This window comes from Cervus canadensis, chromosome 21, assembly GCF_019320065.1.
Source record: "Cervus canadensis isolate Bull #8, Minnesota chromosome 21, ASM1932006v1, whole genome shotgun sequence".
In the NCBI taxonomy this organism is placed as follows: domain Eukaryota; kingdom Metazoa; phylum Chordata; class Mammalia; order Artiodactyla; family Cervidae; genus Cervus; species Cervus canadensis.
The window spans coordinates 31,057,208-31,201,386 of record NC_057406.1 but is presented as its reverse complement, the minus strand read 5'-3'; the positions used below and the strand labels follow the sequence as shown (position 1 = coordinate 31,201,386).

Genomic DNA, 144,179 nt, shown 5'->3' with positions numbered 1-144,179 from the left:
GCAAAGAAGTAGAGGAAAACAATAGAATGGGAAAAACTAGAGATCTCTTCAAGAAAATTAGATACCAAGGGAACATTTCATGCAAAGATGGGCTCAATAAAGGACAGAAACAGTACAGACCTAACAGAAGCAGAAGATATTGAGAAGAGGTGGCAAGAATACATGGAAGAACTATATAAAAAAGATCTTAATGACCCAGATAACCACAGTGGTGTGATCACTAACCTAGAGCCAAACATCCTAGACTGCAAAGTCAAGTGGGCCATAGGAAGCATCACTACAAACAAGCTAGTGGAGATGATGGAATTCCAGTTGAACTATTTCAAATCCTAAAACATGATGCTGTGAAAGTGCTGTACTCAATATGCCAGCAAATTTGGAAAACGCAGCAGTGGCCACAGGATTGGAAAAGGTCAGTTTTTATTTCAATTCCAAAGAAAGGCAATGCCAAAGAATGTTCAAACTGCTGAACAATTGCAGTCATCTCACACGCTAGCAAAGTAATGCTCAAAATTCTCCAAGCGAGGCTTCAACAGTACTTGAACTGAGAACTTCCAGATATTCAAGCTGGATTTAGAAAAGGTAGAGAAATCAGAGATCAAATTGCCAACATCCACTGGATCATTGAAAAAGCAAGAGAGTTCAGGAAAAACATCTACTTCTTCTTTACTGACTATGCTAAAGCCTCTATCTGTGTAATTCATAACAAACTGTAGAAAATTCTTAAAGAAATGGGACTACCAGACCACCTGACTTCCTCCTGAGAAATCTGTATGCAGGTCAAGAAGCAACGTTAGAACTGGACATGGGACAACAGACTAGTTCCAAATAGGGAAAGGAGTACGTCAAGGCTGTATACTGTCACCCTGCTTATTTAACTTATATGCAGAGTACATCACTCGAAATGCCAGGCTGGATGAACACAAGCTGGAATTCGGGTTGCCGGGAGAAATATCAATAACCTCAGATATGCAAATAACACCACCGTTATGGCAGAAAGCAAAGAAGAACTAAGAGTCTCTTGATGAAAGTGAAAGAGGAGAGTGAAAAAATTGGCTTCAAACTCAACATTCAGAAAACTAAGATCATGGCATCCGTTCCCATCACTTCATGGCAAATAGATGGAGAAACAATGGAAACAGTGACAGAGTTTGTTTTGTTGGGCTCCAAAATCACAGCAGATGGTGACTGCAGCCATGAAATTAAAAGACACTTGCTCCTTGGAAGAAAAGCTATGACCAACCTAAACAGCATTTTAAAAAGCAGAGACATTATTTTACCAACAAAGGTCCATCTAGTCAAAGCTATGGTTTTTCCAGTAGTCATGTATGGATGTGAGAGATGGACCATAATGAAAGCTGAGCACCGAAGAATTGATGCTTTTGAACTGTGGTGTTGGAGAAGACTCTTGAGAGTTGCTTAGACTGCAAGGAGCTCAAATCAGTCAATCCTAAAGGAAATCAACCCTGAATATTCATTGGAAGGATTGATGCTGAAGCTGAAGCTCCAATATTTTGGCCACCTGATGTGAAGAACTGACTTATTAGAAAAGACCTTGATGAAGAGATTGAGGGCAGGAGGAGAAGGGGACGACAGAGAATGAGATGGTTGGATGGCATCACCAACTCAATGGACATGAGTTTGAGCAAGCTCTGAGAGTTGGTGATGGACAGGGAAGCCTGGCGTGCTGCAGTCCATGAGGTCCCTAAGAAATGCGCATGACTGAGTGACTAAGCTTAACAGAACTTGGCTCTCCTCTAAAGCTGTTATCACTCCAGTAACACTTCCTGCATCTCTTTTTCTCTCCTTTTCAATTTTCTGTAAACTCATATTACTCTGGAGCCTCCTAGTTACAAGGGGTTTCCCAGGTAGCTCAGTGGTAAAGAATTTGCCTGCCAGTGCAGGAGACACAAGAGATATGGGTTCCATCCCTGGATGGAGATGATCCCCTAGAGTGGCAAAAGGCAACCCACTCCAGTACTCTTGTGTGGAAAATTTCATGCACAGAGGAGCCTGGCAGGAACCTCTTTGTTAAAAGCCACATTCCAATATTTTCTCAACTCTTTTCCCTTTCTGTCCACCCCTCTTCATTACTTATTTTTAAAACAATAGGTTTTACAGTCTATTAATTTTTCTCTTCTTCCCACCGCTTCCTGATTTGGAACCGTGCGTCTCAAAAGTCCCTCAATCCAACCTGGCAGAGGGACCTTTTCTCTGGAGGAAAAGATGGGATGCTGGAATAAAACAAAACAGAAAGTCAGCATTATCTCTTTTAGCGGAAGGAGTGTCGTTTCCACATTATTATCCTGCTCAGTTATGAAGAGGCTAACAGAATTTAAGATACCAAATATTGAAACTTGCTGTCAAGTTCCAAATATTTAAACTTGCTATCAAGTTCCAAATATTTAAACTTGCTATTCAGGTATGATTATCAAACTGGCTTTTTCTTGGTTTAAGTGTGACAGCTTGTAAATACTCCCACCAGAAATTCATCATATAAACCTTTATCAACATTAGATATTTTACTTCTTTGTGTGTTTTTTCATGCGAATCTAGGAAAATTTATTTTAAAATACTGATAAATACAGAGTAACAACAATAGTAACATCAATGGAAGAGCTAAAATATAGAGCACTGGAAAGGTCTCTCAGTCAGAAGGGCAAGGGTTTTGCAGTACAAAATGAAAACTTTTATTGGAATTATGTCCTAGGATCCTGCCAACCCCTTGCTGAGCCATATAAATATGATTTACATATAACCTTTGTTTACCCTGAGAGGTCAGAGCCCTCAGAAGTAGCCAGTTGTTAACAGGGAATATGTCAAGAGGAAATAAAACAGAAGTGAGAGCTTAAAAATACTCTAAGTTGCTTCCTTGTTTTTGATTTTTTTAAAAGTTTCCATTTCTAAATATAATTGATATTACTAGAGCCCTGCTGCTCTCTTTGATTAAATGAGAAAAGATTAATTGCTCTACTTTGCACCTCAGTAGATACTTCCTGTAATATCCTGTTTTCTGTTAACTACTTAATCAATAATTCAATTAAAACTCAGCAGACTTATAAGTAGATGGGATGAAGTTTCATGAGGTCTTGGATTTACTTTAAAATACTTTAGTAATAAGAAAAAAAAGGAGGGTAGATGCAGCCAGTACGGCTAATAATAACAAACTTTTAAATCTCTGATTTGCATGTATTAGGGTTCATTATACTACTAGTCTCTCCACCTTTGTGAGTATTTGCAATTTTTCATAATAAGATTAAAATCAGTAGTTACATTGAAGGCAATTTCTAGCTCTTAGCTTTAAAGAATAAAGTTTCATATTCCACCAATCAAATTTTTATAGTTACATCTTGATTTATGCAGAATAGTAGTAAAAATTTCTGATCTAAAAAGTGTTCTAAATATCCAAGGATGACAGAAACATATGTAAACAATAAATATCAGATTTAAGACATTTTGACATTAAAAGTAACAACAACTCTCATTTCTTGTCACAAGTAGAAAATCTAATTGCTTCTTCAACCCAGATGCTTCACCAGCTCTCTGCCACCTCCCACATCTCTCCTCTCCTTGCCCTTGTACTTCTGGAAATTAAGCTTTCAATTATTTTTTTAGCAACATTCCTCTACTTTCTTTGGAAAATCACCTTTATCTAAAATAGTGTTGTTTATATTTTAAAATTAAAGGAAAATAACTTAGAGTCAGTTTTAGAGGATGAAGCAGGATTGATTTCCCACTGCAAGCCCCATTTTTGCCTTGAAATTTCACCAATCATCTGGCTTCACAAAGCTGTGTTTCTGCCTCTGAATTCCTATCATATTTACTATTCATGTTCGGGCTCTTCTCTATTGTTACATGTAAGTATATGAGCTAAAATGGAACTCATTTAAGAGCAGTGACTCTTCTAGGTCTCTCTGGACTCTCAAGGGGCTGAATGTGATGTTTTGTTTGTAGGCTAAACATTGATCTAAAACTCTGCTTTGGTCAGAGCACATGCATCTTTCCCTTACCTCTCTTTGGTTCCTTTCAGCTTAGTAACCGTCATGGACAATTGAATGTGAATCTTGGGGCTGTTACTGGTTTACCTAGCAACCAGGAGGGTTCCCAAGGATACAAACTCTGAAGACAGACCCTTTTGATATGGTAATGAATGAAACAAAGAAGGGAGTCCTAAAACAGAGTGCAGTTCCATACAAAACAAATCATATGTCAATATTAGAATTACCTTATAATTAACTGTGGCTTTATGGTCACAGAAGGAGCCATTATTGCCTTTTCTATAATCAAGCATTTTATTTCAGTCACCTCAAGCTAATAGGTCTAACTTTTTAAAAATGAAATGAGAACATATAGGAGAGTAGTCAGAACAATATTACAGATAGCCATATTCATATAAGTGAGATTTAGCAAATATTAGCACTCACTTTTCCTGTGAAATAAAAAATTATTGAGTAGAATCCCTCTTATCTCATTTTCTTTTCTCTTTCCCCAGAAGAACAGCTATCCTGAAGTTGATATGTATATTCTCATGCATGTTTTTATATTTTTAGCATATGTATTGTTTATATTCATTATATACTATGTAGTATTATTCTGTGTGTTTACAAATGTTACACAAATGTTATATTATATGTGAGCTTCCTTGGTGGCTCAGCTGGCAAAGAACCTGTCTGCCAATGCAGAAGATGCAAGACATGGGGGTTCAATACCTGGGTTGGAAAGATCCCACTGCCTGGAAAATTCCAAGGACAGAGAAGTCTGGTGGGCTGCAGTCCCTGGGGTTACAAAGAGTCAGACAAGACTGAGCACTCACATATCCCCTTGCAAACTGCTTTTATAAAGTTAATTTTTATTAGACTATAGTTGATTTACAACATTGCGTTAGTTTCTGCTGTAAAGCAAAGTGAATCTGTTATGCACATACATATTGAATTGGCTAAAAAGTTCCTTCAGGTTTTTTTCTTAACATCATAAAGAAAAATCCAAATGAACTTTCTGACTGCCCCAACATATCCACTCTTTTTCATATTCTATTCCCATATAAGTCATTACAGAGTATTGGTAGAATTGGTAGAATTCCCTGTGCTACACAATAGGTTTTTATTACTTATCTATCATATATGTAGTAGTGTGTATATTTCAACCCCATCTTCCAATTTATCTCACCTCACACCCCTTTGTAATCATAAGTTTGTTCTCTATATCCATGACTCTATTTCTGTTTTGTAGGTAGGTTCATTAGTATGATTTTTTTTTCGATTCTACACATAGGCGATATCACATAATATTGGTTCTTCTCTCTCTGACTCAATTCACTAAGCATGACAATCTCTAGGCCCACCATGTTGCTGCAAACGGCAAACTGCTTTTTCATTAAAAATTATTCACAGGCTTCCCCTACAATCTGAAAGTTCATGGAGCATTCCTATGGTATTTTCCTAAGCCAAAGTTGTGGAGAGCAAAGAAACAATTTCCTTTAGTTCACATCCTGCTAAAGGGATTCACAAAATAAGTCGAGATAAAGCACAGGTGCTCGGAATTCAAAGCTATGGCGGCTTGAGAGTAAATCCCAGGAGAGGAGCTTGATGTTGTCCCTCTCCCTCTCTGGCACACACGGCCTCCATAATCATGGGCTGCGCAACAACTGTGGTCATTGTCGACTTTAGCCCACCAGGTGTCCATGGAAATTTCCAAGCAAGGATACTGGAGTGGGTTGTCATTTCCTCCTTCAGGGGATCTTCCCAACCCAGGGATTGAACCTTCCATCTCTTGCTTCTCCAGGTGGATTCTTTACCACTGAGCTATCAGGGAATTGTCCAAAAACAAATGCTGAAGGCTATTTTACTTTTTGCCTTTTTCCTAAGCGTAAAAGCTCTCAGATTTGATAACCGGATTTCATTTGGTTAGCAAAGACACACACTAGTGTTGGTCTTTGGTAGAAAGGGAAGGGATATTAAGCAAACATTTGGAAAGTAAGGGATACTTGTATTTAAGATTGTTGCATGCAGATATATGTAATGGATTCATTTTAATTGCTGCATAGGATTCCAGGGTGAATGACGTACGATTTGTTTACATACATATTTTCTTATGGAAAAGCATTAAAATTATAATCTCCAATTTGGGGGAAATTACACCAAAAAAGTCACTGTGAAAAACTTTTACATGATAACATATGTGAGAATCTCTTTAGTATAAACATTTGAACATGAAAAAAATATTAATATGATAAATGGTTACAGATTTTCTGCCTTTGGACCATGCTTATATTCATGGAATAAACCTTATTTGGTCATAACTTTTTTCAGTTACTATATTAGAAGCACATTTTATATATGATCTTTGGCTCTATGTTCACAATTGAGGTTTGTCTATGATGTTATTTTCTTATAGGACACAATTAATTTTGGTACCAAGGCTGCTGTGCTGTGCTTAGTCACTCAGTTGTGTCCAACTCTTTGTGACTCCATGGACTGTAGCCTGCCAGGCTCCTCTGGCCATGGGATTCTCCAGGCAAGAATACTGGAGTGATTGCCATACCTGCCTTTGGGGGACCTTCCCACCCCAGGGATCGAACCCAGGTCTCCTGCATTGCAGGTGGATTCTTTATTGTCTGAGCCACCAGGGAAGCCCAAGAATACTGGAATGGGCAGCCTATCCTTTCTCCACGGGATCTTCCTTTCCCAGGAATAGAACCCGGGTCTCCTGCATTGCAGATGGATTCTTCATCAGCTGAGCTACAAGGGAAGCCTGAAAAAAAAAATATGTATATATAATCACTTTGCTGTATACCTGAAACTACAGAATATTGTAATTCAGTTTTTTGTACTTCAAGTTTATACTAGAACATTCAAACACAGGCCTTAAGAGGCTTCTTTTGGAGATCCAGCAGCAGTATAAATAAACTTGGACTAGACTATTGAATAGGGCTTCCCTGGTGACTCAGATAGTAAAGAACCTGCCTGCAATGCAGGAGACCCGGGTTCAATCCTTGGGTCAGGAGACTTTTGAATAGTGGAGAGACCGTAGACTTCCAAAGAAGAAACTCTGGCTTCCTGTGCTCCCTGCTAAGGCCTCAGACTTAGGAAGGAAATCATCTGGGATATTTCTACGCATTAGCTCTTAGATGCATGAACAACTTCAGGTAGCACCATATCAGACAGAGATAAGCCATGCCACTGACCCCTGCTCAAACTGCAGAATCATGAACAAATAAATGATTGTTTTTAAAACAAAATTATTGGGCTGGTTTGTTATGCAACAATAAATAACTAAAACAAGGTGCTTGAGACCATTTTGGGGGGGGGTGGTGGAACACATTTATGGAAACAGATAATTAGGGATTTAAATATGTTGAATTTGAGATCAGAGTGGGAAATACAAATTGAAATGTTCTGCTGTCAAATTTATAACACCTTAAAGAAGAGTAAGAATACTATCTGGTGGCTCAGATAGTAAAGAATCTGCCTGCACTGCAGGAGTTCAGTTCAGTTCAGTTGCTCAGTCGTATCCGACTCCCTGCGACCCCATGAACTGCAGCACACCAGGCCTCCTGTCCATCACCAACTCCCAAAGTTTATTCAAACTCATGTCCATTGAGTCGGTGAGGCCATCCAACCATCTCACCCTCTGTCATCCCCTGCTCCTCTTACTTTCAATCTTTCCCACCATCAGGGTCTTTTCAAATGAGTCAGTTCTTCACATTAGGTGGCCAAAGTGTTGGAGTTTCAGCTTCAGCATCAGTCCTTCCAATGAATATTCAGAACTGATTTCCTTTAGGATGGACTGGTTTGATCTCCTTGCAGTCCAAGGGACTCTCAAGAGACTTCTCCAACACCACAGTTCAAAAGCCTCAATTCTTCAGCATTCAGCTTTCTTTATAGTCCAACTCTCACATCCATACATGACTACTGGAAAAATCAGGAGACCTGGGTTCAATCCCTGGGTTGGGAAGATCCCCTGGAGGAGGGCATGGCAACCTACTCCATTATTCTTGCCTGGAGAATCCCCATGGACTGGTGGGCTACAGTCCATGGAGTCACAAAGAGTAGGGCATGACTGAGTGACTAAGCACAGGCAGAGAAGAGTAAGGAGAAGGAAATGGCAACCCAGTCCAGTATCCTTGCCTGAAAAATCCCATGGAATGAGGAGCTTGGCAGGCTACAGTCCATGGGGCTGCCAAATAGTAGGACACAACTTAGCGACTAAACAACAAAAGGAGAATAAAACAGGAGTATATATTTATAAAACCATATAAGCACTGATTGGTTGAACAAGTATTTACTAATAATCTATCATGTTTCAGGCATTCTGCTAGGGGTTGAAAGACAATGTAAATGTTTTAAAATGTCTTAGGTTAACTTAGCCAGTTAACAATTTTCAGAATATTTTTGTATGTACTAGTAGCTTCTAGCAAAGATAGACTGGGCTATTTCTCTAGTCCCCTCTACCCCCACTCCCAACAGCCTTGATATCCATAGTATCTTGCAATAAAGATAAACCATAGGCCAATTTTGATAAGTGTGCTAAGGTTTATTAGAATATCACATATATATATATATATAGATATATATATAAATTATGCACCTTCCACATTGAGAAAGAAGAATTTCATTTAAGAAATGCATTTTAAGTGATGAAGGAAACCAAAATTGCAGTATTAATATTTTCATGGTAGGTTTTGGAATTAGCTGTTCGCCACTTTAATGTTTTATGGTTTGGTGCTTTAAGTACTTGACATATTTAATATTTTACAGGTTATCCTCATGATATTCTCATTTTCCAATGTAAAAAGTTATGTTGATTTATGTTTGCAATTTTAAGGTGAAAGATATAAGACAATGTTATTAGGTTTTATAAATAATATTATAACTTTTAAAATAGCTTAAGATTCAACATAAATACATTTACACATTTAATTTTCTAGATTTAGGAGTTATTCAAAAACTTGGGAAGTTTTGCTGATCAGACAGTTGAATTATGTAACTAAAACCATAAACAAGACTTAATATTAATCAAAAGCCTCTTAAAAGTAATTGTTAAATTTTTTCAGATTTTAAATTAATAATTTGATTGATAAGTTAAAAGCTTAAGAAGAAATGAGCTTTTTAACTTATAACTTTAATAAATCAAACATTAATTTTAATAACCTCAAGTAATCTTTTCCCAAGTCATTGTCAAGGACACCCGAATATTCTCATTTAAATCGTGTAGATTAAGGGTTCATCAGTGTTCGGTGCAGCTTTTGTTGAAAAGGAACAAATGCTACCGTGTGTATGTTCTCCTGCTTTGTTTCTCTATTTAATAGCTGAAATGTACCTTTCTAAAACTTAGTTTGAGTGTTTAAATATTTCAAATAGTTAACTGTTAAGAAAGACATTTCTTCTTTTTTTTTTTTCTTTTGAGTGCTGCTCTATAAGGAGCAGCTTTGTTCAAAACTGGCCCAGAGAACTTACTGCAGGTTTCCCAGACAATAAGCAGCTGTCTCCCAGGGGGAGGGGCTGCCTTTGAACTCAGCTATCCACCAGCTGGTGGCTTCTACCTACCAGGAGGATTACAATTTTTCACGGATTGAAAGAGCTCCAGAAAGGGTTGAATCTTGGATTTGTGGAGCTTGAAATTTATGGTCTCTGTTTGCTAAACTTCCAGTTTTGTTTCCCCAGTAAATCTTATTCCTTAAGCATATCATGGGACACTGCAGAATTCACTTTGACCCTCTTCTTAAGTTCTGCTGTTTGTATGCTGATTCAGTGCTATTACTTTACATCTCTTTCACATGCAGCAATGGAAGAAATTAATTAGAAATTTTATCCTGCTCAAATACAAAGGAAGTGTAAGATATACCCTTGTAGTCACAATTACATGCAAGTGGAATGGAAGAAAACTTAGAAAGACACTTGTAATAATTAAATTAGAAACAGTCATTCCTATGAGCAAATTGTGACAGATGTGAAAAATATTTTAGGAATAAAAATGGATACTGCTGTAAATTATGTGTTGTTGCACCATATAACCCATTTTCATCTATGCAGATAATTTGCCTTTGTAGTAAATCCAAGATCTTTAAGAGAAGATCTATCTTGAGCTTGAAAGAAACCATCTAAGTATATGAACTTCGGTGTCTTCAAATGCTCCCAAGTGATGAATTGTTTTGGTCCTGGCTCTGCCTCTTTTCTGCAATGTGACTTCATTCAAGACTTCATTCATATATAAAGCAGAGAACATACAGCTTACTTTGCCAGTGTGATAGTTATGTTGTTCTTTAGCAAAGCGGATGTGAAAGGATCTTGAAAATTCAGAAAAGAGGTGCTACTGCACCCAGCACTTAGCCACTGCTCCATATTCCTGAGCACACAGCTTCCCGGTGCTTAGAAGACATAACTTTCCCCTTTTCGTGTTCTGAACAAGTATGTCCATTTAAGTCCATGTTCAATAGCTATCACCTCCTAGCACTTTCATGGAAGTGTTCAACCTCATCTGAAGTCTTCTTTAGTCTTAAAGCTTTTACTGATCATAGAATTATTTGGCTCATATGTTTTGTTATTTACTTGGATCAGTTGTATTTTATTCAATTTGGCCACACTGTGAGACTTGCAGAATCTTAATCCCCCGAGCAGGGATTGAAGCCATCTAGTGAAAGTACAGAGTCCTAACCACTGGACCGCCAGGAAATTTGCAATTGTATTTTTATAATGGAGTGTAATGTCACATATTGAAAGTTGGAAGGGGGTAGTATTCAAAAGTATTCAGTATGAGCAGATGTCTGCATATTTTTTGCTAGGCTGCGTGGGGACTCCAAGGTGATCACTCTTCTTGTTTCTAGGGGTATCATAATGTAGTAGTAGAGATGAAACATTCTGCTTATTAAATATTCATAGTCATTGCCATTAAACACCATAAAATCTTTATCATCTAGACAGTATCCGAAGTCCTAAGAGTAAAGGAGCTTGATCTGAAGAGATTTTAGAGAGAAGACAGCTTATCGCAGTGGCTCAGAGATTCAATAAGTAAGAGATTCAGGAAAGGAGGCTGAGAGTCCAGGAAAGCCTGTGAGCCTAAAACTGCTTTTTTTAAAATTACATTTAAAAAAACTGAGCACTAAAAATATGTTCAATGTGAAATGACAGAAATACAAATTAAAACCATAATAAGACACCACTCCCCATCCACTAGAGTGGTTAAAATTTAAAAGACTGACAACGTCAAGTGTTGGAGAATATGAAGCAACTGGTACATAGAGACTGCTGAGGGAAATCCAAATTGTGCGGCCATATTGGAAAGCAATTTGGCAGTTTCCTATAAAGTTAAACATACAATTAAAACACAGTACAGCAATTCCACTCTTAAAATATCTATTCATAGAGAATGAAAATATATGTGTCCATAAGGACTTGATCCTAAATATTATGAGCAATTTTATGCATAATAGCACAAAACTGGATTCAATCCAAATGTGGTTAATGAACAAGCAAGAACGTCTCCTTTTATTACTAAGTAATGTTGGATTTTATGGGTGGGCTGTATTTTTTTTTTAATTCACTAGCTGATGAACATGGGTTGTTTCTAATTTAGGGTTATAAGTATTTATGTATAAGTCTTTCTATAGACATAAGTTTTTATTTCTCCTGGGTAAACGCCTGAGAGTGGAATTGCTGTACTGTATGCTAAAGGTGTATTTTGGGAATTCCCTGGTGGTCTGATGGCTAGGACTCTGAGCTCCCAATGCAGAGGATACAGGTTCGATCCCTGGTCGGGGAACTAAGATCCTACAAATTGTGTGATGCAGGGCCCCAAAAATGCATGTTTCAGTTTATAAAAATCTATCAACATGTTTCTACAATGGCTTCACAAATTGAATTCCCACCAGCAATATATGATAGTACCAGTTGCTCTGCATCCTAGCCAGCATTTGGTATTATCATTAAAAATATTAACCTTTCTAATACTATGGATTGAATTGTGTCCTCCCCCAATTGTATGTTGAAACCCTAACCGCTGAGTATAACTGTATTTGGAGACAGAGTCTTCAAAGCTAAATGAAGTTATAGAGTGGAGGGTTAATTCAATAGGACCAGTATCCTTATAAGAAGAGGAAGAGACGCCAGAGGCACACAAGCACAGGAAAAAGGCCAAATGAGGAGACAGCAATATGGCAGCAATCTACAAGCCAGGAAAAGAGGTTGCACCAGAAACTCACCCTGCCAACACCTTGATCTCTGACTTCCAGCCTCTAGAACTGTGAAAAGATTGATTTCTGCCAGTTAAGTCACCCAGTCAGAGGTATTCTCTTATGGTAGCTAGCACAGACTACTACAAGTATATAGTGGAATCTCATATGGTTTTAATTTGCATTTCCTGAGTGATTAGTGATTTTGAACCTCTTTTCATGTACTTGTCTGACATCTCTAGGTCTTCTTGTAAAGTATACATTTGCATACAATTAATAATATTAAAGCTCCAATACTTTGGCCATCTGATCCGAAGAACTGACTCATTGGAAAAGACCCTGATGCTGGGGAAGACTGAAGGCAGGAGGAGAAGGGGATGACAGAGGATGAGATGACTGGATGACATCACCGACTTGATGGACATGAGTTTGAACAAGCTCCGGGAGTTGGTGACGGATAGGGAAGCCTGGTGTGCTGCAGTCCATGGGGTCACAAAGAGTTGGACACGACTGAGTGACTAAACTGAACTGATGAATATTGTTGTATCAAAACTAATTTTTGCTCCAGATTTCTTAATTTGTTAGATCATTGTTTTTATCATAATACTGTGATTCATCAATATTTTATATTTGAATAAACTTTGCAAAAATTAAGTTTCAACGCTGATATCTTTAAATGAAATTTACAGTAACCTTCACAATAATGTTAGATGTGTAGATGTTTTACCTTAGAATGAACTTTCAAAAACTTAATTTTGATTCCATGAATTGTATTAAAAACTACTGAAATGAACTGATTTTTTATTTGAAGATCTGATAACACTGATATAAAAGCAGGCACCATTTAACTATTTACAAACCACTTGTTCTGCTAATGGACCCAACACATTAATAGCCCTTGCTCCACTTTTCATAAAAGTGCAAAAAACATTCAATAAAAAATGAATAAAATTAATTGAAACCATCATTTGATCAATGCATCACAATGTGGTATGTTAAGGCTTTCTACAACTGCACATGTTAAATTTTTGGTTTGGGGGCATAGTCTTTTTCAAAGAAGTGCTTACTTTTGAAGTATATATCGCTTCTTCAACTAATTTTTCTTTTATGGATTTTTAGCAGTCATTTCATAGCCATTATTACTGTTATCCCCATGGTGGATTTAAATAGTAGCAAATATATTGTGCAAGTAATACTTGTATCATCAATATTCTTAAGAAATGGAAACACAGTGCTTAATTTTTCACTAAACACTCATGGTATGGATTAAATTGTGCTGTTTTTCCCTTTAACATTCATATATTGCTAAGTCCTAATCCCTTTGGTGACTGTATTGAAGACAGGGACTTTAGAGAGCTGTAAAATCTTGAGGTCAATGAGAGCAAAAGGGTAGGGTTCTGATCCAATAGAATTAGTATCCTTGTAAGAGGTGCCAGAGAGCATGCATATTCTCTCTCCAACATGTGGGGATGCAATGAGAGGTAACTGTCACCAACAAGCTCTCACCAGAACCCAGTTATATTGACACCACAATCTTGGACTTCTAGTCTTCTGAACTGTGAAAAAATAAATTTTTGTCGTTTAAGCCACCCAGTCTATAATATTTTGTTAAGATTGCCTAAGCTAAAACATACAAGAGGTCAGTAGAAGCTTTTGAGTCAAAGAGTGACATAATCTAATTCTTCATAGGAATTATTCTGGCTGCTATGTTGAGAAAACCTAGACAACCATAGGCAGCTAAGTGAAGAAACAGGAAGACCAGTTAGAAAGGTGGTGAAATAATATACATGAGATGTGATACTGGTTTGAACCACTTAGATAGTAGTTAAACATACAGTGAGAAATTATAAGAATCTGGTTTCAGAAGCCACAAACAAAATTTGCTAAAAAATGTGAGGCACAAAAGAAAGAGGAAGGAGGACCTCCCTGATGGCTCAGAGGTTAAGACTCTGCCCTTCCAATCCCGGGGGCACAGGTTCAATCCCTGCCCTGGGAACTAAGATCCTTGGTTGGGGAACTAAGATCCCATCTGCTGCATGGTGTGGCAAAAAAAAAAAAAAGAAAAGATGGAGTCAAGGATGGCTCAAAGTTTTTTTCCTCAGACAGTTGATATGATGAGAACAATTAATGAGATAGGGAAGAATGAAGATATTAATTTAGGGGAAGACTTACTAGTAAGATCAGGAATTCTATTTGAGAATGTTAAGTTTGAAATACCAATGCACATCCAATCTGTGGGAGAATGATTCAGGATGCAGATAAAAATTTAGTAGTTGTGAGCATTTAAATGATAAAAAAGTCATGATGTAACAGAGAAGAACAAACCTGACTCCATATTGAACCTATTGTTTGAGTTCTAAACTTTGTGCTTTGTTGCCTGTGTTTAGTCATGCTGGGGGTTCCCAGGCAGTGCTAGTGGTAAAGAATCTACCTGCTAATGCAGGAGACATAAGAGACATGGGTTCGATCACTGGGTGGGGAGGATCTCCTGGAGAAGAACATGGCAAATCCAGCCTGGAGAATCCCATGGACAGAGGAGCCTGGAGGCCTACAGGCCATAGAGTCACACAGAGTTGGACACAACTGAAGTGACTTAGCGTGGTCATGCTGACTTTACACCTTCTGTAAAAGAATGTTGCTTATAGACTGAAATATACAGGATAGTCCATTGTCAAGGTTCTGACCTTTAAAGGTATAAGACTTTTCCATGCATATACAGCTGAAAAGACACAGAAGAAAGAATAGTATTTGTCTTGCTGGAAGTTTGTAAGAACATTGTGATCAGCCTTATGAGGACAACTGCAAAAACAAAAGCTTCTGGCACCAAGAAATTTGCAACAACCGGTCACATCCCTTCCTTTTTTGGTATAAAAGAAGCTTGAATTCTAACTTGGATAAGATGGTTCTTTGGAACACTAGTTCACCATCTCCTCAGTTTGCTGGCTTTCTGAATAAAGTCGCTATTCTTTGACCTGACAACTAGTCTCTAATTCATTGGCCTGTTGTGCAGCGAACAGTATGAGCTTAGACTTGGTAACTCTTCAACCAAAACAACATAATTCCAATAGATTGAGTAAGAAGCAGAAATCATAATCCAGCTGGTTTCTATTAAATGAGACCAATTTGACCAGGAATAGGCAAACTTTTTCTATAAAAGTCCAGATAGTTAATATTTTAGGATTTGTAGGCCATACAGTCTCTATCACAAAAATACAACTCTTCACTGTAGTGGGAAAACTGCCGTAAACAGTATGAAAGTGAATAAGCATGGCTATGTTCCAATAAATTTGTATTTACAAAAATAGGCAGTGGGCTGAATTTGATCTGTAGGCCATAATTTGTGGACTTCTGGGCCTCTAAACTGGATAATAAAGACATTTTCAAAAGTGCAAAACCATGTCAGTTTTCTTATTAATTTGTTTTGAAGAATACAGTTTTTGTTTGTTGGTTTTTCCTAAAAAGTACCCACATCCACTGTTGAAAGTCGCTCAGTTGTGTCTCCAGGCCAGAATACTGGAGTGGGTAGCCTATCCCTTCTCCAGGGGATCTTCCCAACCCAGGGATCAAACCCAGATCTCCCACATTGCAGGCAGATTCTTTACCAACTGAGCCACAAGGGAAGTCCAAGTATACTGGAGTGGGTAGCCTATCCCTTCTCCAGGGGATCTTCCTGATTTAGGAATTGAACTGGGGTCTCCTGCATTGCAGGTGGATTCTTTACCAATTGAGCTATCAGGGAAGCCCATCCACTGTTGATGGGATTATAAATTGGTGAAGTCACTATAGAAAAGAGTATGATGTGATCCAGCAATACCACTTCCAGGTATTTATCTGAAGAAAATGCAAACATTAACTTGAAGGCCGTATCATCACCATATTCACTGCCACATTACTTATAACAACCAAGACATGGAAACTACCCAAGTGTCCACTGATGGATAAATGAATCATCAAGATGTGAAGATGTGTCTATATATATAGGGAAACTCACACACACAATGATATATGATTCAACCATAAGAAAGAAGGAGATCTCACCAGCATGAATTGCCCTTGAGGGCATTATGTTAAGTGGAATAAGTCGGACAAAGAAAGACAGATACTGTATAATCTCACATGTATGTGGAATTTAAAAAAAACAATGAGTCATAGATACAGAGAATAGCTTGGTGGTTGCCAGAGGCAGGGGATGGAAATTGGTGAAATGAGTCATAAAATAAATGTCATGGGGATGTAATGTACAGCATGGCAACTATAGTTAATAATAATGGTATTGCATATTTCAAAGTTGCTAAGACAGCAGATCTTAAAAGTTCTCTTCACAAGAAAAGAATTTTTGTTAAGTATGTGAAGTTACATACCTAGTAGCTAGTCGTACTGTGGTGCTCATTTTACAATATATACAAATATTAAATCATTACACTGTACATTTGAAACTAATACATGTTTTATGTCAATTATACATCAATAAAAATTTTAATGAAAATGATTTTAAGTATTTATGTCAACATGTATTGAGCTTATAATTATTATTTTTAAATGAGTGGGTAGAGTTTTTACATGTGTTAGTTGCTCAGTCACATCTGACTCTGTGATACTAAAGACTGTAGCCTGCCAGGCTCCTCTATCCATGGAATTCTCCAAGCAAGAATACTGGAGTAGATAGCAATTCCCTTCTCCAGGGAATCTTCCTGATCCAGGGATGAAACCTGGGTCTCCTGGCATTGCAGGTGATTCTTTACCATCTGAGCCACCAGGGAAGCTAAATTTTTAGTGGAGTAAATATCAACAGATATAAGCCACATAACCAAAGCTCTTTGAGATTCTCAACAATTTCTAAGAGTATAAAGGGAGTCCAAAGTGTTTCACTAAACTACTGGTTTAAAAGTTGGGGACATGGGACAGAATCAGAAAATGAGACAGAAGAGGGCCAGCTCATGAGGAAAGAGGAAAACCAGAAATGTGATGTCCTGGAAGCCAAATGAAGAAATTGTTTCAAGGAGGAGGGTCAGGTTAAATGTGCGAACTAATACAGAATTGTCAAGTTGCTAATGATGAGGACCCAATAGACACGGAGCTTCAGGGGAGAGGAGGGCTAATCATTTGTGTCAGAGTGCTGACGAAGAAGGTGATGACATCTGGAGCAATGGTTGAAGAATTTGCCATAAATGAGTGACAAGCTCCCACTTCAACCTGAAACAAGAGGCAGTAAATGAAGGATGAGGGCAACTACAGGCAAATTTGTAGGAACAGGAAGAGGAAACTGAGGGGGTGCCAATGTGATGGCTTCTGTTTTCACCTAGTAGTTGGAAGTGCAGCATTGTTAGGATAAGGATGTAACATGTTTGGAGGCTTAGAAATGCAGAAAGAGTGAAAGGCAAGGAGAGAGAGCTGACTAGAGAAATGAGATGGCTAAGCAGGTAATGTTTCCAGGTGGGGTTAGAGATCATGAATATATCATCCAATTTACCAGTTGATATAACTGAAGGATTTTTTTCTCTAGCAAATATTTAACATCCCAGCTGTTGGGACAGAGAAGACAGACAACAGAACTGCTGGACCAGCGATTGGTAAACTTTTTCTGCAAACAGCATGATAGTACCTATTTTAGGAGTTTTGGTCAGAAGGTCTCCATCACAGTTATTCAACTCTGTTTTTGTAGCGTGAAATCTGTCATAGACAATATAAAAGTGAATAAGAATCACCATATTCCAATAAGACTTTATTTATGGACATTGAAATTTGAATTTAATACAGTTTTTCTGTTTATATGCATTTACTTATATTTATTTATATATATCACAAATTATTATACTTCTGATTTTTTTTTCAACTGCTTTAAAACCTACAAATAAATATTAACTTGTGGGCCATACAAAAACAGGGAACAAGTGGCTTTGGTCTGTGGGGACCAAAACTTGTGAGCCTCTACACTAGACAATGTGACAGATCAGCAAAAGTTGCACCCTTGAAGAAGAACCACCCCAGAGCTCTGAGGAGAGCCGGGGTTGCCTCCCGTTTGTAGGACGCACTTGTGCCGTACACAACAAGCACCTGTGTATATGAGGGTCCTCACAGAATTAAAGTCTATCACATGATATGACAACAGGAAGAAAAGCACAGGAACTGAGGATATTGGCAGAAAAATGGCTGAAGTCATGAGCCACTGCAGTGTAAGCTGGATAGGAGTGGAAGTGAAAGTAGAAAGGGGCTGATAGACATCCAGATAAGTGAATCAAGGGCCATTAAGTCTTGACGAACCCAAGGAACTGATGATAATAGGAATGGTGAAGGGGAAAATTGGAAGGAAGATGAAAGTCCTAGAGTGGTGTGATTTTAGAGTAAAATGTTTTCAGATAACAACAGTGTGTGTGTTTCTCATCCAGGGGTCAAAGTCTGTGATGAGAAAGAAAGAATGACCAAGCTGTCAATAAGTGACTGTACTAACAAAGGTTAGAGGTTGACATAGCTGATGATGTGAATCATATAGGAGCAGTGAGGATGAAAGTATAATGACTTGAAAATGGTTCAGGACCAGAGGGGAGATCCATCAATTGCTCTAACATATGCCAGATAGTCCCTAATCATCTCCCTTCCAAAAATGAGCTCCCAACCTTTTGTTCTTACATCCTAAGGAATTAGGTCCTTTAAGATCCTTTTCTTTCCTCTCCAAGAACTGGTCTGGCAGAGAAACAGTAGTAAAGACACACAGAAGATAATAGGTGAGGGAGAAGGAAAGCTGGGTCACTTTTTTTTTTTTTTTTTGCTTTATTATATTCATATATTTAAGTTTCCTACTGGCTCTCCAGTTGAAAGTATCACAGGCTTCTTAAACTCAGCATGCCCAAATAGAACTCGATTTTCTCCTTGACACACTCTCCCACCTCCCCCATCTAAACATTTGCCTCCTCTTGAGTATACTGTACTAGTGAAAGACATCATCAACCCTCCCCTGCCACAGCTCTTTTCTTTGTTCTTCTTAATTCATCCAACTGTCTTGAGACCCAGGGCTCCTCGTCTGCATTAGGTGCTCATCACATCTTTTCAATGATTTCCCCAATAACCTGGCCTTTATTTAAAATTTTCATAAGTTGTTCATCATGGATTTTTTTACATTAATTTTTATTTTTGAAAATAATGCATTAAAATACCATTTATCTTATTTACTAGGTCTCCGGGGGCCTTGTTAAGTGGTACACACAAAACAAGTGTTTCACTCACTGCATCCTTGTCCCACCCTCTGTGTGTCCTCAGTCACATCTGACTCTTTGCCACCCCATAGATTATAGCCCATCAGGCTCTTCTGTCCATGGGATTTTCCAGACAAGAATACTGGAGTGGGTTGCCATTTCCTTCCCCAGGGGTCTTCCCAACCCAGCAATCAAATCCGTGTGTTTTGCATCTCCTGAATTGGTAGGTGGATTCTTTACCATTGAAACACCAGGAAGCCCAAGATCTACTTTCTAAACAATTTTCAAATATGCAATATTGATTTATTAACTATAGTTACCATATTGTACAAATGCGTGCTGCTTTAAGGTATTAAGGTACTAAGTTACTGACAATTGTGTGGCAATTTGTTAAAGCAGCAATAGGGCACACTTCCTGAGAGAAGCCTTTTTTGATGCCCCCAAACTGAGTTCGATGTTCCTCCTCAATGTTGCCTCCTTTCCCTGACCTTGCCTTCCTCATAGTACCTGCCTTACTGCATTGCATTTCTGGGATAGGACCAAGACTTGTCACTCCCAAATGTCTCTTTGGTAAGTGGATTATTTTGAGCTGAAAGCAATCAAGGCCCAAAAGACTCAGGAAAAAACTTTGACCTTCACCTTCAGTTCAGTTCAGTTCAGTCGCTGTCATGTCCGACTCTTTGCAACCCCATGGACTGCAGCAAGCCAGGCTTCCCTGTCCATCACCACTCCTGGAGTTTGCTCAAACTGATGTCCATCAAGTCTGTGATGCCATCCAACCATCTCACCCTCTGTCGTCCCCTTATCCTCCTGCCTTCAATCTTTCCCAGCATCAGGGGCTTTTCCAATGAGGCAGCTCTTCCCATCAGTTGGCCAAAGTATGGGAGTTTCAACTTCAGCATCAGTCCTTCCAATGAATATTCAGGACTGATCTCCTTTAGGGCGGTCTGGTTTTATCTCCTTGCAGTCCAAGGGACTCTCAAGAGTCTTCTCCAACACCACAGTTCAAAAGCATCAACTCTTCAGTGCTCAGCTTTCTTTATGGTCCAACTCTCTCATCCATACATGACTACTGGAAAAACCATAGCTTTGACTAGATCGACTTTAGTTGGCAAAGTAATGTCTCTTGTGTGTGTGTGTGTGTGTGTGTAGCAGAGTTTTATTAAAGTGAAAAGGGACAGAGAAAACTGACGTAGACATCAGAAGGGGGATGGAGAATGCCCCCTTGCTAGTCTAAGCAAGGGGATTACATACTTTTTAAATTGGTTATTACAATAAATCAATATAAGATGACAGGATTAGAACTAACAATAGAAAGATCTTACCAGGCCCACTGCATAATATACATTTTAAGATAACAGGATTAGTCAGAAGGTTTTCAAGGAGAAACTGTCCTCAAGCAGGATACATTGTTTTTATATAATCCTTACTAAGAAATGTAGGAGAAAGTTTGTCCTTTCCTCCTCCTTGAGAATTCCAGACCCCTATCTCCTCTTCGAGAGGCCCAGGGCCCTTTCTCTTCCTCAGGGACCCTGGACTTCTTATCAACCTGCCTAGGAATTGACTCTCTCTTTCTCCCCTTTTCTTTCAGGAGAATTATGTTGCCAAGGGAAAGGGGCATTGTATTCATTCCATAACTACTTCCTGCTGTTGAGAGGCATTGTCCCTAAACTATTGAGGCATCATATTCTCCTAACTCTCATATTGAGGGTCTCTGATCCAGGGGTCCCAGGTAATAGTTGGAGGAGGTTCTGGCACTCATAGGAGCTTGAATAACCATTTGTAACCTAAAAGCTTTCAGACGGTTAGAAACAGATCCAGTTACACAGTTACAGATGCAGGGATCAAAAAGTAAAAGCAGAACAATTAGAATTATTGCAATTAAGATAGTTTTTCACCATGAGGAGATAGTTAACATTTCCCAAAGTGAGGTGACTGAAGCTTCAGGAGAATCCATAGCCTGAATCATCTCGTTCATGTATTTAATAAAGTGAGTAACATTAGTACTCATATCTGGTATATATGTACAACGTTGGGTATGAATAATAGTACAAGTTCTTCCTTGTGCAGCCATTAGAGTGCCTAAGGCCAATCTGTTTTGTAAAATCACCTTTCTAATTTGTATTTGTTCAGCATTAAAGGCTGAAATAGCTTTTTGAGAATCTTGTAAAGCCTGTTGAGTAAAGTTAGTCAGAACATCAACTTGTAGCATAACATCTATAGTTCCCAGAGAGATAATCATACCAGTGAAATATAGACCTTGCACAATGAGTTTTAAGGTATGGCAGATTAGCAGGCTTCTCTGGAAACTCTGAAAATATAAAGTCATGAGGAAAAGCTAGACCTAGGGTTCACCTCCCTATCCAGCCTGGGGGAGGCCACACCCATAGGTAAGAGCCACATATACAGTAGGTCCATTTTGAGGCAAGCCAGCATGACTGAGGGATCCAGTCCCAATCAGTGCCTAGCCAGGCAAAAGGAGGACCTGAACTTCTTATGTGCAGCAAAATAGTCATTAAACCAAGTTAAAATATAATCAAAATTAAGAGTCACATTATGTCCATATTTACATCAGTCTACCTTAGGATTGTTAGATGTCATCACAGAGTTGAGATCCTTTCCTTGAAGGATCACATCACATCCTTTCCTTGAAGTGGAGAAACCCACCCTGGGAAGCCTTCAGTTGATGAAGAGGTTGGAAAGCTGAAAGCTGAGTCACATAGTTAATTCTAAGGCTTCAGGATCTATGACAATATCTGTGCACAAAAGCTGTCATTGAGATAATCCCTCCTTCTTAGGGGCAGTTAAGCCCTCATTAATGCTATGGGTCAAGCTTTAAACCGACTGTCTTGTGTTTCCTGAGTTAGCTTATGCAGATGTCTCTTAATAATGTCATTAGCCTTTTCAATTTTTCTGACATTGGGGTCTCCGGGAACAGGGTAAGTGATATTCTATTCCTCGAGTTTTTGACACCCCTTGAGTTACAGCAGCTTTAAAGGTAGAGCACTGTTGCTCTGAACTTCAGAGTTTAAGATCCCACTTACATCATGAGAAGTCAGTACAGTAAGATCTTTCCCATGCAATTAACCTTGGGCTTTAGTCGATACTGCTTTTGACGTGAAAATAGGTGAGGGTCATTGAGCTTGATAATGACAGGAACAGTATTTTGTGCTCAACTTATAGTTTTTCCATCAGTCCACACTCTAGAATTTACATTTTGTTCAATTAATGAGAGAGAAAGAGCAGGCTCCACATTCAAGAAAACAGAGGCCTGGACCTTGCAGTATATCCTTCCCTAGAAGGGGTGAGTGAGACTGGCAAGATCAGAAACTCATGAGAAAAACAGCACAGAGTCCCAGTTGCAGCTTAAAAGATGACTGAAATAATAGCCTTTGGCTCATCCTGACAGTCCCATTACAGTAGTGGACTGGGAGAAAAGTGGACCAGGGGCTTCAGTGAGCACAGAGAAAGTTTCCCCGGTGTCCAAAAGGAATTGACTGATTGGCCCCCCACAATTATTAATACCCAGGGTTCCTTGGGTATTATTAGGATGGGGGCTTGTGTGGGGACCCCCAGGCACCTTCGGTCCTGATTGTCTTGAGAGTCTGACCCCTGGGGCCCACAACTCAGAGGGCAGTCTCTTCTCCAGTATGGCCCTTTGCAGACCGGACATGGAGCTGGGGGCAGCTTAGATGCCTGAGGGCATTCCTGCTTGAGATGCCCTTTCTGTTCACAGTAATAACAAGTCCATCCCTTTTCACCTGGGTCCCTCTGGGTATTTTTCTCAGGCTGTTTCAGAGCAGGTCTAACAGCCTTTGTTGGGGCTTCAGTCTTTTGCCTGATTTTTTTTTTTTTTTCCTATTTTACTCCTCATATTCTCTACCATAATATATTGTCTGAGCCAGCTGTAACAGTTCTTCTAAAGACTGATTTGGTCCAAAAGCCTGTTTTCATAACTTATGGCAGATATCTGGAGCTGACTGAGTGAGAAATCTATTGTTTAATATTACTCCTCCTCTGAACTTTAGGGAAGAACGTCAGTAAACTTGTGGAGAGCCTTCCGTAGTCTATCGAGGAATTTACCAGGAGTTTCCTTCTCTCCCTGTTCTATGTCAGCCAACTTAGTATGGTTTTAAGTCTTAGTATGCGCTTTCTTAAGTCCTTCAAGTATACATCCGGCAAAGCAGCTCTGTTATTGGAACCTCTTGGCTCCCAGTAGGAAAGAGGACTATTTCGTGTTCCCTCTTTCCCCTTGTCTCACGTTCAAGCCATTCATCTCCAAAAGTAGTAGATTTCCCCAAAACTCAAGTTTTTGAGTCAGGAGTCAGTGTCTGTCCCAAGACATGCATTGCATCTCCCCAAGTAACTTCATAAAGTAAAGTTAGTCCTGTAAAGCCTTCTATGTATCCTTTGGAACCTCTAAATAGTTCAACCACAATTGGGACTGTTTGAATTTTTACCAAGACTGAGGCAACCCCTCCTGTAAGGGGGCCCTGATTCTCAGCCTGTTCAGTTGGGAGCCTCAGATACAGGGGCAAAGTAAGAGGACAGGAAGGAGCCAAAGTTTTCACACTCAAATCTGCACTTTTAGGACATAAGTCTGGCATGTCTTTCAGAGAAATAAAGAGCAACACATATGGCACTTCTACCCATTTCTCTTGTTTTCTAGGGAACTGTTCTAGTTGTAAAACAGTATTGTAATTAAGAGACCCTTCAACAGGCTAGCAGTCCCCATCTTCTAAAGGATACTGTGACCGTTCAGTATCACAGAAAAAGATCAGGTGTGTCTTTTTTAAACTCTGGGAGTCAAACTTGCCCCCCCCCCTTTTTTTTTTTTAATACATTGTAAAGGAGTGGTTCTGGAACTGCTAGCTCCCATGTGTAAAAGAGAAAAAAGCGGCATCCACAGCTGTGGTTTCTTTCCACCAGAGGCATCCCTCCCCACTCTAGATGGGGGTGTAGACAGACTTTCCACGGAAGCTTTCCTTCCCTGGTCAGATTTAGTCTGCCCCTTATGGATGCGGGCACCTTTCTTGTCCCTCCTGGTTCTACCACAGGGGTGGGGTGGAGATGCACCAGGGGTAGACCTGATGGCATCCCAAATTGACTTAGTTCCTTATCACCAAGACCTTTGTTTGATTTCTTCTCCTCCTCTGATGTCACCCAGAGTGGATCAGAGTAGTCTTTTGGAATGTTTCTCAAGCTAGGACGACTAGGGGAAGCATCCATCATCCCTCTGCCTGTGCACATATCTGAGTACAGTACTGACCGCAGTAGAAATGGTGAGTCATAAAGGGATGAAAAACAACCAAGATGTCCCTTCTGGGTGTCACCATGCCAGTATATGTGATAGCAAAAGGGTCGGCCAGCAAGGAAAAAGTGATTTTTGTCCTCAAGCTATTAGGGCCAATCCTTCCAGTTCATTTCCACAGATACCACAGAAAGAATATCTAACGAGTTGAAACAGAAGCCTCTGGAGCGCTTTCTCTAGTCTGCTAAGAGCTAGCACTACCAAAGGAAGAGGCCCATTGCACTTCCAATCTGACCAGATCCTGCAATCCCTGATCTGTGTCCTCAAAAACCTCATGGTCTCCAGCAGTGCTTCTATCCACATAGATCAGAGGCACAGTCATGACAAAGATTCACCTTCAGATCACTGGGCCCTGAGGCAGGTGACCAAGAGAGATGTTGCTGAAGCTAGAGTTCCACTTCGTTCCCAAACATGCTCCTGTAACTTGTGGCTCCTAGCAAGCCTAAGTGCTGCCATACATGTGGTCTAAGTAAAAGTACACAGCGACAGCATGGATCACAAGTCCCTTGAAAGTCTATAATCTGACAGATTACATTTGTAGTTCTAATTCCCTATGCAATTATGAAATATTCAAAGGGACCAGCAAAAGTGACCTAGAAAGGAAAGTTTGGTCCACACGCTTCGCCCATTTCTGGCCATTCTCTTCACAGGGACGTTGAGTGTCTCTTGGCATTGTTCCCCTTTTTGGGACTGCCTTCAGTCATTACAAGGCACTGGAAAACCACTGAGCAGGGCTCACCACTTGCTTCAAAAAGGGTATATCATTCATTCACACAAGCACACCATAGAGTTAGTGAAGTAGAGCAGAAAACGTTATTACTGAGAAAGCAGAGAGGCTAGAGCTCTTGAGTGTTCTTACCTTGTCCTGAAGATCCTAGACAAGCCCCCAAGATTGTAGCTTATGGTGAATGATGTCAGATTCGTGATCTCCGAAGAAGAAGATATAGCTTTGGGACCAGACACCAGGCTTAGTCACTCAAGAGTTTTGTATAGCAGAGTTTTATTACAGTGAAAAGGGACAGAGAAAGCTTCCAAGGAACAAGTATCTTTTGATTTCTTGGCTGCAGTCACCATCTGCAGTGATTTTGGAGCCCCAAAAAATAAAATCTCTCACTGTTTCTACTGTTTCCCCATCTATTTCCCATGAAGTGATGGGACCAGATGCCATGATCTTAGTTTTCTGAATGTTGAATTTTAAGGCAGCTTTTTTGCACTCTTCTTTCACTTTCATCAAGAGGCTCTTAATTCCTCTTTGCTTTCTGCCATAAGGGTGGTGTCATCTGCATAGCTGAGGTTATTGATATTTCTCCCAGCAATCTTGATTCCAGCTTGTGCTTCATCCAGCTCAGCATTTCTCATGATGTACACTGCATATAAGTTAAATAAGCAGGGTGACAATATACAGCCTTGATGTACTCCTTTTCCTACTTGGAACCAGTTGTTCCATGTCCAGTTCTAACTGTTGCTTCTTGACCTGCATACAGAATTCTCAGGAGGCAGATAAGGTAGTCTGGAATTACCATCTCTTTAAGTATTTTCCACAGTTTGTTGTAATCCACACTGTCAAAGGCTTTGGCCTAGTCAGTAAAGCAGAAGTAGGTGTTTTTTATGGAACTCTCTTGCTTTTTTGATGATCCAATGGATGTTGGCAATTTGATCTTTGGTTCCGCTACCTTTTCTAAGTCCAGCTTGAACATCTGGAAGTTCTCGGTTCATGTACTGTTGAAGCCTTGCTTGGAGAATTTTGAGCATTAATTTGCTAGCATGTGAGATGAGTGCAATTGTGAGATAGTTTGAGCATTCTTTGGCATTGCCTTTCTTTGGGATTGGAATGAAAAATGACCTTTTCCAGTCCTGCGGCCACTGCTGAGTTTTCCAAATTTGCTGGCATATTGAGTGCAACAGTTTCACAGCATAATTTTTCAGGATTTGAAATAGTTCAACTGGAATTCCATCACCTCCACTAGCTTTGTTCGTAGTGATGTTTCCTAAGGTCCACTTGACTTGGCACTCCAGGATGTCCGGCTCTAGGTTAGTGACCACACCACTGTTGTTATCTGGGTCATTAAGATCTTTTTTGTATAGTTCTTCCATGTATTCTTGTCACCTCGTCTTATTTTCTGCTCCTGTTTGGTCCTTTATTGTGCCTATCTTTGCATGAAATGTTCCCTTGGTATCTCTAATTTTCTTGAAGAGATCTCTAGTCTTTCCCATTCTATTGTTTTCCTCTATTTCTTTGCACTGATCACTGAGGAAGGCTTTCTTATCTCTCCTTGCTATTCTTTGGAACTCTGCGTTCAAATGGATATAATCTATCCTTTTCTACTTTGCATTTAGCTTCTCATCTTTTTTCAGCTATTTTAAGGCCTCCTCAGACAACAATTTTGCCTTTTTTGCATTTCGTTTTTTGGGGTATGGTCTTGATCACTGCCTCCTGTACAATGTCACGAACCTCCATCCATAGTTCTTCAGGCACTCTGTCTATCAGATCTAATTGCTGAGAATCTATTTGTCACTTCCACTGTATAAACATAAGGGATTTGATTTAGGTCATACCTGAATGGTCTAGTGGTTTTCCCTACTTTCTTCAATTTAAGTCTGAATTTTGCCATAAGGAGTTCTTGATCTGAACCACATTTACCTCATGTCAATATAATTCTTGAACCAGCCAGCAAAAAAACCTAGAAGGGTAGAGGAAAACTTCTTCCTCCCCAAAGGGGATATTCCTTACCTCTAGACTGTAAATTCCATCAAAAAGAGATCATGTCAGTCCTTTGTATACCCAGAACCTAACTTAAAGATACACAAGACTGCAGCTCAAGAGGTATTTGTTGAGTGAATGAATGAATGTGACTTCTCAAAGAGGGCTGATATTACATGTCGCCCAAAATAAAAATGCACAAAACTGGATAAACAGGAAGGTCATACTGTATAGCGCAGGGAACTAAATTCAGCATCCTATGGTAAAATATAATGGAAAATAAATATGAAAAAGAACATGAACACACACATGTATAGTTGAGTCACGGCTGAACAGCAGAAAGTAACACAACATTGTAAACCAACTATGTGTGTGTGTGCGCTCAGTGGTGTCCAACTCTTTGCAACCCTCTGGATTATTGCCCACCAGGCTTCTCTGCCCATGGGACTTTCCAGGCAAGAATGCTAGAGTGGATTGCCATTTCCTCCTCCAGGAGATCTTCCTGATTCAGGGATGGAACCCGTATCTCCTGTACTGGCACATGGATTCTTTACCACTGAGCCCCCTGGGAAGCCAAATCAACTATACTTCCATAAAATAAACACGATATTGTGAATCAACTGTGTTCAATAAAATAAAACAAGATAAATGTGAAACTGTGAGTTAAGCTTTATTTAGGGAACTTAATGAAGACTAGAGCCTGGGAGACAGCCTGTCAGAGAGCTCTGAAGAACTGCTCTGAAGAGGTAAGGGAGGAGCTAAGATATATATGATTTTCTTTTTCTTTTGCTGAGGAAAGCATGTATTAGAGCATAAAAATATTACTACTAATTGCAAAGAACAGACACCTAAACTTAATAATCTTCATTTCAGTTCAGTTGCTCAGTTGTTTTCAACTCTTTGCAACCCCATGGACTGCGGCATGCCAGGCCTCCCTGTCCATCACCAACTCCCAGAGTCCACCCAAACGCATGTCCATTAAATTGGTGATGCCAATCAACCATCTCATCCTCTGTCATCCCCTTCTCCTCCCACCTTCAATCTTTCCCAGCATCAGGGTCTTTTCCAGTGAGTCAGTTCTTCACATCAGGTGGCCAAAGTGTTGGAGTTTCAGCTTCAGCAACAGTCCTTCCAATGAATATTCATGACTGATTTCCTTTAGGATGGACTGGTTGGATCTCCTTGCAGTCCAAGGGACTCTCAAGAGTCTTCTCCAACACCACAGTTCAAAAGCATCAATTCTTCAGCGCTTAGCTTGCTTTATAGTCCAGCTCTCACATCCATACATGACTACATCCATACATGATTAGATGGACCTTTGTTGGGAAAGTAAGTCTCTGCTTTTTAATATGCTGTCCAGGTTGGTCATTACTTTTCTTCCAAGGAGTAAGCATCTTTTAATTTCATGGCTGCAATCACCATCTGCAGTGATTGTGGAGCCCCCAAAAATAAAGCTTGTCACTGTTTGCATTGTTTCCCCATCTATTTGCCATAAAGTGATGGGACCAGATGCCATGATCTTAGTTTTCCAAATGTTGAGCTTTAAGCCAACTTTTTCACTCTCCTGTTTCACTTTCATCAAGAGGCTCTTTAGTTCTTCTTTGCTTTCTGCCATAAGGGTGGTGTCATCTGCATATCTGAGGTTATTGATATTTCTCCCAGCAATCTTGATTCCAGCTTGTGCTTCCTCCAGCCCAGCGTTTCTCATGATGTACTCTGCATATAAGTTAAATAAGCAAGGTGACAATATATAGCCTTGATGTACTCCTTTCCCTATTTGGAACCAGTCTTTTGTTCTATGTCCAGTTCTAACAGTTGCTTCCTGCTCTGCATACAGGTTTCTCAAGATGCAGGTCAGGTGGTCTGGTATTCACATCTCTTTAAGAATTTTCCATGGTTTGTTGTGATCCACACAGTCATTGAAATTCTTCCTTAGATAGATTTCTTAACTATTCAGGAGTCCAGTATATCCAAAGCATGGAACACTTCTGTGTTTCTTCATCCTGAATTCCCCTCAGGGTTCCCTGTCACTGGGGGACTTCAATGACTAATGGCTTGATCCTTCTGAAACTGGAATGCCAGGCAATAATGTTTTCTTATGTTCATACTAAAATCATGTGTCATGGTTATTAAGTTTAAAATTCAGCTAAATTTGTCTTCCTAGCCCGAAAAAAGATAAAAATTAAACAGGCAAGAAGTGGGCTTTTTCCTAAATACCCCATGAATACAGATGGAGGCAGTGGTTGCCTTGACAACTATGAGAAATCTGCTTTCCACAGGGAAACAAATGAAGCAACAAAGCAAGGGGAAGTGAAATTATTAAGTAATTTGAGGTTTAACAGGGATTTCTGAGTTTCTTACATAGTAAGACACATGCTTAGACATGACCTATGTGCCCGAGACTGGATGTTTTTATTTATGACAATAATGAATTGAATGTGCCTGGACTGGGCTTCCTACCTCTGAATATGATTCCAACATGAGTCAGGGCCACATGGCAATTTATTTATTCCTATTTTTCTTTTGTCATAAATCTTTGTTATCCTCTAGCTTCATGATGTAATGTTAGTATGTAAATTCTCAAAGGGAGTGGTCATTACCAAATTGTGATGGATTATTATAGTCATCCAAGTTTCTTTTCCATCTTCTGTCTCACCAGAAGTCCAGCATGGTGTGGCCAGGCTCTCTGTTCAGGACATTACGAACCTGAAATCAAAGCATCATATGGACTGAGATTTTTGCCTTGAGGCTCTAGGGGAAAATTATCTTCCAAGTTCATTGGTGTAGATGGCCACATTCAGTTCCTTGCGGTTCTTATAAGACTGAGGTCCCCTTTGCTTGCTGGATGTCAGCTAGGAGCTATTCCCAGGAACTAGAAGCTGCCCTTAGCCCCCTTCTGCATGGCCACCATTACCACTGCACAACATGGGAAGCCAGACAGTCCTCAAATGTCCCCTTCTTCAACTAGCCAGAAAAAATGCTCTACTTTTAAAAAACATTTATTTATATCTAAACATAAATAAATCTGCCTGCAATCCCTGGGTCGGGAAGATCCCCTGGAGAAGGAAATGGCAACCCACTCCAATATTCTTGCCTGGAAAATCCCATGGACAGAGGAGCCTGGTGGGCTACAGTTCATGGGGTCACAAGAGTTGGTCACGACTTAGCGACTAAACCACCACATTTATATTTATTTATTTATTATTGGCTACCCTGGATCTTCGTTGCTGCATGTGGGTTTTCTTCTAGTGGTGGCAAGCAGGGGCTACTCTCTAGTTGTGGAGCTTGCTCTTTTTATTGTGGTGGCTTCTCTGGTTGCAGGGATGGGCTCTAGGGCACCCTGGCTTCAGTAGTTGCTGCACGCAGGCACAGGAGTTTTGCTGCATGGGCTTAGTTGCCCTGACACCGGTGGGATCTTCCCGGACCAGGGGTGGAACCAGCGTCCCCTGCATTGCAAGGTGGATTCTTAACCACTAGATCACCAGGGAAGCACCAAAATGCTCTACTTTTAAAGATTCCATAAAATTATGTCAGGTCCATCCAGATAATCTCCCTACCTTAAGGTCACCTCTTCCTTGTAACAACATAATCACAAGAGGAAAATTCATCAGATTCACAGTCCCAGGGATTATCAGGGAATGCACAACCTGTCGGTGGGATATTTGGTGACCATTTGAGAATTTTGTTGAGCATACCACTACCCATGAAAGTTTATCAGAATGGGGAGTATATTTTGAAAAGAACCCAATAAACAAAGAACATTGAGGTTTTTCTTAGTACTTTCCCCCACATTCTCAAGGAGAACCATTTCTTTAATTAAACTTGAATTATTCACAATTACATAATTAGTTTCATTCATTGTGATTTATATGACTAAATCCAATTCTTCCAGCATGACTCTGAATTTCCATTGGTTAGACAATGATGGTGGCAAGTGATTAGCATGTGTAGGTTATCCTTGCTGGCCAGTGAGTTCATTTTGGGCTAATTTGGCTAAACCATTAAAGAACAATAAAATATTTTTTTGGAGCGCTAACAATATCCAGTGATGTCTGTATTTTTGCACTAGAGTTTTGTAAGATGTTACTTACTATTGGAAAAGACCCCGATGCTGGGAAAGATTGAGGGCAGGAGGAAAAGGGGATGACAGAGGATGAGATGATTGGATAGCATCACTGACTCAATGGGCATGAATCTAGCAAACTCCTGGAGATAGTGAAGAACCGGGGAGCCTGACCTGCTGCAGTCCATGGGATTGTAAAGAGTCAGGGATGACTTAGTGACTAAACAACAACTTACTATTGGGGGAAACTGGGTAAAGGGTGCATGGGATTTCTTTGTTACCCTTACAACTGCATGCGAACCTACAAATTTCATCTTAAAACTCAAAGTTTAATTTTAAAAAACTATCCAAAAACAACAAAGAAACAAACAAAAAAAATTAAAAAAATTAAAAACTATCCATTTCTTTTGTGTGTGGCACATTAAATTCAGATGCCAGCTATATGGAACATTGGGGCATTGATTTTGCTTTTTCCAGAAGAAAAAGATACATGATAGGGAAGCAAGATAGAATTAGAAAGTATTTTTGGAATATCCTAAGTGAGGAATCTGATCAAAAGCTCTAGACAGGCTCTTCCCCAGCTTAAGTCAGCTGAGTTTCTAGATGAGTTTCTAAATTTTACAGAGTGAGTAAATTATCTATTCATGCTTTGGAGTTTGTGCGTTGTTTAGAATATTGGAAATCCAAAGCTTCCCCTAAGTTTCTATTATATTATGCAGAGGATCAGGTGTTTTAAGCAAAAATATTGTGACTTTTGTAACCACGTAAAAGAGAATGATTTACAAAAAAAAAAAAAAAAAGCTGTGAAGCACCCAAAGAGCAAGGAAATGTATTTTCTCCTAGACACTGCTTATGTGATTTCAGTTACCATCACCATGCGATGAACCCATAAATATATTCTTCTCTGCGGTTAGGCTACATCCTAGGTGAGAAGAGAAAAGAGTTGAAATGAGTCTTTGATTCTGTTCATTATGATTTTTACCATGAAAAGTATTTGAAAGAACTATTATGTTTTAGCTTGTTTTATAATGAAGCTTCAAAACAAAAGTATCCTATGCTAAGAATGATATCCATCTCTTACTTATTTCTTTATTTGACCCCAAGCAAAAAATTTTTCAGGTAAGTTCCAGATGCCATTCACCAGCTATTTTCTCCTCACATCTTTGTTAAAGATGCATCACCACTCCAAGCCTGCAATAATTGAAGTCATTAACTAAGATGTCCACACTCTGCTAATCTCTGCTTATTTTTCACAAAACTGCTAATCTTCAGGAAACATCTCAAACCATCATTTCTCTTTCTGTGTCAGAAAAACAGAAAGTGGAGAACGTTATGGATGACAAGGACTCTTGGAACATTAAACTTTAACATGGGCCATGTGGCCATCTCTCTTTAATCTGGAAAGAGACAGATCTGATACACTGTCATTAAAATTCAAGGCACCCCAAAGCTATATGGTCTAAGGAAAGAGTATGAAGGATGTTTTTGTCTTTATATCTTTCTCCACATTATGAAAATTTTTGCATGTGTGTGTTCAGTGCAGTTCAGTTGCTCAGTCATGTCTGACTCGTTGCGACCCCATGAACGGCAGTGCAGCATGCTAGACCTCCCTGTTCATCACCAACTCCGGAGTTTACCCAAGCTCATGTCCATTGAGTCGGTGATGCCATCCAACCATCTCATCTTCCGTCATCCCCTTCTCCTCCTGCCTTCAATCTTTCCCAGCATCAGGGTCTTTTCAAATGAGTCAGTCCTTCGCATCAGGTGGCCAAAGTATTGGAATTTTAGCTTCAGCAACAGTCCTTCCAATGAACACCCAGGACTGATTTCCTTTAGGATGGACTGGTTGGATCTCTTTGCAGTCCAAGGGACTCTCAAGAGTCTTCTCCAACACCACAGTTCAAAAGCAACAATTCTTCAGTGCTCAGCTTTCTTCACAGTCCAACTCTCACATCCATACATGATTACTGGAAAAACCATAGCTTTGACTAGACGGACCTTTGTTGACAAAGTAATCTCTGCTTTTTAATATGCTGTCTAGGTTGGTCATAACTTTCCTTCCAAGGTGTAAGCGTCTTTTAATTTCATGGCTGCAATCACCATCTGCAGTGATTGTGGAGCCCAAAAAATAAAGTCTGACACTGTTTCCACTGTTAACCCATCTATTTCCCATGAAGTGATGGGACCAGATGCCATGATCTTAGTTTTCTGAATGTTGAGCTTTAAGTCAACTTCTTCACTCTTCTCTTTCACTTTCATTAAGAGGCTTTTTAGTTCCTCTTCACTTTCTGCCATAAGGGTGGTGTCATCTGCATATCTGAGGTTATTGATATTTCTCCCAGCAATCTTGATTCCAGCTTGTGCTTCTTCCAGCTCAGCGTTTCTCATGATGTACTCTGCATAGAAGTTAAATAAGCAGGGTGACAATATACAACCTTGATGTACTCCTTTTCCTATTTGGAACCAGTCTGTTGTTCCATGTCCAGTTCTAACTGTTGCTTCCTGACCCGCACACAGGTTTCTCAAGAGGCAGGTCAGGTGGTCTGGTATTCCCATCTCTTTCAGAATTTCCCATAGTTTATTGTGATCCACACAGTTAAAGACTTTGGCATAGTTAATAAAGCAGAAATAGATGTTTTTCTGGAACTCTCTTGCTTTTTTGATGATCCAGCGGATTTTGGCAATTTGATCTCTGGTTCTTCTGCCTTTTCTAAAACCAGCTTGAACATCTAGAAGTTCACGTGTGTTGAATGCATGTGTTGGGGAGGGGGAAATTTCCCCTTCTCCCCTTCTTGTGTCCTTGTAGCTGGAGTAATAATAAAATTGACACAAGACTGATTCATAGGAGAAAAAGGAACACAATTTAATTCATGCACATGGTGGGCCCATAGAAATGACACCTAAGAAGTGATGAAAATAGGCAACTTTTATACTTTTTATACAAAGAAACAATAAATTTGTGAGGAATTGACCAGACAAAGAAACTTAGGTTTGAGGGCGCCCAGTTAGTGAAGAATCTGAACTGAGTTTGGGCTTGGGGTAGTAAATTTTAAAAGTCGCCAGGTTTATTTACACAGGCTTCTCAGCCCCAATTTCCTACCTCAGGAGATAAGAATGTCCTTCTGCCTCCAGCTGAAAGGAGGGCATCTTTCACATGAGACATTTATTTCCTGCTTCAGGGAACAGAGAGGAGAGTCAGAGTGGCCCTCTTGCACTGGCCATTTCTTTAGCAACTTTGATTCAAAATAATCAATATGCTATTGAGGTATATTTTGGAGTGACATAGTCTGAACCCCAACACATGTAACACTTCAATTGAAAGAAGCCTGCCTTTCAAGACCCTAAGTATAAAAAAATAATTTTTTTAAATGGTGTCGTTTTAAGTATCAAGTTCACTTTGCAAGGAAAGAGGAGACTGGGTCATGACAATGGTTCCTGACTGTTAGGTGGACTTTGGAAACTTTGGAAACAATTAAGGCAAGAAATTTCAGCGACAGACTGTTTCTGCCCTACTGGAATGCTGGCTGTGTCTACCGTATTAGAACCAGTCTCTGCAGGTCAGGAAGCAACAGTTAGAACTGGACATGGAACAACAGACTGGTTCCAAATAGGAAAAGGAGTATGTCAAGGCTGTATATTGTCACCCTGCTTATTTAACTTCTATGCAGAGTGTATCATGAGAAACGCTGGGCTGGAGGAAGCACAAGCTGGAATGAAGATTGCTGGGAGAAATATCAATAACCTCAGATATGCAGATGACACCACCCTTATGGCAGAAAGTGAAGAGGAACTAAAAAGCCTCTTAATGAAAGTGAAAGAGGAGAGTGAAAAAATTGGCTTAAAGTTCAACATTCAGAAAACTAAGATCATGGCATCTGGTCCCATCACTTCATGGGAAATAGATGGGTTAACAGTGGAAACAGTGTCAGACTTTATTTTTTGGGCTCCACAATCACTGCAGATGGTGATTGCAGCCATGAAATTAAAAGACGCTTACTCCTTGGAAGGAAAGTTATGACCAACCTAGATAGCATATTAAAAAACAGACATTACTTTGCCAACAAAAATCTGTCTAGTCAAAGCTATGGTTTTTCCAGTGGTCATGTATGGATGTGAGAGTTGGACTGTGAAGAAAGCTGAGCACTGAAGAATTGTTGCTTTTGAACTGTGGTGTTGGAGAAGACTCTTGAGAGTCCCTTGGACTGCAAGGAGATCCAACAAGTCCATCCTAAAGGAGATCAGTCCTGGGTGTTCATTGGAAGTACTGATGCTGAAGCTGAAACTCCAATACTTTGGCCACCTGATGCGAAGAGTTGACTCACTGGAAAAGACGCTGATGCTGGGAGGGATTGCGGGCAGGAGGAGAAAGGGACGACAGAGGATGAGATGGCTGGATGGCATCACTGACTCGATGGACATGTGTTTGAGTAAACTCCGGGAGTTTGTGTTGGACAGGGAGTCCTGGCATGCTGCGATTCATGGGGTCACAAAGAATCGGACATGACCGAGCGACTGAACTGAACTGAACTGAACTGAACCCCACCATAGGATGGTGCACATTCTCAGAAGACCTGAGACCCCCTAGTTGACAGCCAGTGTTGAACCCCCAGTCTTGCAAATTCCAGTGTTCTTGCAAGAACAGCCATTCTTGCAAATATGCAGGTGCATGGGTGGGTCAGCAAAATTGACAGAGGAGCCATCCAATCAACTCAGAACTGGCATAAGAAATCCTTGCTGTAAAGTCACTGGGTTTGGGGGCACACAGAGCGGATTGGAACAGTTGAGGAAGACTTCATGAAACTCAGTGTTTTAAAAAAGAAACAATAGTCCCAAAATAGAGTTATTTATGCTAAGTCCACGTCACCAAATCAAGACTTAATACCTAATCTTAATTGCTGTCTCAACTCCCTTGGAATGTGACCTTTAACCAGTCAGCCTGGAATTACCTGTCAGCACTAATTAAAGCAATTTGGCCAATAGGTACTTTCTCTCCCCTTAGAAAGGTGATCCTGTCTGAAACTGCATTGTTTGTTAATAATTTCCTGTTTCTATCCCCTTTCTGCCTTTAAAAACTTTTCCATAACTCAAGGGAGCTCCTATCTGTTTACTAGGTGGATGCTGCCTGATTCATGGATTATTTAATAAGGCCAATTTGATGCTTACATTGACTTGGTTGAATTTTTGCTCTTTAAAAATGTTACAAAACTAAACTCATTTTTCTTGATTTTCATTTTCCCCCTTTTCTAGTAATAGTGCCTTCATTTCTGTGTCCTCAAGTTTCGAAAATTGAGGCAGGCTTTTTTCTTTCATTTTATTTCCCTCTAATGTGCAGAGCTACGTCTCATCAATTCTTCCTTAATAATTTCCGTCTCTACTTTCCTTTCCATTAACAGTTACCATGTTTATGCTAATTTAATAGCTAAAGCACAGCAATGATTCTTTGGCCTTCAGCAGTTCAATTTATCCTGAATCCTCATGGAATTTTCATTTCGTAAAATATTGCTCTAATTATGCCTCTTTCCTCCAAAAAATCCTTAGATGGCTTCCTTTGCCAACATAACAATGTTCTTGCTCCTTTGATTTACTGATTGAATCACCTCCCTCCCAATTCTGGTTGCCATTTGTTGCCCTGGGCATAACCTATCCTTCTTCCAAGTTATCACTTTTCTCCAAAATCCCCACATCCAGCCATAACTCTAGTCATTATTTCTAGACCATTCCATAAGCATTTCTTCTTCAATAGTTTTGCTCTGATTTTTTTCTCAAAGGAATCCCCACTGTCTAGACCTTGCTAATCCTCAGATTGCCAACTCAAATCTATCTTTTATGTGAGATTTTGTCCCTGACTTTTCTCAGATTCCTTAACTCCTTTAATATTTTGTCCAAGCCATCCAGTTAACACCCAAAAGGTGGCTCAGTGGTAAATAATCTGCCTACAATGCAAGAGACTGCTTGCAATGCAGCAGACATGGGTTCAATCCCTTCTGGAGAAGGAAATGGCAAAGCACTCCAGTATTCTTGCCTGGGAAATACCACGAACAGAGGAGCCTGGCGGGCTACAATTTACAGGGTTGCAAAGAGTCGGACATAACTTAGCGACTAATTAACAACATGTAGTCATTTACTATAGTTAACATTTTTCATGTGTAATAAATGTTTCATCCACACACCTGAACTACAAGCTTCTGGAGATCAAGACCCATACCTTACACCTTGTATAAGGATAAAGCATTGTCAGTGAATAGTAACTGATGCTGAAGCAGTAAGATTTGCATAAGTGGGGAGAGAAAGGACATTCTAGAGGAACAAGAGGGACAAGAAAATATGCACTGCTTGTTCCAGAGACTAGAACGATGATATCAAATAAAGGGTCAATTTAATTCCCTAACAACAGCAATGATAAAAGCAGTGCTCAACTATCCTTCTTTCATTTGCTTACTTTTCTCCAAGGCACATTGGGGCTCATTTTTGCCTCAGGACTTCAACTCTTGTTGTGGAAAATATGATCACCAAAACAGAATTTTAAAATTACTTTGTTGTTTGCAAGAGATGTGTTACAGGAAGGAAAGAGGGGGAGTGTTCACTAACCATAGGCAAATTATCACCGAACCCCGGTTCGTTAACACATAAAATGACAGGATCTATTTATACCTGCCCCGCCCCCACCCCCCAGCCTCTCTTCCCCAGAGTTGTGTTGTGGCTTAGCAAGAGGAAATGCCTCCCTAAATGAGCAGGGTGGCAGAAGAGAGGGCCCTGTAGTCAAAAGTTCTAAAGAGCTCTTTAGAAGGGGTGCTGTTGGCCTAAATTTGAAAGTGTCATGCAGTTGGTCCAATAAAACACTCAGTAACCACTATTTACATGAGCCCTTAAATTCTCTAACAATCGATATGCAGTGGTGTCACCATTCAACAAATTCATTTATTCAACAAATATTCTCTGAGTGCTAACTATGAGATAAACACTGTGCTAGGGGAAACATGCCTCACAATAAAAAATACGAAAAATTTATATACAGAGAAGTCTTATGAGGTGGCTCAGTTGGTAAAAAAATCTGCCTGTAATGTAGAAGAGACCTAAGTTCGATCCCTGGGTCAGGAAGATCCCCTGGAGAAGGGAATGGCAGCCCACTCCAGTATTCTTGTCAGGAGAATTCCATGGATAGAGGAGCCTGGGGGCTACTATCCATGCGGTCACAAAGAGTTGTACACGAAGAGCAACTAACATTTTCACAGGCAAAAATATACCACCCAGGCAGCACAGTGGTAAAGAATCTGCCTGCCAATGCTAGGAAACACAGGAAACATGGTTTCGATTCCTGGGTTGGGAAGATGCCCTGGAGAAGCAAATGGCAACCCACTCCAGTATTCTTGCCTGGAAAATTCCAAGGACAGAGGATATGCTGTGGGAATACTGACCAAGCAAAAGCTGGTTGGGCAATATTAATAGATAAATGCTTTCATGAAAAAAAATATTGTGAGCAGTTCACTTTGTAATGTTGAAATGATCAACAGGAAGAGATCACAATTTTATTTCCGTGTCCTCTGAATAACAGCCTCAATATATAGAAAGCAAAAACAATTGATAAAACTGTAATGGAAAATAAATAAATCCACAATCATAATAGTTTATTATGGAGAAGCTAATTTCTTTACCATCCCTTCTCCCCCTACATCGTTGCATTGTGTATTCCCTCCATTTTTCCTGATATTATCTTCTAAAAGAGCTATTTTCAAGTTATTCTATTTAAAATAATTCCTATTATTCTTTTTTGTGCATATACTTGCCTGAGATTACAGTATTCATTTACCTACTTCTTAATCTCTCCTCTACTGAAATATATCCCATAAGGGCAGTGATAATGTTTCTCCTTCACCATGAAATCTTTGGTTCCCTGAACAGTTTCTGCCACATAAAAATGTTTGCTGAATAAATGAATAGCTAAACAATAGTTAATGGTTGTTGGCTACTTCTGTGTTCCAGAAACTTTTTTTTTTTTTTTTAAGAATTATTTACTTATGGCTGTGCTGGGTCTTAGTGGCTGCTCCTGCTTTTCTCTAGCTGCAGAGGGGGCTACTCTCTTGTGGTGCAAGGGCTTCTCGTTGCAGTGGCTTCTCTTGTTGCAAAGTACAGGCTTTAGGGCAAGGGGGCTTCAGTAGCTGCAGCTCCCAGGCTCTAGAGCACAGGCTTAGTAGTTGTGGCCCATACACTTAGTTGCTCCATGGCATGTGGCATCTTCCTGGACCAGGGATCGAACCCGTGTCTCCTGTATTAGCAGGCAGATTCTTTACCACTGAGCCACCAGGGAGGTCCCTCCAGAAAGTTAAAATGCATTATTGAAATGCTCCCAGCAATTCTTAATTTCATAGGAATCCTTGGTTTTTACAGCATAAGTAACTTACTCAGTCTCAAACAGTAAATGAGGGGTTAAAGATTTAAATCCAGGGCTATTGTCTCCTTGCAAGTCCTTAGCAGTTCATCAAACCTGAGAATCCAATGAAAGTTCTTCTTACACAGGGACATGACCTATTATTCATTTAATAAAAATATACTGTTTTGCCTACTGTGTGTAATGTGCCAGCGAAGCAATGATGAAGCAGAAATGGACAGTGCTTGATTTCACAGGGCTTATTACCAGGGCAGAGGGCTTTAAACAACTACTCGCCTAATTAATTATTTAGTTACAATTATTTTAACATCAGAAGGGGTAACTTAAAGAACTACACAATGCTGACCTAATGTGCAAATTCAGGGAAGTTTTCTTTGAGAAAATGCCAATTGTGTTGAAATTAATTCCTACTCATCTTTCAACTTAAATGTCTTGAGCACCCTAGACACAGGATGAGTAAAATAATTCATGGTAGACTTAATTTTAAAAGAAAACATTTATTAATTCTATATATTTCTTGTAGGGGTGAAAAAATTTCTAGGTTCTTGGGTTGGTCTAATAATTAAATAAGACAGAATAACAGGAGAAAAACACATTTAAATATATATGTACAAGAGCCCCTCAGAGACAATGACACACAAAATCAGTCAGGAAATTGAGGCTAATATGAGGCTGTGTCCTCTTCAGCTAAGGAGACACAGGTAGGGGCCTGGGACTTCAAAAGGAGGAAGACAAGTCACCGGAAGATGAGAAGAGTTTAGCTTGCCACACACAAGTCTTTCAGATAGAGAAGTCATCTCTGGTAATAAGTCTCTGGGCCGGGCTCCCTATTTACAATCTTTCAGACAGCTAAGAAAAAAAGTTTTTCTTCAATCTGCTGGGTCTTGATTGCCTTCAGCTTAGAATAATCCACATATGCCAAAGAGATACCTTTTGGGGTGATGTATTCTGCTCCTCTTCACTCTAAAATACAAAAAGTTAAAATAACTATGACACTGTGATTAAATACTTGATAATATTATCAAATTTCCTGTTAAAATTAAACTTTAGCTGTTTCAGAAATGTTCTCAAAGTTGATTTGTTAATATAAGGGTCTAATTAGGATGCATACACTATGTTTGGTAGAATTGTCTCTTAAATCCTTTAAAATATATAACATTTTGTTGACTTTATTTACAATATTTTTGTTGGAGAAATTAAGTCATTTGTTCTATAGAATTGTCCTTATTTTAGATTTTCCTGATTGCATCCCCATGATGTTATTTAACATGTTCCTTTGTCACCTGTATTTTCTGTAAAACTGGTAGTTATGTATAGAGATTTGATCAGGTTCAGGTTCAATTTCTTTTGGCAGGAATACTTCACGGGTGCCATACACATCCTATGGTATCAAGTTGGGAGACAGATAAGCCTAATTGTTTCTCCTTTTTGATGTCTGCATCCATTGATTACCATTGCATAATTCCAAGATTTTATTAGTGATTGTAGTCTGGTAATAAATTTTTTTTTAACTTTTTAAAATTAAAGTATGTTGATGTATAATATTATATGTTACATGTGTACAATTATTATAAAATACTGGCCATATTTCCCATGTTGTGCAATACATACTTGTAGTAGCTTACTTTACACCTAGTAGTTTGTACCTCTAAATCCCTACCCTTAATTTGTTCTTCCTCCCTTTCAACTCCCCACTGGTAACCAATAGTTTGTTCTCTATATCTGTGAGTCTGCTTCTTATGGGTTATATTTACTAGTTTGTTGTACTTTTTAGATTCCACATATAAGCAGTATCATACAATATTTGTCTTTCTCTGACTTAGCTCACTTAGCATAATACCCTCCAAGTCCATCCTTGTTGCTGCAAGCAGCAAAATTTCAGTCTTTCTTTATGGCTGAGTAGCTGAAACTCCAATACTTTGGCCACCTCATGTGAAAAGTTGACTCATTGGAAAAGACCCTGATGTTGGGAGGGATTGGGGGTAGGAGGAGAAGGGGACGACAGAAGATGAGATGGCTGGATGGCATCACCGACTCGATGGACATGAGTTTGGGTAAACTCTGGGAGTTGGTGATGGACAGGGAGGCCTGGCGTGCTGTGATTCATGGGGTCGCAAAGAGTCGGACCCGACTGAGCAACTGAACTGAACTGAACTGAACTGAGTTTTTCATTGTATGTATATGCCATGTATTCTTTATCCATTCATTTGTTGGACACTTAGATTCATTTCATATCTTGGTGATTGTAAATAATACTGCTATGAACATTGGAGTGCATATATCTTTTCAAATTAAAGTTTTTGTTTTCTTCTGGTATACACCCAGGAGTGGGATTGCTGGGTCACATGGATAGTTCCATTTTTAGTTTGAGAAACTCCACACTGTTTTCCACAGTGGCTGCACCAATTTATATTCCCACCAAGTAAAAAGATTCCCCTTTTCTTCACAACCTCACCATTTGTTATTTGTGTTCTATTTGATGATAGCCATTCTGATATTGGTGATATTGTGTTTTTTCTTAATTGATGTATAGTTGACTTGAGTCAGATACAACTGAAACGACTTAGCATGCAATGTTGTTTTAGTTTCTAGCATAGAGCAAAATGATTCAGCTAGATACATACATTTTCCTTTACAGTTTATTATAAGGTATTGAATATAGTTCCCTGTGCCATATGGCGCAGACTGGTAATATTTTAATTTTACTATTCCTTTATTTATGAACTGGAATGGATCTATAAAGAAAAACTTTAAACTTATAAGAAAAACTCCCTTATAAATTATTCCCTTAGGTTATCCTGAGGTGAAATTCTTCTAGGAAAGGCAACATAATACTTTATTCATTCCCTATTTAGTTTCTGTTCTCAGAATAATGTGTTTGTTTCCTAGCATTCTCCAAAGGGAACAACGAGGCTTTTTATTCTGTTGCTGTAAGTATTATGAACACTGGATTTTTACACATTTGATATGTTCCAATAAAATATACGTACTATTAAATTTGATGTGGCCCAATAATAAATACATATATACACACATATATTCAATATGGATATTATTACTAAAGATTTGATCATATAAAACAGATTAAGATTTCTCTGCAGTTATTTTTGTCTCTAGGATACTTTGTAGTAGGAATATATAGATGAACTTCTATGTTGTCAAGACCTTTGGAATAATTTTTTTGTGTGTGTGTGGTTAATTTACCGTTTTTCTCTTTGAGACCCACGGACTGTAGCCCGCCAGGCTTCTCTGTCCATGGTATTTCCCAGGCAAGAATACTGAGTGGGTAGCCATTTCTGTCACCAGGGTGATCTTCCCGACCCAGGGATTGAACCCAGGTCTCCTGCATTGCCGGCAGATTCTTTGCCATCTGAGCTACGAGGCAAGCACCTTCTATATAGTTGGATTTGCCTTATTTTGGTTTCAATTAAAATTTTTTTTGCAGTTTGCTTTGTTTCCAAAGTCTGTGCCACAGAATAAAGTACTTTTCTAAAAAGGCTAGCTTCTTTCCTATCTTCTCTCTCTCCTCACAGGTAACCATTATTATTAGTTTTCTTTTATTCTTTGCTTTAAAATAATATATGTGAATACTTTTCTACTTATTATTATTCCTCCCCTTCATTTGAGAAAAGATACTTGGTGGTGGTTTTTTTTTTTTTTTTTCCCCTCAACTTGATTGTTCTCAAAACATGCTTTTTTTTCATGCTTAGCCTGTATATCCTGGTAATTGTTCCTCAGTAGTATATAGACACTGTCTTTACTCATTTTACAGTTGCATACTATTCATATTTACATATGCAAATGACATAGTACTTTATTCAGCCTTTCATGATTTTCAGTCTTTTTCATAATAGGCATTTGTGTTCCTAGTCTTCTGCTGTTACAGAGAGTGCTATCATTAATAGCCTTGTGCACACAATCTTCTATGTTTTTGTTAGTGTTTCTTTGGGATATGTTTCTAGAAGTGGGATTTTTGCATCAAACAAAAATTCGTTTGTAATTGTGCTAAATATCCCCACATTCTTCCCCATGTGCATTATGTTTTGGCATTCCCACCAGAAATGTATATCTGTTTCCCCACAGCTTCGCCAACAGAGAATGTTTGTCAAGCTTTTAGGTTTTTTCCTACCAGGTATATAAGAAATGACAGTTCATTATGGTATGATTTGCATCCTTTAAAATTATGAGCATCTTTTTATATGCTCAAGGACCGTTTGATTTTCTTCTTTGTTTGCCCCTGCACTGTGCAGCTTTTGGGATTCTAGTTCCCAGACCAGGGATTGAAACTGCACCCTTGTCAGTGAAAATCCTAATCACTGGACTGCCAGAGAATTCCCTGATTTTCTCTTTTCAGATGTTGCAGGGTACAGAATCTGCCTGCCAATGCAGGAGATGCAAGATGTGGGTTTGATCCCTGGGTTGGGAAGATTCCCTGAAGTAGGAAATGGCAACCTACTCCAGCATTCTTGCCTGGGAAATCCCACAGACAGAGGAACCTGGCGGGCAAAGGCCCATGGATCACAAAGAGTCAGACATGACTGAGCATGCATGCACAGGATGGACATGAACCATCTGTTTACATTTCTTAGTCATTAAGAAAAATCTCTTTTCGAAGCTCTTTATACACCAGAGCTATTAATCCTTTTTCTGTGATATAAATTCCAACTATGATGTGAGGAACATGTTCAATTTTTCCTTTTCCATACAGCTATTCAGTTATCTCAACATTAACTATTAAGAAATGGAAAATGGTAATGTTTAAAGGAGACCAATGCACTAGGAATAGGTCAGTGGGAGGGAGGGTCATGAAAATTAAGGTGGTAAAGTTGGGCTTCCCTTGTAGCTCAGTTGGTAAAGAATTTGCCTGCAGTAGGAGACCCGGGTTCAATCCCTGGGTTGGGAAGATCCCCTGGTGAAGGAAATGGCAACCCACTCCAGTATCCTTGCCTGGAAAACGTCATGGACAGAGGAGCCTGGTGGGCTGCAGTCCATGGGGTTGCAAAGAGTCGGGCACGACTGAGCAACTAACACATACTTACTTACTTAAAGCTGCTAGGGGCCAAGTCACATAAAATCTTATAGTACAGTTTAGAAATTTTGGTTTTTCTCTTCGTAGCAGTAGACAGACATTCAATAGTAATATATATCAGGGGATGTTTGAGCAAACTTCCTTTGGCTAGGTGTGGTGGTGGTGGGTCAGTTTCTTTACCCAAGCGGGAGTGAAGACAAGCCACCAAGAGTTAAGTAGGAGCTAAGGTCCCAAGGTATGTAGCTGAATTTATTCTTGGAATATGTATTCGGATCCCTACATCAACTGAGTTTTGTTGTTCCACCGTGGTCCCCATAGGTATTGCTAAAATTTCAACTGGTTGCATCTGAACTGCAGTAGCTGTCTGCATGTATGTTGCCTGTAATGTGTGAAGCTACTTTCTTCTGTGGGAAGCAACTCGACCGATTGCAGGTCTAGAAATCCTTTATGCAACTGTTTGCAACAGACTGCATGCGCGTCATATCACAGTGAGCTCTACAGGGATACTAGCTGTAGAATAGGTTCATAGGTTCCCTTCTGTTCTTCTCATCAATTGCAGTAATTAGTAACTGTCTCACTTGTTAGCATTCCTTCTTTAAATAGTCCACAATGAGTTCAGCCTAGAAGCTGAATCTTGCTTATGACAGATTTTAGTAAATATATATCTCTAGCTTTACTGTTCAAGATACATTGGAACATTATTGGACATCTCCTCTAACAATAGCAAAATACTGGACATTAACAAAGGGGTTGAGAAATTTATACCAGTGTATAAATTCAATTAATGCTACATTCAGTGTCTCTGTGAAGATAATGGCCTATAGGATCAGAAAAACTCTATTAATGTCACCTAACTGGCAAAGGAAAAATAATCTGCATCACAGGAAATACAGCGGCCGAGTTAAAACTTTTAAGGGTCAGTATCTAACTTGTATATGACTTCCCAGGTGGCTCAGTGGTAAAGACTCAGCCTACCAATGCAGGAGACATGAGTTCAATCCCTGGATCGGGAAGATCCCCTGGAGAAAGGAATGGCTACCCACTGCAGTATTCTTCCCTAGAGAAAACCATGGATAGAGGAGCCTGGTAGGCTGCAGTCCATGGGGTCGTGAAGCGTGGGACAGGACTGAGCAACTTCACTTTCACTTTTCACTTTCATGCATTGGAGAAGGAAATTGCAATCCACTCCGGTATTCTTGCCTGGAGAATCCCAGGGACGGAGGAGACTAGTGGGCTGCCGTCTATGGGGTCACACAGAGTCGGACACGAGTTACGCGACTTAGCAGCAGTAGCAGCAGTACGCTTACTAAGTTTGATTTACTGCTTTAGAAGTAAATCAGCACAAAAGTAACCCAACCGAGTTCAAGTTATCATTTGTATCCACCCTCAGTCTTAAACCAGGGAGCCTCTGGCTTGAGCACTTGACTAGGCATCAGGTGGTCCTATTGTTAGAGTTGGGGGACTATCGTGGAAGAGAAAGTGAAAGTGAAGTCGCTCAGTCATGTTCGGCTCTTTGCGACCCCATGGACTGTAGCCTACCAGGTTCCTCCGTCCATGGGATTTTCCAGGCAAGCATACTGGAGTGGGTTGCCATTTCCTTCTCCAGGAGATCTTCCCAACCCAGGGATTGAACCCAGGTCTGCTGCATTGTAGGCAGACGCTTTACCGTCTGAGCCCCCAGGGAAGCTCTCACACTGGTGGAGAACTGGGTCTTTTATTTTGTTGTTGTTGTTGTGCTTGCTAGTGCTGTAGTTCTGGGAGGAGATATTAGGAAAATAGTTCCACTTTAGAAATGTTGACTTTAAGGTCACTTTGATATTCCAGATGGAAATAGGAATTAGGCAGTTGTATCAATCAGTCCAGATCCCAGGATAAAGTTGTGAATTACAGATAAAAATGTGAGATTCCTTAGCTAAACAAATAGAAATGGAAATTGTGAGCTTGAATGAGATCACCCAGGGAGAGAAGTTAGAAGAGAAGCAAGAACGAAACACTGAGAAAAACACATCATTTCTTATGGACTGAGAGTAAGCTGAGAAGACAGATGTAAATAGCAGAATAGGTAAGAGAAGCTTGGAGGACTATTTCAAGCTTAATTAACTGTCAAATGTTCTTGAGAGTCATGTAAAATGTGAACTGTCCACTGGATTTAGCAAGAAAAGTTTATTGGTGGCCTCAGTGAAAGCTGTTTTGGTAGAGGTAGCAAAAGCCAGATAGAAAAAGTTTCAGGAGTGCCTGGGAGGTGAGGAGAGGACACCACATGTAGACAACCCTTGAGAAGCTTAACTTTGAGGGGATGGAGAGAGATCAAAGGATTTTAGGAAGTCAGGAAAGAGACAGCAATGTAGTAATACTGTAAGTGTTACTTAAATTTAATTCAACAAGTATTTTCTTGATCATATGAAGGGCAGGGAACTGAGAACTGAGAGCTGAGTGAGCAGAAAGCAGTCCTCAAGTTGCTCAAAGTTGAATGGGGAGAGACAGGCCAATAATTATGTATATGGACAGTGCAATATTACACATGTTAGATGCAGTGGTAGCACAGTATGTTTATTAGGAAAGAGAACTGGGAAGACATCTAAATCACATTTAAACTGAGTCATGAATTCTTTACGTATCCCTGGTAGCTCAGCTGTAAAGAATCCGTCTGCAATGCAGGAGACCTGGGTTCGATCCCTGGATTAAGAACATCCCCTGGAGGATGGTATGGCAACCCACTCCAATATTCTTGCCTGGAGAATCCCCATGGACTGTAGCCTGCTAGGCTCCTCTGTCCATGGGGTCACAAAGAGTCGGACATGATTGAGTGACTAAGCATAGCACACACATAAATTCTTGAATGTTTTCTATGATAACTATCTCAGAAAGGCATTTCAAGCAGAGAGAAAAGTACCATTTATTAGAAAACTACATGTAGCCTTTAAAGAAGAAGGGTTCTTGGAATGGCATTGTCTAGATATAAATCCTGCCTCCAAGTTACCAGCTCTATGACTTTGGGTAATCACTATGTGTTTGCCAAGCCTCAGTTTCCTCATCTATAAAATGAAAGCTGATAATTACTATCTCAGGTTTTTAGGGAGGCTTAAAAGTTGAGATGCGCTGACTGTTGCACATCAAATATTCAATATACATTAACTCTGGTTATTATGGTAGGATCTAAAATGTAAAAAGTGTGAGAGGGTATGAAGCTTAAGAGGTAATCAGGAAGCAGATCATGATGGATTTATCAGGAAAGTCAGTATTGTTCCCAGAACTAATTAAAAGAAACCAGTACAATTATTAGAAGACAAACTGAAGTCAGATTTAATTCTGCTAAAAAAAAATCTTCAGGAAGCATCTTAATTATAATCTCCTGTTGCTAAGCCTAAGGCAACAGCTATGTACAAGTAGCTCTCAGGCTACTAATTAGGAGGCTGAATGGCTAATCTCTAATTGTGCAATTTACAAATTTTTTTATTACAACATCCTGTAACATAATGCATTATTTTTCCATTAAGATTGTTGCTAAACTTCATTTATCTAATTCTTCTCTTTATATATATTTTTTGTATTAAAAAATGATAGTATAGCTACATTTTGATTTCAGTAAAAAAGCTATTTCACCTCTACCATTGAAACAAAATAAAACAAACCAAGATTAGCTGATCATGTACTTACTGTAGCTGACCTTGAGAGTATTGTAAGGGCATTTTAAGTGTAGAGTTACACTCCACAAAAACTGCAGGTAGATTTAAGGAAATTTGCATTGAAACTGTTGCCTCTATTCATTTGTCATAGTTTGGATGGATAAAGGTTTCTCTAGTTCCATCTTTCAGATTTTAATTTTGAGGTGGTCTTTTTTGGGGGGGGCAGTTCAACTTCTCACTTACATGAACAGTATTCCTTTTGTAAAGAAATTTTTGCTTTGAAAAGATAATTCTGGGTCACCACTGTCTAGTATACTTAATTTAACCTGTTGAGTATTCTTTTTTATTGAGGTAAACCTAACATATAACACTATATTAATTTCAGGTATACAACATGATAATTTGCTATTTGTATACACTATAAAGTGATCAACACAGTAAGTCTAGTTACCATCCATCACTATACAACAGACCACTTTCACCATTTTGCTCACTCTCAGCCGTCTTGTCCTCTAATCACCAGTTTTTTCTGTTCACCTATGAGTTTGGTTTTGCTTTTTCTGTTCTCTGTTCATTTTTTTTAGATGCCACATGTGCGTGAAGTCATACGGTACTTGTCTTTCTCTGACTTACTTCACTTAGCATGATACCCTCAAAGTCCATTCATGTTGGCACAAATGGCAAAATTACCTTGTTTATGACTGACTAGTGTTTCATTGTATATACATACACTGCATCTTTATCCATTCATCTATCACAGGACACAGGTTGCTTTCGTGTGTTGGCTATTTTGTAAATAATGCTGCAATTAAAATGGATGCATCTTTTCAAATTAGTGTTTTTGTGTTCAGTAGACAAATATCCATAAGCCTGACCATATCATAGTTCAATTTTTAGTTTTTTGAGGAACCTCCATAATGTTTTCCATAGTGACTGTACCAATTTACACTCCCACCACCAATGCGCATGGACTTCCTTTCTTCACATCCTCTTCAACACTTGCTAACTTTTGTCATTTTGAGAGTAGTCATCCTAATGGGTGTGTGTTGATATCTCAATGTAGTTTGATTTGCATTTCCATGATAGTGATGCTGAATACCTTTTCATGTGCCTGTTTACCATCTACATGTCTTCTCTAGAAAAATGTCTATTTAGATCCTCTGTCCATTTTAAAATCAGATTATTTTATTTACTATTGTTTGAATTCTTTTGACATTTTAGATACTAACCCCTTATCAGATATGTGATTTGCATTTCCATTCAGTATGTTGCCTTTTCATTTTGTGGATGATTTCCTTTATTGTGCAGCTTTTTAGTTTGATGTAAGCTCACTTATTTTTGCTTTTGTTGCCTTTACTTTTGCATGCAGTGTGCAGTTGTGTCCAACTCTTTGCAGCCCTTCGGACTGTAGCCTGCTAGGCTCCTCTGTCCATGGGGTTTTCCAGGCAAGGATACTGGCCTGGGTTACCATTCCTCCTCTGGGGATCTTCCTGACCCAGGGATCGAAACTGCATCTCCTGTGTCTCCTGAATTGCAGGTGGATTCCTTTACCCGCTGAGCCATCGGGAAAGCCCTAAAAGGCTTTGCTTTTGGATTCAGTCTAAAAATTTAATGCCAAGGCCAAAGTCAAGGACCTCACTGCCTGTTTTCTTCTAGAGGTTTCATGGTTTCAGGTCTTATATTTAAGTCTTTAATCCATTTTAAGTTAACTGTTGTGTACAGTGTAAGATAGTGGTCTAGTTTCATATATTGCATGTAGTTATAAAATTTTCCACTGTATATTCTTGGCTCCTTTTGTAATTGTATATTGTATATTGTAATTGACCATATACTTGTAGGTCTATTTATTGTTTTCTATTCTGTTCCACTAATCTGTGTGCCTATGTTTATGACAACATCACACTCTATAACTCTGCAGTGTAGTTTGAAATCAGGGAGTGTGACACCGCTTTCTCAAGGTTGCTTTGGCTATTTGTGTTGTTTTTTTTTATTCCATAAAAATTTTACAATTGTTTCTTCTAGTCCTGTGGAACATGGCTTTGTAATTTAATAGGGATTGCACTGAATCTATAGAATGCTTTTTGGTAATATGGACATCTTAACAACAGTAATTCTTCCAATGTATGAGCATGGGATATTCGTCAATATTTTGTGTCTTCTTTCATCAATGTCTTAACAGTTTTCAGTATACAAGTCTTTCACCTCTTTGGTTAAACTTATTTCTAGGTATTTTATTCTTTTTGATACAGTTGTAAATGGAATTTTAATTTCTCTGATAGTTGGTTAATAGTTTTAAAAAAAGCAATAGGTTTCTATATATTGATTTTGTATCCTGCAACTATAGAAAACTCATGTTAGTTTTAACAGTTTTTTTCCATGCAGTCTGTCTTTATACAGTATTACATCATCTGTAAATAGTGAGTTTTACTTCTTGCCTTCCAATTTGTATGCCTATTTTGTTGAGTATTTTCAAAGTTAAAAATATCTTGATATCTTCATTTGGAATTTTCCGCTCCTGATGAATTCCAGTGGTATAATCTTTCTACTGAAATTTCTAATGCTCATTCTGGTATTTAACATGGCATGCATTGTTAACGCTGTTTTTGATACTTTTGTGGAGTGATTTGTGTTACCTCATCTGTGTGTTTCAATTTCTCTAATCTTTTTCTGATGATCTGAGCTTATAAATTAGGCTTCATTTTACCAAGTTTATGTATATATACAATTGGGTCAAATCTTCAAACTGTTTAACCAAGCACGTCCAATTAGCTGGACATAATTTCCTATGGTGTGCGTATTAGTTGCTCAGTCATGTCTGACTCTTTTAGTCCCCTGACTATAGACCACCAGGCTCCTCTGTTCATGGAATTCTCCAGGCAAGAATACTGGAGTGGGTTGCCATTTCCTTCTCCAGGGGATCTTTCCAACCCAGGGATAGAACCCAGGTCTTCTGCATTGTAAGCTGATTCTTTACCATCTGAACCACCAGAGAAGCCCAATTTCCTATGGTAGGGGGTCCTGAAATTCCGGCAGAATTGAAGATCTTTAGGTCTGTAGATGCTTAATAACCACACTGAAACGAACTAAGAGCGGAGGGCAAATTCCTTCAAGAAGGTATAATAGTGTCAGGGCAGGGGCAAGCTATAGCAGCTCAGCTTTATAGCCACTGGTTAGCACCGCAATGGGCTCCTCTGCCAAGCAATTGACAGGGAGCAACTGTCAACCCTCAGCTGTCACTGGTTCTGCTCAGCGATTGGACTTCTCAGGTGGCTCAGACCCGTAAAAAATCTGCCTGCAATATGGGAGACCCAGGTTCGATCCCAAGTTCGGGAAGATATTGTGGAGAAAGGAATGGCTACCCACTCCAGTATTCCTGCCTGGAGAATCCCATGGACAGAGGAACCTGGCCGGCTACAGTCCATGGGGTCACAAAGAGTCAGACAGGACTGAGCGACTAACCCTAACAGAGTGGGCCCCTCCCCCGCTTCTGTATAAAAGGAGCCTGAATTGAGATTAAGCAGAGGTAGCTTTCTGAGGCCTTAGTCGGCCATCTTCTCAGTCTGCTAACTTTCCAAATAAAATCGTTATTTCTTGTTCCAACAACTCGTCTCCTGATTTCTTGGCCAGCATAACCAGCCAGAGATGACCTAAGGGTACGAGGCAAATTCCTTCAAGAAGTGCCTTTGGATTTCAAAATTTTTCCGTCCAAAATCTACCTTAACATCTGTAACCCAGTACACGTGTATATGACTGAATAAAGAATGTTACTATAGAATACTCGACTGTCTTACTCCAATACTTAATCGACTCTCCGAGAGGTTCCTGAAATTTCTCACTCTATTTCATATAAAACAAAAACTGTAGACCTTACAGGTAGAAACCAGTTAAGCTGATTTCACGAACTACTAAAGGGTCGTTAAAGGCAAATTGAAACCGCTCCTCTATCCGTCTCTGCTGCTGCCCGGTCTTTCCTAGCCTTTTGGAAACGCGGCGCTGGCAGCCGGGAAGGTAACGGCCAGCGGAGTCGTTAGGAGCCGCACGTGCGGTCCGCCCTTGACCAGTAGACCGGCTTCTTCTCCGGAAGCAGCTGGGCCCCAACCTACAGCCCGCGATCGCTGGATGATGCGGAGCTCCACCAGTTTCCCTGCCCTCCGCTTCCTCGAAGTCCGTCCCGCCTCTCATCTGCTCTCAGCCAATTTCGCATCTCCTCCGCGAGGTGGGCCGAGCGCCGAGCAATCGATGCCTCCTCCCCAGCCTCGGGGGCCGCCATTTTGGGGGGAGGAGAAACACTAGTAGAGGCGGCAGCGGCTCAACGGGATGTCGACTGGCTTCTGCTTCTCTTGCCAGCGCTGTGGAGTTCGGGCAGAAGCCTCCATCGGGGCCACTCCTCCGCCTGCCTCTCCGGAATGAGGCCTAAGTTCCCGCACCGGAAGGCCCCCTTTCTCTTCCAAGAGTAAGTAGCACCAGGCGGCGCAGCGCGCCCCCGCGCGCCCTCCTCTGTCAGTTACCCCGCGCGTCCCCGCGGCCGCGCGCCGTTCCCCGCGCGCTCCCCCCCTCCCAGGCTGGGCGCTCGGCGCAGACTCGCTTGTTTGTTTCTGCAGGAGCCCAAGAAGAGGCCGAAGCCGAGACGATGCCTGGGAAGCTGAAGGTGAAAATCGTGGCCGGGCGCCATTTACCAGTGATGGACCGAGCTAGTGACCTGACTGATGCCTTCGTGGAGGTTGGTGCAAGGTCCTGCCCCTCCAAACGCAGGGAGCGCCAAGCCCTGTGAAGGATCCTAGCCACCTCGCCCGCAGTCCCTCAGCCCGTTCCCGGCCCACCGGCCTGCCGAATGCGGTGCTTGGCCAGCCCTCCCTGGAGAGCTGACTGCTCAGACTGCAGCCCATGTAATGGGTGCACGGCCCGCAGGCGTCAGCGGCACGCTCAGCCGCGAGGGAAGGCTGTTATTGCTCTGTCTGCAGGGGTGACCCTGATGTCAGGACTCCTAACAGGCCACCCGCCAGTCAGGAGATCCCAAGGCGTGGCCAGGCGGCCACTGAAAGACACACACACACCCCCACATCCACCCTTCTTTGCGGGGAGGGTACCTGGTTTTTTAATGCTAGAGTGATGGAGATGTTGTTTCAGAATGTAGATACAGTCTGTTATGGACACGGGAGAGCTGCAAGGCGATCTCCTCTTTAACAGTGATTTCTGAATCATCAGTGCAAGTTCTGAAACCCAAGTGTAACACTTTTCTGCTCTTGTATAGACTGGTAGGTCTGATGAGCTGTTTCAGGGTAATTTAGTGCCTTGAGGTAGGAAGCCAATTAAGTGCCATGGGTTTAAATTGCAAAATTGCTTTTTAAATCTAATGATTAGTTTAAAACTCATGCAAATTAGCACAGGCCTGGGGCCCGGAAAGTAATAATCCCGAGTCTGAAAGAAGCCTAGTAATACTGTAATAAAAAATTGTCAGGACGAGCCAGAGCATTAGAACAGTAATTGTTTGGGCTATTAATGCTTTGAGTTGATAGATACATGATAATATACAGCCTGATTCCATCTCAATATAAAATACTGTTCATGGTCCCTAAAGATTCTCTAACCTAGACAAACAGACATTCTTGGTCTCAACTTCATTTTTATTTGAGAAACAGTTATTGAGTATGTTCTTGGGCCAGATGACAAGTCATGGGGTTGCACGGATTGCAAAAGCATAGTCTTTGCTTTCAGGTATGTCAGAGACTGACCTGCACAGTTCAGGTTAATAAATAGTAGCTCACATGTATTGAGTCTTGTTATTGCCAGGTCTGTGCTAAGTATTTTTCAATTCTTAGTCTTTATATCTTAAATTTTAGTCTTACATCTTAGTCTTTATATCGGACTTCCCTGCTCACTCAGGCCATAAAGAAGCTGCATGAAGAGCAGGAGACCCGTGTTCGATCATTGCATTAGGAAGATCTCCTGGAGAAGGGAATGGCTACCCACTCCAGTATACTTGCCTGGAGAATTCCACAGACAGAGGAGCCTGGAGGGCTACAGTCCATGGGGTCGCAGAGTTGGACATGAGTGCACGACTAACACACAACCTAGCCTACTATTATTGTATTCTTATTTTCCCATTTACAATGGAAGTACCAGAAGGACACAACATATTTGTTTTAATATCAAATGGACTTTTGTTTCCAAGCAATATGTACACATAATCAATTAAAACGTATCTGAAAAGAATCATGATACCTGAGAAATGCTATGAAGACTTGGTGGTACAAAGGAACCAGGCAAGTTCAGGAGCCAGGGGAACATGTTCTGAGATAACATTTGCATTGTCAACCTGTATTGACTGTTTTTACAATTAAAAATGCTTTATAACTTGAAAAAAGCCTAGGAACAGTAAATAATTTGCCAGAGGTAACTTAACCTTGTAATTCTCCATAGCCTTGTGGTCTGTTAATCCACTGTGCTCATTACCGCCTTTCCAGACAAGATGATGGGTGTTTCTGTAGACTCTGGAAACTTAATTCTGTCTCTCAAGGTTGAGGCGGTCTTCCTAAGAAAGAGACATTGGAGCTGGGCTTTGTAGAATACCCAGAATTTTCCAGGCAGAGTGGAAAGGCACAGAACATCAGAGGTGCAGAGTGGGATACATAGTGTGTGAGACCAACTTACTTTGTGATCTGCTTGGTGTCAGAGGGGATATGTGGGTAGTGGAGCTTTTGGGGGGTTAAAGCTGGAAAGGTAGGTTTGTGCCAACCTCATTTTCTGTATTAAAGGCATTTTCCTTTATTTTGTGAGTGTAGGGTAGACTGGGGAAGTTTTTCAAGCAGAAATTAAATAAGATCAGTTTTGTATTAGGTTGTTTCTTTCTAGGATGACTTGAATGGCGATGTTATTGATAGACTGGATAGATGAGAGATGAGGCAAGGAGATCAGTTGAGAAGGTGGTAAAATTATCCAGACAATGTGTGCATGCTTAGAATGATAGTGGGAATGAATTAAAGGCGGAAGATTTGAGAGACGTTTCTGAGGTAACATTCTCAGGCCTTGGTAACAAATGGTGTTTGCTGGAGAGGGAGGAGTTGGATTTAACCGTGACTCATTCATTCCTTCTTTCAACAAATAGTTACTGAGTGTGCTGTTTGCCAAGTCTTGTAGTCACCGATCTAGCTGGTAGTCACCGATCAAATATTCTTGGTTCCTGTTTTTATGGACTGTATATTTTGGTGGGAGAACCCGATGTTAAAAAGTAAAGGGAAATTAAATTTATAGTTACAAATAGTGGTGAGAGACATGAAAGAAAAGCAATAGAGAACCTCAGCAAGTTTACCTTCACTGTTTGCGTGAAATTATCATGACGTTGTTAATCGGCTATACACCAATCCAAGATAAAAAGTTTAGAAAAAATTAAATACCATGTACTTGTACCCTTTTAGAAGTAGTAGGCTATTAAAAGTTTAATTTTGCATAGTCACTGTCCTGGAGTGAAAAAATAAATATATGCAGATATACTTTTCTAATTGTCAGTAACTAGTAAAAAGGAAGAATCGTCTCTGGGACTTTAGGTTGGATTATCAAGGGAGGCCCCCGAGGAAGTGCCAGCTAGGCACAGAGCCGCTGGGTGAGAAGGAAGAGCTGCGTGGTGGTGGTGGTGGATGTGCGTGTGGTGGAGAGGCTGGAGGAGAAGAACGCCTCAGCAGAGGGAAGATCCTGAGGATTGGCTTATTTCAGGAAGTGAGGGAAGAGATGTGTGCTGGCAAGTAGTAAGGGAAGGAGTGAGTACTGTGAGATGACACTGGAGTTAATCAGGGAGCCAATTGTGCAGGATCCTAGAGGCCATGACTGAAGTTTGGATTTGATTCTCAGTTCAGTGGGAAGCTCTTATTAAGATGAGTAATTTCTGTTACCGTCTGGAGAATGGACTGCAGAGGGGAAAGAGCAGAAGCAGGCAACTAGTTAAGAGAATTCATAATAGTTCAAAAAAGAGATCGTGAGGGTCAAGGTGATGGTTTTGGTAATAGAAGTGGATGGATTCCAGATACACTTTGAAAATAGTAGAGGAATTGGTAGGTTGGAGTAGGGGCCAGGGAGAGGGAGACGTAAAGATGATTCCTAGCTTTCTGGTGTCACTGGAGTAATTTTCTCAGTCTCCATGGGGTTCAGAGAGATTGATTGAGTGGGCTGAGCATAATCTTCCATTTGGGATGTTCAGTTTGAAGTGTCTTTGGGTCCTTTAATTGGAGTTATTGAGGAATAAAGGTCGGATTTTTGTGACTATGGTGTTTTGAAGAGAGGTGTGAGTTAAAAATAAGCTCCCACAGTCCAGTACTTCTCAACTCTGTGAGACCCAATCTTGCATTTATATAGCAGGTATTTTGGAATCTTCCCTTTACTGTCTTTACATGCTCACAATTCTAAAGAATCAATATAATGCTCTAACTGTAATATGATACAGAAATGAAAGTATTTTACAATATGTATTTTAATATGGACATACTTGTTAATGACCATAGTAGAAAACATGAAATATTCAGATTGAGTCCATGATATTTATTGAGGCTTTGTATATATCAGATACTGTACTGGCTATAGTACAGCATGCAAGGATAGAGCAGTGAGCAAAACAATTTCTGTAGTCATGGAACTTAGGTTTTAGTGGGAGGAGAGAGTTAATCAGGAAAATTGTTAAGTAAGAGAGACTATGCAAGGTGGTGAGAAGTGCCCCATGTGGAGAGAATAAAGCAGGGATTCAGGATAGCAAATGCCTCACCTCCATGTACAATCTCCTGAACATGACTGCTCCTCTCACAGAGTGAGACAGTTATGTAGTGTTGGCATCTCAGATGGGCCTTCACTGCCATAGGTTATCTGATTTTCCAAAATAGGCCGCTCATGGGAAAAAAGTCGTCCACTAATTTTCACAGTGGTTGTATTTCTTGACAATTATGTATATTAAAGTGAGTATATATTTAAATCCCATTACAATACTTATATTTGTAAAACTGAGTTAGGTTCTAGGTAGGTTTTTAACCCATCTGGCTATCTGGTGGGAACATTTGATAGTCATGACATGGGACAAGTCTTCATTGTTGGGGACTGTCTCTTGAATTGCAGGACACCTAGGATCTCTGGCCTTCTTCACTTAATACTACTACTGTTTTTCCCAAAAATACCTGCTGGCAATTTTTAAAGTTCCCTTAGAAGTTGGTTCTGTCCCTTTTGCAAACCACTGACTTTGGGGGAGAGAAGAGGGAGCAAGAAGAAGGATGGATCCTTGAACGAATTTGACATTAAGAATTTATTAGAGGTTGAGAATTGTGGGAATGAAATGTATTGTCAGCCAGTGATTTTCGGAGAGAATCAGGAAAGTAATGTCTTAGAAGGCATTGACGCTCAGAAGGAGTGATGAGGCCGGAAACCCATACAGTAGTAAAGTAAGTACTCAGGAGGTTTCCCAGGTGGCGCTCGTGGTAAAGAACCCACCTGCCAAGACAACAGACAGTGAGAGACCCAAGTTCAGTCCCTGGGTTGGGAAGCTCCGCTGGAGGAGGGCATGACAGCCCACTCCCTGGGAGAACCCCATGGACAGAGGAGCCTGGAGGGCTACAGTCCACAGGGTCGCAAAGAGCTGAACCCGACTGAAGCGACATAGCACACGTGCCCTGAACACGGGACTAAGAAAGTAAGGGTGGTGTGAACAGGCAACCATTTCAAGAAATACGACTGTGAGGGGAGAGGAGAAATAGTGTGATATTGGGGCGGGGGGCAGTATGCAGCTTTTAGTACTTAAAACATAAATTAGAAGATATTAGAACATATTTGTGTGCTAGTAGGAATAATCCAGCAGAAAGGGAAAGATTAATGCAGGAAAAAGGGGATAATGAAGGATTACAGTATAATAAAGGGATACATTGTATGGGGTAGACTCTCATTACTGTATGAATGCATAGGAAAGGGACATAATGAAGTCTGGGCTGGTGATAAGAAACCTTTGTGCTGGACTGGGAAGATGGTAACATCTCCACAGGCAGAGAGGAAAAGGGAGCATTTTTTGGATGAATAGGACAAACTTGATAAAAGCAAAAGGAGGGGGTAGAGCACATGTAATGGAAGAGAGGGTTCTTGTTGAAAAGAAGTGGGAAATAAAATTTGGCTGGGTAAAGGGGATAAGGACTGCCCTGGTGGCTCAGATGGATACAGATTACTAAGTGGCCTGAAAAGGAGGGGGAGAAGTCTGTATGGTTGGTCCTCTCTTAACCAGTTTCTCCCAACTGACTCATTACGGTCTCCAATGCTCTGCATTTCTGCCGTAAACACATTTTTGAATACCACGTATCATTAGATTCTGCTCTAGTGTGCGTGTTTCTCCCATCAGCTCTGATGTATTACTGAGAGGCAGTTGTGTTTATTCCCTACCCTATTTATGCCAACTCTGATTGTTATTGTTATTCGTTTAAACCTCATACAAATCAGTGATTTAAGTGGGATAATGAAGCTGATAATGCTATGTAAAGACTTATGGATACAGTTGCTAAAAATTACTCCTGACTTAGATGAAGATTTTAAAACGAGTATTCTCTATCCATAGTTTTTTTTTTACTAGTAATTTTAAGTCTACTGCTTGAAAAAAATAATTTATTTGTTTATATGGCTACACCAGGTCTTAGCTGTGGCATGTGGGATCTAGTTCCCTGACCAGGGATTGTACCTGGGCCCCCTGCATTGGAAGTGCAGAGACTTAGCCACTGGACTACCAGGGAAGTCTCTCTACTGCATTAAAAGGAAACCCAAACTGGCAGACATAGATAGTACATTAAGGGTGTTGTTTATACAAAAAAGATGCTATAGAACTATCAGCAGTGGATCCTTAATCAAAGATGAGGCCTTTAGTTCTATGATAAAAGATAGAAAAATGAATACTTATTTGCCTGTTTTTACTTGAAAATGTTTACTGCTTGTATCATTTTTAATGATTATCTGATCTAACCAAATTATTTGACTACTCAGATATTGGTCCTGGTTGTATTGGTTGAGGGAATTTCTGCTATATATGATGTGAGGCTTTCAGGAAGCCAGTGAAGACCAAGCAGTACTTAGAGATGACTATTAAATGGGAATCTCCAGGATGAATGGGATGGGATTCTGTACAAGGGAAGTATTAATCAAAATATATTAATGTGCATGTTACAAACTGTTCTGCTAAACTACATTATCATTTTGTGTTTACCCAGGAGCCTTTGAAGGAACTGGGAGAGGAAAAGAAATTAATATTTAATGAGCATCTTCTACCAGACATTTTGCTAGGTCTCTACATGTATTATCCTGATTAATGCTTACAGCAACTCCTCTTTTCAGAGGAGGAAGCAGCTTTAAATAACAGGTTAAATAACTTTCTCAAGGTAATTTAGCTAATGAGTGGGAAAAGAGAATGCCTTTACCTTACCAGGGAATCTCATTAAAATCCCTTATGTTCTTTAGGTAAATGGTGAGGCATTCATTTAACTGCTGAGTAATAAAATCTCCTTTGAATTAAATAAGACCAAATGAACTCTGATTCTTTAGTAGGTTGGGAATCACCACAATGTTGGCAGAGTACCTGCTCTAGCCTTTTTCTTCTTCTAAAATCTTTTGTTGGTTTAGAGTAGTATGGGGACTGTTAGATTTTTACTGTAGATGGAATTGGCAGTTGACCTTCCCCTCCTCAAAGAAAAGCACATTATAGCACAACACTGTAGTGGGACAGAACTTAGATTGTGGAAAAATCATAATTTAGGGAATGATATGCTGGTTTTGGGCAGTTGAGCCAAAACCCTTGAGTACATTTGGCTTTTGAATGGTGTTGAATGGTATCATGAATCCTAATGATATTCTACTTCAAATAAAGTAGTTTTTAGGTAAATTAAAAAATAAATATTTCTTTCGTGTTTTGAATGTTGAAATGTAATAAACATTAGAGAAGTAGTGAGCAGGTTTATTCTGTGGGGTCTTTTTCATCATTTCATTTCTTTTACATTTGTGATTTAAAGGTAAAAAGATAGTTACACGGTAATACAGTTGGCCCTTCACACCCCTGGGGTCCGCTTCCATGGATTCAACCAACTGCAGGTAGAAAATATTTGGAAAAAGAAATTCCAGAAAGTTCCAAAAAGCAACACTTGAATTTTTTGTGTGTGACAGCTATTTACATAGTATGGGCTTCCCAGGTGGCATTAGCGGTAAAGAACCTACCTGCCAATGCAGGAGACTTGAGACAAGGGTAGGGTTGAATCCCTGGGTTGGGAAGATCCGCTGGTGAAGGGAATGGCAACCCAGTAGTCTTGCCTTGAGAATCCCATGGACAGAGGAGCCTGGTGGGCTACAGTCCATAGGGTCACAAAGAAACAGGACTGAAGTGACTTAGCACACATGCACATGTTGTATTTACAACTGTTTACATAGCATTTTAGAGAAAGAAGTGGCAACCCACTCCAGTATTCTTGGCTGGAGAATTCCTTGGACAGAGGAGCCTGGTGGGCCACAGTCCATAGGGTTGCAAAGAGTTGGACGCGGCTGAAGTGACTTGACGCGCACGCATATAGCATTTACATTGTATTAGGTACTAAAGGTAACCTAGAGATGATTTAAAGTGTACAGGGAATTGTGCATATTTCCTGTACAGGAATTTATGTGGAAATACTGTACCATTTTATAGGGACTTGAGCATCACAAATTTGGCTCTCTGTGGGTTGGGTGAAGGGTAGCGAGGAGTCCTGGAACCAATACCTGGGTACTGAGAGCCAACTGAGCATGAATAACCCCTGTTACAAAAGATTCAAATACTCAGCAGTAAACTTGAAAGCCCCTTACTTCTTACAACACTGTCCTGTGTTATCTGCTCCCTCATCAGTTCCTTCTTCAGAGATCATTGCTGTCCCTTTTTTGGCATGTACCTGTCTACTCCTGCCTCTAAATAAAGCAACTTTTACATATCATATGTTTCTTGTTTTTTCTAGTTATTATGCCATGGACATATTCCCCTCACAGCGTATATAGTCAACTCCATTCTTTAGTAGGGAATGTGTGATTCAGTCACTTTCTTGTTGTCAATAGGCTTTTGTATATTTTTTGGAGGAGGGGCCACATGTGAAAGTACTTCTTTAGGATAAATTCCTGGAAGTAAATCCAGAGTTCTATAATTTGAATTTAAACAAAGTTTTTGCCATTTGAATTTATTTTAATTTTTGATGTTTTTGACTTTTAAAATAGCCCATTTAAGAAATAGGTAATATTCATGCGTGTCAAAATTCAACAGGCACAAAACGAGTCAGCCTCTCACTGCCTCTCCTTCAGCTGATCTGCTTTGTTCTTTTCGGTGGCCTCTGTTAACATGTGTTGTATATCCTTCCAGAAATAATCTGTGCACATATAGGCATACGTCATATGCCTTATGATTTGTCATTTTTTTCCTCCACAAAGAATGCTGTACTCACCGCCCTGCAGTAGAGATGTATCTTAGATATGGTTCCTTTTTTTTTTTTAATTTTTAAATTCAATTTATTTTGGCTGCACTGGACTCTTTTGTTCAGCACACAGACTTCTCTGCTTGCAGCACATGGTCTTAGTTGTGGTATGTGGGATCTTAGTTCCCCGACCAGGGATCACACCTGGGCCCTTAGACATTGTTCTGCACTAGTGTTAGTTTTTCTGTTTAGCACTGCATCGTGCAGCTTTCCCATACTTGATTTAGCCAGTCTCCAATTGATGGACATCTAGGTTACTTCCAATCATTCGCCACTATAATGCTGCTTGTATATGTCATTGTGCATCTCTGTATGAATTTAAAGGGTATGGGCATTTAACATTTTGATAAATGTTGTCAGACTGCACTTTGTGAAGATTGTTCAAAGTTGCACTCACAGCAAGAGTATGAGCATGAAACTCTCACACTGTTTTTTCAGACTTTTTGACCTCTGCCGACCTAAGTAGTCAACATGTTGGTTTAGTTTGTTTTCATCTTTTGATATATTAAAAAGACATCTGCATTTCCATTTCTTTGAATTTCTGATTTTCAGTTGGTTTATTGATCTTTTTCTTACTGCTTTGTAGGAACTTGTTAGAAATCAAGGAAACTAGCTGTTTGTGACATATTTGGCAAATCCTTTTTCTCAGTTTCTTATTTATTATAGTCCTTACCATGCTTGATGGAGTAGGAAATGGCAACCCACTTCAGTATTCTTGCCTGGAAAATTCCATGAACAGTGGAGCCTGGCTGCCTACAGTTCATGGGATCACAAAGAGTAAGACACGAGTGAGCAGCTAAGCACACACACCATGCAAAAACTTAACTATTTTTGTGTGATTTCTTAAACTTTTTCTACCCTCTGACGCAACTGCCTAGGTACAAAATGGTGGGTATCATCCCTGATAATTCAAATTGTGCGATAAAATGTACAGAAGATAATGACTATAGTTTTGGGTATTTTGCTTTTAGAATATTTTCTGGACTGATTAAACATTAATATCTGCCAGTATTATAATACTAAAAGTAGGATTGTGAGTCAGGAAGGAAAGATTTCATGGGTGATCTGACTGAACCAGCATTTCCTAAGTATCTACAATGTGCAAAATTCTTTACTGGGTATTGGGATAAACCTTTAGTGAATTTTGAGGGTGGGTGATACATACTAGTGAAAACTGATAGAATTGGGAAAGAGCTTGGCAAGATCAAATTTAGGAAAGATGAGACAATCTAGGAAGTAGTTTCTTATCTGTTTTGCTCTTAAGCCTCCTGACCGCTTCTCAAGTCCAGTCTGAGGTTTCACAATCTCCATTCTTTGTTAGAAGCGTCCCGGGGATTTAGCCTGCTTTCCATCTTCATTTCCTTCTTACTTTTTCTTTTTGATTTAGTGCCCGCCAAGACTGACTGTGAAACCCGATAGACTCCCCATCCAGCCCCTTTTATTGTCCCCGAACGTAGGAACATAAAACCCTTAATGACCATGGTTTATTGTTGATCACTGTGTATACACAAGTAAAGATTTTTTAAAATAACAAATATGAGGAAGTAAGAAAATAGAGGAGTATATGTTACTAAGTTCTTGTAATAATAGGCTGTAGTTCTGGATTCCCTTGATGAGCTGGTAAGACAGTTGTCCTTTTTACCTTCTACTTTTGTTTTGCTGGTCCTCCACCCTTAAGACTTTCCTCTTTTGTTTAAGCTCCTGTTTAGTGAAGGCTGTGTTGGGTACTTCCTCCATACGGACTTGGTGGTGGATTAGCCACTAAGTCTTGTCCCACACTTGTGACCTCATGGACTATAGCCCACCAGGCTCCTCTGTCCGTGGGATTTTCCAGGCAAGAATAGTAGAGTGGGTTGCCATTTCCGTCTCCATGGGATCTTACCGACTCGGGATTGAACTTGGGTCTCCTGCATTGCAGGTGGATTCTTTACAGACTGAGCCTCCAGGGAAGCCCTCACACTGACATCATGGTCTGATTTTAATCTCTCCGTGCCGTGCTGTGCTTCATCGCTCAGCTGTGTCCGACTCTGTGCGACCCCATGGCCTGTATCCCGCCAGGCTCCTCTGTCCTTGGGGATTCTCCAGGCAAGAATACTGGAGTGGGTTGCCAAGCCCTCCTCCAGGGGATCTTCCTGACCCGGGGATCGGGGATCGATAGAGCTAGTCAAACAGAACAGTGGGCGAGCCCTTGTTCCCTGTTCCCAGGTATCATCTAACAACTTAGCTGGACCTGTCCTGTTTTCTCCCCTTTCGTCTCAGGGATAGTTGTCTTTTCCCCCTGCATGGTTAATCTTCCCATTGCTTAGCTGACGTTAAATTTTATTTTTATTCACATTTTTGATCTTTATATTTGAATTGTTTCTCGTTTGTTTTTAGGTGAAATTTGGTAATACCACCTTTAAAACAGATGTGTGTCTCAAGTCCCTCAACCCGCAGTGGAACTCAGAGTGGTTTAAATTTGAGGTAAGTTTTTAAATGTCAGCATTTTTTATGTGTGTATTTTTGAGATGACCCATTCCCCTCCCCAGGAATGATTGGACTACATTTTATTTCATGTATTGTAGTTTTTCTGCACCAGGAAAATATTTCCTATGTGTGTGCTCAGTCTCTCGATTGTGTCTCTTTTCGGCCCCATTAGCCTCTGCCCATGGGATTCTCCAGACAAGAATACTGGAATGGGTTCATCTTCCAGGGCATCTTCTCAACCCAGGGATCAAACCTGCATCTCCTGCATTGGCAGGCATATTCTTTACCACTAGTACCAGCTGGGAAGCCCTAAGAATATTGAATTTTCAAAAAAATTATGTTACAGTTTAGAAAAATGGTGTATGAATAGGAGAGCCCAGATTAAAAAGATATTATATTATTATGTAATAATTTTCCTCTGGATTTTAGCATATACCAAAAATCACTTAAGAACTGTGTACAGATTAAAAGTTTTTGAATTTTGTAAAAATATATCATAAATATCACCACTTTAACCATTTTTAAGTGTACAACACAACATTAATTGCATTTACCTGCATACAGTGATATGCAAGCATCACCACTATTTCCAAAACTTTATGGTCACTTCAGAGAAACTACTCATTCAGCACCAACTCCCTATGCCCTCCTCTCCCCTACCGCTTATAACCTCTCATCTACTTTCTGTCTCTGAATTTGCCTTTGTAAATATTTCATATGAGTGGAATCATAAGTATTTGTCCTCTTGTGTGTGGCTTTTTTCACTTAACATGATGTTTTCAGGGTTCATCTGTGTTGTGCACTGTGTATCCAAATTTCTTTTTATGGCTGAATGATATTCTATCTTATGAACATACCATATTTTGTTTATTCTCTTCATCTGTTTTTGGACACTTGGATTTGTTTCTGCCTTTTGGCTGTTGTGACTAATGCCACACTGGTGAACACCGGCATACAAGGATCTATTTGAATCTTTGTTTTCAGTTCTTTTGGGTATATACCTAGAAGTAGAGTGGCTTATGGTAATTTCCGTGTTTAGCTTTTTAAGGAACTGCCAAACTTTTCCACAGTGGTTGCACCATTTTGCATTCCCACCAGCATGTCTTGAGAGTTTCAGTTTTTCCATATTCTTGTCAATATTTATTTTAAAAATGTCAGTCATCCTAGTAGGTCTGAAGTGGTTTTCACAATATAATTTTAATGTGCATTTTTATTATGAATGAGGTGAGTTTGATTTCTTATGGCTAAGGCTCATTTGCATTCTTTTACTTTGAACTGTCTCATATTTTAACCACCAGAGGAAGATATTTAAATTTTGGAGATAGATTTCACCAGACTTGATGACCATTTTAATACAAAGAATGTAAATGTGAGGTGGTATCTCATTGGTTTTCTTTTGCATTTCTCTGATGACAAGTCTCTCTACCTTTACTTAGAGATAAATCTGTAAGATTTTTTTTCCCAGAGATAAGTAATCTTCTACATTATGCATACGTTTATGGTAATGAAGATTTTTATGATATTTTTATTATAAGACTTAACTTTTAAAGTATCCTTTTTTAGGTGGATGATGAAGATTTACAAGATGAACCTCTCCAGATCACAGTTCTTGACCATGATACGTACAGTGCAAATGATGCCATTGGTAAAGTGTACATTGACATTGATCCTTTACTGTACAGTGAGGCTGCAACTGTCATCTCGGGATGGTTTCCAATTTATGATACCATTCACGGTAAGCAGTACATCTTAAGAAATTAAGTCACAACCTTTTTTAAAAAATTAATTCTTCAAAATTATTTTTGGTCATGCTGGGTCTTTGTTGCTGCGTGGGCTTTTCTCTAGCTGAGGTGAGCAAGGGCTACTCTGTTGTTGTGGAGCATGGGCTCCAGGTGCCCGGGCTTCAGTAGTTGTGGCTCACGGGTTCCAGAGCTCAGGCCCAGCAGTTGTGCACGGACTTGCCCCGGGTGTCATATGGGATCTTCCTGGGCCAGGGATTTGAACCCGTGTCCCCTGCATTGGCAGACCTGTACTTAATCACTGGACCACTAGGGAAGTCCTCACAATCTTTTAATTTATCTTAAAGACTTCTGTGCTAAACTTGGTTTTTTTAAAATATGGCTTTTGTTTTAATAGACATGTGGTAGTATGTATTGTTGGTAGAATTGTAACTTTTCTGACCGTAATTTGGAATAATGCTTGCTGCGTTTGTGCAATACAGTAAGCAAATACATCATTTGAAAATCATCTAATGTTAGTACTCTGTTTCTAAAGCATACTTTAAAATGAATTATTTTGAAACTTTTCTGCTTAAAAATTCTTGAAAGGAAGAAAAGTGTTCAAAGGCTTTTTGTTACCTAAAGTTCTCAAAGTCTGGTCTGGGGACATCTGTGTGTCCCTGAGATACTTTCACAGGCCCCGAGAAATGAGATGAAAATTGTTTTCAGCATGACACTTTATATGTATGCCATTTGCCATTTTTAGCCTTACTTTCTTACGAAGTTACAATGGAGCTTTCTAGAGGTCTTATGATAATATCATGTTACCACACGCTGAATGCAGAGCAGAAATGAGAATCTAAGTATTTCATTAAGTTACACACTATAGAGGTTCGAAAAAATGTAATGCCACTCTTATCATTAAACATTTTTTTGTTTTTCAAAATATAGTTATTTTTACAAAAATATTTATTTTGACATAAATGGATTTCCTGTTAGTTTAAATGAAGTAATAGGTAAATATTTTTCTGAATTCTCAGTTTAAATTTGTAACATGGTAAATATTGAAAATAGGTTTTGCCCCACCTAGACAAAGACTCTTTGAGATCCTCAATAATTTTTGAGATTAGAGGGGCCCAGTGGTCAAAAAGTTGAGAACCACTAACCTAAAAATAATGTAATCTCTTTAAAAGGGCAGGTGGACTCAAACTGGCAGATGCTTCTGCCTACAGTCTTGCACTTTTCTGCCTATTTTACATTTTTGACCTGGCAATTCCATTGATAGTAGTTTATTATAAGAAGGTAAGATGTTTGATGAGATTTGTGTGTATTGTGACATTATTCATATTCTGTATTTTTACTGATATTTAAAATGGTAAAATAAGTTGGGAATAGTATTTACTTAAATAGAGCATCTGTAGAATAAAAATAATTAGGAAACAAGATTAGCATTGCTATTATGATTGATACATTATTTTAAAATCATTAATTGGCATTTATTTGCTGATTATTTAATTATACTTTATTTTCTAAAGGAGGAAACTTGATTTTCCTTTTGAAATTACAGGTATCCGTGGGGAAATCAATGTAGTTGTCAAAGTAGACCTCTTCAATGATTTAAATCGATTCAGGCAGTCATCATGTGGAGTCAAATTCTTTTGCAGTAAGTAAATATATTTTACTACTCATTTGACAGGACATTTAATAAATTTATTAATAAATATGAGAAAATTTTGTTAACTTACACATTTATATGAATAAATATGAAAATATTAATAAATATGTTAAATATTAGAAATCAAATTAATATCTCAGAAGGCTAACAGAAAACCTATCATACTTCGGTCTTAATGTCAAAGAGAAAATTGCTAGTTTTTCAGAACTAATTGCTGTAGCTCTGGAAACTTAGATCTGATTTTAAAGTAGATGATAGCCAATTTTTCACAAGTTCATAGAAAGTTTTTTCCAGAAAAATCCAGTGGGGCATTTCTGTGCGTGTGGTTGTCATGACGATGTCACAGGGGCCCACAGGGAGGCTGCCTTTGGCTGTTCCACCATTCTCTGACTTCTCTAGTCTCTATGCCAGCCTCCGCCCAGGCCCACAGAGCATGATTAGAAGGAATCACATTAATTACTGCTGGTTACAGTCACTTAACACCATTAGAAAGAGTAACAGGTGAAGATTTTTGACTCTTTTTCAGAATTTTTAAAGAAGAATCCATATGTTAATGAGAGAAAATTTACTTAAACCTTATGTTTAGTGATATTGGGTTTGAGGTGGAGAATTGATTGGTAAAACACTACATAAGAAATATCTAAGAATGACTGGAAACAAGATTGAAGATAAAGGTGAAAAGTTTTTTTCCTGCAGTGCAACAAATTAATTTAGCCTTAGAGAAATTAGTTACAGGAATGCAAAGTGTGCTAGCATTTGGTACAGTCTTAACTCAAAACGTAATAATTAAGGGAATAAACCCAAACTGATATATAGAGAATGAGCCCACAGTTCATCAAGGCTACATGTTGAAAGAAAATGAGTGCATTCTTAAACTAGGTGTGAGCCCATGTGTAATATAAAACAGCTGATACACTATATTTGAACATAGCCTACACTACCTTGATGTCAGCAGGTAGTCAGTGGTCAGAGACAACGCGAGTGGAGAGAACTTGTTGCACTTTCTCAATCAATGAAGACAAATCCCATTAATATCTACATTTGGGAAACATATTTGTTGAGGCTACATGTGTGGAATATTCAGACCTAATTCAAATGGGTTGTTCAAAATCAGACAATATAGACGTGGAACCATTTGTGGTGGATGGACATGTATATCTCACAGAAGTCTCACATGGCTTTAAAATGCAGAATTATTTAAAAAGCATAATTATTGGACACTAACTTATAGAGAAGATTGCAAGCTACTCATCTAGTTTAAGTTTTACTCTTGTACCAGTAAACAAAATCTTAAAATAATTTTCACATATTTGTCTTATTTTATAAAAATTAATATTTTATTGCCTATTACATTTTTTCATAAATTAGAACAAGTTATTTTTGTCAAATGAGTGAAAGATCCGACTATAATTAAGCTTTGAATAACTGTCACAAAAAAGAAAAATGGAGTGGCATTTTATGCTGGTATAGGATGCTGAAAGATAGGAGCAGAGTACCGTGGTACTATCCAGAACAACATAAGCATCTACAGATATGGAGCCCTGCAAATGCCATGAAATATGGGGTTGCAGTTAAGTAGTTCTGGGCAGTTCATAGCCAGCCTGAACTAACAGGGTTGAAAACGCCTAAATAGTTGAGTTAGTTTCAAGGTACATGAATGGCTTGAAACTAATGACTCCACCACAAATGGCTCCGTATCAGTATTTTCTGATTTTGAACAGCCCATATGAATTAAGTGTAAATACGCCACACATCAGATTTGTTTCCCAGATGTTGATATTAATAGAATTTTTTTTATTGGTTGAGAAAGTATGAATTCTCGAATTCTCCCCTTTTTGATAAATCCAGTGAGCTTTGTTGTTCTCAGTTTTGAATGAGTCTGTTGAGTAGTGAGATGACTACTGAACCAGTTGGCCATGGAGTCATGGATTATTAGGAACTACAAACCTGTAGGACTTCTCAGATTAAGTCAGAAAGGTAATGGTTTGATTTTTGAGTCTGCATTATGAGGTGTTCAGAACTTCTTAAAAGGACTTCCAGTAATTAGAGGTTTTTGACATTCATTATCTGCTTTCTGATTTTTTGTATAACACCTACTTAGCTCAGTTTAATTTTGACTTTTTCATATTTTGTATTGAATACTATTTAAGATGGTGTGTAGCTGTTTTGTATATTATAAAAATAGTTTGTATCTACTATGCTTATATGAGAAAGGTGAGAAGCCTCATGAAAGAAAATGATTGTTTCTAAGAATAATCATTAGAAGCAATAGAAGACTGTTTGATTGGAAGTATTATTATGATTCCACTGAGGTTATCACAATAAAAGATGTTCTTGTAGTATGTATCCACAAGGTAAGAACTAGTTGTACATTTTTAAAGGGTTGAATTTAACTTTGTGGTAAACAGAACATAATAAATAATTTTCTTTAACAGCAACATCTATTCCAAAGTGCTATAGAGCTGTAATAATTCATGGATTTGTAGAAGAACTTGTGGTCAATGAAGACCCAGAGTATCAATGGATTGATCGAATTCGCACGCCAAGGGCATCAAATGAGGCCAGACAGAGGCTCATTTCTTTAATGTCAGGTATTTGAAAAATAATAATAATAACTTCATGACTTATTGACTTAATCCTCCAAAATTCTTCACTTCCTTTTGACATGTTACTAAAACTACAGTGAAGGCTATGAATTGTAACTGACTGTTTCCCTACCCTTGGCCCCTTTCTGCTAAACACATGTGCATTGTTGACTTATAACAGGAAGAAATCTGAATCAGAAGCTTACGGTTCCTTTTTATCTAGGTGGTCAAAGGAACTTGTGCTTATGAAGTGGAATAGTAGGAAGTAGTTTTCCTCCTTTGAGTGTTTATTTGTAGTCAGAGCTTAGGTGATCTCTCTGAGGCTTTTTGTTTGCCTGCCTGCTCAGTCGCCTCAGTCGTGTCTGACTCTTTGCGAGCCCATGGACTGCAGCCCACCAGACTCCTCTGTCCGTGGCATTATCCTGGCAAGAACACTGGAGTGGGTTGCCATGCCCTCCTCCAGGGAATCTTCCAACCCAGGGATTGAACCCAGGTCTCCTGCGTAATAGATCATTTTTCCTGTATTGTGGGCAGATTCTTTACTGCCGAGCCACCAGGAAAACCCCTAGGCTTTTTGTTTAAATGTCTTTTCATAGTCCTTCTCTGATAATACCTCCTTTTAGCCCCTATTCCCCTGCCACCCTTACACCCATTACTTTATTTTCCTTTGAAGAACTTATTTCCATCTAAAGTTTGTATTTGTATGCATGTGCATGTGCACACACATACGCACATACATTCATTCTCTCGTATGTATCAGATAATACATATCTTATATTCGTATTTAATAAAAGCAAATGTGTTTATAATAAATTTGCATATTTAAATAGAAATATAGATATATTTGTAGTTATTAATATATTATTAAGTATATTAACATGTACTTAATCTTTATAAATTTTTAATATGTTATAATTGATAAAATTTTAAATATTTACAAATATTTAATTTTGAATGCATATGCATGTGCATGTTATATTTAATGTTACTGTTAATATATTAATTTAATGTGTTTTATTATATTTAGTCTACATATTAAGAAATCATCTATAATTTATTATATTTATAATATATTAAAGTATATTATGTGCTGTATATTCTATGTATTTTATTTATATTATATGTAATACTTGTTTACTTGTTTTTTATCTGTTTCTCCCCCAGTATGTAAATGCCACTAGTTTTAGGGCTTTATCTTTCTTGTTCCACTCTGTATCTCTAGCACAGAAGAAAAGAATGCCAGGCACACAGTATACAGCTAGAAATTATTTAGTAAATGGATGCATGAATGAGTGAACCTTACTTAGCACGTCTGTAAAATGTAGCTAATAATATCTTACCTCCTTGACTATAGGAGTAGGTATCAGGTAATCTTCTAGATTCCCTTCAAGTTCTCAAAATCTGTGATTTTTCTGGACTCTTTCGAATCACCACCATACCCAGCTTTGTATTTTGAAACATACAGATAAAAAGCTGGCTGAATTTTTTCCCTTTTTGTAGGCGAACTGCAGAGGAAGATTGGCTTAAAAGTCCTTGAGATGAGAGGAAATGCGGTTGTCGGGTACTTACAGTGTTTTGATCTGGAAGGCGAGTCCGGGTTGGTGGTGCGAGCCATAGGGACAGCGTGCACGCTGGATAAGCTAAGCGGCCCCACAGCGTCCCTTCCCGCCTGCAGCTCCCCGTCCAAGGAGATGAAGGAGTAAGTATGAAGTGATGAATTGTTCTTACAGAGCTTTTTATCTTTTGCGTACATATTTTCATTTGATTTGAAACATTTTAGTAGAGTTGTTCAAAATGCATTTTTTCCTGTGGCAATTTTACTTATCAGAGATGACTATCAGAATTTGAAACTTAGATCTTCCTAGTATTTTTTATACTGTCTTGTGAAATTCATATTAAGTAATGTATATTTAAACTTGTTCTACATCTTTAGGCACTGTGTACCTAAAGCATAAAATGAGCGTTTATGCATTGTGGGGAATTTTACTTGTTGTATGGGAAGTGCTTACTACCCCATACCTCATAATCCAATTATGCATATTATTAGCAACATAGTATAGAAAGCAGGGAAGACTGACCTGTTCAGGGGTCTTAAACTTCAGTGTCTATAGAGGTCAAGCAATTTATAGAAATAAAATAATTGGGTATAATTAAATGGTGAATACTGGGACTGCATAGAGCAGATGTTGGCAGACTTTTTCTGTAAAAGACCAGATAGTAAATATTTCATGTACTGGACATATAGTTTTTATCTTTGTTTACCAAAAAAAAAAAAAAAAAGAAATTTGCTGGTTTTGACCTAAAGGAAGTTAAGAGTCTCACATTTTTTTAAAAAACTCCATCTGATCCAACAACACATTTCTGTTGGCTTGATTTGGCTTATGTGTCATCATTTGTGCTTAAGGCAGAGATTCTCAACATGGTGGTGGTGCTATCAAAAAGGAATACTTGAAATGAAAATTTTCTCTTGTAATGTTTGGGGTAAGGTGGATGATTCTATTAGGGACCAGAAATGCTGCCTGTTCTGCAGAGCAAGGGACAACTCTATACAACAACAAAGACTTGTTCTGTACTAAAAATGCTGATAGTATTTCCACTGAGAACCATTGCTCTAGAGATTCTTGTAGATCACAGGTCAAAACACTTTTTTTGGTAAATGACCAGAATGGGAATAGCAAAGACTCAACTTTGCTGTTGTTGCATGAAAGCAGCCAACAATACTTTGCAAATGAATGGGTGTGTCTTTTGTTCCAATAAACCTTACTTATTTTTGAAAAATGAATGGCAAGATGAATTTGGTCTGTACTGTGTAATGTGCTGACCTCTGACTTTCATCATCAGGGAGTCAGGGTTCTGTAGTCAAAAAACCTAACATGTTTCCTAATTCAGCAGTAAAGAGAGGTTGCCTAGAAAGCAATCACAATGTTTTTTCAAACAGTCTTTATAAAGGTGAAATTTTTCTCTGTCTCAACTTACTCTTTTTAATTATTTCTTTCTGCTGACCTTTAGTTATTAGAATTAAATTTTAATCACAAGAGGGAGCACAGTGTATGCTACCTAATTTTATTTAGAAGTATTGATAATTTTATTTAGAAGTATTGATAAGTGTAATTGTTTTAAATAAGTTGAGTGAATTTGCTTTGTATTCCATTTAAAACATGTCTTTAAAAAGGTATGAACTACTGTATGCTATAGATAAAGTCAGATGGCAGGTATAACCTTTTGGGGGATTGAGATTTTTTTCTCTTTCCATAGCAAATTTACTTGAAAACCTGGGTCCCTCCTTCCGCCACCCTCCTGCTTTATCTGTACTGCCTGAAGGGGCCTGGCCTTTGCAACTGTGATGTCTGAAGTTTTCCTCTTTTTACTAAATTACTTAGTGGAAAGAAAGCTGCAGTACCTGTTGTTATCTTAAAATGGTATATGGATAGTAGGGAAATACATTTTGCCTGCGTTCAGGGAGAGTTCTGTTAATAGTAAACTTGAGCTTGTGTAAGTTTTCCCTTTTTCTAATTTTGTTGCAGCCATTTGCCTTAAATTTTCAGATATTCACACCATGATGAATTTAAGTGGCTTCATTAGGATTTTCTGATGGCATCTTATTACTTAAGTCATGTTATTTAAAAAAAAAAACTTTCAACCAGCTTCTTTGTCTTTTTGATAAAGAATTAGTTTGGGTGCTAGTTTAAAATTGTTTTATGAGTCATCTGATTGTATTACTTTGCTATTTAATTTTAACTTTGTTGATTCTAGACAGGAATTTGATAAAGGTAGTTTGGATTATGTTCTTGTCTGAATGGATTTAATGTTAAGAAATACCACTAGCGTATTCTTGTAAGGCAACCTTTCATATAAGACCAATAAGAATTAGGGCTCCAAGAATACATTAAGGTGATGCTCCCTCCGCTGTGCTTGGATTTTAATTTGATGTCATGATTTGAACATTTAACAATGTTCGTTTTATTTTGCTTTTATTAACCATGTGTTCTATTCCATCAGTTTGTTTCATTTTAGATGTGTGGTGTATTACAGAGTATAAATCTCTTTGGTGCTTCCTAGTTGAACTATCTTAATGGTAGAAAGTACATTTAAATATGATTTATCAATTCCCTACTTTTTTTAAAAAAGTACTTTTTAGGAGCTTTTAGTTATAGTTTCTCCTCTGTATGGTGCTGATTCTTAGACTTTTTAACTCCATTAGTCTCTTGAACAGAGAAAGAAAAAACGAAAATGAAACCTCACTCAGTTGCTTGTATAGAAATTGGTCACCCGTGAGATATTTGATTTTTATTCATTAAACACTTAAAAATTTAAGTTAGAAACAAAAGCAGAAACAGTTGTCCTATAGTAAAAGCAGTGATATTTTCAGAAAGTAGATGGTCTGTAAAGGACCCCTGTTGCCAGTTAATGAGAACTCATGTTTGAATCTTGGCAAATTGTGACTGTTGGGAATGTTCACTGGGCAATGGAAAAGGAAGAAAAACCAGGAAAAGTTGGGCTCTTGAACTACTTTTAATTTGAATTCTAAAAAATGGGAGCATGAGAGCTTTTCAGACTATAGTCACTTACTTGTTTCTCTCTATTGTACATTAGGGAAGGAATTGCACAGCGAAATAATTGATTATATGAAGTCCAGGATTCTTAATTACATAATATGCTTTTTTTTTTTCTTTTTGGGCATCCATTGAAACTGTGCTCTTTCAGCTAAATTTCTTTGTGAAAATTTTAAATGTTATAGATGAATGTATATCTGTGTATCTGGTCTAAATATGTATCTTTACATGTACATAGATGTGATCTATTGCAAGATATTAGTTGATATCCTACAAAGTTTCAATTCAGAATGTAGTTGAAATAAATTCTGTTTAAGTTTTAAATAATATTATCTGTTTGAAAGTTACAGAAGAGTCATTTATATTGTTTAATTAATGTTTTTATTTTTTTAAAAGCAGTGTTCTTTGCTTTGTTTTGTTCCCATTGTAACCTGGTTTTAAGGTAGATATTTGGTGTGCAGAAATAGGGATGATTGGATATACATATATCTATACATTTGATTCACTCATTTATCTTTATGCTGTCATTTTTCATATTCTTATGTACCCCAGTCTTGATATTCTAGAAAGAAACAGTTCTGTTGTTAAACTTTCTTTATAGTAAAATATAATTAATTATATTAGCAATTATTCATATCTCGGTTTCAAAGGCCATGTAAGAACTTCATATTTGACTTTTCATTTTTATGGGTATTTTCTTCCTGAAATACTGTTCAGTAAGCTCAGTGGTGATCAAAATAATAACACATTTTAAAGTAACTGAAAATCCAAATTATAGTCTTTTTCTTATTTAATTCCACTGACAGTTCTGCTTGCTGTTTTTCTTATTCACAGTCATAATTTATTAATCTGATTCCTAACAAATTAATATCTAGCTCTTCTTTTTTTATCTCAACTTGTTTTGTGCATGCTAGGGATTAAAAAAATAATCCTCTCCCCTAACTAAAGCTCGTTTGAAACTATTTTAACATAACTTTGCTATCTGTTGTATGTATTGTTTTCTTTTCTTCCACTTTGACCACAAACTCCCTCAGGTCTCCGCTGGTTCATCCTCCAAGCCATGGATGCCGCTCGACTCACAACAGCCCAATTCACACTGCTACTGGCTCACGACTTACTCAGAACTTCTCTGTGTCTGTTCCCACTCTCATCTATACTGGTACGAGACTGCTCAGACTCCAGAGCTGGGGAAGCAGGCCACGGGCAGAGTGGCTGCAGAGGGCAGGCAGGCAGGTAGTGTAGGCAGGCCCCACTAGTCTTTGCTTCCTGCTTTTCTCACTCCTAGTCCAGCGGCAGTGAAGAATCCTGTATTTAGCCGCCGCAGAGGCTCTAACTACATGGAAGTGAAAATGTTCTTCCAGCTTCCAAAGTCTCTTCCATAGATCCTCTAAGAACCCTATCTTGTGTGTGTGTGTATATATGTACACATATATATATACACATACGTATAGATACTGTGAATTTGAGGAGAATCCTCCAGTATGTATTTTTGCCGTTATTTCTGCATTAGAAATAAAATAGATAATTGGAATCAAAATAAAATAGCTGCCAAAGCTTCCAATTTGCTTATTTTCTTTATGTACAAAGCCTGTCACAGTAGGGTCTGTTTCATTCTGTGGAAGAGAGCTGTTGGAAAACAGGTAAGCGACTCTTGTGCATAAAATGCAATGTCTCTGTGTAGCTAAATTCATTTTCCACTCTGCTGTGTTTTTAGCTGTGGCACTCTTGATGCTATAGGATAAGGAAACATGTTTTTTTTCCCCAAGATATCCGTGTGTGCAAATATAAAAATTATTGTGAATATTTACACACACCGTTTGCAGTCACCATTTTTTATTTTGTAACTTAAAAAAGCATTGTTTGAAAATATTTTTAATCATGTATTGATCCTTTTTGTTTATTTCTTCTTTTAATGTTTTTTTACCCCTTGAGTCTGCCATTTCATGCTTTTTTGCTTTTTCCCTTGGCTTATTAACTGTTTCAATGCAGATAATTACTTATCTGGAGAGTGGTGAATGGTTAAACAGCAGTTGGATGCCTTTGGCCTCAGACCCAGCTCCACACTTAAGAAGTGACTGCTGGCCCTGCCCCAATCCTTCCCTGGTGTTTGGATCATGCTGCCTCTGTCAGGTCCTTCGGCACATGATTGCTTAATATTTCTCCACCTTCTTCTGGCAGGATTCCCTTCAATGAAGATCCCAATCCCAATACTCACTCATCAGGACCCTCAACCCCTCTGAAAAACCAAACTTATTCCTTTTCACCTTCCAAGTCCTACAGTCGACAGTCCTCTTCTTCTGACACAGATTTGAGTTTGACACCCAAAACTGGTAAGGCACTTCCACTCACCTTTTCTTTTTTTCTTTTATTTTCCAAATTTGTTTTTTGTTCCTTATTAGCTTTCCATCCAAGCCTTTCTTCCTGTTTTTGGCATTTAAGTTAAAAGATAATGGAAATACTGATCATTTTCAGTGATTACAATTAAAATGTGAAAACTTTGTATAGTTCAGAAGTTATTTTCTTCAAAGCATGACATTTTATTGATTTAATTATAGTTTAGATATGAAGTCCAGGATTTATTTTTGCATGTAGACATTTTTCATTTCATGCTCCAGTTAAAAGGAATAACATCTCAAAGCATTTGAATAGAAAGTAACACTAGTAGCTTGCAATCCAGTTCCTCATGTAGTATAAACATTTTTGAATTCATTGTTTCTATTTTGAAATTTAATTCTAAGATTTTATTATGAAAATAATCTTAAAAATAGCTGATATTGTTATACTGGAGTATATATATTTGTTAGCTTATTATTTAAAATGTTTGGTTTTGCTAGTTGTATTCTCTAGGTTAGAAAATAGCATTTACGCTTTACTTATTCTTGCATATTTCTTAGTGTATGAAATGTATAATTTTTCCCTCTCCTATTTGTATTTTGCTGATCTCTCAGTTTTGTGAATATGTTTTATGATAAAACTGATTAATGAATCAGATTAGTTTCTTAGGCCTTAAAATAAAATTAGCTTATTTAAATCATCAAATTAATATTCTTAAGAAAAATAAAAGATAAATGAAACATTTAAAAGTTAATAGTTTGCAGTTTTTGCAAATAGCATGTTTGGGAGTTTCCTTGACAGATTGAGGAAAACATTTTGCCTAGTTCATGTGTTATTTTTAATTTGTAATCTTTAATAACTTTATTTTTATGTTAGACAAGAAATTTAGAACATGACCCCAGATTTTATGAAAATAATGAGAAGAAATCTAATTCTAGAACCAGTGCTACTTTCAAAGTAAAGATAGGGTGTTTTTAAAAAGCCTGTAGTCATAATACCTGGAGAAGGAAATAATAACAGACTCTAGTATTCTTGCCTGGGAAATACCATGGGTGGAGGCAGGCACCTGGCAGACTACAGTTCATAGGGTCACAAGAGTTGGACACAGTTTAGTGACTAAACCACCACCACCAGACACAATATTATTTTTTATAAATGTAGTCACAAAATGTAAAGAAGATAATTATTAATACCTAATTCTTTGAAAAGCATTACTTTATTTTTACATGTATAGCTATGAACAACAACAAAATAATGAAATAATGTGATATTTGATAGTAATGGATGCTATGGAATGTGACATCTTAACCATATTGGTGTCATAAAAACTGAATCATTGAAACTGTAGGGAGGTGGGGGTGTTTTGTTTTTGGTATTTTTAAATTTTGTTTTTAAGTAAAGAATAAGATCCTGGCTTTGAAATTCATAATATCAAAACAATAAGCATGTAGCATAGCATTTGATGAGTAAGTTTTCTTAAATTTTTGAGACTTTGTCCACTGCTTGTTCATTTTTGTATTCCAAGCCACTTTTCAGTATTCCTTATCTTTTTTTTTGCTGTGCTACAGACACATTTTTTAAAGTATTTTCCTTTGTCTTTCTGTTTCTTTTTAATTCACCAAGAAAACCAAATCTAATGAAGATTGTCAAGTAATAAATTAACCAAACCAGACTTCTGTTCCCTTAGCTTTCTACTAGGCAATCAATTGTATTATCAATGAAAACTTTTTTGTATTTTCATGCTCCCAAATTTTTGGTTTTTAAAAATTCATTTACAAAAAAAAGTATTGTTCTCATGTATTTCTATATAAGCTGCCTCTAAGTAAATTACTTTGTTTTGCCTGTAATTATTCACTATCTCAGTTGCATTTTTATAGGATATTAACAGTTTTTAGGTGCTTGTCCTTATCATGGATCCTTAATACTTCTGAAAAAGTAAAAGTGTTAATTGCTCAGTCCTGTCTGCCTCTCTGCAACCTCATGGGCTATAGCCTGCCATGCTCCTCTGTTCATGGAATTCTCCAGGCAGGAATACTGGAGTGGGTTGCCATTCCTTTGTCCAGGGGATCTTCCTGACCCAGGGATTGAACCCGGGTCTCCTGCATTGCAGGCAGATTCCTTATCGTCTGAGCCACTAGGAAGTATTCCTATTTTTCATGGAGATTGAAAGTGCCAAAATTATGAATGTTCTGAAATTTCTAGAGCTGTAGGTCAGCATGTATTTCATGATAGATTGGTTACTCATGATTGATTAATTATATGTACATTGGGAAACAAAAACAGAGTAGAATAAAGTTAATAGAACTTAGACTGAGAAAGTTGTTTTTCTGTTTGTAGTTAAAGCTGTCATCCACCTTCAGATGAGTCTTGTTTTAAAAAAATTTCACGTTTATTTCTGTAGATTTTTATTTTTTGACATTTTACCAGATTTTATTTTCTTTTTTTTCAAGTATTCAACTAGGAGAAGTGGAATTTTAGAATGCTAGTGTTAAGATACTAATGTGACATCTGACTCAAGCTAATTTTTACTTTTTTTTGATCAGGCTTTTTGCCATGTATGTTTTTTGTGATTCAGAGCATATTCCTTTGACTCTCGCGTACTCAAATCTTTGTAAATGCAAACAGTGCTATGATGAGATTGGAGTATTTAAAATTTTAGAGGAAAAAAAAAGCATTCACATACATCCTGAAGCAGGATGGAAGGAAGTTAATATTTTATTTATTTAAACTTAATGATGGCTATCTGCTTAATGTGGTAGCAGGTGTTTGATTTTTTTTAAATTCAATTAAAATACTCATAAGTCAGACGTGTTTTAGTTAGTAACATTGGAAGAACTATACTCTTACCTCTTGAAAAAAAGTTTTTGTATTTGAGACAACAAATTTCTGGCTTAAAAAAATGTGATCCATTTTAACTTTACACAGTCTTAAGCAAAAAGATGGCAAGTAATTTAAATGTTTTTAAGGAGTCAGCTAAAAGTAATCAGAATGGCATAAAATCCTGTTAACCGATTTAAGTGCAGAGTTTGTAAAGGTTTTGTTAAGTTTTAGACTATGCCTTTATTTATATTATGTTGAACAGATGATCTTGCTAATGACTTCATATGCTTACTGTAATTTGTGTATGCATTTTACAGTTCATTTTTACTGTTACGTTTTGCTTCACCATTGCTTTCCTTATCCTGCATTTTCTGGTCATCTTCTGAATCTGCATCTTTTCTCTGCTACTTTCCTCCACAGCACCTTACCCACAGGGGCCTAGGATTTACCTGTGTCCCAGCTCCCCCTCTCTCCCTTGTGGGTCCCTTCATCTTAAAAAGTCCTGTCTCCTCCTCTCGGAATCTAGCCTTCCCCCTCATCCTTCTAGCCTTGTCAGCCCAGTTCTGAGGAAAAGTGTTTCTTTCAGTGAAGAGCTGTTCCTGGCTGCTTCTGGTAGGATCATATTATGTCAGCTTTTTAATCCCTTTATTCGAAATCATCGTTGAAAAAAATTAATTATTTCATACTATACAGAAGTATTTAGTATTTGACACAATGTATTTCTTATTTTTCTTATTGGCAGACAGAGTTAAGTGGTTAAAATTACCATGAGAACACGATTGAGGATTACTTGATGGATAATTATGAATATTCTGCTAAATAATCTTATGTATTAAAAATTATATGTCTAAGTGCTTAGAGCTGCATATTTCCAGTAATTACTAGGTTCTCATTACTAGAATTTCTGTTTTAGATGCTTTTACTTTCTTTCCCTTCACACCAACTCCATTCACATTGGACCTATGCCATCATGTTGCTAAACCATATGGTTACATTAGTAAATTATTCTGTTTGAATCAGTTTAAGTCTCATTTTGGTGATATTCTTCCATTATCCATTTTTTTCCTGTCCATTGCATTAATTTTCAAGTTATTCTGCTCTATTTTCTGATATTTCATTTATCTCTACCAAATTACATTTTATTTTATAACTTTCAATACGCTTCATATGAAGATCTTAGTTTTGTTTCTGTGTTTAGTATTGTATAGTCTCTAAAAATTATGTTTAGGTTACTGCAAGAAAAATACATTTCTTTAATTTTTAAAGAACAAAATGGGACTATACACATGCTAACTTTGTTTCCTTATCCAAGAACAGCTAAAAATATAAAAGTAAATTAGTTCCTTTCTTAAGTCATTGCAGTAAATATGCTTGCATGTATCTTCAGGTTTAAAAGGTGGGACTAAATTATTAGTTTGTAGAGCACTGGCTTCTCACCTGCCCCCTGCTTTCTGTAATTCTTTGACCATAGTTGGTCTATTAGTATTATCAAAAGAACAAAAGAAGGAAAGACATTTAAACTTATGCCTTAAAAATAAATACATCTAAGAGCTTGGGAAATGTAATTCTTCCATCCATAACCATGTACATTTGTGATGTGTCTATTATATGTTTTCAATTTTTAGTTTTTAAAAACTTTATATCAGTTTTTGTAAATGAGTTGTATGATATGAATATTAATGCTATTTTGTAATGAATATTAATGCTATTTTGTAATGAATATTATGTTTATGAATGCATAATTATCAGAAAATAGATGTGACTCTATTTCAAAATTGCCTAAAATTCATGCTCTTTAGAGAATTTTGGAATATTTTAAGCTCAATTAGTGCTTTCTCTCTATATATATATTTACTTTGAAATAAACATTTAATGTTTCTCTTATTTCTTTTAGTACTCTTCACTTGTTAGCAGGGTATAAATAATTGATATTGCATTGATTTTTTTATTAGAAGATTCAACTTTTAGAATTGAATATTACATTAAAAAGTTCATCACCTTAATGTAATTTTAAAATTCATTTTTAGAATAAATTAAGTCCACACTCACTGATCAAAATTTTGACATCTTGCTTCTAAAGAAAACCTTATGAATAAAAAAGAGTATGTGCTTAGTTGCCATCACAAATACTTCAGATGTTTAGATTTTTGTTTTTAACAGATTTTGTTCATGATATTTATGAAGATAAATGCAATTAAACTTTCTATGTCTCTAGTTGTTTTTGGTCGTTATTTACATACTGATGTTCTGTAGGAATGGGAAGTGGTAGTGCTGGAAAAGAAGGGGGGCCCTTTAAAGCTCTTTTAAGACAACAGACTCAATCAGCATTGGAACAGAGGGTAAGGTTCACTCAATATTCTTTCTTCTTACACTGTTAATATGATTTTATTCTCATGCTTCTATGCACTTACAACTTGTTTTCATATACTAGTTTTGATTAATATTGTAATTTCAATCCAAAAGGTATCACAGTAATTTGCTTATAAATGATTACTTTTAATTTTGAATAATTCTATAACTATTTTTGTCTTATCTCCCAAAATTATATTAGAAATAGTCTGTTTGGAAATAACCATTGGATAATGAAATCATTTCTAATTTTACATTAGAGTTTAATATATAAAAGGAAATAGTGGATAATTTTCTAGAAAAAAGTTTATTGGTGTTGTATTAAAAATAATTCTTTAGTATATTAACATATATTTGCTGAGATAATTTTTATCAGTGGCCAGTCTCTTTGGGATTAAGAAATGCAGATTCCATATTTTTACATATTAACATAGATATTATGATTGTTCAGTATGTGACTACATCTCTTTTAAGTACTGTAAATTTATTTAATTAAATATGTTGCATGAAGAGCTAAAGTTTTTGGATGATTTTCTCTCTTTATTTTTTTGTATAAACTTCATTGCTAAGGGAGGATCGCCTCATAGGTTCTGTAGAAGGCGGGTATGTTTCTGAACATGTGTGAGAGCCTATTTCATGTATTGGTAGCTTTTCTAGTTTTAATCTTGATCATTTAAGTTTTATTTAAGCTTTTAACAAATGTTGCCAGCTTTTTTTCTTTTCATAATGCAAAGTTGTTTGTTTTTTGTTTTAATTTAATGGCACTATGAGGCTCATGTTTTTTTTTTTCCCCCTAACTAATACAGTGCATGATTTTATATGTCATGTCAGTTATTTTAAGACACAGTTCCATAGCTTTCATTATGTCTGATTTGGAAGTTACAGGCATTTACAGAATTTTTCTTTTACATGTTCCATTTTATACGAGCAGTAAAAAAAAAAAAAGCTGAAACATAGCAAATATCTGTAAAAGGATGCTTTTATAAAACAAAGGTATTTATTTGCTAGAAGTTGGCTTTTGACAAGTGTTTTTCAGATCCTATTATTATAAACAATACAACAGGTAATTTTTTTAGATTTTCTTTCCCTGTGCTGAAAGTATCTGTGTGTACAGTTAAAAAAATCAGTTATAAAAGTCTGGAGAAAACAGAGCTGAACTCAACTTGGGACATTGGTAGGACTTGGGTGGTACCTAGTTCTTTGCCTTTCAGCTACTACTGTCACATCGGCAGGCATATCATGCCAACGACTGCCATCAGATAGCTCACCTAAACATTCAAACTATACATTGAAACCAAATATAAAAAGACTAACACCATGGGGAAGAGGATCAGAGTTAGTGAGTGTCACTTAGTTTTTAGGCCAGAGAACTCTTATCGCCTGCCCCCTCCCAGTGTTACGTTTTCTGGAGTCCCTTAGGCTAGGAATATTTTCTGTAGTCTAATTACCATTCCAGAATTCACATGAACAGAAAAACTTGACTTGTCTTGACATTTGATATAGTGAGACTTTGCCTGTGTGTTGAGTCCATGACTCTCCTGTATGTACTAAGAGCTTTAAGAAGCACCTAGTTTTAAAAGACAAAAGAAATACTGATCAATGAAAGTGCTTTGGATTTAGTTTGGATAAAACTTATGTCTTCAAATATGCTTTCAAATATCCTTAAACTTTTGGGCACATTAACACATTGGACATACATTACTAGATAATCCTTGAGGCACTAGCAGCAGAGATGTGGAGGACTAGAGTTTTCATTTACCACTCTGTAAACCTCAGTTGGCAATAGATTTACCTTATCAACCTTGCAGTGGCAGTGAGTTGTATTTGTGAGCCTCCTTCTACACCCTGTGTACATAATAGGTAGAAAAAGCATTGTCATGCTTGGTTTCCCCATTTACCTGTGACTGCCATCAGTATCAGTATGGGAAAAATTTGTGCAGAAATAATGGAGAATTCTCCCTGTATGTGGTCACTTATGCTTTAACTCTGCCAAGTTGAACACTAGGTCAAGTTGAACATACCTATTTATCATTTTATATATTCATTTTAAAAATATTCACTTCTGCCCCTTGCTACCCTTAATAAATTATATAGCTTTTTGTTTCTTGTGGAAAAGAGGAACTGTATTTGTCCATCATCTTTTACTTTGAGTTACTCAAGTAACAGTTATCAAAAATAAAAGTGCTTTTTTCTTCCTCTGTCACAAAAGCATTAAAAAATAAGTTGACAAGATCTTGGTAATTGGTATCAGATTATTGGGAGGTAAAAGTTTAGATTAAGGTTCTGTCTGTGAAGTATTTGCTGTGAGGCAAATAGATTTATTTTTCCAATATGATTCTTTTTTAACTTGCCAGAAAAATGAAGTTACTTTTTAGATTCTGGAATGTATATTTTTCTTCAATAAAGAATCCTAATTGATGTAGTTTAGCTTAGTATTTCCCAAGAAGTCTTTCCGTTTAAAATGCCTATTAGGAACCCACTTTGGGAAACTTAGACTAAAAGCAGATTCTTTGGTAAATTATGATCTTTTTTGAAGTAGGGATAAAATTATATGATAAATCATTGTAGGAACCTGGTGGGGAGTTTTGTATCTAGAAAGTTTACTATGGTGTCTTGGGATAATAAAAAACATCTCTGATTTCAAAAAATGAAATTGACTGAATATCTTCTGAGAAAAATCCTATTTAAATCTTTTAAAAAATTCCATTTGTTCTCAGAATTTTCAACTAGCCTTCCTCTGAGCACATGCTATTAAATGATTTATGCTGCATGCGCTTGGCTTATGTCAAAGCATCAGTGTATGAAGTCTTATCTAGGCTGCACAGGGCAAAATAAGGGCTTTCCAGAGAAAATGTGGTCCCTGGCATTCCCATCTGGACACTGAAGGCAGGGTGTGCTTGGGCGGACCTTAACAAAGCTGTCCTTTTCAGTGGAGGAGAACCTATAGATTCATCAGGTGTAGTGATAGACTAGAGATTAAAATCATTTTTGTGGCTCAGAGAGTATAGGCCCTCTTCATTTCAGTGTTTCACCTGAACCATGGATTTGATAGGACATGCATCTCAGTATGGTAACGTCTGTGAAGCCTAGTTTTAAGGTACTGTGCAAAGGACTGGCACATTGGAAGTGCCATAATGGTTACTGGTGATACCGGTGGGAGGACAGCTATGTAACCCTCAGTTGAGATACTGGCGGTAGCTCTTCTGAAAGTGTTGTTTGCCGATCATAGTTTGGGTTGAATAACAATGCCATTTTAATTCTAGGTTAAGTTTGTTGGTTTGTTTTTGGCCATGCCCTGTGGCATGTGGGATCCTAGCCTAACCGTGGGTGGAACTCACGCCCCCTGCAGTGAAAATGCGAGTCCTAAGCACTGAACTTCCAGACAAGTCCCTCTAGGTTAAGTTTTGTGTTAAACTGGGGAAGTGTGCTGCCTGGATGAACTGGGGACAGTTAGGACAGAGTCTAAGTTGGCAGGACATCCTTCACCTTTAGGTCAGCTGGTCCCCTCCTACTTCTGGAGTGATGCTTCCCCTATCCTGTTCTCCCATTTTCTGAAGTTTGGGGAGAAGAGTCAGAACTCCCAAATAGAGAAATCATTTAGGTTCACTTTCTTTTTCTGTCTTATCTAAAATCTTATATGCAGATTTCCAGCATGGAATTTACTTATTTCTCAAGTTTAGGTGGAAGTATTACATTCCATTTAGCTTCCAAAATTTGCATTTTCACTGTCTGTTATCCAAAATATTTAAAATGTTAAGTATAAAGATAAAGTGTAACATGCTTTTTGGACTTTACCACAGTAGTTTGAGGAGATTTTATAACTTCTGTATTCTTAAATTGAAAACAAATCTTAAGGATCTCAAGGACACAACTTAGAAACTGAACAAAAGACTCATGTTTCCAATAGTATGAGCTTATCTGTACATTTCTCATTTAAAATTTATATGTAAAAAATTTAGGTGGAAATAAGGGGCTGTTTTGACTCACCATTTTAAGTAAAATTCCCTTCCCTTCGTCTGCCTTTTCTTCCTTTTGCTCTACCTGTCAACTGGGTCAAACCTGTCCACTTCCACTGTTTTTTTACTCCTTTTTACATAGCATAGGTTTTTCTTGCTTGTTAAAGATTACTTTTAAATTTTAATGAATTTCTAAATATGAGAGTGTGTGTGCACACACCCACACATGTATATATATTTTAATACTATACCTCATGGGTTATTGGGGTGTAGAGGACTGTTTGCCTCTGTGCTCAATGACTCCAAGTTGCTTTGCTGTGTGAATTATGCTTTGGTCAGTTCATATCTCCATGCTTTAAGCAGCCAGTCAGTAATCTTGCTGTGGTTAATGTGCTTGCTTCTCGCAGTATTCTGTATCTCTTTACTCCCAACTTTTATTTGCTGCATTTAATCTGCTGTGGTCCAGAAAAAAAGATACCAGTAGATTTTAGAATACATTTGTAATGTTATACACTTGTAATTACCATATATCATTGTATGAATATAGTCTGTGGGGATCTCTTAGGAATGAAATACATGAAGTTTAGTCCTTGCAACTGTAACAGTTCTTTTGACTGTTGAGAGCCCTGTTTTGCTTAATTTCCAGTTCTCAGTTATGTTCTGAATAGCTGAGGCTACTGGTAAGTGATTTGTGGTTAAGTGAGCTATGTTAATCTTGCAGCCAGACAGGTCAGATATTGTTTTCCTTTCTTGCATCCAGTTTTTATCATATGAGCGGCCTTAGGAACTCTCCTTTCTTTTGGGTGCTGTTTCAATAAATTTTCTTTCTCTGCTTTACCATTTCTTTCTTGCCTGCATCTCTTCATTTCTAAGTTGACAAATTTGATGTCCTCGAGAGAGGGGAATAAATCCTGGAGGAACTTGTAGAATTTGATTGCCTCCCTTGCTGTCATCTACAAACCTCTCCCCTTTCTTAATGTGCATTTATATATTTAGATTTTTTTTCCTGCTGCCCCCTTGTTGGTAGAGGAAATAAGCCCACACAGTAATTCTCTGCTTACTTGAACTTGACATTGGCTCTTCTCTTCACCTTTCTATGTAGCTGTTAACCTGCTCTGCTCATCCTCTCCTTCCTCCTCCCTCAGTCCCACCTTGTTTTAGACCTCCTGCCCCAGGACTTCAGAGTCTACCAGTAGCTTGGAACAGGCTAGTAGGTGTCTGAGGCAGAGTCTCCCCCGTGAAGAAGTAGATGTGGATTGTGGTTCAGGCAGATTCCCCATCTCATTGCCAAGTTGGATCACAATAGGCGATTAAGAGGAAGGAAGAGTGTGTTCAGATAGCTCAAATTGAAACTCTGAGAATGTTGTGTTTTTCCTCATTTAAAAGTGATAAAAAAGGTGTTCAGATTCTGTGTAACGTAATACATGTGGGAAAATGGATTGGGAACTCAACATCCAAGGAAGCTTTTCATTACAAATCATCTGTAATGTATAATTGGTAGTCTTTTGTTAACGGGTAGAATTCATTTCTTTATGACAACCTTTTTAACAGGCACTCATTTGTACTTCACACATGGTCAGGCATATTTTTCCCCCATTCTTTCTACTAGGAATTTCCATTTTTCACCCTGACGGCATTTCCTCCTGGATTCCTCGTGCATGTTGGGGGCGTTGTTAGTGCACGCTCTGTGAAGCTTTTGGATCGTATCCACAATCCTGGTATGTTCTCTAAACATTTGTTTTCCGTGTTTCATTTACTTACACTGTGATTATTATTAACACTGATTTTTATAATTTTTTAAGCTGAATTTATCCAAAAAGAAAAATGACGAAGAAAGTATAAACTAGCACACGTTGCTTTCAAATATTTGCGGTAATCTTAACTAAAAATAAGCTAAGTAGAAGTGTATATTTCAGTTACTTTTTTTTAATACAAAGCAAATCTTGATTCATTTTTGGCCAAGCTGTATCACTCTGAGGCAATCCTTAAGTCACTTTTGAGTCAGCTGTTTTCTTTGACTCAGGCAGATAACTAAATTTACAGTTTGATCATTGTGGCCATGAGCTTAAGAGGTTAGGTTAATTCTTTTCACTGGAATAATTCTTTATGGGTTATTCAAGTAATTTTCTTATTCATAAAAGAAGTCTTCTTTTGAAATGTATACATTGTGTAGAGAACCTAAAAGTTTTAAAAAAGTAATTATTGTCTTTGGGTCCTTGGTTTCTTTCAGTAGCTATTTATTTCATATAAGAAAGAAAATAGCAGCTCACTTCTTTAAAACATGAATCTTGATTATAAAAGAGAAAAAAAGCATGCAAATCCTGGGAATTTCAGACCCTTGGATTAAAAATGCTTTGCTGATTTTTCTAAATCTAAAATAAGCATGAGACGTATAGTAGGAACTTTCCCTGTGGAACCTGGTCTTGCATCTCTCATTGACTAGATGCCCAGTAACTTGCTCAAGTCACTTATTATTTTGATGACATACCTTAAATTTGAAGTTATATTAGTATTCTTACCTGGCATGTATGCAAATATATTTTTGAAAATTGAAATGGTCACTTCCAGTAACCTATTCCTGGGGCTTGTGCTGACAGCTATGAAAAAAGAAGAATGCTTTGAAATTATTAAATGGTGACTTTGAGGATACAAAGCATTACTGTTCTTTTAGATTTTTTAAAAATTTAATCTGGACCCCATAGTTTGATGTCATTTGAATTAAAACAGAATGGAATTTTTCTAGACCCTGAATGGAATTGCAGAAAAGCAATACTATTTGGGATTAGTTAAACTCTAACATTGAGCAAATACATATTTTAAGTACCAGTCTTCTCTTTTTCTTCCCTGGTTTATTATTTTTTTCCCCTGTATCTTATTTTTGGGGTCAATTTAAAATCTTTTCTTTGTGTAGTATTTTCTGCATTCTGTAGTACTTTAAGGCAAATTTAGACTGATGCCAGTTTTAATGGATCAAGATCTTGAAGACTATGCCAAGTTTCATATCTGTGCATTTAGGATCTTGAATTATTTGAGAAGTGCAAGGAAATACTGAGTTAAGATACCTGACACTAACTGGGTGACCCAAGGCCAGTTACCTGTGTTTCTATGTACCCTTGACTCAAGTATTTTGATAATTGGCACCCACCCATCGATATAATAGCTCCAAAAATGGTTCTAGGAATATATTCAGTTGTTCATGATGGAAACATTTTGATTTCATCATTGCTCCCATGTACTCCGAGTAAGCTGTAGAGTCTAGGAGAAGAAATGAAGGTTATTTAAACTAAGTTTAAGTAGAGAGCCAAGTTTTAAAATGCATTACTTAAAAAAACTCCCCCAAAAACCTGCTTTTGAGCGTTTTCCATACTTGCCGGTTTATTTTTAGCTGTGTAAGAAATATAAAAGTCCAGGCCCAGGGAAGAAAACACAAGTTCTTCCTTCTTATAAAATATGATTTGTATATTGTAACCATAGCACATCCGTTTTCTTTCTCTGCTTCCCTGTCAGAATATTTTTTCAGTTTACGTGGAGAAATTCTCAGTTACTAATGGTTTATTTTCCAGAAGATTATGGGCATATATAATACATATAAATACTTGTAATGTTATAAATGTTGTATTTCAGTTTTGTTTTTATTTTCAGTTAAATGTAAATCTCATTCTAGTGGCCCCAATATTACATTATTTTGATAGAATTATCACATTATTTGGGTTGTTTTTTATATATGTATTGTGCCTGAAAAAGGAACATTTGTTTAACATTTTGTTAATCTTCAGGTCCCGTAAATAATTATTTGTGAAAAAATTTTAATTTGTTGACAGAAGCTGAATGTCAGAACAAAACTCAGTTAGCATCTACCATAATAAAGATATATTAATTTTATGATTCTGAGTTACTCTGCTGAAAGAAAATTATGACAGATGAGATACACGTGCTAATGTTAAAAGTCCTATATTTGCACTCTCAGATGAATCTTGCAGCTATTTTTTGACTAGTGAATATGCGAAATTTTCATTTCACACTAAATATAAAAGGAAAAGCCTTATTTTAAAATGACTACCACCTGCTAACTATTGATTATTATTTTGGAGTTACTTCTTTAGAACTTCCTCTTCTTCAATATTAAACAAACAGGTCAATACAATAAGGGAGAGAATGGGATGGTTTTAAAAGGTAACAATTAGACTTCAGTTAATGTTAGATTACTATAGCATGTTCCTTCTTCTCTATTTCTCCTTCTTATTAACTCTGCTGTCTGTGTCTTTCTAGTTCCTGTCAAGTGGTGTTGTCAATTGTGTTCTGATTTGTAGTATTTTTTGGTTTTTTTCCTACTATTCTGCACCTAAAACTGATCTACTAATTTGCTGTTTTGAACTCAGCCTTTGTCGGAATTATGGGTAACACAAGATCTTACAAACTGCTAGACTGGAATAGTTTCAATTCAGGTATTTTAATGGTCATTCAGTACTACATATGCTGACAAAAATTATGGCAGCTCAGTGAAGTTTTTAGAAGTGTTCTCAATTAAATAGGCTTAATGTCAATTCAGTTAATACAGATACGTTTTGGAATACATATGTGATAACTTTTGTAATTTCCATGGAAATACAAATATAAAAATGTTTTTACTAAAATGAATTAATCAAAACCATAGAAATACCATGAATTATGAATGACTTCTGTTAGGTGATGAACTTTCAGAATGATAATTTTAAATTATATTTATTATATTTTTGTACAGTTTTTTTCATATCAGGTAAATGATTCTAGCATTAGCTTTATCATTAAGGGAATAGTAATTGTTAAATATAGAAGTATTAAATGGCTAGTTTGATCATCTTAAAGTATATTTAAACTTAAGTTTAGATTTGAATATATTTAGTGTTCTATAAATATTATAAAAGTGTAACTGTTTTTTATTTTTAATTTTTTAATTTTTTTAAAATTTATTTTAATTGGAAGCTAATTACTTTACAATATTGTGGTGGATTTTGCTGTATTTTTATTTATAATTCTAGAAGTGTTCCAAAATTTGCTAAGTAGGAGCAGATTTTGGGGAGATTAACAGCTTTCGTAAGCTTTCCTCCCTCCCTTTACAAATAGGATATATTTTTTCTTTCTAAGTAATTTTACATGTGAATATAGTTTGTAGCTTTTAAAGAAACTTAAGATAGCTTTACAGCTGATGATGTGGTTTAGAGTCAAAGCCAATTAATTTTTCTTTTTGATAAAAAGCATGTTCTCAACATAAAAATGTATATATTTATCTCTATTTTAGAATTAAATAATAGAGCTGTTTTGATTCAGTATCAGAAACTGGCATTTTCCTAAAGAACTTTTTTAGTTGTGTCAGAAAATACATCTATTTACAGAAAAACGAAATCAGAAGCACCAAGAGGCTCAATGTTTGAGCTAATATCCCATAATCTTTTCAGAATTATAAACTTTTTTTGTTTTTAGGAGTCCAGGATGTAAGTTCTGATGTAAGTAGTGCATGTTTGACTATGAAGTAACTCATGTTCATCATGTGGATTTAACCTAAAGTCAGTCTAGTAAACAGTCTGATCTGGTCCAACCTTTGCAGATTTGGACCGACATCAATTGGTAAATCTTTGAGGAAATTACCTCTATTTCCTATCCAAGTTTTTGCCAGCATGTATCACATTGATTAGAGTTAAAGTAATCATTTGTAATGTAATGCTTTATATTGTTTTTTTTTTTAATGAGAAATTGAAAATATCCTGCTGGATTCATTTAGTAAAATAAGAATATATTTAAAAAAACATGGGCAGATTATGGTGGTGGGCAGAGAAAAGACTAGTTACATAAGAACAGGACATTGAAGCATCATCGTTAATAATTTAAGGAGCTGAAAGTTTGTGAGGGCAACAATGTTTAAGATGAGAGATGTAATAGATGATAGAACTGTTTTAGAAAGTGGAAAAGGCAAAAGTTAAATCTTATAGACACAGTAAAGACTTTGTTCCCTGTAAACAGAATTACAGAATTTGGTGAGGAGGAACATGGTTTAGGAAGCAGTATATCTTGCCATCATTTAAAATAAAATCCAGTAGTAAGTGTAGGAAGGAAAAGATGGATATGTAACAGCATATTAAAAGAACATAAACAATGATGCTTTCAGTTTAATGTGCTCATAGTTTTATGCTTTTGATTGGGGGTATTTAGAGTCTTTCTGGTAAGAACTAATGCATACTTAGAAACCAGGGTTTTTCTGATACTAGTTTCAGAAAAATAGCTTGATAATTCTGAAAAAAAAATTATATCTTTGGTAAATGTATTCAAATCATTTATATATTTTTCTCTGTAATTAGGGAATATTTAGCCACTCCTGTATTACCACAGAAAATAAAAAATTGTAGAAAAGTAGTTGTTGATACAGTTTCTATTAATGCTAGAAATTATTTTTTGATACTATATTTCCTGGTCTCTTTGATACCAGCTATAATATGATATATCATTGACTTCGTAAAAGCCTTCTAAGAAAAAAGAGGAACACATGGTAGTCAAACATGCTAATTATTCGATATTTTTATTTCAGAAACAGTAAAGTGTGGAACGGTATAGGAAGACATTTTATATCACACAATAGTGTTTCATGCAAAACAATAGACCATGTGGATAGTTACTAGAATTTATTTTGTACTGTGCAATTTGCTAGATAAAGAGATGTGCAAAGGTGCCTGTCCCCCTATTTTTATATTCTGGGAGGATAGAAGAATAAATGGCTTACTGTGTGGTATGGTGTGATACAAGATTCTGAGTTAAAGAGGAAGCTGGGATTAACTCTGTGGCAGGGTACCTTATAGAGGTAGTAATCTGGAGCTCAGTTTTGGGTAGTATATGAAGATTCACTTAGATTTATATTTCAGACAGTGTATTTGGAACCATGTTAATATATTCTTTGAGTGTAGTTCTGAAACTTCAAGCATTTGCAAAACAGTATCCTAGCCATTACTCATTCGATGAAGTTTATTACATAGCTAATTTGTACTTTTTGCTTGCTATTAATACAAAATGTCTTAGTTTACTTTTTTCCCCACCCCCTTTTCTTCCGCTTTGTCCTGTTAGTTTGTGTTAACTACAGTGATAGAAGGTATTTTTATAGAGCAGGAAGAAAGGAAGTCAATATTTGAAAATTTATTCAAAACTCTTCCCTTTTATTACCTTGTTTCTTATTTCTTTGGTCTGTTAACAGACTTGGAGAAAGACAAAGTGAACCTTGCTACTAGGAAGGAGAATGTAACATTTGCAGATCTTGTGTGTGACATGCCAGGGACTGGAGATTCCTCGAAGACAGAATAGTCAGATTTGCATTAAATCGCCGCCTACTCATGCAGAATGAATTTAAAAGCAGCAAGACTAGAGAGAGCACAGTTAGTGCAGTGCAGGAGTCCTAGCCAGACAGTGACCTGGGATCTGAGGCTGACAGGAGAGCTAAAGTTTGGTGGCACACTTACTGTGTACTCTTGTAAGATTTGATGGTGGTAGGTCATTTAATCCTCAAGCACAGCCCTCACATAGGCATTCTCATTTTGTACATGAGCAGTATGAAACATAGCCATTTGTCCGAGGTCAAATAGGAAGTGACTGAGCCCCAGTTTGAACCTTACAATTTTGGCTTCAGGGCTTACACTCTTAACCACAAATTTACAACTGTTTAGAATGTGAAGCCTGCAGGACTTGGTAATTATAGGAGAATGTGGTGAGTGAAGCAGGCTCTGTGCAACTTCAGCTGAGAGAGAGAGAAGGGTAATGATTGTCCCACGTGTCTGCAAGTCTTAACATCCCAGGGGGCAAATGATTCCTATCTTTTAGAAACTCTAGTCTGTTTGAAAGTTCAGTTGTAAATAATATGTTAAGAGTAAATTCTAATAGCCCTGGCTCATTACTTCTCAAATGTCTGTAATCTTTTTTTCTTCTGAGTTTACCACTAGAAATATTTCTGAATAGGTCACACATAGTTTCTTACTTAGTAACAGTCTCAGTGAGTTGAGGAAAATTCGTTATTCTTTCCTGTGTAGGATGCATGTCAATTACATAACTTTTTTAGAAGTGACAAGAGGAAATTTAAAGTAGTTATATAATGTCATTTGAAAAATACTAGTTTGAAGTAGCTTATGAACTTAGACAATATTTTTAAAGAGTGTTTTAGTGAGTTGGTAACGCAAGATGTTTGAATAGCCTTTCTTTTGTTTTTGAGCATATTCTAAAAATATTTTTTCTTTTTTTACTGTTTTAGACAGATTGTAGGTTTTAAGACTTATTAGACTGAAAATTTTCTCAATCTTACAATGAATGAACTTGAGCTAATGATAGATTTAGTGGTTTAAATTTAGAAAATGTTAACTCTTTTTCTCTTTTTTGTTTTCAGAAATATAGTTAGAAATTTGACTTTATTTTGGAGGCAAAATTAATAGTTAACATCTAAAAGTGTAGTTACTACTTTAAAAATATTTAACAAAATATGAGTCAGCTGAGGAAATATTTATATAGGGAAATTAAGGAAATATTTATGTAGAATATACTTATCACTCTGATCATTCAAATTTTTCTCCAGTAGATGTTTGTCAAGTGCCTACCATGTCTTAAGCACAATTCTGGGAATTGGAAATAACCAGGGTTCAACCAGGCAAACCTCCTGTTTACATACCAGTCTAGTCTGTTTCTTATACTACTTTGCTCTGTGTGTGTGTGTGTGTGTGAGAGAGAGAGAGAGTTAAATGGATAGACTTTCTTGGAATTTGAATTCTACTGATGATCTCAGCAGTCATTATTTTTCTACATTTGAGGGACATTCATGAGAAGATGTGCAAAGTAAGCCTAAAGTAGTTAAGCAGCATTTGGTTTTCAGTATTTTACTAAGGTTTCAGAAAGTAGATACAGAGAGTTCAAGAAGGCATAAATATAGCATGCATGACTTGTGAGCTTCCTTTTATAATGTGACATAAATGTAATATTTAACTTTCTATTTATATATATAATGTGACATAAATGTAATATTTAACTTTCTATTTATATATATAATGTAACTGGATATTCATTACTTTTTACTATCTAAAAAAAAGTCAGATGGGTTATCTCCTTAAATGTGAAATTTCACTCTTCATATATATGGAATATGTAAAATGTAACTGGATATTCCATTACATTATTATAATGTAACATGTAAATGTAATGTATCATTCTCTGTATGAAATAATGTAACTGGTCACCAGTTACATTATATATATAAAGAATGAAATGTCACAGTCAAGGAGTAAATTACGTATTTGACTTTTTTTTTTTTTTTTAAACAAATAGTAACGACTGCAGTTTGGTCCAACATGGACTGTACCTGAGCCACCATCCTAGTATTCCAAATTACCACATCTTGAAGTTCACTCTCAGTTTGCGCATTACTTCTTCTATAATGAGATTCTTCTTTTTAGTCTGTACTGAATTCCCAACCAGTTTGAGGTTCTATACTTCCTTGAACCTGGACTCTAATTTCTATTCTGTTAGTGGCAATTTATCTTCTTCAAAAGGTTGTTTTGGGTTGGACTATTACTTTCAGATATTTGAGAAGATAGCTTTTAGTGCTGCCCATTAACAAGATACATTATCCTTTTTCTGAAAATCCTACCTAACGCTTTATCTTCTCTTGTTTATTTAAAAATTAGATTGAATAACTGCCCATTTCCTTTTTTTTTTTTCCTTTCAACTTGATTAAAAGGTTCCCATGGACAGAATTATTCTCTTCTAGACCTATATAAAAATAGAACTACATTGAACTCTTCAGGTAGTCAGCATTTCTTAGTTGCAAATGTGTAATTGCCTAAAATCTTGAAGGAATTGACTTTTATAAAGGCATATTATGTTGTTCACTTCTTTACTTTTTGAGGTGTAAACTATTACTGTCATTTTAGGAATCTTTACCAGTGTCACCTGTACTTTAGAAACAAGATAAAATACTAAAAAGATGGCAAGATATCAAGCTATGGCCATGCTCTAGACAAGTAATAGAAAAACGAATTAACTGTGGTGTCAACGTAAGTGTGAGGACATTACCCTTGTAAGAGGCATCAGTGAGGCATTGATCTAGAACTCAGTTCATGCTTGCAATTAAAAGGATATAGTAAAAGATTTGTGATAATTATCTATGTATAGTTCTGACCCTTAGAAGAAAAGTACAAAATAGTATGAAATACAATTTGTATAATAAATAACTTTTAATATCTCCTAAAATGATCATCTTTTTATGATTATCAATAATTCTGTAGATTCTTGGGAGGAGCATGGTATTTTAAGTGAAGATATTTTTTCTTCACATCTCTGAAATGTTAATTTGCAACCCTCACATCTCAGCTGTATATCCTTCAAGTGACAAATTGTATCCAGTTTCATATAAGGCGTATATAGTTGCCAGTAAATTTTTAAGCCAGGTTCTTTGTTTTGCCTTTTATATAAGTATGGTAAATCCTCAGTTTTTACTTTTGTAGGGTGAAAAAAACAGTTCAGATTCACTAATGTATTTCCTATAAGAAGTATAATTAGCCATTTTTAAGCGTTAAGATTTCCATTAGTAGAGATTAAATACTGATGTTTCTGAATTTTCAGTACTAGTAAGTTAAACTGAATCCTGATTGCTACTTGAAAATTCTGTGGCTCATCTCTGGCATTAAGTATGAGATAAGCTTTGAAAACAAGTTTTTCTGTAATATTAAATAAATTGATTTTTCTTAATTTTATCTTAATTAACCCCTAAATTTAATAGCCAAAAAATTCATGCTTTGACTTCCTGCTCACAGTTGTAGGTAGTTATTTTAATCCAATGACGAGTTTGTGATGAAGTGCTCCCTACTGTATGCTTGCCTCGCTTTCACCTAGAATCTAGGGCCATTACTTTCTGTAACCATTTCAGTGAGCTGCCATAGTTTTCAGTCTGTACTGTCACCTGATCCAAGCATGCGCCAAAGTTTCCACTGTTTCTGGCTCCTGTCTGCTGAATCTGCTTTGCAAAACCCTTCGTTCTTTGAGCTTTTGCTTTAGCCAAAAACCAAATTTAAGAAATTCTTTGGAGTGTGGATATAACACCATTTGCTTCCTTAGCCCTCCTGTTATGTAACTCTTTAGCTTTTATTAAACTTGTAAATACTTTATTAACTACAACAGTGGCATCCCCCTGTGCAATTGTGTGGCTCCTGTGTCAAAATAAAGGCTGCTTGTGAACTTGTCAGAAGAGTATGAATGCTCTACTTGCGCTGCATTCAGCTTTTTGTTGGTTTTTTGTTTGTTTTTTTAAATCAGCCACTTATTCTTTCATAGTGTTTGGTTTAATTATCTGATTATTTTATGTGTTATACCAAGGTAAGTTTGATGTAGATAAAACTTTGTATTCTATGTGGTTACATGTATCTCATAGCAATTATTATTACATACTTTTCCATTTAGGCATGCTGGCCTTTCTAAATAAATAGATCTTGAACTTAAGTAGCTTCTTCCAAATTTTTCATTAATTAAAAAAAATATAATACTGTTGATTACATCCTGTAAAAGTTTTAAAGCAAAAAAACTACCATGTATTACTATGTAGTAAGATGTAGGCAAACCTAATGTGAGAAAATCTATTTTTATAAAAACGTAGTATATGATTATTTGACTTAGTAAATATTATTGTAAACTTCCAGAATGATTTGAAAAGTAAATTGCAGGTTTTACTATTATATCTTAGAAAGTCAGCTTTTCATTTTACATAGTTTTTCAGGAAAATAATTTTTTTCTAAACTGAGATATAGTTCTTATTTTTGCTATCTTTTTAGAAAATCATAAGTAATTTGATAGATGGAGCAACTAGTTGAAAATAGTTTGTCTTATGATATAAAATTTCACTATTAGGAAAAGATGATGTTAATAGATGTCCAAATTGATCTGGAAACGTGTATGTCCTAAAAAGAGAGAATGGATATTAAACTGTTTTTGTGCTCTTGATGTCTACATTTCAGCTAGGAATATGAAGAAATTCTTTAACATAGTAGCATATGTGCAAAATAGGGCCACCTAATTGTCTCACACATTTCTGAATTCGTAATATTGATTGCTAACACCATATTGTAGTATTTTCTATTTCTTTTCCTTCTTTATCTCATACTTTGATCTTTTCCTCAGTTTCCTGGAGTTTTGTGTCTTTTTCTTCTTTTCTGAAAGAAAGTTTTAGGGTAGCACGGTCTTGGATCTAAGACTTTAATGCAAGAACTGGCTGGCATCATTTGTAGTTCTGGTTTTTACCTCCTCACTTCTTTTTGCTGATCTCCCTGTGGGGGAAACAAAATTCCACCATAGGAATGTGAGCTATAACAAGCCTTTTAACCTTTGTTTACTTTGCTGTCTTCAGTATTTCACTAGTGAGTATGATTCTACTTATTCTACTTACTTTGAAAAACGTATTTGAAAACTGCATATGTACAGAAACTCAGAAGGCTTTTGGATTGTTGGATTTTCAGTCGTAATAGTGCCTTTTTAATGTGAAAGATTTACAGTAAGAGCGTAGCATCTTATTTAGAGTTGATCAGGTTTTTTCTTTTCCAAATTGTTCCCAAATGGAATTGGCACAAAAAGAGAAACAATTTAGGATATGCTGATTATAGACCGTTTCTGTTTTTAACATCTTTGCATATGAAAAGTTAACTATATATGCAGCTGCTGTTCATCAGTAGTTTGCAGCTAACTGCAAGTAATTAGAAGTGTATGTGACAGATGTTCCATCTATAATGCTCCATTGCAAGCAATGTTGGGCTACTCTATGGTTATAAAATGTGATCTGTGATTTGAAAGCATTTTCTTAATGACAGAGCCATATATGGAGTTACAGTGTTCTTTCTGAAATTTGTCCTTACGTACATTAACTAGATTCTTTGTGCTAATGTTTTCAGTGTATTTGCTTTCTTTATTTTGAATTGGCCAGTCCCTTTATTTCTTGTCACTTTGCTTCAGGACCCCGCATCTCTTTAGAAGGATGGCTACAGATGGCTTTCTGCTTTTTAATGTTGATAAGTCTATGCCTTGCAGAGATCCCAGAATGTATTGCATTATTAAAAATTAAGTACCAGGAAATGAAATCAGAATTTAAAATAAATTTATGGATATGACTCAAGGTGCTCACTCAGTGAGGTGAGACATAGGAAGTCCTTTTAGTTTAAGATTAGAGTCTGAAAACTCTGGGTCTACCTTTCAAATTGTATCTCATAAAACAGATCCCTATAGATAGCCCTAAAGAAATAAAGGAAATAGAACTAGGTGATTTATTTTCTAGCACCTGAGTTTAAAATGTTAAACTTCTTGAGAAGTAGCATTAAATGAAAATGTTAATAAGCTTTTTGAGAAGTAGCGTTTTAAAGATGTGAAGTTTGAAAACCTGTTGTAGAATAGTAGTTCTTTGCCTTCCAGAGTATGCATACTTTACATATTTCTTGTTCAAATAGACAATGTGCTATTGAGTAGTGAACTGATTTAAAATTTATTTTTCAGATGAACCAGAAACTCGAGATGCATGGTGGGCAGAAATCAGACAAGAAATAAAATCCCATGCCAAAGCATTAGGCTGTCATGCTGTAGTGGGCTACAGTGAATCAACTAGCATCTGGTAAATGATAACAACAACTTGATTTTCTAGATGCTGTAGTTTACAGATTGTCATCTGAAAGGGTAAAAGCTTTAATGCAGATACGGAGAAAAGAAGAAAAGTGGATTGATCCAGTTAGCATGGGCTTTTTTAGAATACATCAGGAGGAGGTTCATATGCTATCTTTACTGCTTAATTAATGTGAAACTTCAGGAAAATTGCTCTACTCCTCCGAGCCTCAGTTTATACATTGGAGACAATAACTACCTATCAGTTAAGGTTATTGAGGCATTAAATGAGAATATAATACTGGCACACAGCAAGTATTAACTCCCGGCCTACTGTATTCCAGTTTGTGACTCCACCAGCTCCTTCCTCTGGGATTTTGAAACCCTTAATCTTTTGTAAATGAACTGCCATGTGTCTTTCAAGTTCATTTGTAAACTCTTTCTGCCTTCATTAATTAACTATAACTTAACTTTTTCCTACCAACAAATCTCCCTAACGCTACCCAGTTAGGAAGGGACTTCCATACTCTCAGTTCTCAATTTCTTTTTCTCCTGTCTTTCATTTGGACAACCTCTTCCCCATTTAAGTCTGTGCCAATCCACTGTTCAGGATTTTCTACCTCCAAAACTTTTTTCTGCTCTTCTTAATTAACTGCCCTGCCCATCTCCTCCAGTTAAACACAATTATTTCCCTTCTGACAGCCTGGCATTGTACTTTCTCGTTCTTAAGTCCTCTATCCTCAGTTGACTTTCAACCGTATTTTGACTTCATTATCACATGAAACTGTTCCTCTTTAAAAATTTGAAACCATAAAATTTCACTCTTGGATCACAACCTGATATTTTCCTACCCATCCCATTTGCTTATTTATTTCTGGTTTGTTTTGACCCTCCTCTTAATCAAGAGTTTTCCCAGTTCCTTACTTAGGAACTTTACTTAGACTTTAGAACCTTAAGTTCTAGCAAGAACCCGTTCCTGTTCATTGCTGAGGAGTACTCATTTGTATATATTACACTCTTGAACTGCTCTGTTCTCATAGTAGCTGTTCTACTTTTGTTAACCTACTAACCGTGTTAGGCTTATCCTGCCTTTCTTCCCAGTAGATAGTCTTGCTCTGTTTGTGGATTTATTTTCATATATTTTCAGGTCTTAGGGATATAGTTTTAGACTTAGAACTTTACTTAGACTTTACTTGCTGTCTGCCATCCTTGAACCCTATTTTCCACTCCTTCAGAAGTTGGTAATAGATGTCGTCTAGACACTGTTTGACCTTATGCTGTCTTATTTTTCCACCTTCTGTTGGGTAATTCTTAACTGCCACCTATTACATAGATAACTTTCTTCTGATGGTACTGATCATTTTTGATGGAGAAAAAATGATTAGACTGTAATAAATCAGGATGTTACAGAGCCATGCTGTTTCATTCTCTAAGGATCCTTTTTTTTTCTTTGCAGACCATATATTATACTTTTTAAAAAACAGCTTTATTGATGTATAATAGGCATATAATCTCACATGTTTAAAGTGTATTACCTTGAAAAGTTCTCACATAACTTTTATGTGAAACCATAAGCGTCACGAAACCATTATTATCATGAAGCCATTAGCATCAGTCATGAAACCATGAAACCATGAGCATCATTGAGACAGTCAGCACATGTGTCACCCCCAAAGCTTCTCTATATTCCTTTGTACTCTCTCCCTTCAGTCCCTTCTCATCGCCCCCCGTCACAGGATATACTGCTGATCTGCTTTCTATCACTAGAATAAGTTTTCAGTATTACACAATTTTATGTAAACAGAATCTTAACATTATGCACTCCTTTTTGTTTAATTAATTTCCCTCAGCATGTTTTAAGTTGAGATTAAACTGAGTGTCATGCCTGTTAGTTAGCAAGAACCTGTTCCTGTTCATTGCTGAGGAGTACTCGTTTGTATATATTACACTCTTGAACTGCTCTGTTCTCATAGTAGCTGTTCTACTTTTGTTAACCTACTAACCGTGTTAGGCTTATCCTGCCTTTCTTCCCAGTAGATAGTCTTGCTCTGTTTGTGGATTTATTTTCATATACTTTCAGGTTAGGGATATAGTTTTAGAAGACATAGTTCTTACCATCAGATTCACATTCTTCTGGAGAATTATGACAAGCATAATACATTTTATGGTAGAGCTATCCCAAGATATCTTAGGATCCTAGAGGGCCATAGGTTAGGATTGGAAGAAAGTTTTAATGAAGTAACTGAAGCTTGAACTGTGTCTTGAGAGATGAGTTATAGCAACGAAGAGAAAAGGCATAGGGAGGGTTTTCAGGGTGAAAAGAGTAGCATGTGGAGAAGGCCAGAGGGGTGGATTCAGTTGCTGGAGATAAGTCACCGATGCAGGAGTCTACAGAAATGAGTCTAATTCATTTACTTAGAAGTTTGCATTCACCTGATGTAAGCTTCTGTTTTCCCTGGAGACCTCAGAAAATCTTTGTATTTAAACCCTGTCTTTACTAGTTTTTTCTGTTCTAACCTGTCCTACTTACTGTTACTGGACTCAGTTCCCTGCAGTGCACACCTTGAAATGCACACCTGCTCTAGTAGCTCTTTGATTCAGCACCTTCTGTGGCTTTGTGTGTTTTTTATATTCTTAGTGTGCATTTAACCATTAGAAGCCTGGCCTCTTGCAGATCATTCTATTATGGCCTTGCTTCTTGTCCATTTACTTTGTTTCAAGTGTATTGTCCCTAGATTGCTACTTTTCACATTAGCTTTGGGTGATCTCATTCATAATTCAATAATTATGTTGATTGTTTTTTGACTTTCAAGTTGGGTAATATGTAATAAAGAGTTTCAGAGAATTCTTTGGAAAACCAGTTTTTATCACATATATAATATAATGTAGCTTAAGCTCTGTCTAGTATACTTTGGATGTTTGTGTCAGTTGTCTTTTTATTATTAAGTTTAAATTAAGCTAAAGCAATATAGATATTTATAGTTGTGCTTTTAGAATAATTTTAATAAAATTCAATATTCATTTAAAGAGTATTTTATTACAGTTTAGTGGGCTGTTGCTATATCCAGCAATATAATTTGTTACTACCATTATTTTGAAACATTCCAGTCTTTATAAGCTTTGCCATATTTTAAAGGCATTGTCACTAACAATACTATATCTTTTACAATTTTTAAGTGATAAATAATACTCTTCCTCTTCGTTTTAACAATATTACTTCTATTTTCTATCCTAGATTTAGGAGGTAATCCTGTGATGATAATATTTAGTAAAGTCTATCTTAAATTTAAATTGTCACCTTGGTAATGACTTTGATATTTAACATTTTCCAAAGTTAGACTGCCTGAAAATATTAACTTGTTTTTTTTTTTTTTTCTTTTTTTGTAGTGAAGAGGTCTGTATTTTATCTGCATCCGGCACGGCAGCTGTACTGAACCCTAGATTTTTGCAGGATGGCACCGTGGAGGGCTGTTTGGAACCGAGGTTGTCACGACAGCATGGCTTATTTTCCTTAAGGGTAGAGAAGGGAGAGTTTGACTTTCTTCTTCTCAGAGCTGGGATGATCCTTCTCTATGAGGGCGGGTTACAGGGGTGTGGTGCAGAAATCAGGACCAGGCACTTGACTGGTTTTTACCTAATCCATAGCAACACCTTAGCAACAAAGAAGTATGGGGTTCTGCACTGCATGACGCACATTATTATTTCTAAGATCTCAGTAAATGGCACATATGATTACCAACTGAAGAATTTCAGGTATACATTTTTGTGTTTGCTACAATGTAGAAATAATTTCTTTTGAGTTTTCTCTTCCTTTCTTTTCCTTTCTCTTACCTCCAAAATAGGAAAAGGTCATGAAACAATTTCCATAAAGAAAGTTCCTAATTTACACAACAGACACTATGTTGTATGAAAACTATGTATAAAAGCTTCAATTATGTATAAAAACCTTGTGAAATATGACTTTAAGATATGTGAAAGAGAAAGTAAAAGTGGAAGCATTAGGTAAAATGAAACTACTTTTTGGTTTATTTGATTATCAGTTCCTTTAATCTGTTAGTGTCCATAAATAAAAAGATGAGGTTATCAACTATATGTACAGAAAGCTGTAAGTTTGATACCAGAGCTTGCCTGAATAATATAAATCTTAAATACTTCTTACCTAACACTATGCATATTTTTCCGCAGTATTAATATATTAGTATATATTAAGGAAGAAAGCCAAAAAAAAAATCTATGTGTTATCAAATTTAGTAAAAATTTACAAGTCTCTGTGTAGCCAAGAAAGATACATTACGAAGACCTTGGTCAGTTTCTTCTTTTGTCAGTATTAAAAATAGATTTTGACCATAATATGTTTCAGAGCATTAAAAGTCATGGTAAATAATAGGAAAGTGAAGGTTGTACATTTTGAAGTATACTAAACAATTGGAATATTCTGTTGAGAAAACTGACTTTGCCGGTGAGTTGTCCCAGTGCTGCCAAATAGTTCTTGCTTGTGTTGGTAGCTTCCATTCTTTAGTAGGTAGAAGCCTAATTTAACGAACAGCCTTTCTCATGCAGTTTGATTGTTTCCATATTATGGCTTGGATGGACACAGGAAATTATTAGTGCTTACTAAAGAAAAAATGTAGGAGTAGAAGGAAGAAAAAAATTCCCTAGGATGTCAGTATTTAGAGATTATCCATTTTGTACATTTTGTATTTCAAATGTTTTCATACTTTTTTTGCATTTCTTTTTCTTTGGGATGGTTTTGATCCCTGCCCCCTGTACAGTATTATAAACCTCCATCCATAGTTCTTCAGTCACTCTGTCAGATCTAATCCCTTAAATCTATTTGTCACTTCCACTGCATAATCGTAAGGGATTTGATTAATCATACCTGAATGGTCTAGTGGTTTTCCCTACTTTCTTCAATTTAAGTCTGAATTTTGCAATAAGAAGTTCATGATCGGAGCCACAGTCAACTCCTGGTCTTGTTTTTGCTGATTGTATAGAGCTTTTCCACCTTCAGCTGCAAAAATCTGATTTTGGTGTTGACCGTCTGGTGATGTCCATGTGTAGAGTAGTCTTTTGTGTTGTTGGAAGAAGGTGTTTGCTATGACCAATGCATTCTCTTGGCAAAACTCTGTTAGCCTTTGCCCTGCTTCATTTTGTACTCTAAGGCCAAACTTGCCTGTTACTACAGGTATCTCATGACTTTCTACTTTTGCATTCCAGTCCCCTATGATGAAAAGGACATCTTTTTTTGGTGTTAGTTCTAGAAGGTCTTATAGGTCTTCACAGAACCAGTCAGCTTCTTTAGCATAAGTGGTTGGGGCATAGATTTGGATTACTGTGATATTGAATGGTTTGCCTTGGAAATAAACAGGGATCATTCTGTCATTTTTGATATTACACCCAAGCATGCATTTTGGATTCTTTTGTTGACTATGAAGGCTACTCCATTTCTTCTAAGGGATTCTTGCTCATGAGTAGATATAATAGGTATAATATAGATATAATAGATATAATAGTAGATATAATGGTTATCTGAATTAAATTCGCCCATTTCAGTCCATTTTAGTTCACTGATCCTGAAATGTCGATGTTCACTCTTGCCATCTCCTGTTTGAACACTTCCAATTAACCTTGATTCATGGACCTAACATTCCAGGTTTCTATGCAATATTGTACTTTACAGCATTGGACTTTACGTCCATCACCAGTCACAAAATGCAGAAAGGCAACATGGTTATCTGAGGAAGCCTTACAAATAGCTGAGCAAAGAAGAGAAGTGAAAGGCAAAGGAGAAAAGGAAAGATAATCCATCTGAATGCAGAGTTCCAAAAAATAGCAAGGAGAGATAAGAAAACCTTCCTAACTGATCAATGCAAAGAAATAGAGGAAAACAATAGAATGGCAAAGACTAGATATCTCTTTAAGAAAATTAAAGACACCAGGGGAACATTTCATGCAAAGATGGGCACACTAAAGGGCAGAAATGGTATGGACCTAACAGAAGCAGAAGATAGTAAGAAGAGGTGACAAGAATACACAGAAATATACAAAAAAGATCTTAAAGACCCAGATAACCACAATGATGTGATCACTCACCTAGAACCAGACATCCTGGTATGTGAAGTCAAGTGGGCCTTAGGAATCATCACTATGAACAAAGCTAGTGGAGGTGATGGAATTCCAGCTGAGCTATTCCAAATCCTAAAAGATGATGCTGTGAAAGTGCTGCACTCATTATGCCAGCAAATTTGGAAAACTCAGCAGTGGCCACAAGACTGGAAAAGGTCAGTTTTTATTTCAATTCCAAAGAAAGGCAATGCCAAAGAATGTTCAAACTACCACACAATTGCACTCATCTCACATAGTACCAAAGTAATGCTCAAAATTCTCCAAGCTAGGTTTCAACAGTACGTGAACAATGAACTTCCAGATGTTCAAGCTGGATTTAGAAAAGGCAGAGGAACCAGAGACCAAATTGCCAACATCATAGAAATTGCCAAGATCATAGAAAAAGCAAGAGAATTCCAGAAAAAATCTGTTTCATTGACTGTACCAAAGCCTTTGACTGTGTGGATCACAACAAACTGTGGAAAATTCTTCAAGAGATGGAAATACCAGACAACCTTGCCTGCCTCCTGAGAAATCCGTATGCAGGTCAAGAAGCAACAGTTAGAACTGGACATGGAGCCAGCAACAGACTGGGTTCCAAATAGGGAAAGGAGTACGTCAAGGTTGTATGTTGTCACCCTGCTTATTTAACTTATATACAGAGTCCATCATGCAAAATGCCAGACTGGGTGAAGCACAAGCTGGAATCAAGTTTGCCGGGAGAAATATCAATCACCTCAGATATGCAGATGACACCATCCTTATGGCAGAAAGTAAAGAGGAACTAAAGAGCCTCTTGATGAAGTGAAAGAGGAGAGTGAAAAAGCTGGCTTAAAACTCAGCATCCAGAAAACTAAGATCATGGCATCTGGTCCCATCACTTCATGGCAAATAGATGGGAAAACAATGGAAACATGACGGACTTTATTTTCTTGGGCTCCAAAATCACTGCAGGTGGTGACTGCAGGCATGAAATTAAAAGACGCTTTCTCCTTGGAAGAAAAGCTATGACCAACCTAGACAGCATAGTAAAAAGCAGAGACATTACTTTGCTGACTAAAGTCCATCTAGTCAAAGGAATGGTTTTTCCAGTAGTCATGTATGGATGTGAGAGGGGACCATAAAGAGAGCTGAATGCCGAAGAACTGATGCTTTTAAACTGTGATGTTGGAGAAGACTCTTAATATTTCCTTGTACAGCAAGGAGATCAAACCAGGTAATCCTAAAGGAAATTAAACCTGAATATTCATTGGAAGGACTGATGCTGAAGCTAAAGCTCCAATAACTGACTCACTGGAAAAGACCCTGATGCTGGGAAGGATTGAAGGCAGGAGGAGGAGGGAATGACTCCCAACCAAAATGAGATGGTTGGATAGCATTATCAGCTCGATGGACAGGAGTTTGAGCAAGCTCTGGGAGTTGGTGATGGATCGGGAAGCCTCATGTCATGCAGTCCATGGGGTTGCAGAGAGTCAGACACAACTGAGCAACTGACTGAACTGAACGTCATACATTTTAGCACTTTTATTCTTTATGCTTTATGATACACCACCTGTGTTCAAATAACTCCCACCTGGGAGTTATTTGGTTAAAAATTGTCCCAATTTTCAAAAAAAAAAAAAAAAATTGTCCCAATTTTCATCTTTTCATCTTTCTGTGTTCCCCTTGTACCACGTGGGCTTTGGATTCAAACAAACTGGCGTTAAAATCTGAGGTCTGCTACTTAGTACTTTTTGTGACTGAGCAAATGACTTAGCATCTCAGCTTGGTTTCAGGCCAAATGAAACTAGTTTTTGTTTCCCTGTGCTTGGTGTTATATTGAAGGGGGTGTGCATTTAGCTATAGTTTTCTTACTTAATCTTTAAAAAAAAAAAAGAACCTTTCTAGGTAGATACTGTTGTTCCAGTTTTATAGAGGAGACTCTCAGAGGTTAAATGACTTGCTCGGGCTCACAGCTCTGCTTATATCTGTTTCCCCTGTTACTTCTAATAGGCCAGAATGCCATCCCAACAGTAAAATATGTGGGAGAAACTTAATTTAATTTAGAGGCTTACTGAGAAAATTCTGTGAAATAATGTATACAAAGAATCTGTGCAAAGCCTGATTCCTGGGAGGTATAGTAACTTGTAAACTTTTAGATGGAACAGAATTGAGAACCCATATCTTTTCAGAGCCATGGATGTGACTGTGTGAAATCCTGCTGTTGTCCGTGGAGTTTCCCTCTTCCCTTCCTATTCTTCTCATTTCTTCCGATTTAATGACTGAAAAAAGACTTAATCATTCTAGAATGATTTCATTTTTTTTTTTTTTTTCTAGAATGATTTCATAAACAGCCTATTACAGTAGACATTTTACAGTGAATGGAAAGTTTGTGGGTCGTTTATTTGTGCAGTATGATGGATATTCATTTCTGAAACACAGGTGTTTTGGTTTCTCTGAAAAGGTACAACAGACATTAGAAATTAGAAACTTTAGAGTATGCCTAGCTTTAACTTTTTTTTTCCCCTCTTAAATTTGTTTCTAACTGTAGATTTTTTTCAAATTGGTTTTTTCCCTTAGGCATTATTTTCTGATTTTATGTGTATTATCTTTTCAGATAATAAAAGCATATCACTCTTATTATCTAGCCATTTTAAAAAATATTTAATTTTTAGTTGATTGATGATTGGTTTGCAATATTGGTTTGATTTCTGTCATACATCAACCTTTCATTTTTATGTTGTATCCTAAAGGAGAAACCATTGGAATAATAGTGGTTTTTGTCAGGTCATCAAACATAAGAATTCAGGGAGGGGACATATGTATACCGATGGCTGATTCATGTTGAGGTTTGACAGAAAACAACGAAATTCTGTAAAGCAATTATCCCCTAATTAAAAAAATAAATAAAAAATGACATAATTGATAGAAAATGGCTTACTACTTGTATAAGCCTCTTCTTTCATAACAGAGTGTGTGGTTCTGATTTCCTGTTTATTTCTTATCAATCATAGTGGTAAGTATTATGGTCAAAGTTATGATATACTTTGTACACAAGTACTGGATAGTTAGTATTTGTTTTTGGAAAAATGCATAGACTTTTCAAGAATGCCTTTTTTCCCCTTAATGTATCCATATAGGCTAGAAGAAAATTTGCCTGCAGGCTGTGGATTTTGCCATATACCATATGATGAACTGAATATGCCGTTTCCAGCTCATCTCACATACTGCAATAACTGCAGGAAACAAAAAGTTCCTGATGTTCTCTTCACAACCATAGACCTCCCAGTGGATGCAACAGTTATTGGAAAAGGTTGTCTCATTCAAGCAAGGTATGTTTGTGAAGACAGTACTTGGGGTCCTTGAAGGAATATAGAGTATAAAGTCCAATAGACATATTTGATCCATATGATTTTACTGTATGGAAAATGGGAAGGAAAAATAATCCTGTTTATGAGACTTAGATAAACTTGTATGCAAAAGCAGTCTTAAACATTGAAATTAGGTACAAATGTTTATTATTATGAAGATTATTAACTAACCTGTCAGAGGTGAGGGATGTGACTCAGTATGCTTTAATGATGTTAAATAACTGATATATTTTGGAAGCTGACTTTTTGTTCTTTTTAAGAATGGTGCTATATGGTGTTTTGTTTTGTTTTGTTTTGTTTAACAATTTCAGTTAGCTGTTAAGAGTTCTGCTTAAAGTGTGCTGGAATAGGACATTGGAAGGCACACAGGAAACAGCTGCAGCTATCTAGGTCACTAACAACTGCCAGGCTGCCAAATCCATGGAGCATTTCTGTCCTCATTTTACTGAAGGTCTCAGCAGTAATCACACAGCTGATCATTTTCTCCTTGAAATTCATGGCTTCACAATGCCACACTTCCTCTTTTTTCCTACCTTTACATGTAGTCTTCATTCCTCCTCATTTCTTGTTCCTTGAGAGCCATGAGTTCAGACCCTCTTCTCAAAGCTCTTTCCCTAGTTGAAGTCATCAACTCCTATCTATCTGTATTCTGTCTGTAACTCTAGGACTCCCAAATTTATAGCTCTAGTTCAGAACTTACTTCTGAGCTTCAGACCCATATACTTTGCTGTCTACTTTACACCCCACTTTTATAAGCATCTCATACTTGTTCCTTATTGAACTGCTGATTTTATCCATTTCTTTCATATTGGTCTTTCCTGTTTTCATAAGTGGTACTTGCTCTATTCAGTTCTTCATTGCAAATATGGTATTCTTAAACATTGTTCTCTTTCCTAACCTCCCCACATCAGAGTTATTTCAAAGGCATGTTACATTTTCTTCTAAAATATATTTCTAATCTATTTCCTTTTTGCTTTCATTCCCTCTTGCACCTTAGACCTTCCATTTAGAATTGTTTCTTTCACCTGAGTTATCTTGAGTATTTTTTTGATGGATCTATTGATGATCAACTATTTTTATGTGTCTGAAAATGAGTCCATTTTATCTTTAAACAGTATCTTTGGCTAGCAGTTATTTTCTTTAAGCACATTGAAGATACTCTTCCACTGCCTTCTGGCCTTCATTGCAACTGTTGAGAAATAACCTATTAGACTAACTGTTCTTCTTTTGAAGTTTGTCTATTTTTTTCCCTCAGGCTGTGTGCAAGCTATTTTATTTGTCTTCGGTTTTCTTCAGTTTCCCTGTAGAGTGTTAGGCATGGAGTTCTGTTTATCCTAGTTGTTACACCTTGGACATCTTGAATTTATAGATTGGTATCTTTCATGTGTTTTAAAAAATTTTAGGTTAGTTTTGTGATTCATCTGTTCTCTCGTCTTGATATTCCAATTAAAGTATGTGACACTTTCTGACTGCCTCCTCTATGTCTGTTACTTTCTTGTTTATATTTTTAATCTTTTTATTTCTTTATGTTACATTTTGGATATTTTCTCATCTTTCAGTTCTTTAGTTTTTGTCTTCAGCTGTCTTTAATGTGCTGTTATGTGTAATAATTGGGTTTAAAATTTTTGATTTTTTATTTCCAGAAGTTGTATTTTATTCTTTTTCAAATCTAATACCACATACTGTAGTCTTTGTTTGATTCTGTAACTGATGATTTTAATATCTAAAAATTTTTTTTCCTGTTGTTTCTGCTGGTTATTGTTCGTTGTGTTTTACTTGCTTTGGCGAGTATTGTACAAAGTCCTAGCTTCCCCGGTTGGTGGCATCTTACACAGCTGTAGTGGGGTATCAGCTAGGATATTGACCCTGTTACAGTGGCTTTAACTATGTTCCAAACCTGCATCAGTTTTACATTTTGAATACTTGCATTCATTTAAGGATTTGTGTGTGTGTGTGTGTGTGTATGTGTGTATATGTCTATGCAGTTTTATCCAACAAGTAGATTGTGTAAACCACCATCACAGTCAAGATACACAGCTGTTCACCACCACAAAATCACTTCCTTATACTACCTACTTATATTTATACCTTGTATTGCCCCTTGCCCTGATCCTGTGATACTTTTAGGAAGATTTTTAAAAGTACATAGTTTATCCAGTTTTGTTTTTTTCTTTTTTCCTTGTTTTAGGTAGTCTTCTTCAACAGTTCTCAGATGTGGCCCTTAGACCAATAGCATCACCATCCCTGGGGAATGTATAGAAATGCAAATTGAGGCTCTGTGCCAGAACTGTTAACTCAGAAACACTAGGGATGGAGCCCAGCATGTGTTTTTTAACAAGCCCTCCGGGTGGTTGTGATGCAAGCCGGTATTTGAAAACTACTGGCCTGAGCAGCCTGGCTTACCAGTTTGGGGATCTTCTCTTCATCTTTTCAGTCAACTTTTTAGTCCAAGCTTTTGTTGTCTGTCACCTAAGTAGCTCTTGTTCACCATCCCCACATCAGTTCTCTTTGTACCATTCTCTGTGTAGCAGTGTAAATGATGTCCTAAAATACACAATAGGTCATGTTACTTCTTAAAATCTATCTGGGGTTTCCATTGCTGGTAGAATAAAATCAAACTCCTCACCATGACCAATCCTGACACATTCATGCCCATGCTTAACTGCATCCTCCTCTGTGCCGCCCTCACCCTTGCTCACTTTTTTTGGTTCTTTTATTATGCCAGCTTCATTCCATCATTGTCTTTCTCCAGCAGTCCCAATTCCATCTTGTCTTTAAGATCCTGGCTCAGGTGTTATCTCTGCTTTGAAGCCTCTGTCCAATTCTTTCTTCACCTGGTTTATTTTCTGCACACACCTGATTCTTAGGCATTATCTGCATTTGCTTTGTTTCTTTGTCTTTTTATATTACTCCTCCCCTGGAATACAGTCATGAGCAGGGGGTCTGTGTTTTATTCCTTGATCATTGCTCACCACCTAGAACAGTGCCTGGCACATGGTAGATACTCAAGTTTTATATTCTTTTAATGAGTAAATTAAGTTTTTTTCTCTGTTGTCCGCCCATTATATGATCATGTGGAGTTATGAAACCTAAGATTTAAAATTATATTCTGTGATGATTTTGATTACTATTTGTTTCATTTCTAGAGATTTTGAGAGTTTTTTTCCTTTTGTTTATCGAAATGGGACTTTTAGCAAAAGTGTATACAGTGAAAAAATGGCAGAAAGGATTATTGATAAAACGTAATAAGCCCATCTGAAACAAGTAAATGTTTTTCATCAAGCACATTTTTAGGAAGTTTTAAAAACTGGATATTGCTTAAGATGGTATCAGGAACACTGTCCACTGACTACATTATTTTCCTTTATAGGTTGTGTCGCTTAAAAAAGAAGGCACAGGCAGAAGCAAATGCCACAGCCATCAGTAATCTCTTGCCATTTATGGAATACGAAGTGCATACTCAGCTAATGAATAAACTAAAACTCAAAGCAATGAATGCTTTATTTGGACTGAGAATTCAGATCACAGTGGGCGAAAATATGTTGATGGGCTTAGCGGTAAGTTTCAAGATGTTTTATTTTTGTTTTGTGATTCATGTAGTTGTAGATTCTGTTTTAGGTGATTCAAAGAGTCTTTTAAGAAGACTTAGCTAAAAAATTGGCATTAAGACTTCTAAGGGCCTAGGGACATTATAAGAAGAAAAGAAATCCAGTGATAGACTTTCAGGTACTTTTATATTTCTTTATGAAATTATTATTTGAAATTAAATTAATAAACTATTATCTAAATTTATATTTATGTTATTATTCTATTTTTGTATTCAGATTATAATTCATATAGCTACATTTCTAAGAATTACCATGTAGACCTTATTTTGTAAGTTGGCCACCATTGTCTGGACTTTATTATTGTTTATACATTGCTAACACAGGGTTTTTCCTTCTCAGCATTGTTAAAATTTGGGGCTGTATAACTCTGTTATATGGGGCTGTCTTATTCATTTTGGGATGTTTGGCAGCATCCCTGGCTTTGGTCCACTAGATGCTAATAGCCTCCTATACAGTGTGACAACTGACAACCCAAACCATCCCCAGTCATCACCAGGTGTCCTTTAGGGGGCAGAACCACTCCTTAGCAGGGAGGACCACTGTGCTAAAAGAATCTCTTTTTTTAATGGAGAAAATCAATACATCTGAGATACATGCAACAATAGTCAGCAGCAGAGTATGCTGTAAAATTGTGTGTTTCTGAAGTGCCAGTAAATTGTGAGGCAGCAAAAAGCTCTTTGTCTTGGCTTCATGTGAATCTTCATGCATTAGAAAGTAAGTTCTGACGGGGACTTCCCTGGTGACTCAGTGGTAAATAATCTGCTTGCAGTGCAGGAAACCCAGGTTTGACCCCTGGGTCAGGAAGATCCCCTGGAGATGGGGATAGCTACCCACTTCAGTATTCTTGCCTGGAGAATCCCATGGACAGAAGAGCCTGGCGGTCTATAGTCCATGGGGTTGCAGAGTTGGATATGACTGAGCTACTCACACACACACACAAAACATTATCAGTGGGGAAAGTGAGAACTGCTTTTATAAGTAGCCTGAGACCCGGAGAACTAGATGTCTGCAAAATATTTATGGCAGTTCTCTCATATTCTCGACACTTTGCCAGCCAGAATTTTTGTCTGCGTCACCAGTACTTTTCAAACTGGAATTTTTTTGTCATCTTGGAGACATGCGTAGACATTTAATTTTAAGAAATTTATGAAGCTTGGATTCTTTTTCTCTGTATGCATTTGTAGACTAAAATGCTAAATTATTTCCTGCTTCATCTGTTCTTTCTATAAGAGCAAATATGCAAATTTCTATAAGTAGGTGATAATTGTGTGACGGTGATTAATTAGGAAATTTCACTTTTTTAAAACAAGCGAAATTTATAGTGATAATAAAAGCAGTTGGATTCATATTAAAATATTTGATATTTCAATGACCTATCTAAAAACTCATGCTTAGTGAGGACATAACTTAAAAATGTAGTTGGGCTGAATACAGAACTGCAGTGATTGGTGGGTGTCTTGGGGACTAAGAGCTTGGTTGGATTCTAAAGTTTAAAGAACAGTGTGCCAATTGCAGAAAGTACTTCTGATGGTTGAGCCCCAGGAAACTAGTTTGTGACCCAGGTATAATTCTTCATTCCTGCCTCAAATACTGCCTTTTCTGATTCTTACTGATCTTTTCTTCTTGATCACTAGGGACACTCATTGTAACTGTTGGAGACTTTTTAAGTCTGTACAGCTGAATCTCAAGGTCCCAAGAGTAGCTTTCACAATAGGTAATCTCTGATGAGTGTCTCCTGGGTATCTGGCACTGCACTGCTCTGGAAGGAATGTGACATCATTTTAACTTTGCAAGAGAAGACAGATGCCATTATAGACTGAGATTTCTCCAAAGTGATATGGTTGCACATACCAGAACTCAGTTTCAAATACAGGCCTGTGTAGTTCCAGAGTTGTGTTCTCAGCCATTCTGAGTTGTTGCCTCATTAGTGAATGCAGTTAAGAAACTGTTAAGAGATGGTGCACTAAGGCTTCATATGGTGTGGAGGGCATTCTAAGCTTGAGCATCAGAGACTGGGTTGTGGGTCCAGTCATGTGAACAGACCAGGAGAAAGAGCTTCTGGGGACCAGACTTCATAGAGCACCACACGCTTTCCAGGATGGACTTTAACAAAATTGGCAGTCATTTAAAAATTTTAGTAACAACAACAACTCTTAGAATTTATGCAACTATCCAGAGTTATAAGAATTGTCTTCTTTTTTCTCCATTCTAGTCCTTTGATAGTAACAATTTGCTGTGTGTACTTTTATACATATTTTTTGCTTTCTTTCCTTACAGAAATACATTTAAACATAAAGCACATATGTGTGCATGTTTTATCTTGTTTTGTATTTCCCCTAGTAGGTTTTTAGTACTAATGACATGCAGTACTGTTACAAAGTCAGAATTTAGTATTTAATTAAATATTTAAAATAAATCTGTATCACGTTTTCTTTCTTGGTGATTATGAAGTTAGAATGATATAGTGGAAAGTTCTTGGTTTTAAGGGTTTGAAACACATTCATATCTCTTCTCCACATTTATTGATAGTGTGATCTTGAGTAAGCTTCCTATCCTTTCTGAACTTCAGTTTCTTTACTTGCTTTGCATAAGTTTCCTTGTTACTTTTGCCACTTTAAAAAGATAAACTACCTGTTCATGAGATACTTACTTTATTACAATTTTCTATCATATTTTCCTGAGCTATTTTTTTCTGTGCACATTATTTTTTACAGTCATAAGGAAAAACTTTAAAGTACAGTTGGGTATGCAGAGCCAAGGAAATTGTCCTTTCACTACTGTGTCTGACCTACCCAGGGTTCTCACTGGAAGTAACCAACCCCTGTGCTACCTGTTCTGTGTTTCTATGTCCTTTTACATATGTCCTATGCAAACACTGGTGCTATTATCTTTTTCCTATAGGACAAGGGCCGTACTTCTGAATATGAATACTGAAGGACTGTTATGATTTAGATATTCTTTTTTTCTCATCATTCCCCCATTATTTTTACCAGTCGGCCACCGGTGTGTATTTAGCAGCTTTACCAACGCCTGGTGGTATTCAGATTGCTGGAAAGACTCCTAATGATGGCTCATACGAGCAGCATATATCTCATATGCAGAAGAAGATAAATGACACGATTGCCAAGAATAAAGAGTTGTATGAAATCAATCCTCCGGTAAGAGAAATAAATCTTCATTGTGAATACATGATTACATGTTCGTGTATTTCTAGATTCTTTTAAGGATATTTTTCTACACTGTCTATATTTGCTGTGCCTGTTACTCATTCTTTCTCCTTCCTTTATATCCACGCTCAAATGTCTTTATTTTTTAGGGAAGCCAACTCCGAACACCCTATTTAAAAAATGGTAACTCTCCCATCAGTTTTTGGTACTTCCTATCTCCCTTCCGTGTTTTATTGTTTTCTGTTTCTCTTATTTCTGTGTGTCTTTATGTGTGAAGTATGTTTTTGTGTATTGCTTGATGCGCCTGGGCTTCTGTGATAGCTCGGTTGGTAAAGAATCTGCCTGCAGTGCAGGAGACCCTGGTTTGATTCCTGGGTCAGGAAGATCTACTGCAGAAGGGCTAGGCTATCTCCTCCAGTACTCTTGGGCTTCCCTTGTGACTCAGCTGGTAAAGAATCTGCCTGCAGTGTGGGAGACCTGGGTTTGATCCCTGGGTTGGGAAAATCCCCTGGAGAAGGGAAAGGCTACCCACTCCAGTATTCTGGCCTAGAGAATTCCATGGACTGTATAGTCCACGGGGTCACAAAGAGTCGGACATGACTAAGTGACTTTCACTTACTTGCCTTGATGCTCTCAGTAGAATGAAGCTGTGTCAGGGCTGTATTCCTAATGGCTTGACCAGTTCCTCCTAGTAGTAGCCTCCTGACAGATAAGTCCTTGTTGAGTAACCAAATAAACGGCTTAAAGTTTTCTTTATTTAGTATAAAGAAAGATTGCTTATCTATGGCAAAGATACTAAAAAATGCAGGGTCTTTTCTTTCTCATTTTGTAGTCACTGTAACAGGTACCCTGTCAGATTTATGTAGGGCAGATTAAATATGGAAAGCAAGTAAGGTAATGGCTATGAAGGTGCTTCAAAGTAGCTGAGTTAGGAAACTGCGGTGGCAGTCTTATGTAAGGTGTGCACTAGCAGAGAATGTTGAAAACAGTTTGGAAAAACCTTTTTAAAAATAATTTCCTTTTTTTTTTTTTTTTTTAAAGATAGCTCTGTTATACCAACAGCAGGCTTTGTCTTTTACATTTGTGTTCACATACCCACTTTCTGTTGATATCCTTGTGGCCAGCAGCTATTTAGAACCTCTAGTTAGCTGCGATCTTTGACTATAAAATAGGTAAAAACTTACAAACCCATATAAGATTGCAGCATACATTTACCTTAAAAAGATCATTGTAATTGTCAGAATTTATTTAGCTTAATAAGTTGCATAGCAAATACATGTATAATGTATGTATTATGTGTACAAACACAAACATAGATACGTATGTTATATACCATATTTTACTATTTGGGGCTTTGAAGAATTGCCACTGCATAAGATATAAAAGATAAGAACGTTATTTGGGTACATAATCTTTAATTCTGTATGCATTGTTTAGGACTCTCAAATGTCAAGCAGAAAACGCTGTGAGCTGGAAAATCTGCCAGTTCCCTGCAGTGTCCTCTGTGTACACTAGGTGTCAGTGTTGCCTCGCTGTGTCTGTTTCTGGATTCTTGTATCAAGGTGGTGGTGGTGTAGTCCCTAAATTGTGTCTGACTGAAAGAGATAGCCATGTAGTCTATAAAAGTTTAATTATTCCTAAAGATTATGGTTAAATATAGACTATGAATATATTTTACAGATCCCCCCCATAGTTTTCTATTAATATGCAAATTTAAAACCAGACTGAAGCATGCAAATATCAAATCATTGTATTGAACACCTGAAACTGCTGTTACATGTCAACTGAAGCTCCCTTAAACAGGAAAAGATATGATATAAAGCAATTATATTTCTTTTAGGAGATATCTGAAGAGATTATAGGATCCCCCATTCCAGAACCTAGACAACGCTCACGACTTTTGAGATCTCAGTCAGAAAGCTCTGATGAAGTTACCGAATTGGACCTTTCACATGGGAAAAAAGATGCCTTTGTTTTGGAGGTATTATTGCATTGAAATAATTTCTAAAAGTTTTTGGAGGATAAGATATGTATTCTTACAATCAGATCCTAAATTGGTGAGATTTTTAAAATCATTACAACTGTTATAAATGTCAAAAGAATGTTTTCTTACAGAAATTACAACAAATTTGAAGATATGAGGACTTGGTAATATATCTTTTGTTTAATACCAGCTGACTGATAAAATAGTGTAGGTGGTTTGAGAAGAATTAATGTTGGGGTTGAAATAAAAATATTAAACTTTTGGAGCTATTTTTGTAAATTTGAATTAATTTAAATAAGGTTCTAGTCCTTCACTTACTATAGTTCTTACCTACTTTATAGGTTATAATGTTACTGTAACATTTTTACATGTAACATAGTAATATAAGCACTGTAGTGTTTTCTTACTGAGTTCAGAATACGTAATCGAACTTTCATTGTAAAAATACATTCAGAACTGACTTTCCTGGAGAATAAATGTGACATGAAAGGTTTATGGAACCTCTGCTTTCACAGATCTGCTTCCCAGGCACTCCCCTGTAGAATACTTAGCTTTAAAAGGGTTGATGATCTTTCTTTGATCCTGAAGGAAAGGAAAACAAATGAGGATACTGAGAAATGTTTCCTGGTAAGGTGACAGTTGAGAGAAAAAAATCTGACGTCTGCATCTCAGTAAAGCAGGAAGGTGATAGTAGAATTGAACTGGGTTGGGATTGGAGGCTTGAAGAGTCTAGAACAGTGCCTGTGAACGATAGAAGGTGCTCAAGGCTCAACTGAGACGAGAGTGTTACCTTGTAGAAAACTCAAACTACATGACTTTGTACGCTTTTCTCATCATTTCTACAGTCTGAGAATGGGAAAAAAAAAGTGTAGGTCAGTAAAAGATTAAGAAGTAACAAGCTCCAGGGCTCTGTTTAGAGCGGTGCTATGCAGTGTCCTGTGATGTGGCATTGCACCAGCTGGGAGTTTGTAAGAAATTCAGGCCCTGGGGCCCCTACTCCAGACCTCGTACATGAATATTTCAAGGGGGAGCCCAGGAATCTGTTTCACAAATCCTCCAGATGATTCTTAGCATTACTTAAACCTTGATGCAGAGCGTTTTTGATACTTCTGATCCTGGGATCCTAGCTCATTGGAGAATGGAAGTGCTTCAAGTGTGGACGAGAGGGCAAGGTGTAGATTCAGTAAAAGAAGGGACACAGAGACACAGGGGTTGTGTTTGGAGAGTGCTTGAGATCTTGGTGTGAAGTGTTTTGGGGAATACCACAGTTGAGGTTGGCCGTGACTGTGGGTAACTGAAGCCAAGTGTAAGTGAAAGTGGTGCTTGACATCTCAAGGGTATGAGATAGGACTTAGACCCCCAGTGTACAGATGAATGTCGGTATATGTCCAGTTGAATATGTTCACTACTTATAATTCACAACAGAATGTTGAGACATAAGAAAAATGGAATTTGTACTTATTCTTTGAAGACATACCTTTAAATTTATCCCTGTGTAATTCTATTTTAAAGCAGTTCCATATTTAGCCAGAAGATTTTTTAAAGTTACACTTTATTAGTTTAAACAGAGGTAATGATTGTTTATGTTATCTTTGTAAATCTTTTGAAACATGCCCTCAAAAAGACTTGAGAAAAGGCTTGATTTTTTTTTTTAACCCAGTATACTTTGTAATGTAAGATATTTCATTTAGAAGTATTTATAATTATTATTGCAGTAAAGTTTATAGATTCTAGAAAAGTTTTTTCAAATTTTATGCTTTAACCTAGGGGAAAATGGGTCTACTTTTCCTTGACTCTTTATGTTTTCTATTTAATAAATGATAAAAATAATCTTAAAAATTTGAAATAACTATATATTTATTATTTATGTGATAGGTTTAATCTTTTCCTTTTCAGATTGATGACACAGATGCCATGGAAGATGTACATTCTCTCCTCACTGACGTCCCACCTCCTTCAGGTAAATAGAGAAAAATTACCTGAGAGGAGACTAGTTTTGCATATCAGCATTTCAGTTCATAATTATTATAGCACTAACTTTAAAGGCTTTGTCATTGTTAAATTCTGTCATGTTCTTTGCTACCCCAAGGTTGAAAACACAGTGTTTAAAAATATTTACATTAGAACTTAGGTGAGCTGATTTTTAATCCTTTTATAATGGCAACCTACTCCAGTGTTCTTGCCTGGAGAATCCTGTGGACGGGGATGGGGGAGCCTGGTGGGCTGCCGTCTATGGGGTCGCACAGAGTCGGACACGACTGAAGTGACTTAGCAGCATGTTTATCATTACCCCCCAAAACCGTGCTATCTTATTAACGTGGTCTAAAGTTCCCCAGAGGTATAGAGTTTTAGAAAAAAAGAATGAGTAGATTTTACAGTTAGAACTTCATGTAAAAATTGAAATATGTTATCCTTTAACAACAAGAATAAATAGTATCATAAATTTTAATTGTAATTCATTTTGACAGGCTTTTATAGTTGTAATACAGAAATTATGCCTGGTATAAACAATTGGACATCTGAAATACAGGTAAGCCTTTTACTCTTAATTTTAAGCAAATGCAGCATGTGTGATTTTGGCAAGTTCTTACTTAACGTGTGTCTTCTTTCTGCCTCCTTATTGCAATTAAATCTTATCTTTTTAGAAAATAATTATTATAGTAGCAGTATGGTAGTTTATTTTATTTTCTGTTACAGTATATAGTTAAAAATAATGAAATGACATGCCATTATATCTTCCCATATTTAGATGTTTACATCAGTAAGAGTAATCCGATTAAGCAGCCTTAACCTGACTAATCAAGCCCTTAATAAGAACTTTAATGATCTCTGTGAAAACTTGCTTAAGGTAGGAACCTTCTGACTAACTATTCTTTAGTTAAAACGCCTAAGGACCATGAGATTTAAAAAGAAAAGTGCTTATGTTGTCTGGAATACCTTGCACAGTGGTAGGGGGAATTATTTCTATTTATTTGTCAATCTTAACCTGCCACCAAGTAAAATGCCAAAGTTGTCCTCTGCATTCTAATATGCCCCAGTATAAAAAGTATATATTTTGAGTTATTTCATAACTTTAAAGTGCATGAAAATCTGTATTTATAAATTTTAAAAACCCCTCTTTCTTATGTTTTTATGACTTAGAAATATGACTAAATCTTATTGTCTGCTTAGATATTAAAACTGTATTCATTTTTTAATGTTTTAAAATCTCCATTTTTTATTTTTATTTTTTAATTAATTTATTTTAATTGGAAGATAATTGCTGTACAATATTGTGATGGTTTTTGCTTTATATCAACATGAATCAGCCATGGGTATACATGTGTCCCCCCCAAACTGTATTCTTAATGAAAGAATAGATAAAACAGAAATGTTTTGATCTTTTGAATTTTATTTGCCACAGTAAAATATGCATTAAAATCATTTTTTATAAATTTTTAAATTAAAAGAAGTAATATTACTAATATTTTCTTCTGTGTAGAGCCTGTATTTTAAACTACGGTCTATGATCCCCTGCTGCCTTTGCCATGTCAATTTTACAGTCTCTCTCCCTGAAGATGAATTAATTCAGGTAATTAAGGTTTAGTCTGTTATTAAAAAAGGTTTCTTTGATCTGTTTTAATATTATACGTTTGCCATAATTGAGAAGTATAAGCTGCTTTATTTCAAAATATTTTTAAACATGTTAGTATGAGTCAGATCTTGTCTGTCCATTTTACTTTTGTGAACTCTAGTTATCTAAAAGGTAGAATCACATGTGTGTTCCAGCATAATACCCACTGTGAGTTCTGCCTCAGTGTGACTTTTGCAGTCTCCGTCTTTTAGAGAAGTTCTTGAGCTTTTTCTGGAATACCTAGGTTTAGGTGTACATGTTGGGCTTAGTTGTAGTCTGAATACCTGAGTTTATGTGCAGTTCTGGTTAAGAATCTTAACCATTAAAGGCAAATTAACCAGTTTGTATAAGTTGTTCCATGGTAGTGAGAAAGATTTGTGAGAAGATTATTTTGGGAATGATTACTTCACTAATCATATTGTTTCTGTGATTCTAGGTTACAGTCACAGCAGTTGCAATAACCTTTGACAAAAATCAGGCTTTACAGACTACAAAAACACATGCTGAGAAGTTATTGCAAAGAGGTAAACCTGTGGTAGATGGAAGCATGGTTCAGTGAAAAAATATATTTGTCTATTTTATAGTTCAGTGAAAACATGTAGAGGATAGGTGACTAACTAAATGATATGTTTTTTGACAAGATACTGTCACTTTTCCTGTTTTCTTTATCAGGATAACTGTATGGATAAGCATATGACTGGCTTTTTTTTTCACACATGGAATAGGTGGTTCACCACTGTTTACACAGGAAATGTGGCTGTTTTTTAGACTTAGATTGTATCATTAATTCTGCAGCAATTTAGAGGCTCTGAAAAAAAAGAGAAACTTTCTGAGGTTTAATGACTTGCTGGTTAAATAAATATCTGAAATATTTTAAGTTGACTATATTACACCTATATAGTATTGATTTAATGTCAGATTGAGAGATGTCTTAAATGATGATGTGTTCAGATATTTATCAAAGAAAATAGGCAATAACTGGTTTAAGTATCACAGAACTAGTATAGTATCAATACAAGAGTAGGATAGTAATAATTATTAGTGAGTGCTTATTCTTTGCAAGGCACTGTTGCTAAGAGGTTTATATGTATCATCCTTTCTAGATCTCCCAACAGTCCCTCCTGGAAAGATAGCAGCCACTCTCAGTGTCTGCAGGTGAAGGTAGAAAGCAAGGAGAAAATAACCAGAATAAATTGAATTGGGGGAAAATACATATATTATCCCAGATTCTTAATTTTTAAAAAATTAATAAGAGATCATTACGTAGTAATTTATATTTTTCTTGCTTCTCAAGCCTCTACAGATAATGAAGAACTTCTGCAGTTTCCCCTGGAACTCTGTTCAGATTCACTTCCTTCTCATCCTTTTCCACCAGCTAAAGGTTGGTTAAGCAAGAGAAAAGCAAGCACAAATACTAGTGTCTGGATACTTTCACTTGCTTCTTGATTGTAGGTGATCTTAACTTAATTTTGAAATGGAGATTTGTTCTTCATTCCTGCATTGTATGTTTCTTCATGTTCATAACAGGGAGAGAATACTGTTGCTTTCATTTTAATTAATTTCTCTAGTAATCTCATCATAACTTATTAAGGTAATTTTTCATATGATAATTCTGTTCTAATACCTCAAATATATTAAAGTTTCATTTTCAGAGATTTGGATTTCCCACAGTTAACTGTTCACATATGGTATTTTTGATATTTTTATCTGGTGAACTTTTTCCAGCAACATTCTAACCTTTGCAGAAATTTTTAGATTTTCTTAGACAACAAAATACTTACTTTCTTCAGAATCTATGTGGAGACAGGTTTTGGGCAAGGATTAGTATAAGTGAGAAAGGGATGAGCTTTCTGTCTTTTGGGTGTGTTATATTTGAGGAACATGTTTTCAAATGCAAAATGATTATTCCTTAATTCAATAGCAGTAGGCCTACTTACACCTATATACTCTTTGGAGAAAAGTGGGAGGTAGTTTTTTCCATTTCTCTTATGATTTCAATGCAATTCTTATAAAAATTTCAGAATTACTGTACCTTATCTTAGAGCAGTTTATACACAATAAATGTTTGTGTTTTTCCCTAAATTTCTTAATCTGAGAAATGATGCATTCATTATTTAAAATCAGATGGCCTTTCTAATGTTTACGTTTTATAATGCGAGTGACATATGGTTTCTACTTGTCAGTTACTTTATCCGTTACCAAGTAAGTTATAATACAGAATAGCTTTAAATTCACATTGTGTATTTATCAGTAGAGTCTTTACTAAATCAGTTCAGAGTCTATGAAGATAAATAGATCTTAACTCATATTTTGGAGCTGAAAAGGTTAAGGTACTTTCAGATATGGAACTTTCTAACATGGTTACTATGTGGTTCTTTTTCCTTTTTGTCCAAATTAAAATTCTCATTTAGAACTCCATAGAGAATTTCTTTAAAAAAAAAGGGGGGGAGGGGATAAATCCAAAGATAATCTGAGTTCAGATTTATAATTTAAATATAGCTTTTAGAACAAAAAGCAGAACAGTCTAGAATCTTCCTTGAACTGACTAGATAAGATTATTTTTTTTAAACACCTACTTTCTATCGAAACTTACATTTAACACAGGGTTAGTTTCAAACTACTTTTAGTTTTCACTTAGTTTATCCTTACCCAGCAGTGGTGAGGAGGGGGCAACTAAAACCAATAACCCAATCAGCAATAAGGTTTGATCAGTTGCTAATCTATAAAAATATTTATTTGTGGAGTTGAGGTCCCTGTCAGCTCTATTTTATCATGTTGTTAATAGCTACTGAATTCTGCGGAAGATTAAATTTAAACTCTGTAAATTAGCCATGTCTATACTGATAACTTACAGTTTCTGTAATAGCTTTCAAAATGTTTTCAAAGGTAATTAAAACTAATGCTTTTTGTAGTAATTAGTATGTTTTGCACAAATGAAAATCTGTGAACTGAAAAACAAAGAAGAATTTGAGTAGAATAAATTATATCTAAACAATACCTAAAATATTTGCAGTTTATTTTAAGGAGCATGGGAAAGGGCCATAAAGTGGACTAATAAAGCAAGAGACCTGGCTTTTTTCTCAGTTCTGCTCCTGATGATGTCAATTGTGAGAACTTGGGCCCGTTAATCTGCAGTTAGGCCACTGAAGTCTCAGTTCCTCATTTGTAAAACGTGAAAAGATGAAGATTCTGGAGAAGGCTTTTAAATTCTCGGATTTTTTTGAGTTTCTATGGTGTATGGTTCTTCAATTATTACTAAAAACATAAAAGCTAAATTATGCCTGAGGTCACACTAAGCTTCTTTGAGTTCATTTTCCAAATAGCTTCAAATCAGTTAAACCAATGATTTTTAAACTCTGTCCCTCCAAACCATAGAATGTCTTCAGAGGTGCCTTGTGGCTGGCCTGCCTTCCAAGAGGCAAGGTGTCGGGGGTCGTGTGGCTCCCCTACCTCTGAACTAGAGCGGCTTTGATTCACTGTGTCTTCTCTGTTGGCTTTCTGTGTGGTTTTGTTAGAAGAAAGGGTTTCAAAAAGTTTGAAAATCACTGAATCAGATCCTGCTGCCTTTATCATCATCGTTGTCACCATTGTCAGCTTCATAATAATATCATCACATCTAATACTTATATATATATATATATATATAAAACTTTTAATACTAAGTACTTAACTGTAAAACCTATGTGCCTTTCCTTGAATGTTATATTTTAAAATCATCAGTGAACACTAAAAAGTTTATCTGTGCATTTTATTTAAAATCGTGTATATTGTGGTTTATGTTGCATGCTTATTTATTGTCTTTGCTTCCTGACATCTCTCCAGGAGAACATGTGCTATGCTATATACATTAGAAAAAATTATTTCCAAGTATTTTAGAAAATTTGAGGATAGAATGGCTTTTGAAAGGTCTGAAACATGTAATAATAGAGTTATATCATGAATGTAGTAGCTGAATATTTTAACGTGAAGGCAGGCTTTGAATAGAGAATAGAAGTTTCTGGGAACAGTTAAGCTTAGCGGTTTAGAGGAAATAGGTGGGAGATAGAAAGGCGAGGGTGGGGAATAAATGTTAAAAAAAAAACAACTTTCTTTCTGCAATCAGAGGCTTAAAAATTGATGACTGATATGATAAGTAAATAAATACATAGTTTTTATAGTTAGGTCAGTTAGCTAAGCTGACTGAGATTTATCTGTTTTAACTCTGAAAACTTTGAATACTAATTTATTTTCCATGTTCTTATCACAAATGGGATGATTTATGAAAATTTTTACTTCTTTTTAGTTGACAGAGTAGTGTCAATAGCTGTGCACAGTATGTTTATTAATATTTCCATCTTTTCACTTGTAGATAAACCTTTGCTTATCTTTTTGTGTTACTGAAAATGAGTGACTCTTTGAAGAGAAGATGTTTCAATTACATGTATTCTAATTGACTGTGTAGAGTAAGCCTGGGCCTGAGTTGTCCATCCATGTTCAGCTTTTTTTTCCTTCCATCTTTTGTTATACTTGGTTTTGTTTCTCAAGGTAAACAAAACAGTTTTGATGTATGTCTCAAATTATGGTTGATTTGGTGTTACCTTGCTAGTTATCTTGATTTTTCTGATTTGAAATACCAAAAAGTGCTGAGCCTAAGTAATTTCTTAAAGAACATTATCAAGTGAAGGTTATCAAAATTCTTTGAATACTGTGAGGAACAGAGATGATGTGGCATCACCATAAATTACTTTTTTTTCTTATGAAGCTGTGTTATAAGAGAAAAGATAACAATAGGAAATTTTTTATGGCACTTTCATAATATTTTCCCTCTTTATTAATATCTATATATCAATTTTTTTAATATGTCACTTCATTCTGAAATGGTTTTTAAGAGAATTTAAAAATCATATATATTTTATGAAGTGAAAGTGAACAAAGATTGAGCAAATATAGTAAAAATAGAGAATCTGAGTAAATGTAATCAGGGTAAAAGATGTTTAAAAATCAGTAAGATATTTCTCATGAACAGTAATCTCAACAATTTTATGTGTATAATTTTTTTACTTAAAAGATTAGCATATTGCTTTAGTAGATACACATTTAAAGGCCTGAATCTTGAGATATTAGATGCCATATTGTGGGACTTTAAGAACTTATGTTAGACAAATGTGTGTGAATCATATACCACTATATATATATATATATATATGAATAGATATCAAATACTTTGTAAATCTAATCTGTAATAGGATAATGGTTTTCATTAAAATTCTGAGAATTTAAGGCTGTGAAAGGGTTTACTTAAGTCACCTTTAGTGTTTGTATACTGTTGGATGAAACTGTATAGAGGAAACATTTTTTTTATTACTCCCCACCCCCCACAGTTGTTTCTGCTGTCACTTGGCTTTATGCTGGGGTGGTATCCTCATGTTCAGTGGCATTAACTAGAGGCTGCGAGGAGTTCTCTTTTCATTGAGCAGTTGCTGACTAATGTGACAAAACATAGGTCACATTCTGGATTTCAGTTAAAAAGAAATCTTACACCCCTCAATGCATTGTACTCCATAATTAGGTATCCACATTGGAACCTTTTTCCTTTATTTTTACAATAGGCTGTCAGAGTTTACTTTTTTGTTAAACCAAATTTGATTTTAAAATATAGTTTAATTTTTTAAACTTAAATGACTTGCTTTAAATTATTTTAAACTGGTTATTAGAAATATAAATCTATAAGAATTACAGAAATTAGCTTTTAGTTTTTCCTGCCAACTAATGGTTCTGAATTCTTACAAGTATACATAATTCTTTATATTAACTAAAATTTTTTTTATATTAACTGTTCATTGCATGTCTGTTTTTTCTATTTTTTAAGATATATTTTGTCACTATGACCAAATGGTGGTGGGTTTCCCTGGTAGCTCAGCTAGTAAAGAATCTACCTACAATGCAGGAGACCCCGGTTCAAGTCCTGGGTCAGGAAGATCCCCTGGAGAAGGGAGAGGCTACCCACTCCAGTATTCTTGGGCTTCCCTGGTGGCTCAGATGGTAAAGAATCTGCCTGCCATGCGGTAAACCTGGGTTTGATCCCTGGGTTGGGAAGATCCCCTGGAGGAGGGCATGGCATCCCACTCCAGAATTCTTGCCTGGAGAATCCTGTGGACAGAAGTGCCGTGCAGGCTACAGGGTTGGACGTGACTGAGAGGCTAAGCACACATGACCACATGGTAGCAACTATTGAAAATGCTAAATTTTCCTTGTTGGTGGCCACGGCAATCAGTAGGGGATTCTGAAGGGAGAAAAATACAGAGGGAAAGAGAATTAACAGAAACTCTATAAGGAGTGGAAAATGTGAAAACTGCACGTAAGAAGTGTGAAGGAAGCAAAGAGTTGATGAAGAGGTAGAGATAAAGAATCTTAGCTTCTTCAGGGCAGCTCGAGGGCAGTAAAAGCGAGTCAGGGAAGGAGGGGGTGAAAAGCAAAGAAAGTTGAATTGGGCTACTGACCAAAAACCAGGATTATTTGGGGAAAAAAGATAAAGGATGGTAGTGAGAGGAGTGAATGATGGGGACTGAAGAAGAAAAGCAAGTGGGTTAGGATATTGTACACCTTTAATTGGAAGTTTTAATGATTCAAATAGGGCAACTAATTGTCTTTGTCATCTATTGTATGTATTATCTGTGTATTCTAGTTGAACTTTTTTCCCCTAGTGAAATATCCAGATCCAAACAACTTACATTTTTCTCCATGCTTTAATAATTTTTAACTGTAATATGTTAATTTCATTATCAGACCACCAATATTTGAAGACCATTAGGGTCCAGGTATATACTGAATGGTTACATACATCATTTGTTTCGCTCAATCATTAAGCCAGATACTGATCAGTTCATTATAGACTGATGGAAATGCCTAAAGGAACATAAAACCAAGTTTTGATCATCATAGTTTAAAACTGAGAATGTTTAAATAGGAAAATAAGGCAATATAGTTTAGAGACTCCAGATTGCATATAGTTTTATCTGCCAGAGAATCATTTCAGAGTTTGCAAGAATTTTTTTCAGTTTTAGTAATTTTCTTAGGGTGACAGGAAAAGACTGTCTCAAAGAGTTTTTTAATTATTCAGAGCAAAGATGATCTGTAAATTTTAATGATAGAAAGTAAGTTGTTAGAAGAGTAGTCAGTGTAAGACTTTATCATGGCTAGTACATCCGTTTGTCCTTGGTGTGACAGATTGTTTAGGAGAATGGAAGCGTCTCAAACTTCAGAAGCACTGGCGGGTGTATAATTGAAGGAGGAAGAGTTCTTGCTAGATTTCCTTTCTGTTTTTCATCTGTATGCTCATTTCCACTAAACCACTTTAATCTAGGTTAATCCCCCTCCCCACTCTGGTAAGGCCTGTTAAAAGTCACTAGAGTATACTAAGAAAATAGTGTATTTATTTGTTCTGTTTGCCTCCTTAACTTCCCAGCATTTTTTTTCTTTTTGAGGGATTATCACAATCACTTAGTAGATTTTTTGAAAGGCAAAATTGTATTCAGTGAGCAAGGAAATGGTAAGAGAACTGGGTTGCTGTGTGGCTTGATTTAGACTCTTTTTGCAGCTTCACTGGGGACCTGACATACGAAGCATTTGTCTCAAAGTCTTCCACAGAGTTGTACAAATGGCCAGAACTGAGCATTGGCTCCCCAGCAAAGCCTCAAGGACATTTAAAAAGATTTCTACTTCTGAGTATGAAATCTGTTGTCTTTTTTTTTAGTACTGGCTTAGAGATTGAATGGGGCTTCCCCGAGGCTCAGCAGTAGAGAAGCTGCCTGCAGTGCAGGAAACAGGAGATGCGGGTTCGACCCCTGGGTCGGGAAGATCCCCTGAGGAGGAAATGGCAACCTATTGCAGTTTTCTTGCCTTAGAGAATCCCATGGACAGAGGAGCGTGGTGGGCTACAGTCCATGGGGTCACAAAGAGTCAGACACTACTGAGCGACTAACACAGACAACCAGAACTTCTGCTTTGTCAGTGAGCCAGACAGCTAATGTCTACGCTTCCTTCTCTTTTGAAAAGGCTGTTACCTGGGAAGCCAAGCTGTAATCAGAAGGAAGCAGAGAGCCTGAGGTCATTAGATGTTTGAGGTGTTCAGACTAGTCCAAAGTGCCAAAGTCCAGCTGCTGCCAGGACTGGCTTCTCTTGGGTCTTTTCTCTGATAGGAAAAATGAGCCTCCTGGCAAACATGGCGGAAGGTGAACCTGCTCTCCTTCAGCGAGGTCCAAAGTCTCCTGACTCATTCTTTCCCTCCATGTCTCCAATTTAAAAACTGTGTTCTTTTCAGATTTTAATTCAGACACATTCACACTTGAAGGCTGGGAATAAATGTTTTTCCTCTCTTGTTTCTCTCCTCCACCTTTTGTAAAATTTTTTGGGGAAAGTAGTAAGTGTACGTGACAAAAAATTCAAATCCTACAAAAAGACCACATTGTCCAAAATAAAGCTCCTTTCTCCCTTCATTTTCCTTCCCAAGAGGCAAATGCTCTTAACATCTATATTATCTCTCTTTGCAAAGATGTTCTATTTATCCTTTTTTTTTTTTTAAAGCACAGATATTCTACAGATGATTGTATACCTTTACTTTTTAACACTTGACATATTTGAAGATGGGAGCAGATTCTACATGTATAAGCTCTTTTTGTGGACATTTCATATACAGTTGCTACCAGGGAATTCCATATTGCCAAGATAATATGAAGGTATAGAGGATAATTTTAGTCATTTTCATGTTTTCTTTTAGCTTCCTCTCCCTTCTTCGCATCCCCACACGATAAAACTAGGGTCTCTAATGCTGACTGTATTTTCTGTGTCTATACTCAGTGAGGCTGTACTGCCCAGGACCTCTGAGAGTCCTGGAACTCTCCTGGGATGTGTGAGCCTGGGGCGGGCCGTTTACTTTCCCAGCCTCTGCACTGGATCAGCGGTTGCTAGAAATTGAGTGTCAGTTCTGTTCGGTCTTCCTTCTGGGCTTTCAGTACCCCTTAGGATCCCGAATCAGGAGCACACTCCCTCGAGAACTTCATGATGGTCAGGGCACACCCAGTGTGATCCCCTCACAAATCATTTTGGGAACTTCTCGTGACCCCTTTTATTGGACAGCTCTGTATCATAATACAGATACAGAGGAATGTTGACCACTGTACTCTCTCCAGTGTTAGCTCGTGGTCACTAGCCTTAGAAAAAAGAGGTGGAGTGGGGATGGGAGATACGTCATTGCTTCCCAGTTGGCAGAAACATTCTGTATAAATCTTGATTTTTTAAAAGGACACCTTTTACAAATTTAAGAATATTACCCCCAAAATCAACATACGATGCAGAGACAAAAATATTATATATTTACTTATTTAGTTTATAATTTAAAAAAACTGGCTGACCCAAATTATTCTTAGTGTTTTATGAGTTATTTCTATCTTGGCAATACTGTATCCATAGTTATGAAATTCTTAGAAACAAAAATTCAAATATGCTAGTGTGGGTAGAGCCTGAAAATTAGAAATATATGATGGTTTTTTTTTTTTTTTTAATGTAGTGCTGTTTGAATTTGTACAGTTCCTTAAATATCTATGATAAAAATATAAACTTTCAGGAAGAATTCAAGATGTTGCTTTTGTGAGCTTACTAGAAAGGAGGTTTTAGTTTGGGATTCCTAGTTATTTCTGTGAAAAGTAGTCACCTTTTAGTTCCATAAAGTCTTGACAGTTTCAGAGGAAACTATTGAAAGTGAAAGCTTTGAAAGAGGGGATTAGTGGTGAGGTGGGTGGGGCGGGACTAATGTATAGTGTGTGTTTATCTCTGAGACACAGGTCATTGCTTTGTCTGTAGCTCTTAATCTTACTGGCTTTTCCCCCACATTTACCTTCCCAGTTTCATTTCAGATTTTCTTCCCAGTACATTGACCCTTTTCTCTGTTCAGGTTTGCCACATCCTGCTTCCCTCCCACTAACATTTGTTCCTGTGTTGATGTTTTCTAACATGTAGAGTGTTCTGGAACTTTCTTTGTGTTATAATAACAAGTAATCTTTCTTGGCATGGTGTTTGTTAACTGAGCTAGTTTTCATATATCAATAGAAACTGCCATTTTAAACCTAAGTACTTCTATTTGGTTTGCTTTTATAATGAGGCCATAAAAATTTTCTCCTATTCATCTAGCTTTTAGAGAGTATTAACCAAGAGCAAAGAGATACTGGCTTGTACTTAGCATCCAAGCTAATGTTGTTCATATTGTCTTACTAGAACACCTGGAGAGTGCAAGTTCTAACTCAGGTATCCCAGCTGCACAGAGAGGTGAGTTTGTCTAATTAAGCAAATAGTCACCAAAGGTGTGAAATTCTAGTGTGGTGGTGCATAAGCATACGGACATTGAAGAAATGCACTGGACAATGGAATAGACACCAGAATGTGGCTTTATTGTAGTTAGATTGTATAATTGAAGTAATATTTATGCCGTCTAGCATTTTAATAATGTTCCAGTTTCTAAAGATAAGACTTTAGCTTTTTAATATTATTTTTTAGCTCAACAGTAGTAAAAGATATTCTTTTGAAAAGGAGAACTTGTTGGGCTTACACTTGATCCTCACTCCATGTTAATAGAAGCTTTGTTGCCAAAATCAGATGTGGAAATAGAATATTGATAAAAATGACCCTTTGGCTTTCTTGTTACTACTGGTAGAAAGAAGATATTTTGCAAAAAATAAGTTAACTAGTGATTTTTTTTCATGTATTCTTTAACATTTGATTCTCATTCTTTTTTTTTTTTTTTTATTTCAGGGCAAAAATAGGGCAAGGAATATTCACAAAGTTCTGATTATAAATTAAAGTCCTAAGTATAAACAGCTAAAAAGTGTGAAATAAAAAGAAAGGAAAGGAAGTTAGTTAAAACGTAGCATGTGACCCTTTCCTTGATCTTGGTAGACCCACCCACTTCTGTTCCCCCTAAGAGACCACACAGCTCTGACATCACCAGAGATGCTCAGCCAACCAACAACTTGGTTTTGGACAAATCGGTGTCTAAAGCTTGACTCTTTACTATCTCTCTCACCTGACTTGAAAAGGACCACCTTTCCCCCTAAGTGACAGTTAAATTACATCATCGAGAGGAGTGTTGTGACGAGTATGAGACGTCATCCATATTTTTTCTTTGTTTTTTTCTTTTGTTTTCTGTCTGTGTTTTCAGCAACGTCAGTTGATTACAGTTCCTTTGCAGACAGATGCAGCAGCTGGATAGAGCTCATTAAACTGAAAGCTCAGACCATAAGGCGCGGATCAATTAAGACAAGTAGGCGGATGTTTCTACCACGTTGTGATTTGAGAAGCATATCCCTGATTTCCCAGTGGTGAAGGCTGGCCCTGACTACTCAGTAATAACATTGCCAATCAGTCATGTGTTGGAGTGTGAAAGCTGCAGATGCTAATAATCATTTAGCAAAAGCTTTTGAAGGGCCTTTAGATGTTTAAATTGTAGCTGCAGGGTTGTGTTTTTAGTATTTTATTTTGGTGAAGGTATTCTTAGAAGTATATAAATAGATATTATGTCACATAGTGGAAGGAAATTAATGAGCTTTTATTGAAGAGACCCTCTTGCAGGGCCCAAGGTACTCAGTAGTATATGGCATCTGTCAGATTACTAAGAGTGATGTCTAGCGTGAGAATAGAAGGTATCTTCAGAGAGAAAGCGGCCAACTCTTATCTTACTGCTAGACTCAGCATCAGGACTTAGATTTTTTTTTTTTTTAAATCTATACTCCGTGTGTTTTGGTAAACTTTGAGGTAAATGTATTTGAGTGAAAGAGTTCACATTAGAGGGAAGGAACTGTGTTTAGGGGGAAGCTTACAGGCTGTGGAACCAACCAGGTCTGGTTTTGAATCCTAGAAGTGCCATTTTAACAGCTGTGTGACCTTGGCAAGTTATTTAAGTTTTGTGAGCCTTAGTTTCCTCATGTGTTAAATGGGGACGATAACACCTATGTCACTGGGTTGTTGTGAAAATTATACACAGACACACGTGTGTGTGTGTGTGTGTGTCTGGTTCATGGTAGTTATTTGATAAGCAGTAGGTATTTGTTATTTTATGAACAATTAACCTGTAGACAGCCAAGGTCATTTGCTAAATTTTTTAAATTACAACTTTGGTCGAGAAAGTTTGGAAAAGAAACCTGCTACAACTAGTTAAGATAAGGTTTATCTACAAGTTGACAATGATGAAGTCGTCTGAAAAAAAGATGGAAAAAACTGCACTGGGAAATTTAACAACTTTCACACTCTTGTAATAATTTGTTCCTACAGCAGATAATTTTTAATGCTCTACCGCTTTTTCTTTGTCTTCACTTTATAACGATCATTGTGTGTGTAGCTGCACCGCATCGACATTTTCTTTTGCAGGAATGCCATTTTTTCTTCCCAAAGATTCCATTCCAGCATTTCCTCTTACGTTTTTCTTTCTCTCTCTCTATTTGTAATTGCATGCAGTGCATGATAATTTCTTTTCTTTCATGACATGGCTTAGCCTCACAGACAGCTGAATGTTGTCACCACTTATTTGGAAACAGTAGGGAATCATTGAGTCACCAACATGTGATCTTGATGCTTTCTCTTCTTTTTCCAATTTTAGCAGTGACAGTTGAAAAAGCAAGTCCAATGGGTGAAGGAAACTTCCGGAATCGTTCCACTCCACCTTGTGCAAATTCTACTGTTGGGGTTGTTAAGATGACACCTCTTTCTTTCATTCCTGGAGCAAAAATAACAAAATATCTTGGGATAATTAACATGTTTTTTATTCGGGAAACCACTTCTCTACGTGAGGTAAATTTATAGTTGTTATTTCATTGTGTTTGTGAATTTTCTGTGGTTGAAAGTATTAGTATCACAACCAAACATGTTTCAAATTGTTTGTTTTTTTGCCAAAAGTAGCACACACATACACACACTTTTTTCCATAACCTGTCTGGATTGGCTGTAGATTAATTAGGCTCAGATGGTAAAAGTGTCTGCCAGCAATGCAGGAGACCCGGGTTCAATTCCTGGGTCAGGAAGATGCCCTGGAGAAGGAAATGGCAACCCACTCCAGTATTCTTGCCTGGAAAATTCCATGGACAGAGGAGCCTGGTAGGCTATAGTCCACAGGGTCACAAAGAGTTGGACATGACTGAGTGACTTCACTTTCACTTTCAGTATTATCGCAAGAGTTGTGTTGGGTTTAAATTCATTTGTTATTAGAAGTTACAGATCCTTACCGGATGGTAAATTAAAGAAAAATAAATGTATCCATGTTTGACAGAGGTTTAAAACAGCCCTGAAAGAATAGCTTAGTTTCTCACTAGGTATTTGCTTGAGATGGATTTAAATGGCAATTAATTTTTAAGAGTTCACATTAAGAAATAGTAGGGGACTGTATGCTGAATAGATGTCTTTGGAGATTTTTTTATATCATTTAGTTCTGTTATTTTCTCCTGATAAAGGAGAAGGAGGCTGCTTGTTCCTTCTCTAGTCATCAGTGCATGAAAATGTTTGTTCACGTTCTTGCCTCACACTGGGTATCATTAAACTTTAATTTGTTTTTGTTTTTTAAGTAACAGCAGTTATAATCTCTTGCTTGATGAGGTCAGAATTAAGAGGCAGAGTCAGGCTATTATATCTTGCATTACAGAGGAATTTAAACTCAGGAAAAGATTATATTTCTGTCTTATGTTTCTTGAGCAGGGCTGCTAAGCAAATTAATATAGTGAGTAGGGAAAATTTTTACTTATTTAAGCGTGAAACCCAATAAACTCTTCAAAATTTACTTTAGCAGAAGTTTGTATTTTTAAAAAGTGTGTTAATTATAAATACAACTTAGTCGTGTTCCCCCCTCCCCCCATTGTTTCACCAGCAGTGTTTCTATGCCTTCTTGGAAATAGCAGCCTGCTTACCTCAGGCTCACCCTTCTGCACCTAGCATAGTACCTGGTACAGAGTAACCGCAAGCCGTTTTTGTGTAAATGAGGGAGTGACTTCTGACAGATTAATTAATTAGATGTTTCCTTTAAGAAACATTATTTTTACAACCATATTCTAATTGTGTTGAGATGGAAAAGAGACTATCTGAAGATAGTCTCAAAAACCTTTTAATGTAGAATTAAAGTAGGCAACACTTTTAAATCCATTCAAGTTTGACAAAGAAACTTGGGTTTGAGAAGCTGGCATAGACTGGTGAATTAACCTTTTCCAGTTGCACATGGATATTATACTGTTGAATCCATAAAATTTTCTTTCCAAAGTGTCTTTTCAACTGCTGAAGCTACCATTCCCTGAAATGTTGCTTCACAGATTTCCCTTCAACAGAGGTTTATAGTATCAGCTATAGTATAGTTAATAGTATAATATGTAGTGTATGCATACATGTGGGCTAAGTTGCTTCAGTTGTGTCTGGCTGTTTGCAACCCTATGGACTGTTGCCCACCAGGCTCCTCTGAACATGAGATTCTCAAGGAAAGAACACTGGAGTGGGTTGCCATACTCTACAGGGGATCTTCCTGACCCAGGGATTGAACCCACGTCTCTCATGTCTCCTGCCTTGGCAGGGGGTTCTTGACCACTAGTGCCGCCTGAGAAGCCTGTATATAGTACAATATCTGAAATTTGTTCATTCCTTGTTGAGTTATTTGCTTTCAATTATGTAATATTAGAATTTACCCCTCTGTAGTGTCTGTTACTCTAAGAATGTTTTGATTTGATATGTAAGAGGAAAACTGATAAAAGTAGAAAAAAAGACTGTCTTGGACTGTGATTGAGTCAGAGGCAGGCTGAAGCAACTCCTTTAATTCCTTAATGACAAACTCTGTGTAGGATCCTGTAACTTTTCAGAAAAATGTGACCTAGACAAATGCTTTTTCTAACAGTGTTAAATTTTGCCCTTACCTTCCAATTTAAAGTTGGACATTTCTTCCTAGACTGTAAAAAACCTTCAGTACAATTTGTGAAAAATTTAGATTGTAAAGCATTTTAAGCTATTAGCTAGCCTTTGGTTTCTGTCTTGTTTGGTTTTGAACACTGCAAAAGTTCCCCAAACTGTTGGATTTCTTTGCATGACAAATATGTATAGATCACTGGATACATGCACCTGTTGAAGTAGGTGTTAGTGTATATAGTTGTAAGCATGGCAGATGCAGTCCTGGCATGATGGAATTCAGTGGACAGTAAATAATCATCATAGAGTAAATAGATAGCTCTTAGTAATAGTAAGTCATATACAGAAATACAACAAGGGCTCTCAGAGAATATTAACAGGAGAACGTAATTTAGGTCTGATAGGGGAGATTTCTCTGAAGAAGTCACATGCAAACCAGGACCTGAAGAAGTGAGTACGAGTTACCCTGGTGGAAAATTGGGTGTGGACCCTTCATGTACAATGACCCCGAGGCTGGAAAAGGTGTCAAACCTTCAAGAAACTGAAAAGACGTGCGACTTGGAACATGGTTCATTTTCACAGAATGAGAGATATGGATAGCAGGGAAGTCTCATTGTTTATATTACCATCAGTTTATTTGAATGATGGCGGGAACGGTTTCATGGAGGGAGGTGTTGACGATGGACGAACAATTAGAACTCTTGCTCTGCCATCTGTCCACAGCTCTGTGCTCCCCCTCCATCATGGGCGCGTCACGTGAGCTTCAGTTTCATCATCTCTAAAATGAAGATAGTAGTCCCTGTTGGGAGTATGACACAATTTAGTGACTGAACACCAACAATAATCCCTGTTGTAGACATGTGTTAGGTAAAGGTTTTTTCATTCATGGAACAGATCCGCATGGTGAAGGAAATTAAAATGGCCATCCATTATAGTAAGATCACTTAAATTGTTTTCACATGTATTCTTTGATGTTTTATGTACGTTCACTTACACAGGCCTATAGTTTGGTTTTCTTGTGCATTGTCCTTTAGGAAGGTGGAGTCAGCGGTTTTCTGCACGCCTTCATTGCTGAAGTGTTTGCAATGGTGCGAGCACATGTGGCTGCGCTGGGAGGGAACGCTGTTGTCTCCTACATAATGAAGCAGTGTGTCTTCATGGAGAATCCAAACAAAAACCAGGTGAGGTGGACTCAAAAACCTCTGATGCGGAGACCCTACGAATTTCCCCCATGGCCTTTTCACCTCCCACCCTCCTCCAGAAAAGAGAATTGCTCCTCAGAGCTCTTTGATTCCAGAGGCTGAAAACATGTTTTAGTAAATATGTTGGTAACTGGTCATACATAGGTCAGGTGCTGTTTTCACATCCCCAGTGACTAAGTTATTAGTCTGAAATACCTCTGGAAGTTTTGCTCCTAAACTACTTTTCCCACCACCTTCTTGGGGAGTAGTCTCTGGGATCCTGTGATGGCTAATGGAGGACAGTTAAAGACACCCTCTGGTTTGAGCTGTGATGCTGTCCACTTCTGACTGCCCTGCTGGTGAAGAGGACGTCCTGATGGCGTCACACTGTTAATTCTAATAAGTAACATAATTCTGTTAATGGGGACAGGGGAGCGTTGCTTAGGTTAAATTTTAGAACAGATTTCTCTTAGCAGCTTTGTTAACATAATAATTCACTTAGAACAGTTAAAGATGGTCCTTTAAAAAATTAAATAACTATATTAATGAATTTTTTTGTTTCCTTTCCTATGCATTGCCTTCTTATCCTTTGCTCATTTTTTTCTTGGACTGTATGCTTGTTTCTGCTCTACAACGCTGCCCCCAGGGTAACGGGAGAGTATGGGTGTGTTACTGAAATGTGACTGAAATGTCCTGTTATTCTTTTAGGCACAGTGTCTTATAAATGTCAGTGGTGATGCAGTGGTTTTTGTTCGCGAATCTGAATTAGAAGTGGTGTCTACTCAGCAGCCTGCTGCCAGTTGCCAGCCCTCATGTCCTGGAGGAGAAGTCACAACCTGAAGTCAATTAGAAAGAAAGAGCGCAACTAAATGACATTCATCAGTCTCCTTTGTCTTTCATTTATCGTACTAGACGTAAAAAATGAACTTATTATGAGAGAATGAAGAAAGAATCGATCCCATATGAGGATGTTTGATTTGAATGGGATCACTTGGAGGCATGAGAATTTTCAAATCTTGACTTTTTTTTTTTTTTTACCAAAGCTAGACAGACAGGCCTCATAGAGGCTCGACTCCCCAGGAAGTTCAGATAAATTTCTCTGAGAACTGTAGCAAAGATGCAAGCTATTTATAATTTATGTTGATTTTAATAAAATCGTAATTTAAATTATCAGGAAATTAGGCTAGCTATCCTGGTGTAATTTATAAAAATTAAGAAATTAACAAATTGTTAATAAGTGATCTGATTTGAGGAATGTATGGGGAAAATGGAGAAAAGTTTTCAGAAAACTGTGAGTTTATTAATGTGTTATTTTGATGAGGAATTTGGTAACTACTAAAAGGGAAAAGTGCTTTAGCCATCTTTGAAAAAGAAGTTAAACTTCTATGACTTGTATCCTAATTGCTACAAGAGTATAATCTGTTTATCAGAGCCAGTGTCCTTTCATTGGAAGCTTAATAATATCTCTAAGGAAGGAGGAAAAAAATTACTATATAACTTCATTTTTACCCAAGTTTCAGTTTGTGTTTAATTTTTCTGGAAGGGGCTTGGCTTCAACTGGGAAGAACAGGCCAGTGAATTTTGTTGAAGTAGTTAAAATGTGATCTAGTTGGAACATAAAATTATTTTCTAATAAAGTCATACTGAGCTCCTACCAAATAAACAGAATTTTAGTACTATCTTATTAGGGGTTTGGGGTGGTGAGGTAGACTGTATTTGGCATAGAATTTGGAAATGTAACTTGAATGTAAATATGCTCCAGAATGTTGAATGTATAGATAGAAATACTTTTTTTTTTTTTTGTCAATGCCAAATACATATTACAAATGAACCTTTAAAAGTACATTCCTCCTTTGGACAATAAAATTTCTTTATGAAACTCATGATTTTGCTCTTCCAGGATAACAACTGCCCTAAAGATTAGGAGTCATTTCCTTGTTATCACAGGTGTCAATATTTTTCTGTATTTTGTTTATAATTTTATTTTTTAAATAAAAGGTTTTATAAACTGGAATATTCCTAAATCTGTTTTTTTGCCTCTTTGTAGTATTGTCAGTGGTCAGAAATCACTTTCCATATGATCATCTTCATTTCTTTAGTCAGCAATCATTTGTTATATGTCTGTTCTTCATTTGGAGGGGAAATACATTTGTAATTGTGCCACTTTCATTGTTGTTGGTAGGAAACCTGCACTGTTGAGTGAGAAAACATGTGTAGCTTGGGATGAAGGTGGCTTCCCCAAGAGGATAATACCTAAGCTCATTCTGGAAAAATAGACAGGTACTTGGAATCGACTGACTTGTTCATAGTTTCATCCATCCATTCAACAGCTGTTTTGTGATTGCTGAATATGTTTCTGAGTTCTTTCTGGGCAGGGGGTTACTAATGTAACTCACTGGTTGAGTACCTGTTTTATGTCATATCCTGCGAGTATTGCTCTTGTTCGATCACGAAGTCATGTTTAACTCTCTGCGACCCCATGGACTGCTGCATGCCTGGCTCCTATCCTCCACTACATTCTGGAGTTTGCTCAAATTATGTCAGCTGAGTCAGTGATGCTCTCTGCTAGCTGTCTGGACCTCTGCGCTCCCCTTCTCTTTTTGCCTTCAATTTTCCCCAGCATCAGGGTCTTTTCCCATGAGTCAGCTCTTCCTATCAGATGGCCAAAGTATTAGAGGTTCAGCAACAGTCCTTCCAATGAATATTCAGGGTTGATTTCCTTTTGGTTTGTGCATATACCTTATTACTAATGTTTAGAACATAATACTGGCTGTTTTTGTTTTACCTTTTGAGACCACAAGGTATTTCCATTTTGGTCTCAACATTTGGATACTTAACAGAGGCACAGACTGAATTCTAGGAAAGCTAGAGTTTCTATAACTAGGCAGGTTTTCTGTCTGCTGACAGGCCGTTTGCTCAGTGTGGGTCACATGTGAGGTACAGTCAGCCATGCCAGAAATGGCTGCTTCCGGAAAGGCTGACGTGACTTGATGCCGAAAGAGTTGCTGCTGTTTCTTGTATGTAAATCCCCTCAGAAACATCCTTTTAGACAAACGTACTGGGACTTAACCTTTTGGAAATATTGAGGCCAGTGACAGGACTTATAGGACACTTCTCATTCTCTATTGTTACTCCAAAGCTTAAGCTACACAATTTATCCAATCCTTTGTTATATTTGCTGAACTCACTGCCCCACTTCCTCACCTCCTGTGTGTGTTTAGTCACTCAGTTACCTCCAAGTCTTTGTGACCCCCATGGACTGTACCCCACCAGGCTCCTCTGTCCATGGAATTTCCCAGGCAAGAATACTGGTGTGGGTTGCCATATTCTTCTCCAGGGGATCTTCCCGACCCAGGAATCGAACCTGCATCTCCTATGTCTCCAGCGTGTAGGAGGATTCTTCACCTGCTGAGCCATCAGGGAAGCCCTACTCTGCCATAAGCCATCACCATCAGGTTTCCATCTACCCCTAAATTTGAACTTGCCAAGGATGCAAGTATTGGACTGCAGTATCAGGTAGCTAAGAAGCTTCATGCGTAAAATTTTTCATAAATGCATAAATTAGATCAAGTACCTATTTTTTAATTGGTATTTTCTTTTTACCTTTTCACCTGGTTTTCTCTTCCCCCGTCTCATCCCTCCCAATCCATGTTAATAACCTAGTATGTATCTTACATATTAAAATATGCTAATGAATTATAATTTACATTCAATAAAATTTATCTATTTTAAGTGTACAAGTCAAAGTTTGACAAATAGATGCAGTTGTGTGACCAAGATAACATTTCATTACCCAGGAAAATGCCTTGTGCCCCTTTGCAGTCAGTTAATTTACCCCCTCCACGTAAATAGGATCTTGTGCTTGGTAACTTTCACTGAGTATGATGTTTTCTAGATGCATCCTATCCCGTTTGGACAACATTTTTGGCTATTATGAATAAAACTTTTCTTTAAGTTCACACTTTCTTGTGAAAGTTGTATTTCTGTTCTATGGGGTCTTTCAAAGAGTACTTTGAGAATCTGATCTAAGCTCTGGAACTTTTCTCCAGAAAAATAGGCACAGAGGTGAAATTTTTCTTTTTTCTTTTTACTTTTAAATATACTTTTTTATTTATTTTTTTTATTAGTTGGAGGCTAATTACTTCACAACATTTCAGTGGGTTTTGTCATACATTGATATGAATCAGCCATACATTTACACGTATTCCCCATCCCGATCCCCCCTCCCACCTCCCTCTCCACCCGATTCCTCTGGGTCTTCCCAGTGCACCAGGCCCGAGCACTTGTCTCATGCATCCCACCTGGGGCTGGTGATTTCTTAAAAAACTGGAAATAGAACTGCCATATGACCCAGCAATCCCACTTCTGGGCATACACACTGAGGAAACCAGATCTGAAAGAGACACGTGCACCCCAATGTTCATCGCAGCACTGTTTATAATAGCCAGGACATGGAAGCAACCTAGATGCCCATCAGCAGATGAATGGATAAGGAAGCTGTGGTACATATACACCATGGAATATTACTCAGCCGTTAAAAAGAATTCATTTGAATCAGTCCTAATGAGATGGATGAAACTGGAGCCCATTATACAGAGTGAAGTAAGCCAGAAAGATAAAGAATATTACAGCATACTAACACATATATATGGAATTTAGAAAGATGGTAACGATAACCCTATATGCAAAACAGAAAAAGAGACACAGAAATACAGAACAGACTTTTAAACTCTGTGGGAGAAGGTGAGGGTGGGATGTTTCAAAAGAACAGCATGTATACTATTTATGGTGAAACAGAGGTGAAATTTTGCACACTATTTCAGGTTTGTTGAAGCCCCACCATTGAGCTCAAGAAATTTAGTACAGGCCCCAGGTGGCGCTAGGGGTAAAGAACAATGCAGGAGACATAAGGGGCGTGGCTTCCATCTCTGCACGTGGAAGACCCCCTGGAGGAGGGCATGGCAACCCACCCTAGTATTCTTGCCTGGAGAATCCCATGGACAGAGAAGCCTGGTGGGCTACAGTCCATGGGGTCAGAGTCAGACATGACCAAAGCAGCTTAGCACATAAAGCATATGGAGGGGAATAAGGAACCAGGCTGAAGGAGACATTAGGAAGACTTGGGTAAATCCTGTCCTAAAATGTTTGCCTCTTCTCCAGTAGAAAAGACACTTTTAAGATTAGACATTTAAATATTTGAAAGATGTCTATTTATGGTAGGCAGGGTGATGTCCTCCCAGCCTCCCACCTTCCAGCAAAGATGTGCACAGCCTAACCTCCAGGGCCTGTGAGTTTACCTCTCCAAGAGGGATAGGAGAGTAGGTCAGAGAAATTCTTTGAGAGGTGAACTCAACCTGCCATTGCTGACTTTGAAGAAGAAAGAAGAGAGCTATAAACCAACGAATGTCAGTGGCATCTCAATGCTGGGAATGGCCACCAGCTGACAGTTAGCCAGGAAGCAGGGTTCTCAGTTCTACACCTGCAAGGAACTGGATGTTGCTTCCCCCCAAATGGAGGAGGAAACGGATCCTTCCTTTGAGCCTGCAGAAAGGAACAGAGATCCCTGCCAAAGGCTTGGTTTTAGCCTAGGGAGACCCACATTAGACTTAATGACCTGTGGAACTGTATGATAAACTTGTATAAGTCACTAAGTTTGTAATCATTTTTTAGCAGTAGGAATAGTAGACTGATACCAGTTCTTATAAGTTTAAACTGAAGAGATACAGTTCACATATCAAATACAGCGCTCTCTATGAGCGACTAAGCGCAGCACATGGTAATACCATCTAATACAAAATGCTTCATTCACTCAAGGTACGAGGATAGCTGTATCTCTTTTGTTTGCCAATTAATTTTGCAATACTCATTGACTAAGCAGAAATTCATGATCTCCAGTCTTTGACGTTGCCTTCAATTCTAGGTCTCGGTCCGCAGAACGCTCAGCTCCCAGAACCTCTTTGGCTTGCATTTGCCTCTCACTGCCACGCGGTGGCACTGTTGTAACAGGTTCCGCACAGTAGAGCCGAAGAGGCTGGTTTTCCTGCAGTGAGGATGTCAAACTGGCCAAGACGCGCATGTATGTTTCCAGGATTCTTTAGCAAGTAATTTTCTTCATGCCTGCTCCATCTGAGGAAACCTGCCAAGATTCACTTCATGGTGCTCAACTGTTCATTGAGTTCTAAGAGTTACAAATTCTAGATATCAGGTGGTTTTTTTTTTTTTTTTAATATGTATTTTACAAACA

At 37.3% G+C, this 144,179-nt stretch overlaps 1 protein-coding gene across 17 annotated transcripts; it reads left to right on the top strand.

The window, feature by feature from the left end:
• The first annotated feature begins 52,783 nt into the window (after positions 1–52,783).
• C2CD5 (C2 calcium dependent domain containing 5) lies at positions 52,784–139,949 on the top strand. 17 transcript variants are annotated; one of them, XM_043440119.1, is made up of 30 exons: positions 52,784–52,925; positions 53,074–53,192; positions 64,327–64,413; positions 65,980–66,151; positions 67,702–67,797; positions 70,245–70,400; positions 71,895–72,093; positions 77,126–77,277; positions 80,522–80,713; positions 82,355–82,440; positions 83,021–83,053; positions 88,016–88,124; positions 90,786–90,851; positions 99,931–100,045; positions 103,420–103,515; positions 109,257–109,448; positions 112,858–113,044; positions 116,089–116,253; positions 118,103–118,243; positions 120,143–120,206; positions 120,715–120,776; positions 120,996–121,094; positions 121,728–121,817; positions 122,296–122,383; positions 123,154–123,240; positions 132,108–132,158; positions 133,078–133,149; positions 134,482–134,672; positions 137,789–137,935; positions 138,644–139,949. In XM_043440119.1, exons 2-30 carry the CDS (start codon positions 53,103–53,105, stop codon positions 138,773–138,775), a joined length of 3,417 nt encoding a protein of 1,138 aa, XP_043296054.1. In that variant the 5' UTR covers positions 52,784–52,925; positions 53,074–53,102; the 3' UTR covers positions 138,776–139,949. The 17 variants fall into 17 exon arrangements, with proteins under 17 accessions (XP_043296054.1, XP_043296053.1, XP_043296062.1 ...); XM_043440118.1 differs by having other exon boundaries at positions 133,048–133,149; XM_043440127.1 differs by lacking the exon at positions 80,522–80,713 and having other exon boundaries at positions 133,048–133,149.
• The last annotated feature ends 4,230 nt before the right edge of the window (positions 139,950–144,179 follow it).

What these genes read in the sequence shown, in the direction of transcription:
- C2CD5 (XM_043440118.1), top strand. Translation starts at nt 53,103, where the DNA reads ATGCCTGGGAAGCTGAAGGTGAAAATCGTGGCCGGGCGCCATTTACCA. An exon ending in GAGTTTGACACCCAAAACTG is followed by an intron (nt 77,278 to 80,521) that starts GTAAGGCACTTC and finishes TTTCCTCCACAG; the next exon opens with CACCTTACCCACAGGGGCCT. An exon ending in GGATCGTATCCACAATCCTG is followed by an intron (nt 88,125 to 90,785) that starts GTATGTTCTCTA and finishes TTTTGAACTCAG; the next exon opens with CCTTTGTCGGAATTATGGGT.